The sequence below is a fragment of the Suncus etruscus genome, chromosome 9 (assembly GCF_024139225.1).
Source record: "Suncus etruscus isolate mSunEtr1 chromosome 9, mSunEtr1.pri.cur, whole genome shotgun sequence".
Lineage (NCBI taxonomy): Eukaryota > Metazoa > Chordata > Mammalia > Eulipotyphla > Soricidae > Suncus > Suncus etruscus.
The window spans coordinates 103,638,131-103,748,090 of record NC_064856.1 but is presented as its reverse complement, the minus strand read 5'-3'; the positions used below and the strand labels follow the sequence as shown (position 1 = coordinate 103,748,090).

General features: G+C 44.2%; 2 protein-coding genes and 5 non-coding genes across 7 annotated transcripts; 4 read left to right on the top strand and 3 right to left on the bottom strand.

Moving 5' to 3' along the window:
• Window positions 1-24,954: 24,954 nt before the first annotated feature.
• On the top strand, window positions 24,955-69,617 carry OSBP (oxysterol binding protein). Its single transcript, XM_049779604.1, has 14 exons — window positions 24,955-25,355; window positions 31,996-32,204; window positions 34,735-34,985; window positions 44,011-44,209; window positions 44,463-44,565; window positions 45,045-45,099; window positions 45,265-45,396; window positions 54,901-55,146; window positions 55,375-55,495; window positions 64,062-64,165; window positions 66,230-66,325; window positions 67,731-67,912; window positions 68,703-68,923; window positions 69,021-69,617. The coding sequence occupies exons 1-14, from the start codon at window positions 24,955-24,957 to the stop codon at window positions 69,161-69,163; spliced, it is 2,463 nt and encodes an 820-aa protein (XP_049635561.1). The 3' UTR covers window positions 69,164-69,617.
• Window positions 69,618-92,330: 22,713 nt separating this feature from the next.
• TRNAK-UUU (transfer RNA lysine (anticodon UUU)) lies at window positions 92,331-92,403 on the top strand. Its single transcript has one exon. It is a non-coding gene; the product is annotated as a tRNA-Lys (tRNA).
• Window positions 92,404-94,160: 1,757 nt separating this feature from the next.
• On the top strand, window positions 94,161-94,233 carry TRNAF-GAA (transfer RNA phenylalanine (anticodon GAA)). Its single transcript has one exon. It is a non-coding gene; the product is annotated as a tRNA-Phe (tRNA).
• A 611-nt stretch (window positions 94,234-94,844) lies between these two features.
• Window positions 94,845-94,917, bottom strand: TRNAK-UUU (transfer RNA lysine (anticodon UUU)). Its single transcript has one exon. It is a non-coding gene; the product is annotated as a tRNA-Lys (tRNA).
• Window positions 94,918-95,397: 480 nt separating this feature from the next.
• On the bottom strand, window positions 95,398-106,662 carry LOC126018752 (olfactory receptor 4D11-like). Its single transcript, XM_049780848.1, has 4 exons — window positions 105,755-106,662; window positions 102,401-102,458; window positions 99,911-100,109; window positions 95,398-95,558 (listed from the first exon to the last, which is right to left on the bottom strand). The coding sequence occupies exons 1-4, from the start codon at window positions 106,660-106,662 to the stop codon at window positions 95,398-95,400; spliced, it is 1,326 nt and encodes a 441-aa protein (XP_049636805.1).
• On the bottom strand, window positions 99,429-99,515 carry TRNAR-UCU (transfer RNA arginine (anticodon UCU)). The gene is given in 2 exon segments: window positions 99,429-99,464; window positions 99,479-99,515. It is a non-coding gene; the product is annotated as a tRNA-Arg (tRNA).
• On the top strand, window positions 99,781-99,853 carry TRNAV-UAC (transfer RNA valine (anticodon UAC)). The gene has a single exon. It is a non-coding gene; the product is annotated as a tRNA-Val (tRNA).
• Window positions 106,663-109,960: the final 3,298 nt, after the last annotated feature.

The following is a 109,960-nucleotide window of genomic DNA, read 5'->3' as shown; positions in this document are numbered from 1 at the left end:
TTTATCTGGACTTTCTTGTTTTATGTTTTGTTTTTGCTTTTTTGGGTCACACCTAGCAGCGCTCAGAGGTTATTCCTGGCTCTGCACTCAGAAATTGATCCTGGCAGGCTGGGGGACCATATGGGATGCCAGGATTTGAACCACCATCCATCCTGGCTTGGCTGCAAGGCAAACGCCCTATCGCTGTGCTATCTCTCCAGCCCCCTTATCTGGAGACTTTCTAAACCAGTGTGTTCCTATTCAGATACTTTTGAATGACAATGTAAGCTTCCAGTCATCAAGCCAAGGACTGAACTTCAATTGGGTCCTCTGTCAACTCCCTTCTTGGAAGAGCCCAAATCTACAAGGTCACCCCGGGAGATGATGCCAGAGGTAAGCAGAAGTTGTTCTTAAAGGTCCAGAATCCTACCAAACATTGTGTATTCTACATTAGGACCCAGCCTATGGAGAAACTAGATTCAAGCATACAGCACAAGCTTATCAAATTCTATGTGACCCACTTCCTCCGGGGTGACAGTGGAAGAGGTCTACTGTGGCAGGATGTTTCTAAATGCCATTAATCTCAACAAAAACACTCCCAAGAAAGTGAAGCCTCTGCACTAATCTCTTCCCTGTGAGGAAGCTCTCCGTGATAGAGCAAGTCTACGGCTGCCAGATCACTCACAGATCAACTGCTTACTTGAAAACATATTTTTGGAACAAGACAGCATAGATGAGGATTTTTTTCCCTCTCTGGCTTGGCGCTGATTGACCTGGTTCAGAATATTGATAGGAAACTTTTCCCTGCAGGAACTGTAGTTATAGCCAAGTGTGAAATCTCTGGTTTTCAGCAACAAACTGTGAGACTACCAGATTGGTTACTCCGCAATTTCTACATCTGTGGGCTTGCATGCTGCTATCATGAAAGTAAAAGGGAAGGGGATGCTTACCTGAAAGTGAAAGAAGGAAGAGTCTAGAAGCCTGAAGGTCTTTGGAGGCTCCCTCAGTTGGCTATGTGAGTTCTTTCACACCAGGGAGAATATGCCAGATTGTGGTCATCCACTTTGGGGTTTGTTAAGACAAAAGCTAAAGGAAACATTTCAGTAACACTACAGGGGCTGGAGTGATAGCACAGCAGGGATGACATTTGCCTTGCAGGCAGCCAATCCAACTTCAATCCTCGGCTGTATCCTCCCCTGAGCCTGCCAGGAGCGATTTCTGAGCACAGAACCAGGAGTAACCTCTGAGTGCTACCTGGTGACCCAACCACCACCACCAAAAATCAACACTACAAAAAGATTTAAACCCTACAGAACAGGCTAGTTTTACTTAGAATATAAGCATTCTCAGAAATAAAATGTGGGCATTCCCTTAAAAAATAAAACCCTAAGGGATCAGGACCAAAGAGCTATTGTATTAGATCAAGTTTGAATCCTCCGCACCCCAGATGATCTCCCAGGCCCACCAAGAGTGATCTCTATGTAGAGTACAGAGCTAGGAATAAGCCCTGAGTACTGTCAAGTATAGCCCCCCAAAATCATAAAATGGAAAGGTTAATAAAGGAAGTTAGCTCAAAGGGTTAGAACACAGTCTTTATGTGTTAGGCCCTGCGTTTGAAATCCAGTAACCACATGGGGGTTCCCCACCACCAACACTGTTTAGCATCACCAGGTGTGACCCTGGAGGCTTATGGGCCTAAGCAATGATTCCATAGGACCATACTGAATATGATTCCATAGGACCAAGCTGAATATCACAGTTACCTAAGCTACATTTTTGGGTTTTTTTTTTGGGGGGGGGGGTCACACCAGCAGCACTCGGGTTACTCCTGGCTCTACAGTGAGAAATCGCTCCTGGCAAGCTCGGGGGACCATATGGATGCCAGGATCCGAACCACGGTCCTTCTGCATGTAAGGCAAATGCCTTACCTCCATGCCATCTTTTCGGCCCCTAAGCTACATTTTTTTTTTAACCAATTGCTTTAAAAAATGGAAGGCCGGGCCCGGAGAGATAGCACAGCGGCGTTTGCCTTGCAAGCAGCCGATCCAGGACCAAAGGTGGTTGGTTCGAATCCTGGTGTCCCATATGGTCCCCCATGCCTGCCAGGAGCTATTTCTGAGCAGACAGCCAGAAGTAACCCCTGAGCACCGCCGGGTGTGGCCCAAAAACCAAAAAAAAAAAAAAAAATGGAAGGCCAGGGGGCCGGGTGGTGGCGCTAAAGGTAAGGTGCGCCTGCCTTGCCTGCGCTAGCCTTGGACGGACCGCGGTTCGATCCCCCGGTGCCCCATATGGTCCCCCAAGCCAGGAGCAATTTCTGAGCGCATAGCCAGGAGTAACCCCTGAGCGTTACCGAGTGTGGCCCAAAAACCAAAAAAAAAAAAAGTAAATTAGGGCCTGGAGAGATAGCACAGCGACGTTTGCCTTGCAAGCAGCCGATCCAGGACCAAAGGTGGTTGGTTTGAATCCTGGTGTCCCATATAGTCCCCTGTGCCTGCCAGGAGCTATTTCTGAGCAGACAGCCAGGAGTAACCCCTGAGCACCGCTGGGTGTGGCCCCAAAACCAAAAAAAAAAAAAAAAACAATGGAGGTCCAGACAGGGCAGGAGAAATAGTACAGCAAAGGTAGGGCATTTGCCTTATATGTGGCTGGTCTGCGTTTGATCCCTGGCTTCATATTGTCCCCCAAGCCCACCAGAAGTGGCCCCAAAACAAATATACCAAAATTTCAATAGATGTGAGAAAAAAATTGTCATAAAATCTGTGATAATAGGGCCAGAGCGATAGCACATTGGTAGGGTGTTTGCCTTGCACGCGGCCAACCAGGGACCGACCTGGGTTCAATTTTCTACATCCCATGAACATGCGAGCTTGTAGAAAGGGTGTCTTTTACATGAGGAGTTAAGCCTCTCAGTATTACCTCATAGCATTGGCTCTTTATTGTGATTTTGTGCAGGGAGGTAGGGATGTGGTTCCTGGACCAAGCTCAAGGTTTTGCAGAGTTAAGCATGAGTTTTGCCACATGCGCCATATCCCTGGTTCTGTACTATCATATTGCTTTGTTCTCTGGGCCTAGATATATATTCAGGGCCTATTCCTGGCTCTGTTGATGTTGCTCAGGGGACCTGATGTGGTTCTGGGGATCACACATAGATCAGCTTCCTACAAAGCAAGCACTGGCCCCAATCCTCTGTACTCTAGTTCCAACCCGGTTTTGACCTATTTCTGTCTTGAATACAGGCCTCACAATTGGGAATAGATTGTAGACATCATTACAGCCTCCAGTTTACTTTTTACTCTGCAAGTATTATACCCCCAAGGAGTAATCTCTACCAATGCAAAGTCCTTGAGCCCTACCAGGAGTGATCCCTGAGCACAGAGCCAGGCTAAGCCCTGAACACAGGCAGGTGGATGATTTGTGTTTTGGTGGGGTATTTTTTTGTCTTTGTTTATTTGTTTGTTTGTTTTGGCCACTCCTGGTAGTACTCAGGGGTTACTCTTGCATCTGCGCTCAAGATTCACTCCTGGTAGACTTGGAGAACCATATAGAATGCTAGAGATTGAACCCACTTAGTTCAATCCAAGGCAAACGCCCTACCCACTGTGCAATCACTCTAGCCTCCCAAAGAATTATTTTTGTTTGTTTTTTGGGCCACACCCATTTGATGCTCAGGGGTTACTCCTGGCTAAGCGCTCAGAAATTGCCCCTGGCTTGGGGGGACCATATGGGATGCCGGGGGATCGAACTGAGGTCCTTTCTTGGCTAGCGCTTGCAAGGCAGACACCTTACCTCTAGCACCACCTCACCGCCCCCCCAAAAACAATATTTTAAAAGTAAGATTTTATGGGGCCAGGGTGATAGTGCAGAAGGTGGGGACTTTACCTTGCACGCAGCTGACCCAGGACAGACCTGGGTTCAACCCCCGGTGTCCCCCAAATGGTCCCTGATCCAGGAGCGATTTCTAAGCACATAGCCTGGAGTAACCCCTGAGCGTCACTGGGTGTGTGGCCCAAAAACCAAAAACAAAACAAAGTAAAACTATGTGTGTTCACAAAACACACACAAGTATGTATTTCTTGCTCTCTAGGAGTAACTATTTCCTGTTATAATCCAAAGTCAGGAGTTGAATGACCTCCAGAGACTCTGCTAAGCCTCTTCTGGTAAAATGGCCTTTTCCGCCTCCTTTTTCTCTCTTCCTTGTTTCAGCAAGTTTCATCACCCGGGTGCACTTGCAAAAGGGGAAGGTCAAAAGACAAGGGATTGTCTTTGCTCTAGAAAAACTGAATGGCAAGCAAGGTGGACCAGTCTTTGTTAGCAGAAAGATTGAGTTTATTCCCAAAGTACATTTTCACTACTCAACACAATACCTGGAAGTAACTTTAAGAATTTGAGGGGCGGGGCCGGGCGGTGGCGCTAAAGGTAAGGTGCCTGCCTTACCTGCGCTAGCCTTGGATGGACCGCGGTTCGATCTCCCCGTGTTCCATATGGTCCCCCAAGCCAGGAGCAACTTCTGAGCACATAGCCAGGAGTAACCCCTGAGTGTTATCGGATGTGGCCCAAAACCCCCCCAAAAAAAAAAAAGAATTTGAGGGGCAGGGGCCGGAGAGATGGCGCTAGAGGTAAGGTGTCTGCCTTGCAAGCGCTAGCCAAGGAAGGACCTCGGTTAGATTCCCCAGCGTCCCATATGGTCCCCCCCAAGCCAGGGGCAATTTCTGGGCGCTTAGCCAGAAGTAACCCCTGAGCATCAAACGGTGTGCCCCCCCCCAAAAAAAAAACAAAAAACAAAACAAAGAATTTGAGGGGCTGAAGAGATAGCATGGAGATAAGATGTTTTGCCTTTCATGCAGAAGGACGGTGGTTTGATTCCCGGCATCCCATATGATCCCCTGTGCCTGCCAGGGGTGATTTTTGAGCCTAGAGCCAGGAGTAACTCCTGAGCACTGCCAGGTGTGACCCAAAAACCAAAATCAAAAATAAAATTGAAGGAAATAGAAAAAAATTAATTTGAGGGGGGCTAGAGCAATAGTACAGGCAGGGTGCTTGCCTTGCATGTGGCCAACCCAGGTTTGATCTCTGGCACTCAATTTATTCCCCTGTGTCCCATCAGGAGTAATTCTTTTTTTTTGGGGGGGGTCACACCCAGCAGCGTTCAGGGGTTACTCCTGGTTCTATGCTCAGAAATCGCCTCTGGCAGGCTCTGGGGACCATATGGGATGCCTGGATTTGAACCACTGTCCTTCTGCATGCAAGGCAAATGCCCTACCTCCATGCTATCTCTCCAGCCCCAGGAGTGATCCTTGAGCATAAAGCTAGGAGTATCCCTTGATCACTGGTAGGTGTGACCTAAAAAAATTAAACAAAAAAAATTGGGGAGAGTATGAATGAATAATACAAACTACAGTGCCTGGAGTAATGGGCTTGCCATCAAGTATACTATCTCCCATTTGTTCTGTTTGCTTTTTCATCCATGTGAGAAGAAACATATGTAAAAGAAGCACATAATATAAATCTTGACCTAAGTGGGGAGAAGTTTAATGTTGTAGGAGAAGTTTTAGAGTGTCGCTCTTAAAACCTCTTTAGAACCTGGGCCGGAGAGATGGCATGGAGGTAAGGCATTTGACTTCCATGCAGAAGGACAGGGGTTCGAATTCCGGCATCCCATATGGTCCCCCGAGCCTACCAGGACTGATTTCTGAGCATAGAACCAGGAGTAACCCCTGACCACTGCTGGGTGTGACCCAAAAGCCAAAAAAAAAAAAAACTCTTTACAACCTGACACTTGTTTCTTCCACTGCTGAAAATGTGGTTGGCTGAGAGCTCAGCTCGTCCATCTCCTTTCCACCTCTCCTGAGAAAAAGACTTTTGGAAATGACACAGTCTGTTGTAGAGTGGTCAGTGCTGTGGCTTAAGGCCCCAGTCATTCCGTCTCAAGATTGGACACCTGAGATGCCAACTGCATCACCATAGCTGAAGTCTCTTGGGTTTGCCAGTAAATTGCCCAGATAACCTGATCTATAACGTACGCGAATTCCCCCATTGTTTTTTGAAACAACAAGCTACCTTTGTTTAATAATTTTTTCAATGTCAGAGCAATAGCACAGCAAGCAGGATGCATTCCTTGTACACGGCAAACCAGGGCTCAATCCCCAGCCTCCCATATGATTCCCCGAGCCTTCCATGAGTGATTCCTGAGTGCGGAGCCAGGAGTAACCCCTGAGCACCACCATGTGTGGTCCAAAACCAAAAACAAATAGAGAAGGGTCTACTAGGAAAGGGGCATGCATGGCACCTCTTCATAACAGTAGTACAAACCAACGAGTCAAAAAAGAAGAGAGAGGGCCCGGAGAGATAGCACAGCGGCGTTTGCCTTGCAAGCAGCTGATCCAGGACCAAAGGTGGTTGGTTCGAATCCCGGTGTCCCATATGGTCCCCCCGTGCCTGCCAGGAGCTATTTCTGAGCAGACAGCCAGGAGTAACCCCTGAGCACTGCCCGATGTGGCCCCCCCCCCAAAAAAAAAAGAGAAAGAGAGAGAGAGAGTAGAAGGAAGGTGGAAGAGAAGAGGTCATCAGGGTGAATTAAGAGGGAAACTGGGGACACTGATGGCTGGAGATGCACACTGGTGGATGTTGTACACTGTATGATTGTAACTCAATCATGAACAACTTTATCTGTGAAAATAAAACTAGTATGAACAATCTTGTAACAATGATGTTTAGGGGCCGGAGAGATAGCATGGAGGTAAGGTGTTTGCCTTCCATGTAGGAGGTCATCAGTTCGAATCCCGGCGCCCCATATGGTCCCCCATGCCTGCTAGGAGCAATTTCTGAGCCTGGAGCCAGAAATAACCCCTGAGCACTGCTGGGTGTGACCCAAAAAACCACAAAAAAAACAATGATGTTTAAATAAAAATAATTTAAATAATTCGGGGCCGGAGAGATAGCATGGCGGTGTTTGCCTTGCAAACAGCCGATCCAGGACCTAAGGTGGTTGGTTCTAATCCCGGCGTCCCATATGGTCCCCCGTGCCTGCCAGGAGCTATTTCTGAGCAGATAGCACTGCCGGGTGTGGCCCAAAAACCAAATAATAATAATAATAACAACAACAATAATAATTTAAATAATTCAAATATTTAATAAAACAGAAAGTCAGTCATTTTCAGGCATACAGGGAAAAAAGAAAAGAAGACAAAGTACAGGCTGGAGTGTTAGTGCAGTGGTAGGGCATTTGCCTTGCATGTGACTGACCAAGGACGGACCTTGGTTCGATTTCCGGTGTCCCATATGGTCCCCAAGCCAGGAGTGATTTCTGAGCACATAGCCAGGAGTAATCCCTGAGTGTCACTGAGTGTGGACCAAATACAAAAGAAAAAAAGACATAGTACAAAGGTTATGCTAGTCAATAAAACTCTTCTGAAAGATACTGAAATGGTGGATACGTGATATTATATATTTCTCAAACCAACAGAATATACACCCCAAAAAGTGAACCCTAATTTATGTACTTTTGGGTGGTGATCAATTTAACAAAAATACCAATCTGGCTATTGATAGTGGAGGGTGGCTATGAAAGTAAGGAGGTAGGTATTATAATACAGAAATTCTGCTTTCATTCAAAACTTCTGCTTCATTTTATTAAGAACTTGAAACTGTTATTAAAAATCCAAGTGAGGGGGCCGGGCGGTGGCGCTAGAGGTAAGGTGCCTGCCTTGCCTGCGCTAGCCTCGGACGGACCACGGTTCGATCCCCCGGCATCCCATATGGTCCCCCAAGCCAGGAGCGACTTCTGAGCGCATAGCCAGGAGTAACCCCTGAGCATCACCGGGTGTGGCCCAAAAACCAAAAAAAAAAAAAAAAATCCAAGTGAGGGGCCTGAGAGATAGCACAGCGGCGTTTGCCTTGCAAGCAGCCGATCCAGGACCTAAGGTGGTTGGTTCGAATCCCTGCGTCCCATATGGTTCCCCGTGCCTGCCAGGAGCTATTTCTGAGCAGATAGCCAGGAGTAACCCCTGAACACGCCGGGTGTGGCCCAAAAACAAACAAACAAACAATCCAAGTGAGGGGTCTGGAGAGATAGTATTAGAGGTAAGGCACTTGCATTGTCCAGATGCAGTGAACACAACCCTGGTTCAAATTCCCTGGCACTGTTTAAGGTCTCTTGTGCCTAAGCACAGAGCAAAGACTAACCCGAGTGCTACTGGGTGTGAGTACTACTCAGCCCTAATACCTACTTCCCCAAAATATAACTAAAAGCATGAAAGCAAATGTATTTTAACTTGGGGCCAGAGTGGTGGTGCAAGCAGTAAGGTGTCTGTCTGCCTTGCGCATGCTAGCCAAAGACGGACTGCAGTGACAGATATCAAAGTCAAATCCAGAGAATGGCAACCCACTGCTCTAAGAACCAGGACTCAGAACTAGCTGAGATTCCATATTTAGCTTGGGATGCAGTAAAAACAAAACAAAACAAAAACAAAGGGGGCTGAAGCGGTGGCGTTAGAGGTAAGGCGTCTGCCTTGCAAGTGCTAACCTAGGATGGACTGCGGTTCCATCCCCCCCCCCCCGGGTGTCCCATATGGTCCCCCAAACCAAGAGCTATTTCTGAGCGCATAGCTAAGAGTAACCCCAGATAGCATGGAAGTAATGTGTTTGTCTTGCATGTAGAAAGTCGTTGGTTCGAATCTCGGCATCACATATGGTCCCCTGAGCCTGTCAGGAGCGATTTCTGAGTGTAGAGCCAGGAGTAACTCCTGAGCATTGCCGAGTGTGACCCAAAAACAACAACAAAAAAAAAAAAAACAAAAAAAAAAAAAAAAAAAAAAAGAGGGAGAGGGAAGGAGATAAAAATAGAGGGAGGGATAGAAAGAGAGAGAGAGAGAGAGAGAGAGAGAGAGAGAGAGAGAGAGAGAGAGAGAGAAGAAATGAGAGAAAATGAGAGAAAAATGTCAGAGGCAGGCAGTGGGGCAGTGGGGAGAGAATGAGGAAAACTAGGGACATTGGTGGCAGGAAATGTGCACTGGTGAAGGCTGCCGGAAATTGTATGATTGGAACTCAATTATGAATAACTTTATAACTGTGTATCTCACAGTGATTCCGTTAAAGAGTTGATTTTAAAAAATAGGATAGAGCTGGGGAAATAACTCAGAGGGCTGGAGCACATGCTCTGTATGTAGTAGAACCAGGATTAAATTTAGCACTGCACAGTCTACCACTTAGCTTTGGGTTTGCTACAGACACATCTGGAACAACAGGAAAGGCATGACGGCATAAGACTGAGTTTCTGGGTTTCTCTCCTATAGACCAAAGGGACTGCTGAGGATTGCTGTTGAGACGAGAAACCATTTAAGAAAAAATACTGTCTTGTGAAGTTTCCTCTGCTGCTTTATAATAAAAGCTTGGGCTATTTTTTCTTTTTGGTTCTATTTATTTTGGTTTAGTTAGCTTTGTTGTTTTTTTTGAACCACACCCAGTGATGCACAGGGTTTTTTCTTTGTAGTGTTCAGAGGAACATGCTACCGGTACCTAGGATTGAACCTGGGCCTCAACCCATTGAGCCCTCCAGTCCTTCCAATTTTTACTTCCATTTTCCTTAGGGCAAATGCTTCCGTTTTGGGACCACACCCAGCAGTTTTCAGGGGCTACTCCTAGATCAGTGCTCCAGGGAGCGTGCAGTACCAGGAATAAAACCCAGGCCTCCTGGATGCAAAGTTCCGAACATGGCTGAGTGTATCAGCCAAGCAAACAAAAACCTATAAAAGCACAAGTATCTAGATCAAGATTTTTTTAGAAAGTAGTACATATGGACTTCCTTTAATAAAAACTGAAAATAGAACTACCATATGTTCAAGCAATCCTATTTCTGGATATATATTATATATAACAGATTATATATGTATATATATATATATATTAACTCAGCATCTCAAAGATATATCTACAACTTTATGTTCCCTGAAGCATTATTCACATTGGTGGAGACAGGAATAAAGAAACTGTGATGAATAGCCAGAGAGATAGTACAGCAGGTAAAGTAATTGTGTTACACATGGCCAACCTGAGTTTGATACCTAGCACCCCATATGGTCCCCTGAGTCTGCTAGGATGAATCCTGAGTGCAGAACCATGAGTAAGCCCTTAAGCACCTACCAGGTGTGGCTAAAAAAAAGAGGAAGGAAGGAAGGAAGGAAGGAAGGAAGGAAGGAAGGAAGGAAGGAAGGAAGGAAGGAAGGAAGGAAGGAAGGAAGGAAGGAAGGAAGGAAGGAAGGAAGGAAGGAAGGAAGGAAAGAAGGAAGGAAGGAAGGAAGGAAGGAAGGAGGAAGGAAGGAAGGAAAGAAGGAAGGAAGGAAAGATGGAAAGAAAGAAAAATGCTCATTATTAAGCCATAAGAAAAAAGAAATCATACCATTTGAGACAATGTGGACAGGTTTTGTAAGCTTTAAGCTAAGGGAACTAACTTAGTGAAAAGGAGACAGGCAAATACTATATAATTTCAAGAAGATGTGAGGACGGGAGAGAGAGCACAGCGGTAGAGATTTTGCCTTGCATGCAGCTGATTCAAACAGATGGTAGTTCAAATCCTGGCATCTCATATGGTCTTCTGTGCCTGCCAGGAGCGATTTCTGAGCACAGAGCCAGAAGTAACCCATGAGTGCCTCCGGGTGTGACCCAAAAACCAAAATAAATAAATAAATAAATAAAATAAATAAGTCGATGGAATAATACAGTGTTAGGGTACTTGCCTTGCACACAGCAAGCCAGTTTGATCCCTAGCCCCCCACATGGTCCCCTGAGCACTGCCTGGAGTAATCTCTGAGTGCTAAATCAGGAGTAAGCAAGCCCTTAGCATCACCAAGTATGGCCCAAAGCCAAAATAAATATAAGAAAATAAAGATGGGGGCCGGTGAGGTGGCGTTAGAGGTAAGGTGTCTGCCTTGCAAGCGCTAGCCAAGGAAGGACCACGGTTCGATCCCCCGGCGTCCCATATGGTACCCCCAAGCCAGGGGGGATTTCTGAGCACTTAGCCAAGAGTATCACACCCTGAGCATCAAATGGGTGTGGCCCAAAAAGAAAACAAAACAAAACAAAAAAATAAAATAAAGATGTTGGGGCTGGACAGATAGCATGGAGGTAAGGCGTTTGCCTTTCATGCAGGAGGTCATCGGTTCAAATCCCGGTGCCCCAAATGGTCCCCCGTGCCCCATATGGTCCCCCGTGCCTGCCAGGAGCAATTTCTGAACCTGGAGCCAGGAATAACCCTTGAGCACTGCTGGGTGTGACCCAAAAACCACAAAAAAAAAAAAAAAAAAAGAAAGAAAGAAAAGAAAAGAAAAGAAAAAAAAAGAAAAAGAAAAAAAGAAAAGAAAGATTTTAAGGGCCAGAGATATAACTCAATGGGCTGAGCTCATGATTTGCATATGATTTGATCAGCACTACATGGTCCTCTAACTATGGCAAAGAATGATGTCCTAGCACAAAATCGGGAGTAGCAGGGCCGGCGAGGTGGTGCTAGAGGTAAGGTGTCTCCCTTGCAAGCGCTAGCTAAGGAAGGACCGCAGTTCAATCCCCGGGCATCCCATATGGTCCCCCCAAGCCAGAGGCAATTTCTGAGCGCTTAGCCAGGAGTAATCCCTGAGCATAAAATGGGTGTGGACCGAAAAACCAAAAAAAATCAGGAGTAGCACCTGAATACTGCCAGGTCCAACCCCAAAAAACAAAGAAAAGATGAAGAAAGGGAGGAAGAAAGGAAGAGAGGAAGGAGGGAAGGAAGGAATGAAAGAAGGAAGGAAGGAGGAAGGAAAAGGAGGGAAGAAGAGGAAGGAAGGAAGGAAGGAAGGAAGGAAGGAAGGAAGGAAGGAAGGAAGGAAGGAAGGAAGGAAGGAAGGAAGGAAGGAAGGGAGGAAGGAAGGGAGGAAGGAAGGGAGGAAGGAAGGGAAGGAGAGAAAAGAGTAGAAGCAAGAAAATGGTACATATTTTCTATTTCCGGGGCCGGAGAGATGGCATGGAGGTAAGGCGTTTACCTTTCATGCAGAAGGTCATCGGTTCGAATCCCGGCGTCCCATATGGTCCCCCGTGCCTGTCAGGAGCAGTTTCTGAGCACAGAGCCAGGAAAAACCCCTGAGCACAGCCGGGTGTGACCCAAAAACCACAAAAAAAACAAAACAAAACAAAACAAAACATATTTTCTATTTCCTTTTTTTGTTTGTTTCTTTGTTTTTTCTTTGGCCACGTCCAGTGATGCTCAGGGGTTACTCCTGGCTATACGCTCAGAAATCCATCCTGGCTTGGGAGACCATATGGGACACGGGGGATCAAACCTAGGTCCGTCCTGAGCCAGCCGCGTGTAAAGCAAAAGCCCTACTGCTGTACTATCGCTCCAGCCCTATATTTTCTATTTTCTATGTACTAAACTATTTTCTATTTCTTCTTTTTGCTTTTTGTTTATTTGTTTTGTTTTGTTTGGGGGGCACACCCAGTGATGCATAGGGGTTACTTCTGGCTCTGCGCACAGAAATCACTCCTGACTTGGGGGACCATATGGGAGGCCAGGGATCGAACTGAGGTCTGTTCTGGGACAGCCGGGGTGCAGGGCAAACGCCCCACCGCTGTGCTACCGCTCCAGACCCTATTTTCTACTTTCTATGTACTAAAATAGTACATACAAAAGTAATAGTGGATAAGTGCCTGGGACCCTTATAACAACAGGCAGAAAACTTAGCTAAAAGCAGGCCCTTGTGACAAGCAGAGAACTTTGTTAAAAGCAGGGGGCCCTGAGAAGTAAATGTAACCGTTTAAGGCTTGCATAATGACAATGAAAACATAGAATTTTAAGCCTGGGAAACTGAGTCTAACTTATCTGAAGTTCCCATTATCTGTACATTCCGTCCCACTCGCCGATGGGCCCTGTTATCTAGGTATTCCTGCCTGTTCAATGTATCTATCCCATATCGATATGTGTACTTGCAGAACTGTGCCCGCAAAAGGTATTTAAGCCGGGCCTTGTGCTTCAATAAATGGAATTGGATCTTGAATCCTTCTCCTATTCTTGTCTGTCTCTGTGTCTGTTATTTGGTCTGTGTCTATCTGTCGTTATTTGCGAGCTCTTTCGGAGAAAGAGTAACCCATCTTTTGACTGGTATCCCCTGTAGGTCGGGGCACTTACAGATAAGTGCTAACTTCAGCACCCACATATGGCCCCACAGTCCCGTCAAGAGTGAGGCCTGAGCACAGAAAAGGAGCAAGGCATGAGCACCGCCAGGTGTGGCCCAAAACAAAAGAACAAAAGAGAGGGAGAAGAGAAAAAAAATGAGGAAAGAGAAATAAAGAAAATTCAAACAGCAAAACGGAGGTTCCCTGGAGAAGATAGGGACTCAGATAGGGGAAACAGAGAATGGTCATCAAAGGTTTCAGTTAAAATATAAAAAAGTTTAAGCCCAGTGATAGCACAGTGGGTGGGAAGTTTGCCTTGCATGTGGACAACCCAAGACGGACGTGAATTTGATCCCTGGACTCCCATATGTTCCCTCGAGCCTGCCAGGAGTGATTATTTGGGGGGGGGTGTTATGCCACACCCAGTGACGCTCAGGGGTTACTCCTGGCTATGTGCTCAGAAATCGCTCCTGACTTGAGGGACCATATGGGACGCCGGGGGATCGAACTGCCGTCTGTCCTAGGCTAGGGAGCGTGCAAGACAGACGCTTTACACCCTGCACCACCGCTTTTGCCCCATCCAGGGGTGATTTCTGAGTAACTCCTGAGCACCCCTGGGTGTAGCCCAGAAACAAAAAAGAAAGAAAAATAAAGAAAAAAAAATTCTAGGGAGCATATACTTAACTGTAGTATGTTCTATGTTAAAGTTAAGAGAGTGAGGGGCTGGCGAGATAGCATGGAGGCATTTGCCTTGCATGCTGAAGGATGGTGATTCAAATCCCAGCATCCCATATGGTCCCCTGAGCCTGCCGGGGTGATTTCTGAACGTAGAGCCAGGAGTAGCCCCTGAGCACTGCCGGGTGTGACCCAGAAACAAAAAAAAAAAAAAAGAAAGAGAGTGAATCATAAATTTTCTCACCATTTAAAAAAAATGATAATTACATAAGGTGATCAAGGTGGTGACTTTATGAAAGTGATCATTTTGCAATATTACATGCCACTACATACAAAAAGGAATACATCAAAAATCACCTAGCTTTAGGCTCATGTCAGGATAGAATAAGAATGTGACTCCATGAGAAAACCACACCTCAATATTTTTGGTTTATTTCCTCCATCAAGGACTGATAGAATCACCACCATATGCCTGGTCCTATCATTTCTATTCCCCAGTGGTATTTGCCCTCTTTTCCTCATCTCTATCACTGGAGTCACTGTGTTTGCTAAAACACTGTAAAAGGGGGCTGGAGTGATAGCACAGTGCGGGGGGGGGGGGCATTTGCCTTGCACATGGCCAAACTGAAACAGACCTCAGCTCGATCCCCAGCATCCCATAGGGTCCCCCGAGTGATTTTGAAGCACAGAGCCAGGAGTAATCCCTGAGCACCACCGGGTGTGGCCCTAAAACAAAACAAAACAAAAAAAACTGTAAATGTTTATTAATTTCTCCTCTTCAATTTTCTGACTCTACACACAAGCCAATGATCATTTTTAATTATATTTTCCTCCATTGTTTCCCACTGCATTTAGAATAAAATCACAAATCCTTATGTGATCCTATAAGTCATTTGCACCTGTGCCCTTCATCTTTTATCCCTCCCTCCCAGTTGCTATCTCTCTCTCTTTTTTTCTTTTTTTCTGATGGGGGGGTTGGACCACAATCCGGTCACTCAACCCGGTACTCCTGGCTCTGTGCTCAGAAATCACTCCTGGCATACTCCAGAAATCATATGGGATGTCAGGGATCGAACCCAGGACAACTGCATGCAAGGCAAACTTGCTACCTGCTGTAATATTGTTCCAGCCCAAATTGCTTTCTCTCCTCAGTCTTCATAAAGATGACTCTCCTTTCCTTTCATAATGCCTCCCCAGTCTCCAGAGGTCCAATTTGAAATTTTCTTTTTCCCTTTATTTTGGGTTTGGGGTCACATCCGACGGTGCTCAGGGATTACTACTGGCTCTGTGCTCAGAAATTGCTCTGGGTAGGCACGGGAAGCCATATGGGAGCAGGGATTCGAACAACTGTCAGTCCTGAATCAGCTGTGTCCAAGGTAAATGTCCTACCACTATGCTCTCACTTCTGGTGAGTCCCTTTTATAGCTCTTGGACTGTTCTCTGTCTTCCAGCATAATTACTGTGCCTGTTCTCTCTATGCAAATAATAATTGTTCATAATAACTCATGTTTCTTAATACCTGATGTCCACAATGTTATTTTCACTCCATGAGAACAGAGCCTACCTGTACATTTACTACTCTTTTCCCCACCCTTCACTCAAGACTAAAAACTATGTAATAGCTTCTCAATAAATATTTGTTAAGTGAATGAATACGCTATCCTGTCAGAGAAGGAATGGAGGATCAAGCAGATTTTGATCCTACATTGAATGAGCTCACAAAGGAGTGGCAATATGGCTGGAATTTAAAGCAAAGGCAAAACAAAGACACAGGAAATTCTAGAAGTCTTACCAAAAAAAAGAGTATTACTTGTAGTCAGGGAAATCAGAGGAATCTGGGGGAAGCAGATAATTCCAGGCACAGAAAAGAGGAAAAGCAAATCCAGAGGTACCAGTCCAAGACAGTGCAGGGCAAATGGGACAACAATATGTGTGTCTCCATTTATTGGGAAGGGAGAGTATATGCAACATAGTGAAATAGGTGGGGTGTAGAGAGCAGGCACAACAGATTTTCAAGGCCAAGAAATCTGGGCTGTAGACTGCAGGGAGTAGCTGAGAAACAATTACTCAACTCGAGCTATTAAATGTTAATTTTTTTCAAGATATATAATAGGGACTGGAAAGGTCTTATAGGAGTTAAGGCTCTTGCCTTGCCTGTAGTCAACTCCAGTTCAATCACTGGCACTATTAAGGATGCTCCTTGAGCACAGAGCTAGAAATCCGCTCTGAGCACTGCTGGATATGGTCCACAAACCAAACATAAAAATAAAAATGACATCCTATATATGAATGTTTTTCCATAGCAATATTTTTTCCATATCCATGAGTGGATACAAAGGTAATATATAGATGTCTGCATGCACAACAAAATGTTTTATTTTTTTTTATTACTTTTTCCTTACTTTTCTATTGCTGTTGTGCAGCCACTTCTGAGGCTGTTGGAGGATGAGCATACAAGGTAGTGATCACTCCTTAATCATATCCTTGGTCTGTCTTTTTTTTTTTTTTTTTTGCGGGGGTCACACCCGGTGTCACTCAGGAATTACTTCTGGCTCTGTGCTCAGAAATCACTCCCGGAAGGCTTGGGAATCATATAGGATGCTGGGGATCGAACCTGGGTCAGCTGCATGCAAGGCAAATGCACTAGCTGCTGAGTTATTACTCTGGCCCCGTCTGTTGTTTTCTGAAAACTACCGTATTTTCCAGCGTATAAGACGACTTTTGAAACAAAAAAAAGTCAACCAAAAATCGGGGGTCGTCTTATACACCGAGTATATCCCGAATAACGTTTTGATATGCCGCTAAACGAAAATTGTCTGAATATTGCCACAAAACGAATTTTCCAACTCGATCCTGCACCAATAACTGCAAGGCTGCTCGGACCGCCTCTCTGACTCAGCCAATCCAAGTAGGCTTTTGATGCAAGCAAATTAGACAATGTTCTGGACCCGAATCTACACAGTCAAAAGCCTGCTCAGCTTGGCCAGAGTCAGAGAGGAAGTCTATGACAGTAGAACCTTTGAACCTTTGCTTGTTGTGATTGGCTCATTGTGGCACATACAGTTGCAGCACAGGAACGTTCTGTCTGATACAGCGAATATAGGCCTAAACCTATGTTTTAACTGCAAAATTAGGGGGTCGTCTTATACGCCTAGTCGTCATATACGCCTAGTCGTCTTATACGCCGGAAAGTACGGTATTTCAAAAGAAATTGTAAATTCATGACTCTGCACACTGAAATACTCGAACAAATTTCTCCAAATCTGGGGGCCGGTGAGGTGGCACTAGAGGTAAGGTGTCTGCCTTGCAAGCGCTAGCCAAGGAAGGACTGCAGTTGGATCCCCCGGCGTCCCATATGGTCCCCCCAAGCCAGGGGCAATTTCTGAGCACTTAGCCAGGAGTAACCCCTGAGCATCAAACAGGTGTGGCCCGAAAAACAAAAAAAATTTTTTTCTCCAAATCTGAATATATTTACCTTCATATACTATACATCATGCTTATATTATACAGAACAAGTAAACTACCTAATCATTTAATATTAAAATTTCAAATTCTCCCAATATGCATTTTTTTTTAAATACATGTTTTCAAAAATAGAATCCAACTATATAATTGGTTATCTTTTGGGCTAGAGAAATAACATTGGGATTAAAACTTTTTTTTTTTTTTTGGTATTTTGGCCATACCCGGCATTGCTCAGGGGTTACTCCTGGCTGTCTGCTCAGAAATAGCTCCTAGCAGGCACGGGGGACCATATGGAACACCAGGATTCGAACCAACCACCTTTGGTCCTGGATTGGCTGCTTGCAAGGCAAACGCCACTGTGCTATCTCTCCGGGCCCAGGGATTAAAACTCTTACATGGCAACTAACAGCATGATTATATATCAGGTACAACATATGGTCCTAAACACCACTGAGCATTGCTTGGGTGTAGCCCAAGCACCCCAAAAAACTAAAACTAAAAAATAAACGCACTCCTCAAAAATGTGGGGGTTGCACACCAAGGCAGTGCTCAGGGCTTATCTTAGTCCTGGACAGCCACACAAAAGGTAAATACCCTACCCAGAGTAATACTGAGCACTTGAAAATTTTTAATTAATTAATTTTTTTTTTGATTTTTGGGCCACACCCGGTAATGCTCAGGGGTTACTCCTGGCTATGTGCTCAGAAGTTGCTCCTGGCTTGGGGGACCATATGGGACACCGGGGGATCGAACCGCGGTCCATCCAAAGCTAGCGCAGGCAAGGCAGGCACCTTACCTTTAGCGCCACCGCCCGGCCCTAATTTATTTTTTATTAAAAATTTAAACACCTGGGCCAGAGATATAGCATAGAGGGAAGGCGTTTGCCTTGCATGCAGAAGGATGGTGGTTCGAATCCCGGCATGCCATATGGTCCCCCGTGCCTGCCAGGAGCCATTCTAAGTATAGAGCCAGGAGTAACCCCTGAGCACTGCTGGGTGTGACTCAAAAACCAAAAAAATTAAATTAAATGCCATGGTTATAAGGTTGCTCATAATACAGTTTTCTCACAATTGCAATTTTTATTCATGATTGAGTCTCAGTCATACAATGTACAACACACTTCACCTGTTCACATTTCCTATCAACAATGTCCTCAGTTTCCCACCCAGGCTCCCCCCCCACCTGACAGCCTCTGGGGACAGACTCTTTCCCCCTCTCCATCCCTTCCTCCCTCCCTCCTTCTCTCCCTCCCTTTCCTTCTCCTTTCCTTCCTTCCTTCTCCTTCCTTCCCTCCTTCTCCTTTCCTTCCTTCCTTCCTTCCTTCCTTCCTTCCTTCCTTCCTTCCTTCCTTCCTTCCTTCCTTCCTTCCTTCCTTCCTTCCTTCCTTTCTTTCTTTCTTTTTTCTTTCTTTCTTTTTCTTTCTTTCCCCGTCCTTCCTTCCTTCCTTCCTTCCTTCCTTCCTTCCTTCCTTCCTTCCTTCCTTCCTTCCTTCCTCCCTCCCTCCCTCCTTCCTTCTTCCTTCCTTCCTTCCTTCCTCGTCCCTCCCTCCTTTGATTTTTTCCTTTTAGACACTGTGGTTTACAATATTGTTGCTAAAGTGATATGTCTATCACTTTAACTCAGCACCCAGTTCTTGCCCAGCATGATCATTTCCAACTATCATTGTCTTAGTACTCCCTTCTCTGTCCTAACTGCATTCCCCTACTATTTGTGGGAAGTTTTCTACCATGAACTGTTCCTCCTGGCCCTTGTCTCTATTGTTGACCCTCAGAATTTTTTTTGTTTTGTTTTGTTTTGTTTTTGGACCACACCCGGCGGTGTTCAGGGGTTACTCCTGGCTGTCTGCTCAGAAATAGCTCCTGGCAGGCACGGGGGACCATATGGGACACCGGGATTCGAACCAACCACCTTTGGTCCTGGATCGGCTGCTTGCAAGGCAAACGCCGCTGTGCTATCTCTCCGGGCCCGGCCCTCGGAATTTTTAAATGAACCATTTATCTTTGGTTTGGGGAAGATTTTATTCATTTGTCACACTGGGGTTTTGTTTGTCTGTATTCCTTTCTTGGTTGGAATGTCACATTCAAGCAGTGCTCAAGGGCTCCTCTTAACTCAGTGCTTATGGGGCTAGGCAGTGCCAGGGATCAAACTCAGGCCTCCTAATGCAAAGCATTTGCTCGAGTTTTTTTAAGTCAATTAAGTTCTGGATCTAATAAAAAAAATTAGAGCCATTGCCCCTTTAAATAACATTAATTCTCTTATAGAATGCCCCAGGTTCTTGATTTATCTGATTGGTTCCTAAGTCCTGTCATTAAACTGGTTCCTCCAGCCCCTGTAAATCAGAGGTTAGATGCAAATACTTGATTAGATTCAGGTTCAACATTCTTGACAAGGAAACATCATGAACTGATGTTTCATGCTACAGCACACGGGGTACCTCATAAAAATATCCATTGTCCCAGGTTTAATAATGCTAACTAGGGGCCCGGAGAGATAGCACAGCGGAGTTTGCCTCCAGGACCAAAGGTGGTTGGTTCGAATCCCGGTGTCCCATATGGTCCCCCGTGCCTGCCAGGAGCTATTTCTGAGCAGACAGCCAGGAGTAACCCTTGAGCACCGCCGGGTGTGGCCCAAAAACAAAAACAAAAAATAATGCTAACTAGGTGACTGACAGTTTTGGAGAGAAAGATTAGGTTTCCTTCTTATCAAAGTCTTTGTTTCCCCATTGTGATTAATAAGTCACATTGGCAATGTGGCAAGATAATCACATTTTTTGTGATTTGCCATTTTCCACTTATCAGACCTCTTCATATGCATTTAATCACAACAGCGTTCTTGTAAGGTTCTCTTCTTATTTAACGGACATAAAAACACTCAAGAGTGCTTTAAAAAGATTTCCAAACTTGGTGCTGGAGAGACAGGACAGAAGAAACAGTATAAGGCGAGCAAACCACCAAGTTGTGTTTACTCACAAATACCTCTAGTATTAAACTCTGAGCTCAGAATATGCCCTAGGGCCTAGCAGTGGTTCTCAAACTATGGCCCGCGGGTCACATATTGTATTTGTATCTGTTTTGTTTCTTCATTGCAAAATAAGATATATGCAGTGTGCATAAGAATTTGTTCATAAGTTTTGTTGTTTTTATTATAGTCAGACCCTCCAATGGTTTGAGGGACAGTGAACTGGCCCCCTGTTTAAAAAGTTTGAGGAAACCTGGCCTAGAGTATGACTCAACAACAACAACAACAACAAAACAAACAATAAAATAAATTTATTTAATGTATTCCTTTATTTATTGGTTTTTTGGGTCACACCCAGAAGCACTTGGGTAATTCCTGGCTCTGCCTCAGAAATCGCTCCTGGCAGGCTCAGGGGATCATATAGGATGCTGGGAATTGAACTGGAGTTCCTCTGGGGTTGGCCGCATGCAATGCAAATGCCCTACCGATGTATTATTACTTGGGCCCCAATTTTTTTGGGGGGGCCACATCTGGCAGTGCTCAGGTCACTCCTGGTGGACTCGGGGAACCATATGGGATATGCCAGGGATGGCACTTCGGTTGGCCGCTTGCAAGGCAATCTCTCTCCCTGCTGTTCTATCACTCAGGTTTGTAGCTTAACACACAAAGCACACATGGTTTTCCCCACGACAGAGCTTCCTCTTCCCTTCACAAATCGATTTTTGAGATCTAATCAAAAAGCACCTAAGCTTGATTAGAGACCCACCAAGGCTTGATTAGCATTTGATAGGTACTTTTGTCTGTTAACTAGTCTGACTTCCCCAACCCCAGATAGATTGAGTCTGGTCAATAAAGATCATAAGAGGAAGACAGTTGGGGCTTGGTCCATGAGGCTGGAAACCCCCTGACACTAATATTTGTTCCCTTATGTTGTCTTGTTTTCGTATTCCTTGCAGTGTCCCTGCTTCAGACCTGTTCACCTGGGTTTGGATTAGGACAAGTGGAGCTTCAACACCGACCCAATATTTCTCTCCTCGGGGCTGGAGCGGTGGTGCTAGAAGTAAGGCATCTGCCTTGCAAACGCTAGCCTAGGACGGACCGTGGTTCGATCTCCTGGTGTCTCATATGGTCCCCCAAGCCAGGAGCAATTTCTGAGTGCATAGCCAGGAGTAACACCTGAGCGTCAACAGGTGTGCCCCCCCCCAAAAAAAACAAAACCAAAACAAAACCAAAACCATTATTTTCTTGTTTTTTTTTTGTTTGTTTGTTTGTTTTTTTGGTTTTTGGGCCACACCCGGCGGTGCTCAGGGGTTACTCCTGGCTGTCTGCTCAGAAATAGCTCCTGGCAGGCACGGGGACCGTATGGGACACCGGGATTCGAACCAACCACCTTTGGTCCTGGATCGGCTGCTTGCAAGGCAAACGCCACTGTGCTATATCTCCGGGCTAGTGGGAATACTGACTTGTCTTTTTGAAAAAGTCTTTCTGGAAAACAATTTGGATATTTCCCCCTCCCCCCCAAAATCTAGAAATTGAACTTTCTTTTGACCTAGCAACTCCACTTCTTGGAATATATACCCCCAAAGGCCCAAGAACAAAATGGAGAACAAACATTTCCATCACCTATGTTCCTTGCAGCACTACCCATAATAGCCAAAATCTGAAAACAACCAAAATGTCCAAGAAGAGATGAGTGGGTAAAGAAACTATGCTATGTCTACATATGGAATATTACTTTGCAATAAAGTCATGCAATTTGCTGCTGCTTGGAGGGACCTGACAGGAATCATGCTGAGTCGAAGTTAGAGGAATGGAGAGTGACACAGAATGATCTCGCGCATATGGGGGATATAAAGAAATGTAATGGTGGAATAACCAATCCCCAAAGACAATGGAAACAAAGAACATAAGAACTAGTGTTCAGTGGAAAATATGCCACCTGAGGGGACTGGGAGGTAGGACAGGGAGGAGGCTACATCTATAGTGGAGGGAAGAGTTCAACCATGAGGAGGAGACAGTGCTGAAAGTTGATCAAGAGTTAAGTTTAAAATCTTATCAGCAACATTACTGTAAACCACAGCACAAAACCTAAAAAGGGAAAGATAAAGCACCACTCGCAGAGGCAGACGAGTGGGTGGAAGGCAAAGTATGGGGGATGCACTGATGAAGGGAAGTGGAAACTTGAAGGAATTGCTGTTGAAACACTGTATGCCGGGAATCCAATCATGAGTAATTATAATTTCACAGTGACTAAAATAATATTTGTTGTCGCTGTGGCACTCTGGGGTTATTCCTGGCTCTGAGCTTAGAAATCGGTCCTGGCAGGCTTAGGGGTCCTTAAGGGATGCCGGGAATCAAACCCTGGTCCTTCCCGGGTTGGTGCCGTGCAAGGCAAATGCCCCTACCGCTGTGATATCGCTCCAGCCCCTTACTTCTTCCTTTTTTTCCTTTCTTTTATTTTTCTTTAAGTAACTTTGCTTCCATTTATCTGGAAACAAAATATTATGATCAATGGGACTCAGATGCGTTGGTGGTGTTAATGAAGGACAGAACTAACTAAGCCACAGAGTCAACAACAGTGAAATCACGAGATCCAAACTTTAACAACCAAACTTCAAAAATGGGGAGCCAGAGTGGTGGCACAAGCAGTAGGGCATTTGCTTTGCACATGCTGACCTAGGACTGAACGCAGTTCTATCTCAGATGTCCCATATGGTCCCCCAAGCCAGAAGTGATTTCTGAGTGCAAAGCCAGGAGTAACCCCTGAGCGTCACGGGGTGTGGCCAAAAGCAAAAAAAAAAAAAAAAAGTAAGTAAATAAAATGGGCCTATAATTATGGCAGGCTGGGGGGGGGTGGTTGGGTGATAGTGACATGGGATGGACTCTAGGGACATGCGTGGAGGTTGGCACTGGTGGTGGGACTGGTGCTGAAACATTGTATGTCTAAAATTCAACTAAGAACTGTAAATCACAATGCCTTAAAAAAAGGGGGGAGCAGAGTAATATACTAGGACAGTGGATAGGGTGTTTGCCTTGCATGTGGCCTATCTGGGCCTGCGTTCTATCCCCAGCATCCTCTATAATTCCTGGAGCCTGCCAGGAGTAACCCCTGAGAACTGCAAGATGTGGTCCAAAAACCAATAATAATAATAATAATAATTTAAAAAGAAAAAATAATAAAATAAAAAACTTTAATGCTAATGGATGCTTTTACTTTCTCCATCTCTGGAAGCCCAAAGCCAAGAACATGCGTTTCAAAGTATCTTACAACTATTTCTGTAGAGGTTTAAAGCTGGCAAAATGTAACGGATACATGGGTTTCCTCAAAGTGTGATATTTTTGGACTCCTTGTAACACAGTTTACAACATCGAAATGTTAAATGAGTGTCTCATCGCAGTCACAAATACACCAAAAAAAAAAAAAAAAGTCAATAAACCAACAATAACATAGTATATCCGTCTAAAAACCCAACTACGTTATGAACAATCTTGTAACCACAATGCTTAGACTACTTAATTTAAAAACAATTAACACAACCAAGAACTATTTCCTTTGTACAGTTAAACATATGCATGAATGCTTAGGCTAAAATCTTGATATCTATACAGATGGGTTGAAAGCACACTACTAGCAACTGAGGTCCTTGCCAGTCTATTTTCTCCTTCCAGCTAGGTCAGCAAATCCCGGGGCAGAATAAGGAGAAGCATCTGACTGTCTAGAACCAACAGATCAAAGTGGGGTGTAGAGGAAAGTTGAGCAAACCTGGGAAAGAAATGAGAAATAGCTACAGAAGAAAATTTGGGGAAGCTATTCCTGGGGGGTTTGCCTTGAAAAATCCAAGATCTCCTGCTCAGAGGTAGCTAGCTCTAAGACGGCTGTAAAAAAACAGGAAGAATCCCTAGACCCCTAAACTTTCTCTTACAAGGAACTTGACCCCGAAAACAAACAAAAGGAACCTCGAAGACAGCGTGAAACTACAATGAAAAAAAGAAGAAAACGATTTCATGGGGGGAAATTGACGCGAACCAGACTTCTCCAAACCTGGGGGGAAACAGACAAGCCCCAGCCCCGACGCGCTCTTCCCCCCGAATATTATTGGTTGCCTCGAGCCCTGCCCCTCCCTTTCATTGGCTAACCCTACTTTACAGACAATCCCCGCATCCAATCATCCGCGCCGTCGACACGTGACTGCCGTGCGAGCCAGCCAATAAGAAACGAGAACGAGAGTAGAGGGCGGGGTCAGCGCGAGTGTCTCCTTTTCCCCTCCCCTCCTCCCTTTTCCCCTTACAGGATCGGGAAAAGCCTGAGGCGGTTAAAACCAACCACCCACCCGTCAGAGCGGAAGAGGAATGGTGACGTGGCAGAACCGGAAGTAGAGTGACGGGCGCGCCAGCCAATGAGCGCTCGAGCTCGCCTTGACACTTGGGCCTGCCGGAAACCACCTTTAAGCTCCGCCCAGTTGGGAGAAAGAAAACCAATCAGCTCGCGCGGAATTCTAATTGGCGTTCCGGCGCGCCAATGAGCGGCACGCTTGGAGGACGCGGCCCACCTCTTTCTCCGGGCCCGCGGCCGAGCCCTCCACCCCGCGGCGCGGCGCGGGGCTGGCGGGGCGGGGACGCTGCACGGCGGCGGCGGCGGCGGCGGCGGATGCATTAGCCGTGCGGGGCGCTTCGGGAGGCGGCGGCGGCTCCGGCGGGCGCTTCCGATCGTGTCTGTCAGGGCGGCGGCGGCGGCGGCTCATGGCGGCGACGGAGCTGAGAGGGATGGTGGGGCCCGGCCCGGCGGCCATGGCAGCGCCGGGCGGCGGCGTTGGCGGCGCCGGGCCTGCCGCGGCGGTGGGAGCCGGCGGCCGCGGAGACTCGGGGTCCGGGGCCGGCCTCCCTGCGGGCGGCGGGGCGCTGGCGGCCTCGGCGGGCCCCGGGGCCGGGGGAGCGGCGGCGGCTTCGGCTTCGGCTTCGGCCTCGGCGTCCTCGGCGGCGGCGGGCCCGGCCCCCGCGGCTTCGGCGTCGGCGTCGGCTTCGGCGGCGGCCGGCGGCTCGGGCTCGGCCCGCGAGGGCTGGCTCTTCAAGTGGACCAACTACATCAAGGGCTACCAGCGCCGCTGGTTCGTGCTGAGCAACGGGCTGCTGAGCTACTACAGGTAAAGCTGGCCGGAGAGACGCTTCCGGGCCGCCCCGCCAGCCCCCGCTCCCGGCCCCGGGCCTTCCCGGCTGCTCCGCGCTGGCTGCCAAGGTCGCCGCCCCCAGGCGCCCCCCTCTCCTCGGAGCGGCCCCTGCTTGCTGGCACTGATGACATGACAGACAGCCCCACACCCCCCTCTTGCGCCCCCAAACTCACGCACACACTCACCCCGGTCTTTGGTGAACCCCGAAATGCGCCAGGGTTTCCCCACCTGACGTGATCGCTCGCTCAGTCTCTGATTCTCTCTCTCTCTCTCTCTCTCTCTCTCTCTCTCTCTCTGTTTCTCTCTGTCTCTGTCTGTCTCTGTCTCTGTGTCTCTCTCTCTGTCTCTCCTAGGAGTCCCCCCAGAAAGGCCCACCTGGAAGGGCTCAGCTTCCTACAATGTCAGAGCTGCACTTGGGGGCAAGTCTTTGTCTGCTGGGCCTCAGTTTCCCCCCTTCTGTCTCCTCTCCTCTCCTCTCTTCCCTCCGTCTCGTCTTTCTCTTTCCCTGTCTCCTGTCATTTCTTCTTTATCTCTCTCGCTCTGTCTCTGTCGCTCTCCTCTCTTCTCTTCTCTTCTCTTCTCTTCTCTTCTCTTCTCTTCTCTTCTCTTCTCTTCTCTTCTCTTCTCTTCTCTTCTCTCTTCTCCAGTCTCTGTCATCCTCTCTTCCTCCTCTCCTTTCTTCTCTCCCACCTATCTCTCTCATTTCTCTCTTCTCTCTCCTCTCCTCTCTCCCACCTCTCTCCTCTCTCCTTTTGCCCGCTCGCTCGATGTGCCCCACCTTCTCTCTCTCTCCTCTCTCTTCCACCTCTCTCTTCTTTCTCCCACCTGTCTCTCCTCTCTCCTTCCTCTCTCTCCCACCTATCTCTCCTCTCTCCTCTCTCCTCTCTTCTCTCTCCTCTCCTTTTGCCCACCCGACGTACCCTGCCTTCTCGTTCTCCTTTTGCCCACCCGATCGACGTGCTCTCCCTCTCTCTCTCTCTCTCTCTCTCTCTCTCTCTCTCTCTCTCTCTCTCTCTCTCTCTCTCTCCTCTCTCTCTCTCTCTCCCTCCCCCTTTCTCCCCCCCTCCTCTATCCTCTCTCCTCTCTCCCCTTTTGCAGTTTTTCCCAGAAGCAGCCGCTCTTGCATTGTGTCTTCTTCACCCACACTTTTTTTTTCTTCCATTCTGCACACCTGGCTCGGTTTTAGGTGCAAAGGGCCCCTCTCTATTCCCCCACCCCCCTTGCAAAGAAATTCTAGTGCAAGTCTCAAGGCTCCATCTCTCGGTTCCCAGACTCCAACATTCAAGGTTATTAGTGGCTCCTTCCACGTTCAGGCACAAGGACACGATGCGTGGGGCCGGCCTCGGTTTTAGGTCCGAGATTCCTGTGTGTGCTCCTGCCTTTCTGGACAGCCCCCCACCCCCAGGCTGGAGATGTATGTACGCTGCTCCAGGGCTGCCTCGGATCTCTGCTTGCCCCACCTTCTCCAAGGGGAATGATGAAGCGCTTTAGCCAGTATTTCTGGCAACTCTGGTGAATGAGATGAAGTTTTGAGTCCCAAGAGCCTGTGGCTTTTGTCGGCCTTCTCTTTGCTTGTTTTGGAATGTTTCTTATGTATGTTGATGGTGACTCACAGCCTCACCATAACATAGCATGCTTTTTTGGCTATTCATGTTGCTATAGATAGAGGGTGAAGAAGATACCCGAGATGGGACAGAAAACCTTGCCTGAGAAGCGGGGCACTGTGGAGTCGGTGTTTTAACATATGGCAGTAACCCCGGGAGTTGGGAGAAGATTTGCTCATCCTGTCTGATGAAGAAACTGGGTCTTAGCTTGGGCACCTCCAGAATCTTGAGGAACCAGGATTTGAAACATACTCTGCGGGCCCGGAGAGATAGCACAGCGGCGTTTGCCTTGCAAGCAGCTGATCCAGGACCAAAGGTGGTTGGTTCGAATCCCGGTGTCCCATATGGTCCCCCATGCCTGCCAGGAGCTATTTCTGAGCAGACAGCCAGGAGTAACCCCTGAGCACCGCTGGGTGTGGCCCAAAAACCAAAAAGAAAAAAAAAGAAAAAAAAGAAAAAAAAGAAACATACTCTGCACACCAGCATACCTAAAACCCGGGTTACTGTTGTTAACCGGGATCAGATACAGGGGGTAATTGCTTGCAGATTGAAAAGTAAGGTTTCAGCTTGTTAATTACTATGTATATTTTTGACAAAATATATTAAGGCGGCTCCTTACAGGAGACTGGAGAGTCCGCAAACCAACCTCTTCAGTAAATGCACTGACTTGGCTTTTAGAGAATCTTGAAGGGAAATGGAAGGCCTGAGTCGGAGGTTATTGAAGTAAAGTAAAACTACATTCTTATCTGGACTCTGACCATGGGAAAATGCCTTCGCTCATCCTCACTGATGAAGTGACATTCGTTGTTAACAGATGTCTGTATGTCATTTGCATTTTTATATTTAGAACTGATTTTGCCTAGGAAATGACACACAACTGTTAGTTTACAGTTAGATCACAAACATTTTAGTTTGTGCCAAAGGTTTCCTTCTCCTCGGGTTCATGTTTTGTTGTTGTTCATGGTTTGATTGTGGTCCTGGAAATCAGACTTGGGGCTTCCTACATGCAAGGCAAGTGTTCTACCACTGAGCTATCTCTATCCCTGACCTTCAAGTTCATGCTTTTCTGATATAATTGATCATCATTCTAATACTTAACTGGCTCAGATCCTAATTTAACTCATAAATTACTATTTCCCAGTTTCAAGTGCTTTCAGAAGTGGTGCATCAAGGGCCAGGATGTGACATTCTGATAGAGCATATATCTGTTACTGTGTGAGCTCTGGATGCCTTCCTCAACACCATTTAAAAAATGTGTATTGCTTGAAGTAATGATGGTCATTTTTACTTGTCTGGGTTTTTTGTTTTGTTTTGTTTTGTTTTTCTTCATTTAAAGAACCAAGGTTTATAAAGTTTTTGAGTTGAGTAGTTGAGTTTTAGGCAAATAATATCTGAATGCCAATCTCACCACCATTGTCAGCTCCATTTTCCAGTGTTCCCATACCCCGACATCTTCCCCCACCTGCCTGCCACCTTGACAAAGCACATTACAAAGCTTGGTAGTTGTAACTTAGTCATCTGAGTTCTTACCAGAGCCACTTTCCAGCTCGCTAATTCTTTGATACCTTTTTTGGTTTGCTTATTTGTTTATTTGGTCTTACCTGGTCATTCAGGCTAGGCTTGGTTCTATGGTTGGGTGTCATTCCCAGGTGCCCACGGAACCCTGGATGCTTGGACTTGAACTCTGGGGCTCCTATATAAAACCAAAGCTTGCTTTCCATCTCCTAGCAGGAGTCAGTACCAATTTCCACCGTGCTTGGACATTAATAACTTGTAACCTCTTTAAAACTCTTCCCTGACAAGAGCTAGTAGTACCTGTCTGACTACGATACAACTTCTAAAACATATCCAACCGCATATTGGGAAATATGCCATAGGACTGTCCTTGCTAACTATAGTCCCACCTGTAAACCAGCAGGATTCAAAGTTATCAGCTCTGTGCACTACTCTCAAAAATTACTCAAGTGCTTCAATAGCTGTTGGTCATTTATCCTTACCAGCAAGGTACTTTATTTAGGTCCTTACTTCCCGGAGTTATTTGGGCACACTTTTTGCTCTTCGTGCCCTCTGCCACATCCACAACAATCATCTACAATATCTACCTTTATGTTTACATAAAGGTAAATGTTTACAAAACATTTTTCTTTTTAACTAAGACCACCTATATTCCCCAGACCCATCCGCTTATGAACTCTCTCAGTGGCTTTAGCAAGCTGCTTATCTTTCCTTTTTTGGTTCCTTTCATGCCCAGTTACCTAGATGCCCCACCTCTTTAAAGCTTTCTGTAGAATTGCAGCTCTCAGGCTACCAGAACTCTTCTGGAGATTGATTTACTCTTTCAGCTGGTCTTTCCAGGGAACGACTTTCTTTCTAGTTAGCAGAGGCCATCTACTAATTCCTGAAGAATCTCTCTTTTATTCTGAAAACTCACATCTTCCACCCTCATACACCAGATGATGGATGTCTCTCTTTTCAGAGGTCAAGCCTGTTGGATCACACCTCGGGTTCCTTGATATTTTTAAAACTACTTCTTTAGGTGATTTGAGACACTTTGGAGATGACTAAGACAATAACTCAAGTAGAGAGATCCCCAGGAAGTAGTCTGCGGGAAAATTATCCACACTTTGGGGAGGAAGGAATGTGGTCGAAAGTTCAAGTAGCAGCTACCTTCAAAGCAGAAAGCAAGGGGAAGGCAAGGGAGGGCCTGCCTGTCAACTGCAGGCCTGTAATTGAGCCCACATTCTGCATAATGTAGCTGAAGCTGGGAGGTGTGGGGGATGGGAGGAAAGGTTAGAAAAAAACAGGGACTCCTGTTACACTGTGACAGGTGCAGGGGGACAAAACCATTGACACCATTGAGACCCTCCCCTCCTCCCTGCTGCTGATTTGTACATTTGAGAAGGAAAAACCAATTTCAGGCGACAAACTGGGCACTAGCAAATCTGTCTGCCAAAAGCACCGCAGACAGACTTTCGCCAACACACCGGATCCTCTACTGAGATGGGGGGTGTGTCCTTTCTGGCACGCAGGAATTCTGGACATGCCAGGTGTGTTTGGTTGCTGGGCTCCAGTGAAAGGGAAATGGCTCGGCTTTATCCTGTGGCAGTTGGCAAAGGACTTTGACCTCTTTATGTTCCAAGTTGGTCATAGAAAACCCATGGTCACAATATGCAGGTCCTTGGACTGAATCAGTGGAGTGGAGGTGGGGGGAGCCTCAGACGCTTCCTGCCCTGCACTGCATTCGCATTGTGCTAGACACTTGATATTTTTTTATGTGAATCTCTTGTTGCTCATTGTCACCAAGTAATGCTATAAAGTTCAAAAGTGAGCTTATTAATAGAACTGTCTGTTAGGAGAGGTGGGAAATTTTTACACCCAGTTCTCCAAGAACAGATTTGCTGAATCTTTTTTGCTATTAATAGAGTGGCTTAGGAGTTCCCACCAATAGAGGTCAGTGGACCTTACAGAAAAACATGTTCCCGGGGCTAGTTTGTACAGTGGGTAAGGCGCTTGCTTGCACACCACCAACCTGGGTTTGAATCACCCTGGCATCCCATATAGTTCCCCTGAGCCCGCCAGGAGTAATTCCTGAGTGCACAGCCATGCGTAAACCCTGGTCATTTACTCCCAGTGTGGCCATGATGATGATAAAAAGGATATCTAATTTTTCTATTATTCTTTCTTTCTTTCTTTCTTTCTTTCTTTCTTCTTTCTTCTTTCTTTCTTTTTCTTTCTTTCTTTCTTCTTTCTTTTCTTTCTTCTTTCTTTCTTTTCTTTCTTTCTTTCTTCTTTCTTCTTTCTTTCTTTCTTTCTTTCTTTTTTTTCTTTCTTTCTTTCTTTCTTTCTTTCCTTCCTTCCTTCCTTCCTTCCTCCTTCCTTCCTTCCTTCCTTCCTTCCTTCCTTCCTTCCTCCTTCCTTTCTTTCTTTCTTTCTTTCTTTCTTTCTTTCTTTCTTTCTTTCTTCTTATTTTATCACCTGAGCTATAGTCAATATTTAATACTCTGAACATCTAAGGGCCTTTTTCATCGCCTTAGAATTTTGTGACATAATGCTAAGCATAATGTGAAATTCCCATTTGATTTGCTTAACACGCAGAATTGTGAATTGTTTGAAGCGTTTTATTTTTTCTCTTGGGGATTATAGGTGACATTTTGTTGCATGAGTTAATAAAACACTTCATACTTTCCTAAATAAAAGATCATTCCTGCCTGCAAAGAGGCATGAGGGAATTTTGAGGGGAAAGGGTAATGTTGAATGTTTTACATGTTGATTGAGGTGGCTATGCAATTGTATATGGTTGTCAAAATTTATTTATTTATTTATTTATTTATTTATTTTGGTTTTATGGGTCACACCCAGCGGTGCTCAGGAGTTACTCCTGGCTCTGCGCTCAGGAATCGTCCTGGCAGGCTCAGGGGAATAAATGGGATGCCGGATTCAAACCGGGATCTGTCCTGTGTTGGCTGCATGCAAGGCCTTACTGCTGTTCTATCGCTTCGGCCCCCATATAGTTGTCAAAATTCTTATTGAAAACTTAAAGTTGCGGAATTTAGGGGCTAAAATGGTAGTACAGTTGATAAGGTGCTTGCCTTGGAGTCAACCTGGGTTTGATCCCCGAGCCTTATTTCCTGAGTCCTGCCACAAGTGATCCCTCAGCACAGAGCCAAGAGTAAGCTCTGGACACTGTTGGGTATGACCCAGAAACAAGAACAACAAGAAGCTGAACTTCTATTGTACATATAGTTATACTTCAGCAAAGTTTATATCTTAGAAGTTAAAGGTGAGAGAAATAGCAGGTACCTGAGTTCTGAATAACATGTAAGGGTTCTGAAAAGAAAGACTTGCATTTCTTCCATTTTAGGGAGTCATTTGAGGAACCTATCAGGATTTGATGATTTCTGAGTCACCCACATTTTCAAAAGCTTATGCGTCTTGCAAATACGCACTGTGTGTTGAAGGATAAGCCGCCCATTTGGCTTTCTTTCTAACTTGTCTTCGCTTTGTGATTTCAGGTCAAAGGCAGAAATGAGACATACTTGCCGGGGTACCATCAACCTGGCCACAGCCAACATCACTGTGGAGGACTCCTGCAACTTCATCATTTCCAATGGCGGTGCTCAGACCTACCATCTGAAGGCTAGCTCAGAAGTGGAGCGGCAGCGCTGGGTGACAGCCCTCGAGTTAGCCAAGGCCAAGGCCGTGAAGATGCTGGCAGAATCAGGTAAGCAAAGAACATCAAGCCTAGGGAACATTCTGTTTTCCCTTTGTAAGCATAAATCTTATCCTTATTGCCAGCAATAATCAACTATCTCATAGATGTATCAGGCTTTTTCTTATCATGCAGTATTTTTCTTGGAGCCATGGTATTCAACTTGGGCAAACAAATGTTTCTCTGTTTGTTCTGGGGCCACACCTGGCGGTGTGTAGGGTTACTCCTAATTCAGGAATTACTCCTGGTGGGTTTGGGGTACCAGTGGGTTCTAGGGATGGAACTTGGATCCACCGAGTACCAGCAAACGCCCTTCCCGCTGTATTGTCACTCCAACCCCACAGTTAATGTTTTAATCACAATGGGTTTTTCTCCCTTACTGCTAAACCAAGGTAGTCAGTCACCTGATCACTTTTGTTCTATAGTTGTTTTTCTCGTCCTGTCATTTTTCACACCACATTTTGTTTTGGTTTATTTGTTGGGGTGTTTTTGTTTGTTTAGTCGGGGTAGAGATTAGGCCATACCTGGCTATGATCAGGGTTTACTCCTCATTCTGTGTCCACTCTCAGGAAATGCTCAGGAGACGGTATGATGTGATAACTGAGATCAAGAGTTGGTACTACTGTATATAAAGCCTGTGCCTTACCCTCTCCTAACTCTTTTCCCTCTGCATTATCTCTCATATCTAGTAAGCAATTAAAGGAAGATATAAAGTTTATAAGGTGTGTTGTTTTGAGTTTTTTTTTTTATGATAACAGGTTATATTTTTACTTAGGCCCTGTCTGTCTGTCTAGCAGATAGGAGGCAGATTTTTATTTTTTGTTTTGTTTTGATGTTAGTGCTGATGTTAGCTCTCCCAAAGGAAATGACACTGCTGGAAAAGCACTTTACAGTTACAGAGTGTCAAGGACAAAAATGGTAGTGAGAGGTACAACACAGTTCCTTACTTAACTTACACAAGACCCTCACCCTGAATAGCTTTCAACGCAGTGGTGACTTTTGTATTAGATGAGTTCATCTCAAAGTGGCTGAATTCTCCTTCAGAAAAGATAAATGAAATCTGGACTTTGCTTACAAAAACAAGACTGATGCTCAACCCAGTTTACACAAGTTCTACTGATCACCTGCCAGTTGATAGTGGGTTTGCAGTAATAACTCAGATTATAGTGGAAGTCTTAAGCTAATGTTCTAAAGTTTATTAATCATTTCCAGTCTCAAGACGATTCTGTATCTTGTCCTTCAAGTCATTGGTTCTTACTGAATTCTCAAATTTGTTTGCTTGTCTTGTACATGGCAGACCTAGGGTTAATACCTGGCACCCCATATGGTCCTCTTGAGTCCACCTGAAGCAAGCCCTGAGCACTGCTGGGTGTGACTCAAATAAAAGAATTATTTGAACAGCTTCTTCTAAATGCCTATTTCTGGGCCTTGTCAGCTAAATTAGTCTTTAGGGATGGGTCCAGAAGTTCCGTATCTTTAAGAAACACTCTGGAATGCCAGGTAGATATCTCAAAGGGATAGAGCAAATGTTTTGCATGTAGGAGCACTGAGTTTGATCCTTAGTACTCAACAGACCACTAAATACTGCCAGCTGGGGCCAGAGCGATAGCACAGTGGGTAGGAGGCATTTGCCTTGCATGCTGCCAATCCAGGTTTAACCCCCGACATCCCATGTGTTCCCCCAACCCTGCCAGGAGAATTTCTGAGTGCAGATCAAGGAGTAACCACTGAGTACAAAAACAAAACAAAACAAAAAAACCATTGCCAGGAAGAAGTAGCCTTGAACACTGCCAAGTATGTCCTAAAAACAAAACAAAATTGTGGGAGGATTGTATTAAGGTGATTCAAAGTATTTAAACTTCTAATAGATAAATACATGCTAGAGATATAATGGACAACGTGTTGCTTATAGTTAATAGTGCTGTGTGAAATTTTTGAAAATTTCTAAGAATAGATCCTAACATTCTCAGCATAAGAAAAACAACTGGGGTGCCGAAGCCATAGTGTAGTGGTAGGACGTTTGCCTAGCACGCTACTGACCCAGGACGGACCTGGGTCCGATCCTTGGCGTCCCATATGGTCCCTCAAGCCAGGAGCGATTTCTGAGCACGTGGCCAGGAGTATCCCCTCAGCATCACAGGGTGTGGCCCAAAAACCAAAAAAGAAAAAGAAAAAGAAGTGTGTTTTGGGCTTGGGGTATGTATATGAAATGATGGATATTAACTAGATTTCTTGTGGTGGGTATTTCACTATATATGTAAGTCAAATCATTATGTTGTATGCTTTAAGCTCTTGTGTCATTTATATCCCAATAACTGTGTAGGGGAGAGAGAATGATCAGAATCAAAACTTACTGTTATGTGCCCTGGCAGCAAAGTAGGGAATGTTTGTGATACAGGTAGGCTGTGGACCACGCTGCAGACAGACCTTGAATGCATCCCCTTCATCAGAAGGCATGGTTTGACAAATGTCCAGAATTGGTAGGATTTGGATGCTTATTCCTCTGCCCAGACTCACCTAACCTGCCTTTATTTCCCTGCAGATGAGTCAGGTGATGAAGAGTCTGTCTCACAAACTGATAAGACAGAGCTGCAGAATACCCTGCGGACCCTCTCGAGCAAGGTGGAGGACCTGAGCACTTGCAACGACCTCATAGCCAAACATGGCACGGCACTGCAGCGCTCGCTCAGCGAGCTGGAGTCCCTGAGGTTGCCTGCTGAGAGCAATGAGAAGATCAAACAGGTCAACGAGCGGGCCACCCTCTTCAGGATAACCTCTAATGCCATGATCAATGTAAGTGCAGATGCTCTCTCTGGGGCTTTTTAATTCTTCCCTTCCTTGAAGTGTAATTCTCTCTCAAGTGGGGCTTAGTTGCAATTGCTAAAATCTCCGAGCATCCCCTGTTGTTTGCTTCAATTTGTTTCACCGAAGCAGCTTGTTTCCCTGCTCAAGGGATTTCAGTTACATTCTTTGTTGCATGATGTAGAACAGGATGCAAAGATGGTGTGATTTCCTGCTCTGCTCAGACGGTCAGGCCGACTCCACTTCAGCTCGGCAATTGGTTGAGAGTCAAGAGCTCTAAACCCTCTTCTGCACCCAAAAGGGTATCATGGCAATGGTAGTGTGTCTTAGCATCTCTAGGTTGTGATTTTATTTCATCATAGCTAACTTGATCTGTGAGAACTAAAAGCTCCCTGGGTCCTTTCCATTGTGTGCCTTTGAGCTTTAAATTAGCACTTTATCCCTGCTTTGCTAATACGTTCTGGTCTACAGTGTGGCAGTGGGCGTGTACTCTTGAGACGCTTACCTTCTAATACTTCTAATACCTTCTAATACTGGCTAGTCACATCTTTAGGGTTTTGGAGGTGAGAGGTAAGACAAAATACTCAACTTTGGGCACTTTGCCTTTAAACGGAAGAGGCCAGCATTTCTACCTAATTTCTAGCTAATTACTCCTGCCTGAGGTGACTGTTGATGGTTTGTGGCAAACTTCAGCTGTTGGGGTGAGGTTGCAGGGAAAGTCAAAGCACTATTGACATTAATGATGTATTTCAGATCTCTGATGACAGGGATGAACTGGGTATGTGGTTGCAATAGTTGTGTTTTCCCTTGTTGACGACTGATTCTTACCTGGCAGGTGGCTTTTGTAAGCCTCTACATCGGCACACCAGTGGGAAGAGTCCTCTGTGAGAACAGGCTTGTGGAGGGCTTTATGTTTCCCCTGTCTAATTGAATGGGATAAAATTACTCCACTCAGGCAAGATTGTTTCCTTGTTGAGGGAGTGAAAATAAGAAGTCTAGTTTAGTTCACGTGGCTCCTAAAGATCAAAGGACTTGCCAGTGCAGGGCGGAAAAGTAGTTTTTTAAAAAATTGAAAGCTCATTAACTACTTAATAGTTGTGATCAACCTTATTTTGATAATTTTTTTTTCTCTGATACTTGTGTTTGATGCATACTCCTGTGCCCTTTTCCCAGACTGTTGTTCTTTAGTGCTGTGTACCTGTTTTTCTGGTTCTTTGTGACTAGAAAAGTCTCATAGAATATATAGGTCACTTAATCAACAGTAAACAGATAGACCTTTAATTTATTTGTAGAGCTCTTCTTTGTCTATTTTCTTTGGTTTGTTTTGAGGTTTTATCTGATGGGGCTCAGAGGCAATCCTTGGCTCAGGGGTTAATTCTGGTGGTACTCAGAAGATCATGTGGTACCACGGATGAAACCTGGGCCTCAGACTTACAAAAGTCCTTGATCTGTTGCCCTTGATCTGTTGGTTCTTTGGTACTAGATAACATTTTGGTTTGGTTTGGGGGCTAAATCTAGTAATGCTATGGGGCTACTCCTATTGGAGCCCCGGAAACCCTTTTGGTCAAGCCCAGACCTCCTACACACAAAGCATGCACTCCAGCCTCTTGATAAATCAAAAGTCTATTGATAGTAAGAGTTACTTTTATCCATAGAAGGCAAATAATTGTATCCATGATAAATTGTTGACTTTTTTTTGGGCGGGGGGCACACCTGGCAGCGCCCAGGGACACTCTTGGCTCTGGGCTCAGAAATCGCTCCTGGCAGGCACAGGGGACCATATGGTAGATGCCGGGATTCCAACCATCGTCCATTATGGGTTGGCCTTGTGCAAGGCAAACACCCTACTGCTGTGCTATCACAATATTTAAGTGGAAATTTTGTTAAATGAAGCTTTCATTAAAAAATTTCTCAGGGACCAGAGTGGTGGTGTAAGCAATAAGGCCTTGCCCATGCTAGTCTAGGACAGACCGCTGTTCGATCGCCTAGTGTCCCATATGGTTCCCACAAGCCAGGAGTGATTTTTGAGCACATAGCCAGGAGTAACCCCTGACTGTCACCAGGCGTGACAAAAATTTTTCATAGAGGGGACAGAGAGATAGCCTTGCACATGGCTGATCCAGGACAGACGGTGGTTCAAATCCTGGCATCTCATATAGTCCCCCACGCTTGCCAGGAATGATTTCTGAGTGTAGCCAGGAGTAACACCTGAGTGCTGCTAGGTGTGAACAAAATCCAAAAAAAATTTTTTTTTCTCAAAATTCTTATAAATCAGAAACTTTAGTTGAATTTATGCTTAACTTTATTTCTTGGGGGTAATAATCCTTCTAAGTGTACAAAATGTTTATTTTGTTCTTCCCTGGTGCACTTGCATATGCACTGTTCATAGTCCGTTATTGCTTGAAATGTATTTTTTTTATTTCTATGTTGTTTCCTTTGTACTACTTAGATGATGATGGCAAAGCTGTCAAAGTCATACCCGTGTTAAAAACTAAAGAGCTAGTGTGTCAACATCTCTAAAAATGCTGTTAAATTAAAGAATACTTTGCCACATTTTACCAAATGGGTTTCACATCTGGCATCACTCAAGGTTTAGTGTTGACTCTGTGCTCAAGAATCACTTTTGGCAAGGAACACTCTGGGTGGGGCCTGGGAAACTAAATGGGATGCTGGGGATTGAGTCCGGGTTTGACAGGTGCAAGGCAAGAACCCTACTTGCTGTACTCTCCGTCTGCCCCCATTTTACCAAATTTTATTTTGTTTTGTTTTGGGGCCACACCTAGTGGTGCTCAGGGGCTGTTCCTGGCTCTGCACTCAGGAAAACTTCTGGCAGGCTCCAGGATAATAAATAGGCAGTTTGGGATGAAACTTGGGTTGACGGCTTACAAGGCAAGTGCCCGACTACTTGTAGTAGTGCCGACTGCTGCACAGTCTTTTGGGCTCCCAATTTATCCAGGATATTCCAAGGGTCACACGAGGGAAAATCACACAAGACCATGTCATAAGACTAGGGGACAACGGGAGGTGACATTGGAAGAAAACAAGATTAAATGTGCTTTTCAACTTGGGGAATCTTAACAAGCACTATTCTAGGGAATATAAAACAAATGCAAGGAAAACCCACTTTTTTTCTTTTTAATTTTAGGTGAGGTCCCTGTGGTCCCTGCCTTAGGAAGTTTACTCTGTAGTGAAAGGAGATCATTAATGGAGTATGTTATATGCTCTGTAGAAATGAGCTTAGGCTGCTCTGTTATATTGGAGGTGCTTAGCTCAGACTTGGAAGATTAGAGTAAGCAATAACTCAGAATCTTCCTCCTTTGAAAGAAGCAGTATAGGGTCTGCGGTCTTGAAGTCCGTCTGCCTCTGTTAACTAACTCCTGTAACCTAGGGTGATTTACTTCCTCTTGTGACCTTAATTCCTTTTCTGTAGATGATGATGACGATGACAATGATACCCATAGCTCGTTGCTCACAGAGTTGTTGAAAGGCTTTTATTATATAAATGGTGTGAGGTGCTAAGCAAAGAGCTTGACATATAATTGTCTCTCATTACATTTTAGTTATGACCAATATTATGGAAGTGAGGGAGAAGAGATCATACAGGTGGAGTTGTGGCCTATGGGATTCTTCCCTGTCTCGCACAGGTTGAAACCTGCTTGCAATTAACTATTAGTAGAGCAAGGGAGTAGTTGGAGCTAAGGCTGGAGAAGAATTAAGTATAAGGGTGGGGATGTCAGTTACAGATGGCACTCAATTACTTATTTTCCAAATAGGCAATAATGAAAGGAAAGGAAAATCAGACCAATGTTGATACAGGCTTAACTATAAGGTCTCAAACTCGCGGCCCTCCGTACAACATTTTGTGGCCCTGCCCTAGAGGAATCTTTTTTTTTGTTTTGTTTTGTTTTGTTTTGTTTTAGTTGTTTGGGTCACACCCCCCAATGTTCAAGGCTTACTACTGACTTTGCACTCAAGGATCACCCCGACTTTGCCTCCTGCGGCCCCCAGGTAAATTGAGTTTGAGACCCCTGCTAACACTAACACCTTATTGATTGTACACTGTGAGCCCAGTATGGTTTTAAGTGTTGTGCGTGGAAAGCAATAATTCTGTGAAGTAATTACTATTGTTTTTCTTTATTTAAAGATGAGGATGAGGTTGATATCACTTATATATGGTATTTAAAATGCATGCAGAAATGCAATGGTTTAAATGGAAGTTGTCTCGAGCACCGTTGACTCTAGAGTATAGCAAGAAGGAAAGAAACTGAGTAGAGGAGGAGAAACTCCAATATAAAAGGATAGACGCCAGGGGCCAAGTGGTCTCAGGTGCATTGGTGGAGTTAAAGTGGACAGAAGGGGAGGGAGCGGAGGGATAGCACATAGGTAGGCTGTTTGCTCATGGCCTTCCTGGAACTGACCCTGTTTGGATCTCTGGCATCCCATGAATGATTTCTTGAGCCTTTCTGGAGAGATTTGAGTGCAGAACCGGAAGTAACTAACCCCTGGGTGCCGCTGGGTGTGGCTCCCAAACAACAACAAAAAGGACAGAACTAAATGGCCAAGCCAAAATCCATAACCATGGAATCGAGATTCAAACTTTAACCAGCTAAAGTTAAAATACTGGCAGGTGTGGGGGGGGGGCAGGGGTGCACTCTGGGAATATTGGTGGGGAGAGGTGGCACTGGTGGTGGGATTGGCCCTGATTGATTGTTATGTTTGAAACCCAACTATGAAGAACTTAATAAATCACACTGGTTTCAATAAAATAAAATAAAATGAAGATGAGGATGAATAAGCCCAGAAATGAAGTAGCTTTTTACTAGTACACAGCTACATAGTGAATGGGATGGAAATGAAAGTTGAGCTCCAGCAATCCAGTCATAATATGTACTCTGTACTGGGGCCGAGGGATAACGTGGAGGTAAGGCGTTTGTTTGCCTTGCATGCAGAATGATGGTGATTCGAATCCCGGCATCCCATATGGTCCCCGTGCCTGCTGGGGTGATTTCTGAGCATAGAGCCAGGAGTAACCCCAGAGTGCTGCCGGGTGTGACGCCCCCCCCCCCCAAATATGTACTCTGTACTGCCTGATGACAGAAATGTTCAAATTCAAGAAATAGTAAAGAAAGAAGGCTAGGACCTAATAATTGAATATAGGAAGAGAAGAAAAACCAAGAATCAAGGATGCCTCTTGAATTCTGGTCTGGGAAGGTAGAAGGCCCTGGAACTGTTCCTAAGTTGAGAACATCAAAGGGTGAAAGGGAAAATGGTGGGCTCATTTTGGATTCACTGGTTTTGAGATTACTTTGTACCTTTGAGTAGGAGTTGAATATTTAGGTCTAAATTTCCATGAATTACAAACCTAGAAACTGATTTAGTAGTCACACTCTTACAGGTTGAAACCATGGGAATGCTGGGGATGTGGCTAAGTATGAGAGCACTTGCTTTACCTATATAAGGCCCTACTGAGCACTGGAAGAAAGAAACTGTTGAGTTTGTATTTTACTTTTTTTTTTTAATAATAATTTTTATTTATTTTACTTTTAGTTTGTCTATAACGGGGCATAGATGTTTAAGTCTGTTGAACAAACTTTATCAGGCTTCTATTATGTATAAAACACCCGAATTATGACCTAGATTATATTATATGAATAAACTGTACACTGTCTTCATATTGGTTTTGGTTTTTGGGTCACACCCGGCAGCGCTCAGGGGTTACTGCTGGCAGGCTCGGGAAACCATATGGGATGCCGGGATTCGAACCACTGACCTTCTGCATGCAAGGCAAACGCCTTACCTCCATGCTATCTCTCCGGCCCCATTTTCATATTGTTTATAATCCATCTGGAGACAGGAACTCAGTCACACTCTGTAATGCAGTTGATATGAATCAGAAGTATGATTAAGGTGATAGGGGAATGGAAAAGTGTCACAGAACAAACATCTGCCATAGATCTTAAATATGTGTGTATGTATTTTTTATTTGTTTTTGAGCCACACCTGCTGTGCTGAGGAATCATTCTGGCAGACTGAGGAGGCCATATTTGGTGTCAGGGATTGAACCCAGGCTGACTACATGCAAGGCATGTGCCTTACTCACTGTGCTATCACGCCGGCACACAGATTCTAAATATTAAAGAGGACTTAGCCAGAGAAAGGAAGGAAGTCTAGGCAGAACAACTCTATTATGTGGCAGTGGATAGGTCTGAAGGAAATCTGTGTGTCCAAGAAAGGGGCCAATTCAGAGTGATCTTAGGGTACAGGATAGGTACAGCTACCTGGAGAGGAGACCAGGCCTATGAGAGTTTGTTTGTAACCCTTCCAGTGAGGGTCTATCTTAAAGCCCTTCTGTGTAGGATCTATATTCATAATCCTTCCTATTTTGGGGTCTATATTTATAACCCTTCCTTTGAGGGTCATATTTGTAAACCTGCTTGGGGTCCAACTCTCCTTGTGAGACTCTTCCTTGGAACCCTTCCTGTGAAAGTCTATGTTCCAAACTCTTTCTGTGAGGTGGGTTTGTAATTGGAATCTTTCCTGTGAGGAGTATGTATTCTGTCCCCTTCTATGTAAGGTCTGTATTCATAACCCTTTCTGTGTGTGGTCTGTATTATTCATATCCGTTTCTATAAAAGTCTATATTAATACAGAGCACCATATGTGGTGCCTGGATTGAACCTGAGTCATCCCTCTGCAAGGTAAGTGCCTTACACGCCATTCTAGCCCGAGCTCAAATTTATTTAGCTGTGTTGTTTGTCAGGGATTACACATCAGGTTGCAGTGTTCACATCACACTCTTGGTGTCAGTGCTCTCCACTCCATTTAGTTGCGGTGCTTATGTGTGCTTGCCAGGATTCATCCTAATTTCTTGAGGCACACAAGACATCATGGTGGTGCACGGACACTGCAGTGCTCCCAAAATTGCTTACTAGAGGTCACACTTCCTATCTTGATGTCATCCTCAAGCACCTTCCTTTTAGTGTGGTGCTCATTGGGGCTCACTCCCCTTTTGGTGGTGTTTCTACAGACCTGTGGTGGGGCCCAAAAAGGAGTGGGGATCACAGACAATAGGACTGCCAGGTTCAAACAGTAGCGCTGCCCAAATCACGTTTGCTCTGGGGCATTGGGAATCTGAACCTGTGACCGTACTTTGAAGGCAGGTGCTCTAATCCCCTGTGCTGTTGCTTCAGCCCGCTTCCTCTATTATCAATCTATGGGGGAATCACACCTGGTGGTTCTTGAGGGACCTAGACCAAGGGCCTTGCACACGTAAGTCATGAGCTCTGTTCTTAAAGCCACATCCCTGACCACTACCTCCCCCTTCCCCAACCCCATTTTTGTTTTATGTGGCAGTGCAGGAATTGAGCCCCAGCGTAATGCTTGCAGGTTTTATGAGCTATGTCTCTACCTCCTTAAGATCCCTTCTTTGATTCCTCAGATTGGCTGCTAATTTTTTCCATTTCAGTCCCTTGGCAGATTAAAAAAAATTTTTTTTAGTTTTGAGTCACATGTTCATAATAGCAGTAATGCTTTAAGGTTTTGATATTACCTAACTTTCACCACCGCCAGAAGTACCCAAGATCCTTCACAGACCTTTGTGGGGTGGGTCAGTGTAAGCCCTGGCAGTGCTCAAGGTTTATTCCGGGCTTTCTGCTCAGGAATTACACTCCTGGTGGGGCTGGAAGGACCATATGGGATGCTGGGAATTGACCCCAGGTTGGCTGAATGCTAGGCAAGCGCCCTGCCTGCTGCATTATCTCTCTGGCCCTTTCACAGGCTCGCTTATATTTATTTATTTATTTTTTGGATTATTGATTGATTCATTGATTGGTTTCTGGGCCACACCAGCGGAGCTCAGGGGTCCTCCTGGCTCTGCACTCAGAAATCGCAGGCTGGGATGCCTGGAATCAAACCGGGTCTTTCCCAGGTCTGCCGTATGCAAGACAAATGCCCTACCACTGTGCTCTCTCTCTGGCTCCCCTCTTCTATTTAATCCACCTCATTGTTCTCCCTCTACCTCTCTCCTTGATGTTATTCTTAGTTCTGTTATCTAGGTCCAAGGGTTTGCTCTCTTTTAATAACTTTTGTCTTGTTCTTCTGGGTCCTCTCTCTGACTTATTTAAGATGCCCACCCTCCAGTTCCATCCAGATTGCAGTAAACTGCGTGATTTCACAATATCCCATTCTGTATCCTGACTATCGTACCGAATGTTGTAGTGGACATAGTATGCATATACTTTTTCAAATTAATTTTTGAAAAGATAGGAGTCAGTGCCAAGAAGTAGAATTGCGGGGCCGGAGAGATAGCATGGAGGTAAGGCGTTTGCCTTTCATGCAGGAGGTCATCAGTTTGAATCCCGGCGCCCCATATGGTCCCCTGTGCCTGCCAGGAGCAATTTCTGAGCCTGGAGCCAGAAATAACCCCTGAGCACTGCCGGGTGTGACCCAAAAACCACAAAAAAAAAAGTAGAATTGCTAGGCTTCTAATTTTAAGGTAGTTGTTTCTCTTAGCGATCAAAAATAAAAAAACATATATTAGGTTCTTCAAAATATATTTGGGATGATTTAGTGCAGGTTCTTTGTATCTGAATTCCTTAACTTCAGGTGACTTGAGTGTAGTTAGTTAAGAATTTGTTGAAAGGAGTTATCCTATGTTTTCTTTGCTCCTGTCAATAGATTCTTCTTTCGGTCTGTGATATGCCCATGCTTTTGTAAGTGTGTTCTCCCTGACATTTTTTTGTTCCTCATGCCCACGAAAATATGAAAAAAAGAAAAAAAAAAACAAAACAACTTAACAGCTGTAATATTTTATTTTTGCATGTGTATATGTTTGACCTTGATTGCATCACAGAGCTGGATGTCCCTGATACCGTGGAATAATAGGGAAAGTCTTTCATTGTAACTTGCCTGCTAAAGTTCCCAGAATAAGGCTACTTTTTAGGCATCACAGGGGCCTGAGGGGAATCTGTCCAGTTGAGCTGTTGTGACACATTCTAACCCTGTCTCCTCCACACAGGCCTGCCGAGATTTCCTCATGCTAGCACAGACCCATAGTAAAAAATGGCAGAAGTCACTGCAGTATGAAAGAGACCAGCGGATCCGCCTGGAAGAAACCCTGGAGCAGCTGGCGAAGCAGCATAACCACCTGGAGCGTGCCTTCCGGGGCGCCACGGTGTTGCCCGCAAACACTCCCGGCAGCACTGGTTCTGGTAAAGGTAAAGCGCTCAGTTCTTGGACAGCCTATTCTGACTTGAGATACGTGGTTTCCTGCAATTAATAGAGGAACTATAGATTCTCCCGAATCAATGATTAGTGTGCAGTGAAACCGGAGCCCTTTTATTTCTTCTGGCTTTTCTCCTGCTTTCGACCATTTGTTGCTCTGTTTGTGGTTTGTATTTAAAAGATCCTGCTGTGCCAGGCTTGGGTAAATACAGCCAAAGGAAATGAATGAGGCTTTTCTCCCTGTAGATCAGTGCTGCTCTGGCAAAGGCGACATGAGTGATGAGGACGATGAGAACGAATTTTTTGATGCTCCTGAGATCATCACCATGCCTGAAAATTTGGGCCACAAGTAAGTTTTTTAATCCTTAACTCTGGAGAAAAATGTATATTAAAAAGGAGAGAAGTGTTTTAGTGGGAACATCATGTTTTCCAAGGTCTGAGGATTTTTTTTTGGGGGGGGGGGGTTTGGGGCCACACCTGGCGTTGCTCAGGGGACCATATGGGACACCGAGATTCGAACCAACCACCTTTGGTCCTGGATCGGCTGCTTGCAAGGCAAACGCCGCTGTGCTGTCTCTCCAGGCCCGGTCTGAGTTATTTAACTTCAGTGGAAAACTACTGTTTTACTTGAACCAGTTCCTCTGGGAACTGTTTACATTCAGACATATTCTACTCTAGGGGTGTCATTCACTTTTCCTTTAGTAAGAATGCACACTGTGCTTTATATTTTGCTTTATAAAAACATAGCAGAGTCTGGTCTTTGCTCTAATGACCAAACTCTAGTCTGGTCTTCGTTCTAATACTCGCGTTCGTTTCTCATCCATGTAGACGCACTGGCAGCAATATCAGTGGAGCCAGCAGTGACATCAGTCTCGACGAGCAGGTAATTTTTACTTGCTTGCTCTCAGGAACGAGGCACCTGGGGGATGATCTCCAAAGGTTTTCCTGTAAAGCGCTGTTCTCTCATTAGCATGGGGGAAGGGCAGGTTAGGAATACAGGGTGGTTCTGTCTTTGTGGGTGATTGGCCGTCTTTGTTTGCTTTCCCAGTACAAGCATCAGCTGGAAGAGACCAAGAAGGAAAAAAGAACTCGAATACCATACAAGCCAAACTATAGCCTCAATTTATGGAGCATCATGAAGAATTGTATTGGAAAAGAACTCTCCAAGATCCCCATGCCGGTGAGGTTCTCGCGCTCACTGGGGCTGCTGTACAGAGGAGCTCTCTCCTAAGGGGGAAGAGGACTTACTGCTGTGATAGCTCCACTCACTTTGGTGGCAGTGGTGGTGTTTGCTACCTTTAATGTCTTAACCAGGGGTCTCAAACTCAATTTACCTGGGGGCCGCAGGAGGCAAAGTCGGGGTGATCCTTGAGTGCAAAGTCAGTAGTAAGCCTTGAACATTGGGGGGCGTGACCCAAACAACTAAAACAAAACAAAACAAAACAAAACAAAAAAGATTCCTCTAGGTCAGGGCCACAAAATGTTGTACGGAGGGCCGCGAGTTTGAGACCCCTGTTAACTGTCCCTTAGAAAATAAGTTGTAGGGGCCAGAGAAATAGCACAATGGCGTTTGCCTTGCAAGCAGCCAGTCCAGGACCTAAAGTGGTTGGTTCAAATCCCGGCATCCCATATGGCCCGTGCCTGCCAGGAGCTTTTTCTGAGCAGATAGCCAGGAGTAACCCCTGAGCACTGCTGGGTATGGCCCAAAAACCAAAAAAAAAAAAAAAGAAAGAAAGAAAGAAAGAAAATAAGTTGTAGAGGGGGCCGGAGCAATAGCGCAGTGGTAAGGCATTTGTCTTGCATGCGGCCAATATAGGACAGATCCTGTTTCGAGTCCGGGCATCCCATATGGTCCCCTGAGCACTGCCAGGTGTGACCACAAAAAAACAACAACAAATAAAAAAAGAAAGAAAATAAGCTGTGTAAACTTTGGCTATGCTTCCATATCACCTAAAATCAGATGAATTAATTCAGTTGTTATGATTTTTTTTTTTTGAGCCCCACCTGACTGTTCATTGCTTATTGCTGGTTCTGTGCTCAGTAATCATTCTTGGCTGTGCTTGGGGAATCATAGAAAGTCCAGAGAGTGAACCCAGGCTAACCGCAAACAAGGCATGTACCCTGTCCACTTAATTACTGTTCTGACCCCCAAAAGTATTTACTCTTCTTTTGTTGTTGTAGTTTGTTTTTCTTTGGACCACACCTGGTGATGCTTAGGGTTTGCTTCTGACTCAGAAATTACTCTTTGAGGTGCTTGAGGGACAATATAAGGTACTAGTGATTGAACCTGGCTTGGCCACATGCAAGATAACCCCTCTCTCTACCCATCGCCCTATCTCTCAAATCCCTATACTAGCAAATTCTTAAAGTTAGATGTGCAAGGAACATTAAAAGAGAGTTTCTGTTTCAAGGTGCAAGTTTATTTCATCTTTTGGCTTTTTTGGACCACACCTGGTGGGGTAGCTACTTCCCTTTCTTAGGGGTTCTTTCCAGTGGTGCTCAGGAAACTAGGGATCTAACTGGGGTCTGCCACATACAAAACAAGCACTGTAAATTCCATACAGTATGTCTGGCCCAAGAAGCATGTTATTATAAAGAGAGGGATGTAAAAACTGATCATTCCAGCAGCTAGTAAGGCCCACCTTCCTGGGATGATAGCGTCTGGACTGGACTGCTCCGGTCATGGTCTCTTCTCATCTCTGCACTATCACCAGAGTGATCTTCTTATTTATTTAGTTTTGGGGCCACACCCAATGGTGCTCAGGGCTTGCTCCTGGCTCTGTGCTCAGAAATTACTCCTATTAGTGCTTGGGTACGTGGTGTTCTGGATCAGACCTTGATTGGATACATGAAAGGCAAGTGTTCTGTTCGCTATACTATCTTCAGGCCCACTTGATGATTAGTATATTGTTTGACCCTCTGTTGTTTTATTGTATCTTCAATAAAATAAAGGCTTTATTTGAGAATGTTGGTGATAAGAAATCATATCTGAGGGGGCCATATTGCTAGCATAGCACGTAGGGCATTTACTTTGCAGGTGGCTGACCTGAGTTCGAGCTCTGATATTTCATGTTCCCCTGAAGCCACCAGGAGTCATTTTTGAAAGTAGAGCCAGGAGTTACCCTTATGTACCACTGAGTATGGGCTCAATACCCCCCCCCCCCCAAATCATGTTAGGTTACACCTGTCATTAAAATAGTTAAGCCTTAGGAGAGATAGTACAGCAGGTAGGGTATTTGCCTTGGAGCCAACCAGGTTTGGTTCCCAGCTTCTTTTTTTTTTTTAATGGTTTTTGGGCCACACCCGGTGACGCTCAGGGAATTCTCCTGCCTATGTGCTCAGAAGTTGCTCCTGGCTTGGGGACCATATGGGACGCCAGGGATCGAACCTTGGTCTGTCCTAGGCTAGCGAGGGCAGGCAGACACCTTACCTCTAGCGCCACCACGCCGGCCCCTGTTCCCAGCTTCTTGAGTGTAAAACCACTGATAGTGGCCCTAAAACCAAAATAAATAAAAATTGGACCATATATATACAATAGATAGGGCACTTTCCTTGTGTGCAGCCAACCGGGATTTGATCCCCAGCATACCATGTGATCCACTGAGCTCTACTAGGCGTGATCTCACAGTGCAGAGCCAGGAGTAATCTGTAAACACCAATGGTGGTGGCCAAAAAAAATAAAATATAAATAAATAGGAGAATATATAGTGGGTAAGGCATTTGTCAGTGTATGCACTGACCCAGGTTCTCTCTCCAGCATTCCATATGGTACACCAAGCACAGCTAGGAGTCATTCCTGAGTGCAGAGCCAGGAGTAATCCTAAAGCCTCATCAGGTATACAAAGACAAGAGCAAAAAAAAAAAAAAAAAAAAAAGCAAAAAAAAAAAATGAAGTTGTAGGAATGGGAGGGATAATACAGCAGATAAGGAGCTATCCTAACGAGCACCGTACTGGGGTTTAATTCCCCAGCACCACATATAGTCCCCCTGAACATCATCAGGTATGATCCCAAAGCACAGAGCCAAGAATAAGCCCTTGGCACCATTGAGTATAGACTAAAAAATAAAAAGCCAAAAGGAAAATTAGTTAAAATAATAAAGTCAGAATTGTAGTGAGCTGATATTATGTCTCAAAGGGCTGAAGTATAGCTCCCATGTTTTATTCCTGAGACCTCATGATCCCCTAAAAGCCCTATTGGGTGTCACCACCCCCCAATAAGTATAGAAAATTGAGAGGCTGGAGAGATAGCATGGAGGTAGGGTGTTTGCCTTGCATGCAGAAAGACGGTGATTCAAATCCCGCCATCCCATATGGTCCCCCGAGCCTGCCAGGAGCAATTTCTGAGCATAGAGCCAGGAGTAACCCCTGAGCGCTGCCAGGTGTGACCCAAAAACTAAGAATATAAAATTGAAACTGTAGTGTCTCTTCTCAGTCATTCTTCAGCTGTTGCTGGGTCCTTATTGCTCTCAAAGTAGTCCTTCCTCAGTGATCTAGATGCTTCTTTCTTATATTTGGCGCAGCCCACACATATCCTGTGTTCTTGGTCTTTGGGGTTCCCCTTTGAGTATTCACAGTTGTCTTATTGTCTCCTCTCTGAGGACATTTATATCAACTGTTCTTTTGCCTGTACTTTTTATCTTCTCACCCACTCTACCACCTTTTTTTTTTTGCCATGCAACTTCACCTTCTTATTAGGATTTTTTTGTTTTGTTTTGTTTTGTTTTGGGTCACATCCGGCGGTGCTCAGGGATTACTCTTGGCTGTCTGCTCAGAAATAGCTCCTGGCTTGCACAGGGGACCATTTGGTACAACGGGATTTGAACCAACCACCTTTGGTCCTGGATCGGCTGCTTGCAAGGCAAACGCCGCTGTGCTATCTCCGGGCCCTCTTATTAGGATTTAGAGTGTCATCTCTTAGCAAACCTTTGACTGGGATGAAAATCCTCATTCCAGTGTTCCAATAGGTTCCATTGTTTATGCTTGAGTATTGCCAGCCACTTGCTCTATTCATTCCACAAGTATTTTCCAAGAAATTAGTATTAGTATCTGCCCATTGGACCATATATTCAGCTAACTATAGGTTTTTTTTTTTTTTTTTTGGTTTTTGGGTCACACCCGTGTGATGCTCAGGGGTTACTCCTGGCTATGTGCTCAGAAATCGCCCCTGGCTTGGGGGGGACCATATGGGACGCCGGGGGATCGAACCTCGGTCCTGATCCTTGGCTAGCGCTTACAAGGCAGACACCTTACCTCTAGCGCCACCTTCCCGGCCCCAGGTTTTATTTATTTAAAAAATATTTTGGCAGGGTATGTCCAGTGATGGTCAGGGACTATTTTAGGCTCAGTGTTCAGAGTCACTTCCACCTGTACTCAGGGGACCTTGTACAGGGCATGAGCTTCTGCCCTTTGAAGTTTTGGTTTGCTTTTATTTTGGGGTCCTACCCAGTAGTGCTCTGGATTTATTCCTATTGTTCGTTTTTTTTTTAAATCGAACTCCTAAGTTCCTTGTTCTAGGGCTGGAGAGAGCGTATAGGAGTTAAGATGCTTGCCTCTATATAGCCACCCTGGTTTGAAACCCCCAAGTACACCTAAGTACATAGCAAGAATAGACCCTTAGCACCACTGAGTATGACCCCAAATCTCTATATTTCTGTAGGTTTAAACTAGGAGGTGAGTGAACTGTGGACTATAGACATATCTGGCTGCCAATCTGCATAACCAGGAAACAGATTAATTTTCATATTTTGTTTCATTCACTTTTTTGTTTTGTTTTGGGGGCATACTGTGGTGCTTATGGTTTGTTCCTGATGCTGTTCCTGGTACCATGTAGTATAGGGGATCGCTGTGCCACATTCAAGGCAGGCACGGTGCTCCTGTATTATCTCTACAATCCCACTTTTCACAGTTTAAAAGATTCTTTAAGATCAAAAGGTAATGCTATTTCATGATGTGGAAACTATGACATTTATATCCTAGTATCTATAAAGTTTTATGAGAATTTAGTGACTCACCTTTCTTCACTTGTCTGACTGCTTTCATTCTACAACAGCAGTGTTGAGTAGTTGTGTCAGAGCCATATGGCCCACAAGATCTAAGTATTTACTATCTAACCTTTCACAGAAAAAGCAGGCCATTCACTCCCTTAAATAGATATCTGCTCAGCTTGCTCTCAGGTTAAAGCCCAGGTTAAGTGTTCGGGGGCTGGTCCAGACTCTCCCATCAGACCATGCACCTTTTGACCTATGGCTTCATTGTCTTCAGCCTTAATTACTAACTAGACCCAAAGTGGCTGTTTCAGGTGGACCATCGAATCTCTTCCCAGTCAGCAGGAGGAAGGAAAGAAAAGAAAGGCATGCTGTGCCTTTTATAGCTCTTCCCAGGTTGGGATGTGACTCGGGTCCAGCCAGGACCTGCTTTTTATATGTGAGGCATTGGGTTCAATTTCCTGAACATGACCATGACTAGTTAGAGAGGTGACTGGAAGTAAAACCTTATATTCTAGTAGATCTAGCTGAGTAAAAGACTAGGATTTTACTACTTATAAAAGTGGGGTCAGGGCAGGGCTTGCAGGTTCTATCCATAGCCAGGTATTTGGCCTGCAGTACATCATTTACTCTTTTCTCCTTGTGGGCTTCTGGATCTGAATATAGTTTTTGTTTTGCTTTTAATTTTCTTGAGGGGCCTGCCTAGCAGCACTGAGGGTACTCCTGGCAGCTTTGGGGTACCATATGGGATGTCAAGGATTGAACCTGGTGGATCCTATGTAAGGCAAATACTCTTTTTTTTTTTTTTTTGGTTTTTGGGCCACACCCGGTGACGCTCAGGGGTTACTCCTGGCTATGCGCTCAGAAGTCGCTCCTGGCTTGGGGGACCATATGGGACGCCGGGGGATCGAACCGCGGTCCGTCTCCTAGGCTAGCGCAGGTAAGGCAGGCACCTTACCTCGAGCGCCACCGCCCGGCCCCTGGCAAATACTCTTAACGATGGCCCATTATTTATTTTGGTTTCTGGTTTTTGAGTCACACCCAGCAGCACTCAGGGGCCACTCCTGGCTCTGTGTTCAAAAATCACTCCTGGCAGGCTCAGGGTACCATATGGAATGCCAGGAATCGAACTGGGGTCTATCCTGTGTTGACCACATGCAAGGCAAACACCCTACCTTTGTGCTATCTCTCCAGCACCCATTTTATATTTTTTATTTTTATTTTTGAACCACATTTGATGTTGCTCAGGACTGAGTCCTGGCTCTGCCCTCACAGATTGCTCCTGGCATGCTTAAAGGACTAACCACACTGACCACATAGAGTTCTGGGGATCACACCAGCATCAGCTAACATGCAAGGCAAGCACCCTACCTGCTGTACTGTCACACTGGCCTCCTGAATATAGTTTCTGCCTCCACATAACTTTCTTCCTCATGAACAGAGTTGTCTTACTGGTTGTTATATTCTTGGTACTTGGCTAGTATCTGCCACTTATGTACTGTTAGCAAACATGAAGTGGTTTATTAACTGGGTCTTGGAATACAAATAGCTTTTTCCACATTAAGTGTATAGAATTTTGCTAGAAAATGTTGACTTTGAGATAAGAAAAAGCTATCTGTAAGCAGAACTGAAGGAACATAAAATAATGGGTGGGAACTGGAATGATAGTATAGTGGGGAGGGTTTTGTCTTGCAGGTGGTTTACCCTGGTTCAATCCATGGCATCCCAGATGGTCTCCTAGTACTGTCAGGAGTCTTTCCCTGAGTAAAGAACCAGGAGTAACCCTGAACACCACTAGGTGTGGCCCAAAGACCCAAAAAGAAAGAAGTATTCTTCTGTAAAGAAATCCCCCTTTACCTTATACCTTGATGAAAGTAGTAGGGATGGTTAGAAATGTAAGTGATATAGGCTTCAGCAATGCAGTTCCTGTTTAGAAATAGCTTCAGACTCCAGGTGACCCTTCTGTCCTCCTTTACCATTAGTTCCTTGTTGACATTGCTGTGAGGAATGTGCAACCCTCTACCTGTTTGCCGTTCCCTGCTCTGTGCTGTGTCAGGAAAGCTGATCTCTGTAGGCACTGTTTCCTCCAGCCTCTGTGTCTGTTGGCACCTGGCTGGGCTCCATCAGTGCAAGGTCTCAGTGGGAGTTTGAAACCTCGGTGGCAAGTGGGGAGAAGGAAGAAAACCAAAGGTTCTCTCCTTCCCAAATTTTTGTTTTTGGGCTGCACTAATATTCTCAGTTATCTTGGCCATGCCTGCCTTCTGATAGTTTTTGTTTTCTACTATGGCTAGACTCAAGGATGTCTTTTCTGGCTATTTCTTTTTCTTTTTTGGTTTTTGGGTCATACCCGGCGGTGCTCAGGGGTTACTCCTGGCTGTCTGCTCAGAAATAGCTCCTGGCAGGCACGGGGGACCATATGGGACACGGGGATTCGAACCAACCACCTTTGGTCCTGGATCGGCTGCTTGCAAGGCAAACACCGCTGTGCTATCTCTCCAGAATTATTTTTGATAGAGATTTTTGAGAAGGGCGGTGAGGGCGGGGGAGAGGGACAAGGTGAGGGATAAGGATGCCTTGATTTTAGTCCCCCCGATGTTTGGAAATATTAACTTCATGTTGCCTTAAAATAAAAACTTTTTCAAAAGATTCACTAAGAAAATAGAACTTTTCAAGTTTCTCATTCTATTTCCTCACAGTTTACATTTTTCTTCCACTGCCTGTCTCTTGGTATCTGGAAGATGTTTTGGAGTGGAACCCTGTTTTTGCTGGGGCAGGATTGGTCCTACTTCAGAAGAGAGCTCTCATGTTGTTGCTGTGGCTCTGTGTTTGTTGGAAAACAGCATATTTTCAGAGAAAAATCAGACTCTAGTGTGTGTGTATATATATATAATTTTTAAATGTATAAATGCATCAAAATATCAAATAATAATGTTTGTCTTTGGATGATGGCATTTCAAGCAATATATTCCTTTTAAAATGTGTTACAGTGAAAATTATATAATTTGGAGGACAATATATATTCGGGTGGCTATGGGATCAGAGACTGGCAGCCAAGATATTAGATTCCCCCCCCTCAAAAGGGAAAAGAAGTAGCACCTTACAAATATAATGGTTTTTCCTTGTTTGTGTGTGTGTGTTTTTTGTTTGTTTGGGCCACACCCGTTTGATGCTCAGGGGTTATTCCTGGCTAAGGGCTCAGAAATTGCCCCTGGCTTGGGTGGACCATATAGGATGCCGGGGATCGAACCATGGTCCTTCCTTGCTAGCGCTTGCAAGGCAGACACCTTACCTCACCGGCCCCTTTCCTTGTTATTTTTTACTTGGTTGATCTTTAGGCCAGTTCTGTTCAATGAAAAGATAGTTTTCTTCCTCTTTCGTTCTCTGGATTTAGAACTTAGACTGAAATTCAGGCTTGTTCAGTATATTGCTGATTAAATCGGCTTTATGGGCGACTTGGGAAACTAATGCCTTTGTATAGTTATTTTTTTAAGTAGTAAAGCTCTCTTTAATTCCAAGTAGTCTAAACAGTTCATTTAAAAGCTAAATCTTTAGGATTATAGGGATAGTCCAGTAGTGGGGAGGGCTTTTGCCTTGCTCAGGATCTACCCAGGTTCTATCCCCTGCATCCCATATGGTCCCCTTAGCACCGCTGGAAGTAATTCTTGAGTAATTCTTGAGCAGTCTCTGAGCATGCTGAGTGTGGCCCAAAAAAAACAAAAACGAAACAAAGCCAGAAGTCTTCAGGAGAAACAGTGTTTCTTGTTCATTTCTCTAGTATTCTGTCAATAGCATGAAGTCTGACAAGCATGAGGGCTTACTGGGTCTTTTGGATTGAATAAATGAATGAGAAACATGTCTCAGAAAGAAGCATATTTGCTTCATGCTGTGGTTAAATGCTCTAAGCAGTCAGTTAGTGCAATCGGCAGGGTAGAAATAGAACCTCCTGCCTCATTGAAGAAATAGATCCTACCCTTATGTAGAAATGAACTGAGATTTAGCAATCTTCTAGTTCAGAGTAGAAGGTAACTCTTATAATAACCTTTCCTGAAACGTGATCTGATCAGTAATCTAGTTATAATGTTATCTACTTATAATTTACTACTACTTTTCCTTTCCTACCTTAAAAATTGTGTTTTGTTTGAGGCCACACTGGCAGTGCTCAGAACTTACTCGTCTCTGTCTCTGCACTCATGGATCACTCCTGGTGGGACTTAGGGGTCCATATGCAGTGCTGAGATTGAATGCAGGTCAGCCATGTGCAAGGCAAAAGGCCTATCCATTGTACTATCTCTCAGCCTTCCCTCAAGAATTTGAAATATTCAACTTTCTCTCTGGATTTACTTGTGTGCTTAAGTATATTTCATCTTTTATTCATTCACTTTGATAAGGATTTCCTCTGGGTGAAGCATCAGCAAGTCTTAGGTATGCGGTTGAGAACAGAGGAGGTATAATTTCATCTCAGAGAGCTTACTTTTAGTGAAATAAGTGAATTTACTCATATAAACAGTTGACCATAGAGAATATGATGTTTTCAGGTTAGCTCTTAGGATGGCTTTAATGAGCAAAGACTTTGTTTTTTTCATCTATCATCCTGTGCTTTTTTGCATTTGAATCTGTTTCTTCAAATGCAAAAAAAAAAAATGTCAATTTTCTTGTACAGATGTGTGGGAATTGTTCTCTCTTCTTTTTTCCCTGACAGGTAAACTTTAATGAGCCCCTATCCATGCTTCAGCGCCTTACTGAAGATTTGGAATATCACGAGCTGTTAGATCGAGCTGCAAAATGTGAGAACTCTTTAGAACAGCTCTGTTATGTTGCAGCTTTCACCGTGTCTTCTTACTCCACTACTGTCTTCCGTACCAGCAAACCATTCAACCCACTCCTTGGGGAGACTTTTGAGCTGGACCGACTAGAGGAGAACGGGTACCGATCCCTCTGTGAGCAGGTAAAGTTGCTTGGGAACTTGGATACATCTGGTTTGGGGTTGATCTTCCCAAATGTTCCTGACCTGTCATCCTCGACTGCCTTTCAGGACTTCCAACACTGGGTACCTCGGTCTATTTATCTGTAGTTGTGGGTGTAAAAATGTGAAGGGGGAATGTGGGCTGTTTGTCTCAATGTATAAGCAGTGTCTTTATACTTTCTTCTCATTTGAACCAATGATTTCTTTCAGGTTAGTCATCATCCCCCTGCAGCGGCGCACCATGCTGAGTCCAAAAATGGTTGGACATTGCGTCAGGAGATCAAAATCACCAGCAAATTCCGAGGCAAATACCTGTCCATTATGCCCCTCGGTAAGGCTCCCTCATTATAAGACGTGGTGCATCAAGATTGAAAGGTTTTGTGGTGTGACAGCGGTTACTGGTTTGGGAGTAAGGAGGGTGGAGGTCTGATTTGGGCACTGAAATTTGACTTGGGCAGGCTCTTTTACTTCTCTTCTATTAAATGAGTGATAGTCACAAAACATGAAGGGACCTATCATCTAGTCATGCATTTTTGTCATAGTTTAATGTATTGCATCTTTAAGTTCTGTTTTAGAATGTCAATGCTAATGCTTATTTTTTCTTGGTTTGTTTACCTAATTATTGTTTCCCTTGTGGTCATATGCTAGATAAATCAGAAGTCGTTTACTAGGTTTCTTAGCTCATCCTCTGCTCTTCTCCTTTGTTTTCTCTCCTCTATGTCTTTGTGTCTGTCTCTCTCTTGAGGTGGATGAGGTAATATCATGTCTGAATTCCAGGTCAGTTGAAACAGTTTTAAAGCCCTCAGTGGATTACAAGTTAATTACGATCAGAATCAGAACCATCTTGCCTAGGAATAGAAATCCTAATATGTGTGCAATATGTATGTATAATATGTATGTTAGAAAGTCTTTACTTTAGGGAAACATCTTAAAAGTCTAATATTTGGACTGGAACAATAGTACAGGGAGTAGGGCATTTACCTTGCATGCTTCTGACTTGAGCTCAGTTCTTGGCTCAGTCGCCCAAGCATCTCCAGGAGTAATTTCTGAGTGCAGAACCAGGAGTAACCCCTGAGCAGTGCTAGGTGTAGACAACATAAAGTCTAGTACATGGTTCGTACTTTTAAACTGGGACGAGCCACATTTGGCAGAATGTGGAGAATGAATCCTAGTCTCAGAAGCACAAAGCATAGTGAGAGCAACCAGGGCTTCTAAGAGCTAGATTTGCTGTTAGCTGTCTGAGCTCCTATAGGCTCTCTGCTCTGTTTCTTTGTTCTAATCATTCGTGAAGTAAAGCCTTGTTATAATAGTATATTCTTTTTATTAAGTTCCCCTTCCCTTTAAAACAAAGGGACTTAAAGTGCAAACTAAAAGTAAGCCAAATAAAACCTTTCTAGGGATGTTTGCAAAATAGTAAAAAGAGAAAAGAAACTTACTAACTTTGTCACTTAATAGTTAATATGTATCAAGACCCTTAGCTGGAAAGGAGGCTAAATGATTTTGTTCTTATATTGAGGGAGAATCTTTATAAAAGGATAAATAAAAACTCTGTAAGAGGATAAATAAGAAATTTTTTGTTAGGTTTCAGGGTATCGGAACAAGGCAGTAATCTTGAAGTGTCAAGTAATACCTATTTTTTAGGGGGAGGGGATGCCCCTAAGTGGTGCTCAGGAAGTCAAGGGACCCCTCCCAGTGAATCTGCTGAGCAAAATGACTGTGTGGGGGTCCTCTAGGACTCACTCAGTAAGGCTTGGGGACCACAGAGTGCCAAGGAGTAAATGGGTCAGCTTCACACAAGCTTCCACCCCTTGTCATCCATCCCTATAGCCCCAAAAGATAAATATTTTAGAATTTTCTACTCTAAAATAATTATAGCTTGAGAATATGAAATAGCCATTCAACCTGCCATTATTAATGTCAATGACATTATTGGATTCTCTGGGCCTCTGGCACTGCAGTTAAAAGCTCAAAGCTCTGACCCCCTCATCTATTTTTTTGCTTAATCTCTCCCATTTTTTTTTCTAATTTCTATGTTTTGAAGTGGATATTTTTCTAAGTTACCATTTTAATTCCCTGATTAATTTTTTCAAATACTTTTGAAAGGTACTTTTATAATAGTTATCTTGTTACTTTCTAACCATCTAGTTTGGATTAATACCAACTTTATTTTATTTTATTTTATTTTATTTATTTTTAATTTATTTAAAGAAAACGTAACACATAGTTGTTAATATTTGCTTCCAGATAAGTGAAAGCAAAATTATTAAAAAAATAGAAAAGGGCCCGGAGAGGTAGCACAGCGCCGTTTGCCTTGCAAGCAGCCGATCCAGGACCAAAGGTGGTTGGTTCAAATCCCATATGGTCCCCCGTGCCTGCGAGGAGTTATTTTTGAGCAGACAGCCAGGAGTAAACCCTGAGCACTACCGGGTGTGGCCCAAAAACAAAACAAAACAAAACAAAATAGAAAAAAGGAAGAGAGAAAGTTAAAAAAGGGGCCCGGAGAGATAGCACGGCGGCGTTTGCCTTGCAAGCAGCCGATCCAGGACCAAAGGTGGTTGGTTCGAATCCCGGTGTCCCATATGGTCCCCCGTGCCTGCCAGGAGCTATTTCTGAGCAGACAGCCAGGAGTAACCCCTGAGCACCACCAGGTGTGGCCCAAAAATCAAAAAAAAAAAAAAAAAAAGAAAAAGAAAAAAAAGAAGAAGTACGGGGCGGGGCGGTGGCGCTAAAGGTAAGGTGCCTGCCTTGCCTGCGCTAGCCTTGGACGGACCTCAGTTCGATCCCCCGGTGTCCCATATGGTCCCCCAAGCCAGGAGCAACTTCTGAGCACCTAGCCAGGAGTAACCCCTGAGCGTTACCGGGTGTGGCCCAAAAACCAAAAAAAGAAAAAAGAAAAAAAAAGAAAAAGTACATTAGCAAGCATATTTGTCAAAATTATTGTATCTTAAATGAAATCATTAATACAATGGCAGAAGGCTTAGTAAGCTCTTGTTGTTAGCTGTCCAGTCTGTTAAATTGCTGTGTTCCTATGGGGATGGATGACAGCATTAAACAAATGAAGTTGTCCAGAGACTCAAAGTACTATTACTGAAACTACAACTTTTAGGGACATGTACTCAGCTGCCAGTCCTCCTGGAAGAAGGAAGATACAGGAAGAGGATGCCCACATTCGCTCTATAAAGCTCTGGTGATATCAGCCCAAAGAGACAGTGTACCTGAAGTTAGGTCAGATTACTGTCCCTGAAGGGATAGAGGACAGAGGACCATTGGGGAGGCAGCAGTTGTGGCTTTGGCTGATCAGGAGTTAGACCCACGCTCTCTTCCCAAGATGGCCAGCTTTCTGCTGTTTGGGCCACTGTACCCATCCATGATCTTTCACAGCTCAGTTTACATCTCATTTGAGAAAAGAATAAGTCCAGGGAGTTGATTTATAGTCTTTTTCTTTTTCCTTTTTTTTCCTTCTTTTTGGTTTTTGGGCCACACCCAATTGACGCTCAGGGGTTACTCCTGGCTATGCGCTCAGAAATCGGCCCTGGCTTGGGGAACCATATGGGACGCCGGGGGATTGGCGGTCCTACGCTAGCGCTTGCAAGGCAGACACCTTACCTCTAGCGCCACCTTCCTGGCCCCTATGTCTTTTTCTTAATGTAGATTTGTTACTGTTTATTCTTTTATTTATTGTTCTTCTTTTTTTTTTTTTTTTTTTTTTTGGTTTTTGGGCCACACCCGGCAGTGCTCAGGGGTTACTCCTGGCTGTCTGCTCAGAAATAGCTCTTGGCAGGCACGGGGGACCATATGGGACACCGGGATTCGAACCAACCACCTTTGGTCCTGCATCGGCTGCTTGCAAGGCAAACACCGCTGTGCTATCTCTCCGGGCCCCTACTTATTGTTCTTCTTTTTTTTTTTTTTGGTTTTTGGGGTCACACTCGGCAGTGCTCAGGGGTGTGCTATCTCTCCAGGCCCTATTTATTGTTCTTTTAGCCTGAAGGGCTTTCTTTAGTTTTTTGTTGTTGTTGTTGTTTTGTGTTTTTTGTTTTTGGGTCACACCCGGCAGTGCTCAAGGGTTACTCCTGGCTCTACACTCAGAAATCACTCCTGGTAGGCTCCGGGGACCATATGGGATGCTGGCATTCGAACCACCGTCCTTCTGCATGCAAGGCAAACACCTTATCTCCATGCTATCTCTCCGACCCCCCCTTTAGTTTAATTATTATTAACCTTTAATCTTTTCTGATGTTCCTTTCCTTAAATGAATTATTTTAGTTGTTATTTATCTAAAAGTATCTTAAGTTCATCTGTGTTTTTCCTTTTTTTGTTTTGTTTTGTTTTGTTTTGTTTATCCTTCTGCTGTCCTTTCTTATTGCTCCGATAATCAGGAGTTTCCTATACCTTGTTGTGGTGTTCACTGGGGCTGGTCCACTGAAGATAACTCACCAGGGATCTCACACACCTTGTTATAGTTCTCACAGAGGCCTGGCCCTCTTTACTTATTGTGCTTGCCAGAAATCACTCACTTTTATTGTGGAACCGAGAATTATAAATTGTAGTTCTGCTAGGCAGGCAGTGGCACTTGGCATGCAGGTCAGTCAGTGCCAGGGATTAAACTCATGGTCTTATGCGGGCAAGACAGTCACTCTACTGAGCTGCCCTGAGTGCCCCTTCATAATTCAATATGACATTCCATTGTCTTATGGTCCTTGTGGTTTCTGGTCATCTTATTAAGGATTTTTTTTTGGCGGGAGAGGTGAGGACACACACTTGTCAGTGCCCAGGTATTACTTCCTGGCTCTGCATTCAGGAGTCACTCCTTGTGGGTTTAGGGACCATATGGGATGCTAGAGATGGAACCTGGGTCAGCTGCATGCAAGACAAATAAATGTTGTCCAGAAGACAAATTCTGCCCCAGGATTCCTTGTTTTTGATACATAACCTTTCTCTTACTATTTTCTTTTTTTTGTGGTTTTTGGGTCACACCCGGCAGTGCTCAGGGGTTATTCCTGGCTCCAGGCTCAGAAATTGCTCCTGGCAGGCATGGGGGACCATATGGGACACTGGGATTCGAACCAATAACCTCCTGCATGAAAGGCAAACGCCTTACCTTCATGCTATCTCTCAGGCCCCTTCTCTTACTATTTTCAAGATTTTCTGCCTTTGTCTTTCCATGATTTGATTAGATCATAATCTGTTTTGGTATGTTTTGAGTTTGTCCAGTTGGAGTTCTTTGACATTCCCTTTTTCCTTCCTCCCACCTTTTCTCCCTCCCATTTCTTGGGCCATATCCAGCAGCATTCATGGTTTACTCTTGGTTCTTTCCTCAGGAATTATTCCTGATGGGATTCAGGGGGTCATATGTGGTGCCAAATATCAAACCTGAGTTGATTGAACCCAAGTTGTGCACAAGGCAAGCACCTAACCTGCCATACTGTTTCTCTGGCTCCTATACCAGATTTTCAAAACAGAAATATATGTAAAATAAGGCAAGCATAGGAATTCTTGGTTTTTTATCTGTCCTGTGTGCTGAAAAGGATACTCTGTTAAACAGCAGGTTCGTCGTCAGGATGGGATTTAGGGCTATGGTCCTGTAGTTCATTCAGATCTTATTTTGAATTTCAGCTGTTACACACATTGACTATACAAACTACTTAATGTTTCTAAAGCTTATAGTCTTCATCAGTAAAGTGAGGAGATGGGAAGCTTAATAATGCCCTCCTCCCAAATATGGCTTCATTAATTCCTGGACCTCTGTATATGTCACTATGTAATGAAAGAAAATCTACACGGATGGTTAGGGATATTAGAATAGGAAACTAACACTAAATTGTTTGTTTTATTTTGGGGCCACACCAGCAGTGTTCAGAGTTACTTCTGGTTCTGCGTTCAGAATCACTTCTGTCAGGCTTGAGAAACCATAGGGGATGCTGGGTCAGCTGCTTGCAAGGCTTCGCCCTACCTGAATTATTTTTTGAATGCAGTATGATCACAGGGTTTTCTATAAGAGAGAATAGTTGTAAATGACACTGGTGAAGTCAGATCCCAAGATGTAGAAGTCACTTGTGAGGTTGGGTCCCAGGCAAGTCAGTACTCACAGAGAAGCATCCACCAGCCACTTTGGTTTATTGCAGGTGGAGATTCATATTAGGGGAGAGTAGAGGAGTAGAGTATGGACTCCGTGTCAGCCAATCAGGTAGGATGTGAGAAGGGATTAAAACAGGGTGTGTGCTTCTGTGTTTAGGCAAAACAGGGTAAGGGGATTAGGGAAAGCAGGTTATGTGCTCTGGGTATTAAAATAGTGTGTGTGCTTAAGGTGATTAACTACACATTGATACCAAAAGCAAAAAGGTTTGATTTAATCATTTAGAATGCAGGTGTTGAACTGGAGCAATAATATGCCCTTGCACTTGGTCAATCCAGATTCAATCTCTGGCATCCCAGACGATCCCCTAAGCACCACCAGGAGTAACCTCTGAGCACCAGTTGTGATCCCAGAGCAAATCCAAATTAGTGCAGGTGGTCTAGTAACTTGATAGGAAAGAGTTGTGGAAGGTGTACCGGAGCAATAGTACAGTGGGTAAGGTATTTATTTGCCTTGCATGCCACTGACCCAAGTTCGACCCCCTGCATACCACATGGTTCTCCAAGCCTGCCAGGAAGGATTCCTGAGCACAGCTGTGTGTGCCTCCCCTCCCAAAAAAAAAAGTTCTGTAAGGGACCAATGCCTTGATTTTAAGTTCCTGACCTAAACCATAGGAATAAGTTGCAGAGTTTTGTTACTGTTGTTTTGCTGTGCTGAGATTCAAAACCAGGCCTCAAGCACTGCAATACGTTTTCTTTACCACTGAGCCACATCACTGCTCCCTTTTGGGGTAGGGGAGTTGGAAGACCTCCTAAATATTGTTAAGGATACCTGAGAGCCACCTGTGATACTTGGCCCAGCTATGTGGGCCTGATGCCAGAGCCTGGTAATGCAATGCAATGCAGAGGACATTGGGCTGCTGGGGATCAGACTCAGGGTCTTGTACATGCCAGCTATCCTTTCAAGTACTCTCAAGTTTTTCAGCTATTCTGGACCTAAATTATAGTTTAAGTCACTAATTTGTACTAGGGGGTTCTAGCAGCAATGGGAAACAAACATGGGCAGCTAAAGCTGAGGTACCCACAGGAGCCCACTATATTCCAGAAACTATTTAGTTTTGTGGGTGTGAGAGTGAACAAGTCACTTTGCCATTATTCGACTTTACACCTCTCTTTTTTTGGTGTGTGTGGGGGGGACCACACCCGGTGACGCTCTGGGGTTACCCCTGGCCATGTGCTCAGAAATCACTTCTGGCTGGGAGGACCATATGGGATACCAGGGGATTGAACTGAGGTCTGTCCTAGGCTAGAGCAGGCAAGGCAGATAGATGCCTTACCACTTCTGCCACCACGCAGGCTCCTTGTTTACATTTCTTTTTGTTTTGTTTTGTTTTGTTTTGGGTCACACCCAGCAGTGCTCAGGGTTTACTCCTGGCTCTCTGCTCAGAAATTGCTCCTGGCAGGCTCGGGGGACCATATGGGATGCGGGATTTGAACCACCGTCCTTCTGCATACAAGGCAAATGCCTTACCTCCATGCTACCTCACCGGCCCCTTGTTTACATTTCTTAAGTAGATAAAAATGAAAGCACACACATAGTTTTCCAAGAGAGTTAATTTTATGAAGAAATAGTATAAAGGTGGGGCTGGGAAGGTGGCGCTAGAGGTAAGGTGTCTGCCTTGCAAGCGCTAGCCAAGGAACGGACCATGGTTCGATCCCCCAGCGTCCCATATGGTCCCCCCAAGCCAGGGGCGATTTCTGAGCACATAGCCAGGAGTAACCCCTGAGCGTCAAATGGGTGTGGCCCAAAAACCAAAAAAAAACGAAATAGTATAAAGGACTTTGGGGGATAATAGCAGGACTGAGATGGACCAACAGGTATGACCCCAAACTAAAAAAAAAAATTAAACAATTCAGGATTAGCCGAATAAAGAGACACACTGGGTGAGGTGTGGGTGGGTCCGCAAACATAGAGCCTCCATGCCAGGAGCCCACGGATTCTGGGCATATCACTCTCCTAACACTTTGAAGTGTTTGCTAATCTGAGGGGGGTCTCCACCACAGGCTTTGTTGGTCAGATTTTGTTGGCTTCATTGGGGTTTTCTTTATGTGGGTCATGATTGATTGGCTCGTTGGTTGTTTAATTGAAATATCCAAACCTCTTGTCCTCCCTAGAGAAAGAGTGTTTATTTCCAAGTGGTTGGGAGCTGCTATATCAGGTAACTCAAAAACTCCAGCTCCAATTACACACTTGGTCCTTTGGCCAGGTCTGCCCTCATCCTGAGCCTGCCTTTGGCAAAAGCTGTCCAGGAACCACTGTGACAACTAGCTGGTTCCCCCTAAATGATAAAGTGAGGAGTGTCAGATGGGCGCTCATTTTAAAGGTTTGAGATTTTCCTTTTTGGAACATTGAATAAAAAATTAGGCAAATTATTTTCCTTTCTGCATTGCCAGGAATTAAATCCAGGGGTTCCTGTACTTGGGACTCCCAAACAAAAGGCATATGTTCCCTGGCTCCTGCCAATTCTTTGTTATACAACACAACATCTATTGAATGGTAGAGGCAGGGTTGAATCTAGTTCTGTCTGATTTCCAAACCGCAGTTCTATTCACTATTTTTTTTTAACTACTTAAGATCATTAAATAAGAGGTTTATTTAAGGTCCCTAGGTTACTTAAGGTCAGCTTATTACTAACAATAGGACTCGGACTCCAGAACTGACAGCCAGTATGTGCTTCTTGCAACAATGCATTTCCTTCCTTTTTACAAAGAAATTTTTCCCTAATATTTTGCTTAATTTGAATACTTCTCTCTACTTTCAGGTAGCATCCACTGTATTTTTCATGCAACTGGGCACCACTACACATGGAAAAAAGTTACCACTACAGTGCACAACATTATCGTGGGCAAGTTATGGATAGATCAGGTGAGCGAAGATCCTCAAAACGCTTCTGAAGTATCTTTGTCGTCATTAGGACATGAACTAGCCCAGACTGTTGTTGCTGGTTTATCAGTTTTCTCCAAGGAACTTTTCAGCAGTAACATCACCTCCAGTCTCACAAAGTGACTGTACCTTTAATTATTATTTATTAATGACTATGTAATATTATTCATTAACTTCTCTAGTGGTACTTTGGCAGCTACCTGAAGATAATCACCCATTATTCATCAAATATTATCAGGCAGACTGCTAAGTATTAAGGCATACAAAATAAGATGAGCTGTTACTGTATTATTGGCAATAAAAAACATAATACTTGTAGGTTAAAGAGTATAGAACTGGGGCCAGAGAGATAGCATGGAGGTAAGGCATTTGCCTTTCATGCTGAAGGACAGTGGTGAGCCTGCCAGGAGCGATTTCTGAGCATAGAGACAGGAGTCACCCCTGAGCCAGGAGTAACCCCTGATTGCAGCCAGGTGTGACCCAAAAACCAAAAAAAAAGTATAGAACTATACACAAGTGTAAGTGAAGTGCTAAAACAGCATCTAATTATCAAATTATTCTTAAGACATTGGTTATAGGGCCAGAGATATAGAACAAGGGTTAAGGTACTTGCTGTGCATTCAGTTAATCGTTGTTCTAGATCCACAGTAACACATGTGGTCCCTCAAGCACTACCATGCATGATCCCTAGTCACAGCTAGAATAAATCCTGGCACTGCTTGGTGTGGCACAAAAACAAGAAGAAAAGCACCCGAACAAACAAACAAAAAGTAATACTGTTCACAGCAAATTCAGAAAAAGATTCATCTTTGAGAAATCAGGAAAATCCTCAGAGAGTAGGTATGGGAATTAAGATAAATATGGATAATTAAGATAGCTTGTTTTGAGGCCAGAGAGGTGGTGCTAGAGGTAAGGTATCTGCCTTGCAAGCGCTAGCCAAGGAAGGACCGCAGTTTGATTCCCCCAGCTTCCCATATGGTCCCTCCAAGCCAGGGGCAATTTCTGAGCGCTTAGCCAGGAGTAACCCCTGAGCATTAAACGGGTGTGGCCCAAAAAACAAAACAAACAAAAACAAACAGGGCCCGGAGAGATAGCACAGAGGCGTTTGCCTTGCAAGCAGCCGATCCAGGACCATAAGTGGTTGGTTCGAATCCCGGTGTCCCATATGGTCCCCCGTGCCTGCCAGGAGCTATTTCTGAGCAGACAGCCAGGAGTAACCCCTGAGCACCGCCGGGTGTGACCCAAAAACCAAAAAAATAAATAAATAAAAGATAGCTTATTTTGGGATTAAGAAGCAAGGAAGGAGTAGACAGTAGATGGCAAAGTTTGGACATTTGTTAAAAGTTCCCTATATTGGATTGGAGTGAGTATATAGTGGGTAGGGCTCTTGCCTTGCATGCAGCCAATCCAAGTTCAATCCTCGGTATCTCACATGGTCCCCTAAGCACCGCCAGTAGTGATACCTAAGTGGAGAGCCAGGAGTAAACCCTGCTGATAATGGCTGAGTGTGGCCCAAAAAATAAACAGAAAAACAAGGTGTTTTCTCTATTGTGAGTATTTTGATTAAGTGCAAAGTGAGAATACTGGTAGCAGATTGATATAGAAAAATATTTATATGTAATTATCAATATGCTGGAGATCAAATTTTGCCACTAGACGTTTAGAATTGATCCCCACCTGGAATATCAAAATTGCAGAGAGACTCTATAGCAGGGGTCTCAAACTCAATTTACCTGGGGGCCGCAGGAGGCAAAGTCGGGGTGATCCTTGAGTGCAAAGTCAGTAGTAAGCCTGGAACATTGGGGTGTGTGACCCAACAAAACAAAAAAAGATTCCTCTAGGTCAGGGCCACAAAATGTTGTACGGAGGGCCACAAATGGCCTTCGGGCCGCGAGTTTGAGACCCCTGCTCCATAGCAACTCAAAAGAATCTGAAGTGAGAGGAGTGCTAGAATGTATGATTTAAAAGAATTGAGATGTGTGACTCAGTACATACTAACACCATCCAGTCTTGGTAAATTAATCTGTGATTCTTTGTATTTTGTAGTCTGGCGAAATTGATATTGTGAACCATAAAACAGGCGACAAGTGCAATCTTAAATTTGTTCCTTATAGTTACTTCTCACGAGATGTAGCAAGAAAGGTAAGTTTAAAGAAATTCTTTTCTTGTATATGTACGTACATATATATCCTCTTTAGCATATGGACTGATCAGATAGATTGTGTATAGTGTGTGTTGTCCTAAAATGGTGTTTTAGGGGGAAAAACATGAAGTAAAAGAGAAAGTCAGCAAGAAAGGAAACTATTACATTACTAAACGAAGATAGTGGGTCCGGAGAGATAGCATGGAGGTAAAGCGTTTGCCTTTCATGCTGAAGGACGGTGGTTCGAATCCTGGCATCCCACATGGTCCTCCATGCCTGCCAGGGGCGATTTCTGAGTGTAGAGCCAGGAGTAACCCCTGAGCACTGTTGGGTGTGACCCAAAAACAAAAAACTAAACCAAGATAGTGAGTTTCAAGAGTAATAAGAGATTGAAAATAAGAAGCAGAAGGAGAAAGATTTACAGGAAGGAAAGCATGGATAGTTGCTCCCTATGAAGTTAAAGGATGTGTCTTACTACCAAAGTGGAGTTATATATGAGTTTTGGCAAGAGAATAAAAAATAACTGGGCTTTTAATTGTTTTCTGATTTCGGGAAAGAAGATAATATAATAGTTCTGAGTACCAGTCAGATCTGTTGTCTGCTCGTTATTTTTATAATAGAAATCCTCATACAGGAAATAGAGCATTAGCACAGCAGGTATGGCATTTGCCTTGCATGCAGCTGACTCAGGTTCAATCCTCAGCATCCCATATGGTCACCCAAGCCCTGCCAAGAGTGATCCTTGAGCACAGAACCAGAGGTCACCAGAGCACCATCAGGTGTAGCCCCAAACTAAAAACTCCTCATACAGTAAGATGATAACAAAATTCCCAGCTTAAAAGAGCTACATTAAATCTCTCAACAGTATAAAGAAACTGGGGGCTGGAGCAATAGCATAGCGGTAAGGTGTTTTGCCTTGCACGTGACCAACACAGGATGGATCCTGGTTCGAATCCCGCATCCCATATGATCGATCCCCTGAGCCTGCCAGGCTCAGAGCCAGGAGTAACCCCTGACCGCTGCCGGTTGTGACCCAAAAACCAAAAAAAGAAAATACAAGAAACTATGCAGATTCCAGGGACCTGAGAGGTGGAACTGAGACTATTATGATTGCCTTGCATGCGGCCAATCCAAGTGTGGTTCTCATGTTCAGGGTGCCATATATGGCATACTTCTGCTGATCACAGAGCCAGGAATTGCCATCCCCTGAGCATTACTCAGTGTGACCCTAAACCTTAATCTCTCCTCTTCATTACACACACACAAAGCAAAGTATACAGACTCTGTTGCTTGCCATTGCAAATATTTAACTAGTATTTTCCCTAAGGTTTTTCGATACCAGAACCTTCAGGTAAGTAGCACAGTGAATGCTATACTCCATAGTTTTGCTCTTCGTCCTTGTAGGTGACAGGGGAAGTGATGGATCCATCAGGAAGAGTTCACTTTGCTCTTCTGGGGACGTGGGATGAGAAAATGGATTGTTTCAAAGTACAACCCGTCATTGGGGATAATGGGGGTGATGCTCGCCAGAGAGGCCATGAAGCAGAAGAAAGCAGGGTCCTGCTGTGGAAGAGGAACCCTTTACCGTGAGTTCTCGGGTGCATGCATCCCCAGATGGCCCCTACATGTGTCTTGCCAGGAGTAAGTCCTGATCACATCTGAGTACAGTCCAGAAAAAGAAGAAAAAAAATGGAGACCATCTTCTCATCACTTCCTATATACTGTCTCCAGTGTTAAGCAAGGTTATTGAGAGTATGAGGCTTAAAGAAGGCTGAGGCTGGAGAGATAGCACAGCGTTTGCCTTGTAAGCAGTCGACCCAGGACCTAAGGTGGTTGGTTCGAATCCCGGAGTCCCATATGGTCCCCCATGCTTGTCAGGAGCTATTTCTGAGCAGATAACCAGGAGTAACCCTTGAGCGCTGCCGGGTATGGCCCAAAAACCAAAACCAAAACCAAAAAAAAAGGGGGGGGGGGCCAAGGAGGGGGCCAGAGAGATATCATGGACATAGGGTATTTGCCTTGTGTGCAAAAGGACGCTGGTTCGAAATCTGGCATCCCATATGGTCCCCTGAGCCTGCCAGGAGTGACCCAAAAATGAAAAAAAAAAAAGAAGGCCAAGGAAATAGGAATAAGGCCTTTTTATCTTGGCTTTTGTATTCTTACTCGTTGCAGCTGGACGCAAGTCCAAAGGCTGTTGGACGAATGGTGTCGGGTGGAGACAGGGAGTTGTCTGGGATTCTCCATCTGCAGAGTGGCTGCAGCTCTGCATGTTAGTGATGCTGTCTTTTGGCAGCTGGTTCTTCATTGTTGCCCTTGAGCCGCACTAGGACTGGGACCCTGGCATTCCTCTTTCACTTTCTCATCCTTTGCTTTTAGGAAGAATGCAGAGAACATGTACTACTTCTCAGAACTCGCTCTGACTCTTAATGCCTGGGAAGGTGGCACTGCCCCCACCGACAGCCGATTACGGCCCGATCAGAGACTGATGGAGAATGGGCGCTGGGATGAAGCCAATGCTGAGAAGCAGCGCCTGGAGGAGAAACAAAGGCTCTCCAGAAAGAAGAGAGAAGCAGAAGCGATGAAAGCCACCGAGGATGGTAACCACTCTCCCTTCTCATGCTCTGGCTATGAAGTGACTCCACTTGGCATGTCTCCCCTTCTAACTCTGCCTTTCTCGACCCTCTTTCTCTCTAGGCACACCCTATGATCCCTATAAGGCACTGTGGTTTGAGCGGAAGAAGGACCCCATTACCAAGGAGCTAACTCATATTTATAGGGGAGGATACTGGGAAAGTAAAGAGAAACAGGACTGGAACTCTTGCCCGGACATTTTCTGAAATATCAGTGACAAAAGAGAAGGAGGATCCAAAGGAGAAGAGGACAGAGATGTGCAGGGACGCTGGCGAGTGTGACTCACCGAGTGTTCTCCTCGAGTTTGTCTGTCTTAACCAATCATTTTTTCCTAAATCAATCACCAGAAGCAGACACCCGTGGTGGTGATTGGCTGGTTGCCTTAGCTGATTGAAACTGAAATCAAAAACACTAGATATCTCTGTTTGGAAGGGAGAAGTTTAGTGGCTGAAAAGTAGCGTTGATCCACTTCTGCAAAGTCAAGTATTCTTGGCTCTTCTCTGCCCCCATTTAAGATGATGTCATTCATCCTCCCCTTGTATTTTGCTCGGCCAAGACCTACGTCAGATTATGATTCAGGGGCATTTTGGTGCTGTTCCGAGCAAGAGCTGATTTTAGAAGTTCCTTTAAAAAGAAACACAAGAGACTCCGCCAACAGATGCGTCGTGAATGATTGTGGTGGAGCTTAGCTTAGACGTAGCATTATGAAGTGAGTACACAGCTGGGGTCAGTTTAATGGGGCCTCCGTGCTTAGATGACCCCCATGATGGAATGAGCCAGAGGGATGGTTCTGTTAAGGTTGGAATGTTCAGAGTTATTTTCTTGGAAGTTTCTTCTCTTCCATCAAGCTTCTGCCATTCTCATCTCTTTTGACAGCAACTGGATGCTACCCTGATGATTGGTAGGAGGGTGGGATTACCCTCACGAAGGGGGTTTTGTGGTGAACACTAGACAGAATTGAGAAAGACTGCTTGCCACTTTTGCTTTCCCAATTTGTCCTCACCTGGTGCTCATGCACCATCATATTTCTCACTTCTCTCTCACACACACCCATACACACATTCTCTCTCTCTCTCTCCTCTCTCTTTTTTCTCTCTCTCACTCTTCCCCAATCTCCTCCTGTCCCCTCACACAAATATCAATTTGAGTCTATGCCCGGTATAGAGCAGAACATTACCTGTCTCATTTTGAAACACTTCCGAATTTGAGAAGAGATTGTCTGGAATACAAGTTTTCACCATCTCTCAAGCCCCATGGACTGGAGCCTTCTCTGGAATAATGTGTTAAATATCTGTATATTATATATATGTAGAAAAAAATCTAATTTTTTGTTGAATATTCTCCTTCCCATTAAGAATATTGCTTTTTGATATCACTTATCTCCCTAGGACTCTTCTCTTAGACACTTGCTCTGGATTGGAGCCTTCTCTGCTTCTCACATTTTTGGAGCAGAGAGATTCAAATCCCTAAATAGGATCAGATCGCCTCTGGCAGTTACTGAGCAGGGACTTATTCCTATTTGTTGTATCAGGGATGCCCATTGCTATCTAAGCTTTGTTCTAATGATCTGACTCTTGGAAATGAAAGTCTGCGCCCCCCCCCCCCTTTCTGCCTTTTCTCTTCCTTTGTTAGGAAGAGTAAAGGTGGAAAGTCAGGAGGATAATAGCCAGTTTATTATTCTGCCTCATTACAGACCACAGCACACACAGCTGACTCCCAAAGGAACCTTCTTCCTAGGCTGTGGAGTGGGGAAGAAAACTGTTCCTGATGGGTCCTGGCTTCTGTCATTTGGGGGGCGGGAGGGGGGGGTTCTGTATTTGTTTGAATTGTTTTGTTCAAAAACACTCCTATACAACCCACCCTTGGTTGAGGATCACAACTTGAGGTGCCTTCCTTGTACGCTTTTTGTTAGTATTTTCTGTTTCTGTTCCTTAACTGCTGAGCCTCAGCCATTGTGGGTGCTAGGGGGAAAATACCATTCCAGAGGAAGCCAGCCATCTCGAGAAATTAGATTCAGACTGGGCAGTTTAGTACCCTCACTCCTTGCCCACCTCCCTTCCCTTCCTGGCTGTGCTTTGATGAACATGAAAGGGTCAACTGATAGGCTGTTTGCTCCTCAGAAGCAGATTCCAGTAGAAGCAAGGGATTATGCCAGGGCTGCTTTCAGCAGGGCCCATGACAATAATCAGGGGGGTTAGACAGACTAGAAATTGTCCAACAAAGATCAAACATCCCTGCTTTATTCCCCCCCCCCTTTCTTTCTCCACTTGGACTCCATTTCCAACTGATCTTAGCCAGATTCCTGCTACGGAAGAAGCATTGAGTCCTTCAGGTGAAATAAAACCACACGAAAACGAAACTATATTTTTGGTTTTTTTGCCTTATTGTTTTTTTTCCAAAAAAACTACTAAATTAAATAATTTTTAAAAAGTCATTCTTGGTCGTTTGATTCACTTCTGCCAGTTAGGAGGTAGAAGGGGGAGAGGGTGGTGAACTGACCCTGTGGCAATTTTTCTCAGGAATTTGGGTTCTAATCTTGAGACACTGGAAGAAAAAGTGGGTGGGTGTTTCCCTAGTGCATTGGCCAATCGACAGCCTTCTTGAGGACTTGCAGGCAGAAGGCTGGATTTAGTCACTCTTAAAGCTTCAGTGTAGTCTAAATGTCCAAGCCCCACCTCCAAAGAGGAGAGTTGTTTGTAAAGCTGATGCTGCTTCAGCTCCAGCAAGAAAATAATTTTTTGAATTTAATATCTCTTAACCCATTTAGCTTCTGATATTTTTAGTTGTTTCATGTAAGGAGTCAACTTCTGTCGTTTTAAATAAAAGCTAGTGAGCAGAGAAGCTCTGTGGGGAAATAGTAAGGAAATGCTGTTGAAGTTTTTCCTCTGTAAATCCAGGGCGGAGGAAATGGCAAAGTCATGCCCAAGATTCGGGGAGGCTATCGACCTGGGAAAGCATTGTCCCTGCCTTCCGGGCAGGCAGGCTGGTTCATGTATTGAGCATTTGGAACTCTGAGCATTGTGGGGCATATTCTTCATCGTAAAAGACCGATGTTAACGTCCTTGTCTCAAAGACAAAGGAGGGCATTCAGTATGGAACACAAGTCAGGTCACACCCAGTCATGTAGCTGAATGGTTAGTCACAGTGTTGGAATTCAAGGCCAGGTTTGCTTAACCCCCGAGTTTGTGACCTCTCCACCCTCGTGTTCTGTGAGAAACTAGGTTGAAAAGCAGTTGAGTTCATTCGTTTCCTCCTGCAGCCTATCTAGCCCCGCTGGGCTGCCCACTTCTATTCCAAAGGCTTCTTGGTATCAGGAGCCCTTCCAGAGGAATCCCCTAAAGGAAATTGTATCCTTGAAGTTCAGCTGCTAGGTTCTTGAGTCTGCACAGTTCCCATGTGGTAATAAGTTTGCTTTCCTGTCTCTTCTCATTTGTCTGAGTCTCATATCGAGCTTCATGTTTTCGAGCAAGCTACAAAGTACTATGCTGGGAAGGTGGCTCAAAAGGCTGGATCCTACTGGAGCCAAGGGTTTGATTCTGGCACCATAAAGTATGACCCTGTTTTAAGAAAGTTCATTGTAGTAGACTTAGCACTTGGAGAGCTCATTTTTTCATTTCCAGTGTCTGCTCTTTTAGGGTCAGACAAAGGGACGGAAACATTTTAGTAATCTTAACTTCGTCATCTTTTTTTTTTCTGGTTTGATTTATGGGGTCATGCTCAGGGGTCAGGGGTCAATCCTGGCTCTTTGTACTCAGAAGTCTCTCCTGGCTCGGGAGACCATATGGGATGCTGGGGATCAAACTCAGATCAGCCATGTGCAAGGCAAATGCCTACCCATTGTGCTTTATTTTTTTGATATTTAGGTCACACCTGGCAGTGATCAGGAGTTGCTACTCCTGGCTCTGCACTCAGAAGTCGCTCCTGGCAGGCTCGGGGGACCATATGGGATGCGGGGGTTCGAACCATCATCAGTCCGGTGTTGGCCGCATGCAAGATAAACGCCTTACCACTGTGCTATCGCACGCACGCACACACACACACACACACACACACACACACACACACACACACCCGTGCTTTTGATCAATTTTTGATTTGTTTTTGGGGCCACACCTGGTGATGCTCAGGGCTTACTCCTGGCTCTGTGATCAGGGATAACTCCTGAGTTTGGGATCATATTGGGTATTGGGTTGAACTTGGGTTGGATCAAATTTGGGTCAGTTGTATGCAAGGCAAACACCCCTGCTGTACTATCTATAATAATGCACTTCTATAACATGATGGGTTGGAGTATGTGTCTTCTGGGATCTGCCACACTGATACCCAAAATTAAGATTCAATAAAAATACCTTTTACTATACTTCAAAGTCCCCCCCCCAAATGTTAGTTATAAATAGCAAGAGTCCACTCTACTTTCAGTGAAGTCTTAAATTATTCAGATTTGGGGGACTAGAGAAATAGTACAACATTCCATATGGTCCCTCAAGCCTGCCAGGAGTAACATTTGAGAGCAGAGCCAGGAGTAACCCCTGAGCACCACCAGGTGGGACCCAACACTCCTCCCCCCAAAAAATATTTTTCAAAATTTTAGAGCATTAGAGATTGCTCCTAAAAATTATATGAAGTCTTTCCCTAGTGTTCCAGTCTACTTGATGGGGAACATCCCAACTCTTTCATGACTTTCGTTGTCCAACCCCATAAAATGTGTACTCATAAGCCAAGAAGATGGTACAAAAGGCTGAAGCACATATTTTGCATGTGGGGACCCCAGTTTCAGTGCCCAACACTGTTGGGAGTAACTGGTTTTCATTCTATTTAGGATCATTATTCTTTGATTGTGCTCGTCGCTCATGGACTAGAAGTACCTCTGGATTGGTCCCTTACCCTTAAAAGTTCTCTACCCAAGGGGGGTGGTCCTTCTCTTTCCAATAAAGACCTCAGGTCTCAGGGAGAAGCTGCTTGCAGTTTTGGTTTCCACAGCTTGCTGGTAGATAGCTTGTAGTGGAAGTTTTCCTGAACTTGTTCTATCTCTACAAATTTATGTGGATTATTTCCTGTGCTGGTGTTGCTTCAAGACCCTCATTTTCCAGGGGCCGGAGAGATAGCATGGAGATAAGGTGTTTGCCTTGTGTGCAGAAGGTCAGTTCAAATTGCGGCATCCAATATGGTCCCCTGAGGATGCCAGAAGTGATTTATTTTTTTTGGTTTTTGGTTTTTGGGTCACACTTGGCAATGCTCAGGGGTTATTCCTGGCTCTACGCTCAGAAATCGGCACTGGCAGGCTCGGGACCATATGGGATGTCAGGATTCGAACCAACATCCTTCCGCATGCAAGGCAAACGCCTTACCACTGTGCTATCTCTTCGGCCTCAGGAGTGATTTCTGAGCCTAGAGCCAGAGTGACCCTTGAGAACTGCCGGGTGTGACCCCAAAACCAAAAATAAAGACCCTCGTTTTTCCAATCCCAAGGCTTCTGCTTCATCACACCATACAATCTCCTGAACATCAAGCTGAAAATCATTCCCAGCACTACTCTGTGTGGCCACCAAATTAAAACTAATGTGTCGGGGCCTGCGAGAGAGCACTGAGGTAGGATGTTTGCCTTGCATGCAGCCAACTTGGGAAGGACCCGTTTCTAATCCCAGAATCCGATATGGTCCCTTCAGCCTGACGATTTCTGAGTGCAGAGCCCCAGGGTAAGCCCTGGGTGAGGCTGGGTATAGCCCAAAAATCAATCAATAAATAAAGTTTAAAAATAAATAACTAATGTGTCTGCCCAGGCTTTCTGTCCCAAAGACGAGAGAGAGTTCTGTCCCAAAGACACGAGAGAGAGAGAGAGGAAGAGGAAGAGGGAGAGAGAGAGAGTTACTCCTGGCTCTGCACTCAGAAATCGCTCCTGGCAGGCTTGGGAACCATATGGGATGCCAGGAATCGAACCCAGGTCTGGCAGTGTGCAAGGCAAATACCCAACCGCTGTGCTATTGCCATGGCCCCATGGTCAAGTACTTTTTAAAGAGGTGCCTCTGAAGCAGTGCTCAGAGGGAACTCAGGGTCCACTGGATAAATAGCAATACTTGGCCAACCAGGCTGGACAGTTATAGTCTAGAAAGGTAGTGTGGCTCAGTTGTGGAACTGGGTGGGGGGCAAAGGGGGATCAGGAGATTGAACTTGGGTCTTTGGCCACTAAACTATCTCCTGAGCTCCATCAGACAGACACCTTCAAACTCAAGAACTAAAGAACTCACATTTGCTTACTACAGCTCTGCAGAGTTTGTATATTTTTTAAATGATTTATTTAAGCACCATGGTTACAAAAATGTTCGCAAATCGGTTTCAGTCGTCCAATGAACACCACCCTTCACCAGTGTAACTTTCCTGGCACTGGAGTACACTGAGGTCACGTATTCTCTATTGGACCACCTGTAAAGAATCATTAACATTAGCTCTGAGATACAGACTGGGAATGTCACCACTCATTTCATTTTATTCAAACCTGTTTTGTCATGTAGACCAGGGATAAAGTGACATAAACTCAAGCAATTAACAGTCTGGATTGCTAAATAAGACAACTTGACACAGGAAGTGAGGAAAGCCATTCACCTTCATCCTCTGTTTCCCTGCACAGCCAAAATCTGTGTCAGATTATGATTCAGGGATGTTTTGGTACTGTTCAGTACAGAGCTGCTTTTAGAAGTTCCTAAAAGAGGAGATAGAAATGTGTCAGAAAACAACTTTTAGAACAGGGCAACGAATCTGAGCTGAGAGTGGCAGCTTGTAATAAGGACTAGGGAAATGAAAAGTTTAAAAAGAAAAAGGTGCTGCATGGAGAAAGATGAATGAAGTGGAGGGAAGCAAACTGGAATTGGACAGCTGGTAAAATACCTAGAGTTTACGGACAAGGAGGAAATCAAGTTATAGAGCCTTTATCAGAAGCCTTTTGGGGGCTGAAGTGATAGCATAGCAGGGAGGGTATTTGCCTCGAATTCACTGACCTGGGTTCAATCTTGGGCATTCTTTATGATCCCCTGAATGACCCCTGAGCTAGCAAGCCAGTAATTTTGTGTGTATATGTGTGTGTGTCTACCACTGACATTCCTCCGTTTTTTTTTGTGTGTGTTTTTTTTTTTTTTGGTTTTTGGGCCACACCCGGTAACGCTCAGGGGTTACTCCTGGCTATGTACTCAGAAGTTGCTCCTGGCTTGGGGGACCATATGGGACGCCGGGGGATCGAACCGAGGTCCGTCCAAGGCTAGTGCAGGCAAGGCAGGCACCTTACCTTTAGCGCCACCGCCCGGCCTCCCCCCTTTCTTTTTTTTTTTTTTTTTTGGTTTTTGGGCCACACCCGGCGGTGCTCAGGGGTTACTCCTGGCTATCTGCTCAGAAATAGCTCCTGGCAGGCATGGGGGATCCTATGGGACACCGGGATTCGAACCAACCACCTTTGGTCCTGGATCGGCTGCTTGCAAGGCAAACACCGCTGTGCTATCTCTCTGGGCCCCCTTCCTCCGTTTTAAAGTAGGCTCGTGTGTGTGTGTGTGTGTGTGTGTGTGTGTGTGTGTGTGTGTGTGTGTGTGTGTGTGTGTGTGTCTACCACTGACCTTCCTCCATTTTAAAGTAGGCTCATGGGTCCCAATGTTGAAAGGGCTTCATAGGCAGGAATGTGAACTAAGCCTGGAGAAGGATGAGAATGAAGAGAATTGGGACAGAGCGGGTATGGCACTTGACTTACATGTGATCCCAAACCAAATTTAATCATCATCCCATGTGGCTCCCTGAGCACTGCCAGGAGTATTTCCTGAGTGCAGAACCAAGAGTAATCCCTGAGCATCATCAGGTGTGACCCATAAACAGCACACACGATTTGGGGAACTACTGAGATGCTGAGCTGAGAGGTGGAGTAAGCAGTGACACCAGAACTCTGTGTTTACAGGAACAGGAAATGAGCCATGAGCTGCTAAGACTGTCTGCTGGGATCTCTGCAGGGAAGGGAGAGAGCTGAGGACTGGGGAATATCTTTGTCCCAATTTCATTTGTTTTGTTTTGTTTTTCGGGCTACACCCATTTGATGCTCAGGGGTTACTTCTGGCTAAGTGCTCAGAAATTGCCCCTGGCTTGGGGGGACCATATGGGATGCCGGGGGATCTAACTGCAGTCGCAGAGATTTGATTCCATCAGGAGTACATGCAGTCACTTATAGACCCATGAATAAAAGAGATGCAAAATTATGAAATGGGAGGTGGAGGTGGAATAAAATCATCATATTAGGGATATTATTAAACTACAGCGTGTTTTTGCGAAATTGAGTGAAATCTGAGCCAATTTAATTATTTTTACGTCTATATTTTTAAAAATGAAATATTAGATGGGCATTTAAGACTTGCAGCATATATATTTTAAATACATAGATTAAGCGATCAGTACTTTTCATTCCAAATACAATATCTCTGTATACCTCATCAGGAGGGAAGTATTAAATTCACATTTGAACCCTTTCCAAATGGCCTTTCGGCCCTCTTCCATACATCTTATTTGTCCAATTTGACTATATCTTAACAATTCAAAATGTTCCTATCTTTTGTCTCTGCAAAATCTATCTTCTCAGAAGAAAAGGATAGTCATTGCAGCATAGTTTTTTTGTTTGTTTGTTTGGTTTTTTTTTTTTTTGGTTTTTGGGCCACACCCGGTAACGCTCAGGGGTTACTCCTGGCTATGCGCTCAGAAGTTGCTCCTGGCTTGGGGGACCATATGGGACACCGGGGGATCAAACCGCGGTCCGTCCAAGGCTAGCGCAGGCAAGGCAGGCACCTTACCTTTAGCGCCACCGCCCGGCCCCTGCAGCATAGTTTTTAATAAAACTGGGGGGGGGGGAAGAACCCAAAGTATTCATCATTAAAATGTTACTAAGTGCATGTGTTACATCCATACAAACCAAATATTCAATGCGTGTGTGGGTTTTTCTTATTTGGGGGAGGACAAGAATGGAGGGTTGAGGTCACATCTGCAGAGTTCAGTATCTACTCCCAGCTGTGTACGGTGAGGGTGGAGGGGAAGGGTCAGCCAGGTAATGCTCAGGACACTATGTGCTTCCTGAGTCAAAGGTCAACTTCCTGGCCCATTGCCTATCTCTCCTGGCAGGCACACAGGTTTAAAAGAATGAAAACATCTACATGATTAACATGAAAGGAATCAATGGCTTATTATTTTTTTGAGGTTGGCCAGATGGTTCTTAAATCACCTCTAGGTTCTTTCCTGAAAGTGTTCAGGAATCTTGTGTGACACTTCGGGTTGGGGGGGGGGGGGTGGACACTGTGCAGTACTGGGGACCCAACTAGCGTCCCTGTCTGCAAGGAAAGTGCCTTAGCCCCTGCACTATTGCTCTGGGCTCTTTTTTTTTTTTTTTTTCTCCAAGCAGTGCTCAGTCCCCTGGCCATTTGAGAGAAAACAAGTGCCGAAAGGAACTAAGGAACTTGGGAACCACCCCATGGTGCTTCAGTTGGAGTTGAGGACCAGGGCAAATCCCAGTGTCAAGCATGTGCCCAAGTTATTGGCACCATTTCACTGGCCCACGTGATTGGGGATTGGGGGAGTATTTTTTTGGCCACATCTGGCGGTGCTCAGGAGTTACTCCTGGCTTAGGACTCAGAAGCCACTCCTGGTAAGCTCAGGGGACCATATGGGGTGTCGGAGATGGAACTCCGGTTGGCTGTGTGCAAAACAAGCACCTTAGCCACTGTGCTATCTCTCCTGCCCCCTGTGATTCTTTTATTATTATTATTATTATTAATAATAATTTTTATTTTGACCAAAGTGGATTACAAATCATTCACAGTAATATTTTAGGTACATAGTGACATTGAATCAGGGGCATTCCCACCACCAATGTTGTCCTTCCTCCACCCCTGTGATTCATTTTTAAATGAGAAGACCAAAGAGCTAGACAGTTGAAGGAAAAAAAGGGGGGTCTGGGGATTTATGGAGTGAAATTATGTGTCATTTCTTTCTCTTTTTTTTTTTTTTGGTTTTTGAGCCACACCTGGTAACGCTCAGGGGTTACTGCTGGCTATGCGCTCAGAAGTCGCTCCTGGTTTGGGGGACCATATGGGACACGAGGGATCGAACCATGGTCAGTCCTAGGCTAGCGCTGGCAAGGCAGACACCTTACCTCTAGAGCCACCATGCCAGTTCCATGTCATTTCTTTCTAATTTCTGAACAGACACTGTGCTTTTTTATTTTTGTAACATTAATGCCTATCTCAAGCTAAAACTGTTACTTTGGGGGGAGGAAGGGAAAGTTAGGCACAAAACATACATATATTGTTTATCACAGATATTCAGGGCTGTTCCCTTGTTAAAATAAGTCTATTGGGAGAGCATTAGACTGAGGATCAAAAGGTCCCTGATTCAAAGGACTGGAGATATAGTATAACAGATAAGGTGCTTGCATCTGACAGAGTCCTGTGTACTTCTGGGTGTGACCAGCAAAACAAAATTAAAAAGTTTCCTGATTTGGGGCCCGAGCAGTGGCACAAGCGATAGGGTGCTTGCCTTGCAGGCGCTGACCTAGGACAGACCGCGGTTCCATCGCCCGGCGTCCCATATGGACCCCCAAACCAGGAGTGATTTCTGAGTGCATAGCTAGGAGTAACCCCTGAGTGTCACCAGGTGTGGCACAAAAAAAAACCCAAGAAGTTTCTTGATTTTATTCAGGTTTGAACAAAAGTTTTAGGGGTGACCCTCATCAGCTCTATGTCCAGGGTGGTCTTTCACTCTCTATGTTGAACTTCTTTTTTAAGAAGAATCCTAGGTTGTCCTTTTGTGGGTGGAAAAAGGAAAAATATCTTTTTCTCAGGGTGGGATGGAGACAAAGGTAAATGGGCAAAGGACTTGATCCGAAATTGGTGTGCTGGCCCAGTTTTGGAAGCTTCATCCTGGCAGGGCAAAGAGATGGGTCTTGCCTGCTGTACTACGTTTGCACACCACGATTGTTGGCTTGTCTGCAGGACCCTGATGTCCATTCACTCATTCCTCATCACCCCTGACTTCCCAGTGATACTCAGGAAACAATCAGGAGATCAGTCGATTTCTCCACTAAATCCTTGCCCTCTGGTACCCAATTTTTCAGAGTTGTTTATGCTAATGAGGATGGAGGTGGAATAATGAATTCAGAAGCTGAAGATTCTAAATCAAATGACCCACGGTTGAGTAATGTGACATTGTTAGGGTCCAGAGTCAAAGGACAAGATCACACAATTGGAATAAAGTTGAACAAAACTTTAATTTGTCTACCACCAGCCCCAAACTGATCAGTCAGGGTCATCTCTAGAAGTAGATGAACTCCATCCAAGGTCATGAATAGGATTATATAGAGAAGGTCTAGCTTTTTGATAATCTTTAAAATGATTGGCTATTGTCTAGGGATACCTTCCTACTGCTCTCTTGTGTCCTTCTCTGATAGGCTACCTGGTATGGCCAGGTAGTTTGGGGCAGTGTTAATGGAAATAGGCTTAAGGAAACCTAGCATGTGACTTACACCATGTGATCCTTACAAAATGGCAGTCCTTCTTATTCAGAACCCAGGACCCAACAACATGACTTAGGAAATGCTGTGTTTGAGACCAGACACTAGCTGGGTCATGAGGGATGAGAAAGATCTTGTCCTTTGTTGTGTTTTGTTTGGGGGCTATACTCAGCATGCTCAGAATTTACTCCAGGCTCTGCACTCAGAAATTACTCCTGGAAGTGCTCAGGAGATCCTATGGGATGCCAGGAATTGAACCCTGGTAGATTGCATTCGGGCTAGCGTATTAATCACTGTACTTATTCACTGTACTCAGTCCCCTAGTCCCTACATTCTAAAAACTCTCACTGGTGAAAAACTAAAATAATACTATTCTAAGGGCCTGAGCAGTGGTGCAGTGGTAGGGCATGCCTTGCCTCGCACGCAGTGACTTAGGACGGACCAAGATTCGATCCCAAGGTTCAATCCCTTGGTGTCCCATATGGTTCCCCAAGCCAGGAGCCATTTCTGAGTGCATAGCCAGGAGTGACCCCTGAGGGTCATAGGGTGTGGCTCAAAATTCAGAATACAAAAGAAAGAAAGAAAGAGAAAGATAGAAAGAAAGAAGAAAGAGAAATAAAAAAGACAAAAAGAAGAAACAAAGGACAGAGAGAAAGAAAGAAGAAAAAGAAAGAAAGAGAAAGATAGAAAGAAAGAAGACAAAAAGAATAAGAAAGAGAAAGAAAAAAGAAAAGAAAGAGAAAGAAAGAAAGAAAGAAAGAGAGAAAGAAAGAGAGAAGAAAAAGAAAGAAAGAAAGAAAGAAAGAAAGAAAGAAAGAAAGAAAGAAAGAAAGAAAGAAAAAGAAAAGAAAGAAAGAAAAAAGAAAAAGAAGAAAGAGAGAAAAAAGAAAGAAAGAAAAAAGAAAAGAAAAGAAAAAGAAAAGAAAAAGAAGAAAGAAAGAAAGAAGAGTGAGAGAAAGAAGAGTGAGAGAAAGAAGGAAGGAAGGAAGGAAGGAAGGAAAAGAAAGAAAAGAAAAGAAAAATACTGTTTCAGGACCCTTTTGTGTAGTGCAGTCTGCTTCCCTCCCCAACCACATTTCTAGCCTGTGCCTAGATGCTAGCTGTGAATGGGGTTTTCTATTTATTGGTTTTGGATCAAAAGGAAGGAAAAACATGGCTGAAGCAATAGGACAGTAAGTCACCTTGCTTTGCATGCAGTTGACCTGGATTTGATCCTGGGTTTCCGGTATCGTCCCTCCCAGCCCTCAGGTGTGAGCACAGAGCACAGAGCCAGGAGTGAGCCCGGGGCACAGCTGGACATGGCTCCAAACAACAGTAACAACAAAAATACAAAACACAACAGAAACAGAAACCAACATGGTAGACTAATTGATTGGTCTGTTGGATTACTCAAATATTATAGTAGAGGTCATTACAAATATTGTGTGGTGACTTACATTGATTTGGAAATCAGTTGAGTGAAAGCCAACCCAGTTCTGATGTAACTGTCAAAGTACTATTACTAGTGATGATCATTGAAAGGAGTAACCTTTGTTTTTTTTGGGGGGGGCACACCCAGCAATGTTTAGGGGTTGCTCTTATTTCTGCACTTAGAAATCACTCCTGATAGTGCTGGAGGACCATACGGGTTGCCAGAGATCGAACCTGGGTCGGCTAGGTGCAAGGCATGCACTTTACGCACTGTATGTATTACCTCTCCAGTCCCAAAGACTTGGAATAAAGCACATTGCCCTCTATAATGACAATGTGCCAAGTCAATCACAATTTTAAGGCTTAAGAACAAAGATTTCTTGATGAAAAGGGAAGAAAACTTCCCTGAACACCCAATTTGCTGCCCTGCTGAATTTGCACCCAAGACTGCAAGCATCAATTCTTACCTGAATTCTCAGTCTGGAGGCCTGCCTGGTGCATTCAGATTTTCCAGCTCCCACAGTCCTGTGAGTCAATTTCTTTTTTTAAAGTAAAATATATGAAGATGTATTCCAAAGAGGATAACTACCCTTATAAATAGCGTCACAGGAGTTCTGCTTGGGGTTGCCTGTCAGATTTGACTTGAGTTAAGGGCAGATTTACCCACTTAAATTTTTTTTTGGTTTTTGGGTCACACCTAGTGATGCTCAGGGGTTACTCCTGACTATGTGCTCAGAATTCACTCCTGGCTCGGGGTACCATAGAGGACACTAGAAATGGAACTGAGGTTCATTGGGTCAGCCATGTGCAAGGCAAACACCCTACCGCTGTGCCATCACTATGGCCCCTACCCACTTAGAATTTAAATTTTTTGGTTTTTTTTTTTTTTTTTTTTGGGTCACACCTGGCAGTGCTCAGGGGTTACTCCTGGCTCTATGCTCAGAAATCGCTCCAGGGGCCGGGCGGTGGCGCTGGAGGTAAGGTGCCTGCCTTGCCTGCTCTAGCCTAGGACGGACCGCGGTTCGATCCCCCGGCGTCCCATATGGTCCCCCAAGAAGCCAGGAGCAACTTCTGAGCGCATAGCCAGGAGTAACCCCTGAGCGTCACAGGGTGTGGCCCAAAAAACCAAAAAAAAAAAAAAAAAAAAAAAAAAAAAAAAAGAAATCGCTCCTGGCAGGCACAGGGGACCATATGGGACGCCGGGATTTGAACCACGGACCTTCTGTATGAAAGGCAAACGCCTTACCTCCATGCTATCTCTCCGGCCCCAGAATTTAAATTTTTTTTCACTCTTTTTAGTTTTTTCACTTAAAATTTTTTGTTGATAAAAATAAAGAAATCAGAACAAAAATGTGGGGTAGATTTGGACATTTTGTGGTGAATATATGTATGCATATATATGTATATATGTATATTTCCAATTGTGTATTCTGAAGACACATATAATGTTATACAGCTAAACTAATTTAATAAAATTATTTAACACATCCCCATAAAAGCAAACTTTAAAATGTTAGAGATATTATGTATTGTAAAGGTCTTCACGAATAATTGAATGGGGAAGAAGTGATGAGGGAGGGAGGAAGGTAGGTGAAACTGAGTTGAGAATGTATTTTGGGCTTTTGAAAATCACCTGTTCTTCCTTTTGTACCAGAACTGACTAAGATTGCCTACTTATTTTAGGATTTAAGAGAAAATATAGTATGGCAATTAATAATAAAAAAAAACATTTAGTAAGAAGCAGCATATAACCTTACTGGACCTTTGTAAAATAATTTTTATTTTGGGACCCGGAGAGATAGCACAGCGGCATTTGCCTTGCAAGCAGCCGATCCAGGACCAAAGGTGGTTGGTTCAAATCCTGGTGTCCCATATGGTCCCCCGTGCCTGCCAGGAACTATTTCTGAGCAGACAGCCAGGAGTAACCCCTGAGCACCGCCGGGTGTGGCCCAAAAACCAAAAAAAAAAAAAAAATTTTATTTTGGTTCTTGGGTCACACGTGGCAGCGCTCAGGGCTTATTTCTGGCTCTGTGCTCAGACATCGCTCCTGGCAGGCTCAGGGGACCATATGGGATGCCGGGATTTGAACTACAATCCTTCTACATGAAAGGCAAACGCCTTACCTCCATGCTATCTCTGTGGCCCCAAAATTTGTATATTACAAAGATTATGTAATTTAAGAAGTGACATAAAAGTTACAATCACGAATAGCTCACAGAATAATGTGGGGGCAATATTTTTTTCTAGCTGTCTCCAACAAGTGCTTTCTCTCCTAGAAGACTAATTGTTAGTTTTTTTGAGAAATTTTTATTTTTACTACAGTGGATTAAAAATCTTTCACAGTAATATTTTAGGTACATAGTGACATTGAATCAGGGGTATTCCCACCACCATTGTTGTCCTCCCTCCACCCCTGTTCCCAGCATGCATCCCATATCCCTCTCCTTTGCCCCTTGGGCTGCTAGTATAAGTGGTCCCCTCTCTGTCTAGCAAGACATTTGTTTTATTTTCCTTTTTCGTAAAACATTTCACATCATCTTCAAAGTAAATCAGGCCCTTCTAACTTATTGCTAATTAATTATCTAAGTTGCAAAAATTCCTGCTATGTTTCTTTCTGTATTAGTTTTTCATAATAAAAACTGATCAAATTAAAATACACATATCTTGGAGCTGGAGAGGTAAAGTGGGGAAAGAGAGAGAGAAGAGAGAGAGGGAGAGGGAGAGAGGGAGGGACGGAGAGAGAGAGGAGGGACGGAGAGAGAGAGGGGTGGAGAGAGAGAGAGAGGGGAGAGAGAGTGAGAGAGAGAGTGAGAGAGAGAGAGAGAGAGAGAGAGAGAGAGAGAGAGAGAGAGAGAGAGAGAGAGAGAGAGAGAGAGTAGGTTAAAATGACCTGGACCTGGGCTCAATCCCAGGCATCCCATATGATCCCCAGAGCCTGCCAAGAGTGATTTTTTTTTTGTTTGTTTTTTTTGGGTCACACCTAGTGACACTCAGGGGTTACTCCTGGCTATGCATTGAGAAATCACTCCTGGCTTGGGTGACCATATGGGACACCAGGGGATCAAACCGTGGTCCGTCCTAGGTTAGCACGTGCAAGGCAAAAACACCCTACCACTTGCACCACCGATCCACCCAAGAGCAATTTCTGAGCACAGAGCCAGGAGTAACCCCTGAGTGCCTCCTGGTGTAGCCCAGAACAAACAAACAAACAAACAAACAAAACAAAAAGTTGTTTTCCTTGCATGTGGCTGATCCTGACTTGAATCTCCAGTAGTATCACATATTATTCCCAGGGTCCCAGGATAAGCAGGGTGTTGGGTGTCCCCAACATACATATTTATACACTCAGTATGTACGGATTACATAGGTTTCCTTTTTTGGGGTGTGTATGTTCCATTTAGCAGTCTCAGGGCTCCACTCTGTCAAGTTTGGGGGACCCCATATGGGATGCCGGGAATCAAATCCGGGCCTCAGCTGTGTACAAGGCAAAGGCCCTACCATTGTGCTATTGCTCCACTCTGCCCCTGTCTCCAGCTTCTTTTTTTTTTTTTTTTTGGTTTTTGGGTCATACCCGGCATTGCTCAGGGGTTACTCCTGGCTGTCTGCTCAGAAATAGCTCCTGGCAGGCACGGGGGACCATATGGGACACCGGGATTCGAACCAACCACCTTAGGTACTGGATCGGCTGATTGCAAGGCAAGCACCGCTGTGCTATCTCTCCGGGCCCCGTCTCCAGCTTCTTTAGTATAACTTTTGGTCTAGTTGGAAAACACTCTAATCTTATAAAGAGTATTTGAAGAGGAAAAGTTGGGAGGAAAGATGGAAAAATTAAATTCATTGACATGAAGTGTTGAAAAGGTTTGGATCTGAAATAACTTATTTCAGAAAAATACCTAAATTTAGACACAAGGGACAATTATGGAAGACTAAGAAAGAACAAAATTATGCAATTTGCTGCAAAGTGGATGAAACTAGGGGACTTCATGCTGAGGGAAGTCAGTCAGAAGCAAAAGGGAGAGAGACAAAGTGATTTCTCCCCTATGTGGGACTGAATGATACACAATAAGGTCCCTAAGGTCCAGAGGTGGGAGTAGGAGAATTGATCCACATAAGTGAGTTGGGAGTATTTGAGAGGAAAAGGTCATGGGGGTCCTTAGGAGAGGGCAGGGGTACATTGCTGATGGATGTGGTGTTGGAATTATGTGCATGAGAAATCACTATGAATAGCATTGTAAACCAAAGAATCTCAATGAAAAATTTGAAACAGAAAAGAAACAATACCTAGCATAAAATTTAGAGTTGATAAATGGAAAAGAAGAAAATGTCAAAAAAATGTATAGGAGACAGTTCTAACGGAATTGGTTAGTAAAAGTGCTCTCAAGGGACCATAATGAAATTACAGTGAGTGGCGTGCTTACCTTGCATAAGCAAGAACTTGGTTTGATCCCAGGCATCTCATATGGTTCCCTGAGTTGGTTGCAGGTGATTTCTGAGCACAGAGCCAGGAGTTACCCCCTGTGTGTCACAGGGTATGGCTCCTTAAACCAAAAGCAAACCAAATCGAACCAAAGAGCACAAAAACAAACTCTGCCTTAAAAAAAAAAAGGGGAGTTTCTAGGATCAATGGGGGGAAGTAACACCCTTTAAAAAATGTTGGTCCAAAAACCAAAATAAATAAATAAATAAATAAATAAATAAATAAATAAAAATGTTGGTGCTGGGGACCTAGCCCAGCACTTCACACATGTAAAGTGCTTTGTAGCTAGCTACACCCAGAGCTACTCCTGGCTTTGTACTGTGAAAGCACTTTTGGTGGTGATCAGTGGACTATATGGGATGACTATATGGGACTATATGAGATTGAATCTTTGGGTTCAGGGACTTGCAAGGCAAATTAGTGTCTTACCAGCTGTACTATTTCTCTACCCCCAGTCTTCCTTTTTTAAGATTAAAAAGAAGGTGGGGGGGGGCAGAGCAAATAGCACAGTGGATAGGGCCTTTGCCTTGCACTTGGCCAACCTGGGACTCACCTGGGTTTGACCCTCCTGTGCCCTATATGGTCCCCTGAGCCTACCAGGAACAATTTCTGAGCACAGAGCAAAGAGTATGTGACCCCCCCCCAAGAAGGTGGGGCTAGAGAGACAGTATAGCAGAGTAACTTCTGAAGAAAGATAGTAGATTGACCTTTCAAATCTTTTTTTTTTTTTTTTTTTTTTTGGTTTTTGGGTCACATCCGGCAGAGCTCAGGGGATACTCCTGGCTTCATGCTCAGAAATCACTCCTGGCAGGCTTGGGGGACCATATGGGATGCTGGGATTCGAACTGATGACCTTCTGCATGAAAGGCAAACGCTTTACCCTCCATGCTATCTCTCTGGCCCCTCAAATCTTCTTAAATTAATCCAATTCAGAAAATTATGAGTAGGGGCCGGAGAGATAGCATGGAGGTAAAGCGTTTGCCTTTTATGCAGGAGGTCATCGGTTCAAATCCCGGCGTCCCATATGGTCTCCCGTGCCTGCCAGGAGCAATTTCTGAGCCTGGAGCCAGGAATAACCCCTGAGCACTGCCGGGTGTGACCCAAAAACAAAAAAAAAAAAAAAAAAAGAAAATTATGAGTAAACCAGTTTCAATAATGACAGCAGGTGGCACATTCTCAGCACTGTTTTTCCCAGAAAAATTTGAGAACCAGTATGTATAGGAAAATAACAAATGCTTCGTTTTTTTAAAAAAAAAAAAAACTTCTTTATATACTGCTTTCAGGGAAAATAGCTTAATAAATAAAAGTAGAATAATTTTTGCTTTGCTATTTATTTTGGGTTTGGGGCCACACCTGGTGATACTCAGGGGTTACTCCTGGCTATGCACTCAGAAGTCCCTCCTGGCTTGGAGAACATATGGGACACTGGGGATCGAACAGAGGTCCGTCCTGGGTCAGCTACAATGCAAGGCAAGCGCCCTGCCACTGTGCTATTATTGTTCCAGCCCCATGCTTTGTTATTTATTTTTTTCCATAGTAAGGGCATATGTTTTTTTGTTTGTTTGTTTGTTTTTGTTTTTTGGGTCCCACTAGGCAGCGCTCAGGGGTTACTTCTGTCTCTACTCTCAGAAATTGCTCAGGGGACCATATGGGATGCCAGGATTCAAACCACCGTCTTTCTGCATGCAAGGCAAATGCCTCACTTCTATGCTATCTCTCCAGCCCTGGTATATGTTTTATATTAAGTTGCTAAACAATCCCTTTCTCACATTTCCTGTAGTGAAATTATTTTCACATTACGGATATCTCCATGTGTGATCAAGAGCCTTTGAAACTCCAGAGAACCAGTGAAGTAGAAAACCAGTTTGCCATGAGTCATCATCGGGGACTAATGTGTTGGATGTCATATTGAAGACAGTGTTTCTGAAAATCTTCAAGACATTACCAGCAGTTTCAATTTAGCCTTCAACAGTGTTTATGGCCAAGAGGGTCTGTCTAGACCAGTGATTCTCAAAGTTGACTGCACGATGGAACCACCTCAACAAATCTAGGAATACAGAACTGTGGATCCTACTCTGAGCCATAATTCTGAAGTAACTTGTCATGGCTGTGGTCTGATTATTAGGCACATTAGAAAGGCATTGCAAATTGTAAAAGTTTTCCAGTGATTCAAATAAGATCAGTTTGAGATCTTCTGGTCCAGACCCAATGGTGTTCAGGACGGAACCCCTACTGACAAGCACAGCTGCCACTTTATTGATTTGGAATTTTCCAGAAGGAAACAAATCAACCTCCTGCTTCAAAGGCCACACCTTAAAACAACCTGAATTCTCTAAGAGAAAGTGAAATTTTCTAATTTTTTGTCCCTGGGTGAAATTGGCTTTAAATGGGTTTGATAAATGGTTCCACATACTTTGTTGTTTTTAACTCACTTCAGTTTGGAAGGGGACCAGGTCTTTCAATTTCTTAAGAGGATCCTAAACATGTTCATGTCTATTACATATTCATTGAACAACAACAACAACAACAAAAAATACCACCATCCACTTTATTGTGAGTAATTTAATAGACACAGTTATTTTATGAATTTCATGTTATGTTTGCCCCCATGGTTTTTTTTCTCAAGAAATTAACCTTTTTAATTGTGATGTGTGGAATTTTTTTGACCCTGCAATACATCAGAGTGTAGACTGGAAGGTATTTTAGCTTCATAAAATGACTCAAAATGGTAATTTCCATTAGATGATTTCCAGTTCATGCTATCTGCTATTAATTCCCTTCAGGATATTTTTCAATTCAGTTTGCATATTCTTCAGTTCTGTGGCTTTTGTTTGGAAGATTTTTATTTGAGAGATTGGGCAGGGGGGCACAGCAAGCAATGCTCCAGGGTTAGGAACTTTCTTATAATGTCTATTTTTTTTTTCTGACGTTCTAGTTTTGGCTAGAATCTACAACTATGACTTTGCACAAATTCCTTCTCTTGCTTTTATTATTTTCAATTAAAATTTCTTCTTGTTGTTTTTGGGCCACATCTTATGCTGCCTTCAGGAATCACTCTTGGCAGGCTCAGAGAACCATATGGGATATTGGGCATAGAACCAGAGTTGGCCATGTGCAAGGAAAAATGCCTTCCCACTGTATTATCTCTCTGGCTCCTTGCCTTTTATTTTTTTAACTTTTTTTTTGGGGGGGGGCACACTCGTTTGATGCTCAGGGGTTACTCCTGGCTAAGTGCTCAGAAATTGCCCCTGGCTTGGGGGGGACCATATGGGACGCCGGGGATTGAACCTCGGTCCTTCCTTGGCTAGCGCTTGCAAGGCAGACACCTTACCTCTAGCGTCACCTCACCGGCCCCTATTTTTTTTAACTTTTAAGAATTTTTTTATCATAACACCATGATTTACCAAGTTGTTCACAATACAGTTGCTTCAGGCATTAAATGTTCCAGCGCTAATTCTATTACCAGTGTGACCTTCCCTCCAATATCCTGAGTTTCCCACCCTCTAAAACCAGCCTTGCAGCTGGTAAAGCTGCAAATATACTTCATATTGTTTATTACAACAGAAAGGCAAATGGAATGATCAGAACTGAGATCAATAAAAGCCAATTTGTGATAATTGCTAGGTCTCTACATGATGTTTCTAAAGTCAATGTCTGTTTGATGATTTACTGGCTGGTGAGTTGATCCTTCTGTGATGATCACAAAGCTCGTAGGTCTACCGTGGAACTTTCCCATCAATTTTGCTGTAAGCCTACAGAGGCTTACTGTAAGATGACCTTGGGAGGTGTCCAGGTCTGAAAATGCAAAGGTCCAGGACCTATAAAGCTGATACCATATGGTGATTTTGTAATTTGAGGTGCAGTTGTGGAGCTGGGCCATTGATATGTCAGAGTGTGTCAGGGGTGATGTTTCTGCATATCCCTCTCCCAGTCTTAAGGTTCCCTTTGGCTTAATAGACTTCTAATGTGTCTCTGAAGCCTTGACGACTTGAATGATCAGATTTATTCTTTTTTTTTTTTTTTTTTGGTTTTTGGGCCACACCCTGTGACGCTCAGGGGTTACTCCTGGCTATGCGCTCAGAAGTTGCTCCTGGCAACATATGGGGACCATATGGGACGCCGGGGGATAGAACCGCGGTCCGTCCTAGGCTAGCGCAGGCAAGGCAGGCACCTACCTCCAGCGCCACCGCCCGGCCCCTAGATTTATTCTTGACAAGTTCTATTGCCCCGGGGTGCACCAACATATGCTGGTATTACTAGAGGTCATTAAACTCAATTTTAGTCCATAGGAAGCCACCTCTCAAGCTTTTCCAGTCGGATAGATGTTTAGCTTCTTCAGGGTCTAAACCTGACTGAGATCTCCAGTGCAGATGTTCCCTGGTGGGGATGATCACCTGCAAATAATAATAACAACAATAATTCCCAATATTTAATAACAGTAGGTTTATTATCATAAAATAAACCAACAATAATAAAATAATAATAATAAACAACAAATCTATTTATTATCTTATTTAATGAATAATAATCACACAATAATAATAGAAATCCAGGTATCTAACATCAGTCAAGGGGAGGCACAAGGGCAGGGTATGAAGTCTCTTGGGCATCTAGATGACTGTGGGGCTGGCTTGCGTCCTTGTCCTTCGGGGCTTAAGTACTAGGACAAGTAAATAGGTTTTTTTCCACGGGAAGCCTGGGTGTGTGCAGGCCACCGTGCAGTGCCCTGGAGGGTAGTCACCGGCCTTGATCTCCTGCCAACCGTTCCAGAGCTCTGGGAACCCAGGCAGGCAAGACTTCCCAGCCAGGAAAGGGCTTCTTCCAGCTGACCCGTCCATGCCAGCAGGGGGTGGTGGGTGGGCAGGCCTGGCCGCGTCCTTAAGGCAGTGGGAGACATCTGCTCCGATGAAGCAGCAGGGGAGAATTTGTTTTCTCCAAGGCACCGCTGCCTTGCAGGTCAACGCCTTGTTTATGAGTGTCCCCGGGCTTATGTGGCCTACTCATGCAATTCACCTGGATGGAGAAAGAGCCACGTACGTCCCTGCAGGACTCGCAGCGAGACCTCCCAGCCGCTGGGTGGCGCCCGTGGGCACGTGCGCTGAACTGCGCCTGCGCCTGCGGTTGCGTCTGCGTTTGCGCATGCGCCCGGGGAACGAGGGGAGCCAATATGGCGCCCGCCTGTGCCTCCATATCTAGGCTGGCTTCCTGCGGCTCCTGCCCCGTCCTGCACCCCAGTAACCAAAGAACCCCATTCCCGTATCGTCTTTTCCAAAACTGCTGCCATTTCGCTAGGTCCCAGGGTAGTTGAGGCTGTGGAAAAACACCCCCTCTCTATTCCCTTCCTTTCCCTATAGAGCCTCAGTTCATTTCAGCTTTTGGGTCCCTTGGAAGTGAGCCCCACTGGGGTTCCAAATCAGAACATTTGGGGGTCTTTTTTTTTTTTTATCCTATTGGCATGCCTGATGTAGGGTGCAAATTCCTCCTGGTCTTAATAGGGAGTTTCCCCCTCTGGGGCTTGTTGAGCCTGGGCTGACTCGTAGGTGGGCTCTTCTGGGAGAAGCAGAGAGGTTGCTAATTTTTTTTTGCATTTGTGGGAGGGGAATTTGGGGTGCAGATATCACCCCATTTAGCGGAGGGTTCGGACCCCGAGTGGCAGCTTAAGGGCACCTGATCGGAGATGCAGCGCTGGGGTGTGCAGGGGTGCGCATTCCCCTCCGCAGGGTTTTTGCAAGTCTCAGGATTCACAGTGACCCAGAAAGAGGCCTGCACATCTTGAAAAAAAAAAAAAAAAAACATCGTGCAAAAATTTTTGGGGGGGAATTGTGCAGTTAAATTCTCAGGGGTGCACGGATTACCCGCACAGGATCTGTGGGCGGAGATAAAGTTAAATTACACCCAGATCAGTTCAGGCTTGTTGGTTCGTGGTGATACAGTGTTTATACAGCCTGAGTCGCCCAGTTACTCGTAAGCCCGGATAGCTCAGTCGGTAGAGCATCAGACTTTTAATCTGAGGGTCCAGGGTTCAAGTCCCTGTTCGGGCGAGATCCCTTTTCTTGATCTACTTACAGAAACAATCACTTTTGATCACTTACAAAATAAGATCTAGCTGTGAAACTCTCCTTATAACCCGTCCCAGGCCACAGAAACACGACCAAAAGGATCTTCTTGTAAAAAGATCGGCTGGAGAGTTGGAGGGAATCGCTGTAGGCATTCAGGAGGTGCAATTGGTTTGCAACCAGAAGTTTGGCTACTGGGCACCCCTGATATTTCTGGGATTTATTAGGAGGGGGAAAATCTCTGCGAATCGCTCTCACGCCTCATTTGCGATTTTTGCAAGTCCGCCCAGCTGGGACCTGTCTCTGGGACCGGGTCCTAGCTCTTTCCCACTCCACACTTGCAAAGGAAGAGCATGACAGGACATTAAATTAAAAGCTGCTAGGGCAGCCGCAGGGTTTGCAAAGACCAAACAGATTAATTGTGAAGAGAATTTTGCCTGGGAGGTGAAGGGACCAGGTGCATCCCTTGCTGACTTAGATTTTGCTCAGTTAGATTTTTTTTTTTTCCTGGGGGGAGAAAAAAAAATCAATTTAGAGATCTTCACCTGCGCAGCACAAGTACTTTCCATTTACCTCCTCGTCTCCAAAGCAAGGGGCCAAAACTTTCTAAGAATTTCCCCTAAACTTGTGACTGAATGATAGAACAATATATGCATATTCTTACTAGTTTTTACTTTCAAAGCCAGATTTTAATATATTGTAGGCATTCTGTTCTAACAATGCATTATATAATAATATATAATTATATATTAATAAGACATTCAGTTTTTTTTAAAAAGGAAAGAAAGAAAAAAAGTATTTTTAATAATAATGATAACGATTACTTTTAGAAATCTTTCAATTTAGGGAAGAGATGAGAGATAACATTTTGAAACAGGCAAAGAATTATTTCAAAGAAACATTTTCCCAGTATGCCCTGGTATTTGGTTGGTAGAGGCTGGCAGGATGGACAGCTGTGTTCTCTAACACAGGGGAAAAAAGGCATTCGTTGGCCTGGATTAGATCCTTGATTGCAGGATCCTCTGAGCACTGCCAAGTGAGCAACAGAGTAGAGAATGGACTAGGAGCACTCCCCGAAGCAAAGCAAAGCCGCACAGACATGCCCCAAATGGTGGCAAACACAAGAGTTTTTCTTTCTTTTCCAGAGAAAGCTGGAAGGCAGAGTGTAATTTCTTTGTTCTGGTTTTCTGATTGAAGAACAAAGCTCATATGGAGCAGAAGAGAAGCAGTATGGGGCCAAGAGTTCTTTCCTCCCACCTTCCCTTAAATCACACTTATCTTTTACCCAAGAGGTAAAGGTGAAAAAAATCAAATCAACTAAAAATTACTAAAGTCTGTCGACTTGATGCTTTGAAGCTGAATGCCTCTAGGACAATTCTAAATAACTTGGACAAATTAGGCATGTCATTTAAAATGATCAAATCATCATATCGAGCTCAGGCAGAAGTGGATAGGTGGGGATTAAATGCCTTCACACGGATCATGTGAGGGTACAGATTATAATTAATTCTTATTAGGCTGACTATTATTCCTAATTATTAGGAAGAGAGAAAATGCAAGATAACCGGGAACAAGACAGCTGGCAGCCAGCAGGATGGTCTTGCTTTGGTAGAGACGTATCTTTTATTTATTATTTTCAAAATGATACAGTTTGGAAGAGAAAATAATGAAAATAAAAGCAATAAAGGTTCTTAGTTTTGGTTTTTATTTTTACTGAATAGAAGACACAAGTTTGTATCTTTGCCGAAATAGCTCAGTTGGGAGAGCGTTAGACTGAAGATCTAAAGGTCCCTGGTTCGATCCCGGGTTTCGGTAGGGCTTTTGCTGCTCATTTCAAAGAAAGGACAGCACCATAAAGGACTCAAAGTTTAAATAACAAACTCCTTAAAGGAATGACAAGTGTTGGAAAATTTGGGGTTCCATTACCTCTTTATTCTGCTGCATATTACATAGGAAGTCTCCCTAGCAAGGTGACTTCCGTCTGATCTTCAGGCAAAAGGTCTTGGGTTGGATCCCTCTTGTGGACAGTCCCCATGGGCTGCAAATTCCCTGCACCAACCACAGACAGAAGGGAAACAGTCTTTTGAACGCATGCTGCCGTTCTCAAGCCAGACTCACACACACATCAGGGTCCCATCCAAGTGAGAGGAAAATTTTGCATAAGATTAAAAAGAAAAGCGCTTGGGAGATGGGATTTCTCTTTAGGGAGAAACAGTTTGAAATAGTTTGCTCAGGGAGTTTAAGTGGCGACTATTAAAGAAATGGTTGCTAGTTACCAGGAGGGAAATATATCCCAAATACTTGAGTCCTGCAAGAAGCTTGCAAGGGATCTTTTTTCCTTTATCCTGCAAAGCTCCTGGGCTCAAAGGCCACAGGTGGGTGCATTTGGCCAAAGTCAGTTTGATCTGGAGAATCTAAAACAGTTCCGCCCGAACAGGGACTTGAACCCTGGACCCTCAGATTAAAAGTCTGATGCTCTACCGACTGAGCTATCCGGGCTCACAATGACACTTCTCTCCCAAGCCTATGCAGTGTCAATGCCCCATGCGGCCACACTCCTTTCCCCAAGGATTAAAACTCCCAATTTCTTTTGACCCATTCATTCATTTCCTTAGAAGTGAAAACTGCAAAGATCATTTTCAAACAGGCGCTGGGACGACACCGGGTCTTGATTTTCCATGCCCGAACCCCCTTCACAGACGAGTATAAACTCAAAAACGAAAAACAGAAACAGACTTGTTTGCTTTACCCCTGCCCCAAACCCCAGCACCCCAAAGAAAGGAATCCAGGACGAATTCCCGGGATTTCAAATCTCTGGGCGGCTGAACAGCAGGATTTCAAATTGCTCTCTGGGTCTTGTAAGGGCCCCAGATGTGGGTGGACACTGATGTGGGTGGGTGGAAAATGAAGACTTAGATGAGGGTCCCCTTGATGCTTGGCAGCAGCCCCCCACTCTACCCCCACCACCCGTTTTGCAGGCTACAGGGGCTGCCAAGATCCAAACTTGGTGCTCCGTGGGCCAGGACTTGCTGCATAACTAAAGCATCGCTTGCACACTGGAAAGGTCAGAATCGAGGGCCTGTCCATCTTGCTGGGTGCACGGTCCTCTCCGAACTGAGTTGGGAACCCAGACTGCGCCCCTGAAGGTTGGGAAAGCTTAGAGGGAACAGCCAGTGTCCTACTAGAAAATCAGAATGTTTTTCCTGAAGCTTTCCAAAGTTTTTTTTTTTTTGATTTTTTTGCTCCTGCAGGCTGAGAAGCTGGATTATATATACTTATATATAATACATAAAATTAACTATACATTATATTATTATATTCTATAACACCACTATATTATAGTTTATTATATATTAATATATGATAAATTATATGAATACATTTATATACATTTATAACTTATAAAAATGTGGACTTATACATTTTTATAAATAAGTCCATGTAAATATAATTATATAATATATTAATTAATATATATTATATGTTAATTATATATTAATATGTAATTATATATATTTAGGGAGATCCTCTAGTCTAGCCACTGTGGATAAGACCCCTGGCAAGGAAGAAAGAGAAGGCTATGGAATGGAACTGACAACCAGGAGTTCCCTCCATAAAGTTCTGAATTGAGGGTGGATGGAGTGGGGTGAAACCCCCAGGTTTTGCATTTTCACTTTCTGTAGAATTTAGACAAAGACTGAGAAATCACTCTTTATGCAAAACTATCTAGTTTATGTTACAGAAACAACACAAAGTGCTAACTTAAGCAATAAGAATGGGGCGTGGGTCAAAAGAGTTCAAGGAGATTTAACAATAGTTTCCCTTCATCACTCTGTATTTTGGACAATGTACTTACTCAAGCTGTGTGAAAGAACAGATGATAAGGTGCAAAAAAAAAAAAAAAAGGCTCTTGACTGGGAGCTGGTGATGCAGAGAATATATGAGAGGAGGAATCTTTGGTAATGTGGATTTTTCATTTATTTACTTCTTTTCATATTATCTGGTCATTGAAATAACATGGCTACAATATCGTTCATTTTAATACTTTTGACATTCAAAAATATGGTCAGCTTTAGCACCATTAAAGTAACCTAGTCCTGCCTCAAGTCCCCCTTTTCCTTATCTTCCCCAGTCCCCTTGTCCTGCCCTGTATTATGATATAAAAAATTGCATACAAACATAGATTCTTTTTCAGAACAGAATGAATGAATATACCAAAAAGCACTTCCTGTTTAATAGTTCCAGCCATCTGTCATTACAGTGGCAGAAAAAGTTTCTGTTCCTGAGTCTTTTTCTTACAACTTCTGACAGAGAAAAAGGTTAATAGCAAAAAAAAAAAAAAAAGTTTTTCTGGGAAGGAGGATACCTCCATGTTCTCATGGTTTGGGAGGGCAGTTGCTGATACTGAAATGGACTAAGTACAATTTTCACCAATGGAAACGTGTCTGCATCAGAGAATAGATTATCAGTGACCCAAGAAAGGGGCAGTCCACAAGGAGGCCGGTCTGAAGGGAACTTGGTGAGTCTTTGGCCTAAATTTAACTTTTAAAACAGTGGAGTGCTTGTGTCTTGAAAGTACAGCTTTAACATGCATGAGGAATTGAAGATTTATTTGCTGGCCTCCTGCAACAAACTAGACCCACAAATCTCAAAAGGCCTAAACTTTGCAGAACCAAGTCTCTGCGTGGCCCAGGCCATCTATGCACAGAGTTAGCTGGAGCGGTTTGCATGTCTTTTTAATTAATTAATTAATTAATTAATTAATTAATTAATTAATGTTTGGCTTTTGAGCCACACTCAGAGGTGCTCAGGACTTACCACTGGCTCTACACTGAGGCGGCTTTGAAGACCATAGGGGGTGTCTGGGATTGAACTGGAGTCAACTGGGTACAAGACAAACATCCTACTCCCAGTGGTCCGCAAACTATGGCCTGCGGGCCACATATTGTATTTGTATCTGTTTTGTTTCTTCATTGCAAAATAAGATATATGCAGTGTGCATAAGAATTCGTTCATAAGTTTTGTTTTTACTATAGTCAGACCCTCCAATGGTCTGAGGGACAGTGAACTGGCCCCTGTTTAAAAAGTTTGAGGACCCCTGCTCAGACTAGACTATCTCTCTAGGCCCCCGTTTTTCCTTAATATATCCTTAATACATCCTTATTATACCTTAATACCCTTAATATATCCTCGTGCTGTTTCCCCACTTCCTTCTGCACCTTTTTACTGTATCTCTACCCCCATCTTAAAATGCCACCCCATCTTCTCCTTTCAAGAAAGTTCCTTTGCTTTGTTAAATTCTTGTTGCCAGACTGCCCCAGAGATTTCTGCTAGAGTCTCTCCAAATGGGGTTAGTTACCTGGCACTCTGAGCCCATTTTATTCAGGGGTTCCCACAATTCACCTGAAACAGTCTTTCCATGTGTTTGTCTTTTATTTAGAGTGTTTCTCTCGTGAGGACAGAAAGGCTCTGACTATACCCCAGGCCCGGGTCAGTGACTGGTACAAAGAGAGCTTGCAGAAACCATTGTTGACTAGATGAATGGGCCATTGAGCGAGGGCCAGGCCCAACAGAAGGCTTTAGTGCAGGAGAGGGCTCAGAGTCCATCCATGGGAGGTTTTGTTTGGCAGACAGAAGGGGAGAACATTTGTGTCAGGATGATCGAAGCCCACACTCATTTGGAAGGTTGATAGGGCCACTCTTTTCCTGCTGAGAACGATCTGGAACGATTCCATTTATTTGCTTGTTTATGATGAATCTCTTCCCTCGGTTACTTGTTACTTTCATGTAAGTGTCTCTTGGGCAGTGATTTTTGCTGTTCCTTTCAATTTATTTTTTCTCTTTTTTTTTGGGTGGGGTTTATTATCTAAAATATTTCTCAAATTTGGACTATAAGAGGCTATTAATGTTGGTTTATTTTCAAAGAGTGGATATTTCTGCTGCACTCCAAGCCACCCCTGGATGTAACTAAGCACCACACCCATGCTTTCTTCTTTTTCTTCGTTTCCAAAGCATTGCTTCTGAGGCTGTTCTTTGTGTGGTATAAAGGCACTTATTCATTTTCAGATTAAGATGCCATTAAAGGGGCCAGAGAGATAGTACAGTGGGCACGGTACTTGCCTTCCACGTGGCCCACTAGGGTTCTAACTGGCGCCCCATATGGTATGTGCAGAGTCTGGAGCGATCAATTCCTGAGCATCGCTGGGTGTGGCTCCAGGAACCTCCGTCCCCCCCCCAAAGAAAACCCTAAAATAAAATTTAATAGCAAAATTCTCCCCTTTGCTTTATTTGGAGGTAGATCCCACTCCCAAACTGCCAACCTTCACCCCACCAGCCCAGCTCAGAAACGGGGTTCGAACTCAAGAAGTTATAAACTAATTAGACTTTAGTATCCAGCTCCTTAACCAATTCAGCCATCCTGGAATATGAGACACAAAGTTGCATTTTATTATTTTTTTTTTTCAGTAACAATGAGGCACTGGAAAATTGAAAACTTTTAAAGGCTTTCCCCCCCCTCTGATATGAATTACAATGTAGTAAAAAAAAAAAAAAAAAAAAAAGCAAACTTTTGGTACCTCCTGCCCATTTGATCACCTCCTTACTAGAAACTCTGGAGTCACAGTTCTGGAGTCAAGTCCATGATGGAGAAATAGAATGAAATAGAATAGAAACAGAATAGAATAGAATAGAATAGAATAGAATAGAATAGAATAGAATAGAATAGAATAGAATAGAATAGAATAGAATAGAATGAAAAATAAATCTCAGTACCTCTTTATACATGATTTAAAAAATAATATTAATAAGAAAAAGATAAACTAGGATGAAGCCTAGCCCATTCCTAAGGGGAAGGACAGGACAGAAGAAGTAATATGCCTGTTTCTTTTCTGTTTGCAGAATGGGGCTCATCGAGTCTATTTGATTTGCAACTTGCATCATCCAATGGCAAATATTGACTTTTTATTTTCCTCCTGGCTGACGAGCCCCAGGGAAAGCAAAACAAACAAAAACGACTCTGGTGGGACTCGAACCCACAACCTTTGAATGCCTCCATCTAGTCTAGAAGTCCAATGCGCTATCCATTGCGCCACAGAGCCAGGCGAATAAAAACGCTCCAAGCTGCTTATATCAAGGGAGACACCAGGGAACGGGGGGTGGGGGCGGTTCGGGGACCACTTGGGGGGGGTCGGGTTTCCTTGGAGAAAGGGGCGAGGGGGCTTGAGGGGTGCCAGCTGCGCCCGAGCCCGGTTGCCCTACAAGGAGTTTCTTCCAGCCGATCGAACCCTAAACGTCAAACCTTCCTTCCCCTTCTGCAAACACAAGAAAGAGTTATTGGAGTCTGGCGCTCTTTGTCGCCAGGGAGGTTCCATAGTGTAGCGGTTATCACGTCTGCTTTACACGCAGAAGGTCCTGGGTTCGAGCCCCAGTGGAACCACGAGGGTGATAATATTTTCTGAGTCTTTGAAATCTTAGGGGAACTTTCTATTTTTGCCTCCAGGCTCTTGAGTTTGGTTCTGACAACCCAGCGACGTCCCGGTTCCTCCGGAGGCGCCGTGGGCCCCCCACATTTCTCCACTGTTCTGGCTTCGCTCACGACTGCGCAGGCGCAGATCAGCGCCGGCACTGCCCCCTCGTGGTGCCTCGCGGGAAGTGCAGGCGCGTTCCGCGCGCCACTGCGCCTGCGCCCGCTTCTAATCTTTGTTATTGGGAGGATAGGATGCTCTTTTGTTTGTGGTCCTGGCTTTGCGCTTTCTTGTGCCCCAGCAAGGGCTCTTTTTTTCAAAGTTTTTATTTATTTCTTTTTTTTCATCACTCAGGACAGCGATATGCCACAGTCTATTCATCTCCTTTGTGGTTTAATTCCCAAGCCCACAGATCATACTTTATAACATTAAAAAATTTTTTTTTTGAAAAAGTGAATTCTGTGCAAAGTAGCATTCAGTTCCATCTCTTTTAATGCTTCATCTCTTTTGTCTTTTATTTTTTAATTGCTTTTTATTTTAATTTAATTAAAAATTTTTTTTGCTTCTTGGGCCACACTTGGCTGTGCTCAGGGTTTGCTGGGATCACTCCTGGCTCTGCTCAGGGGACCGTATGGGATACCAGGGATTGAGCCCAGGTTTAAGGAGTGCAAGGCAAACGCTACCTGCTGGATTTATTTATTTATTTATTTATTTATTTATTTATTTATTTATTTATTTATTTAATCTTTTTAAAAATTTAAACAAAAAATTTTTGAGCCACCCACAGCAATACTCATGGTTGCTACTAGCGCTGTTCTCAGGAATTACTATTTGAAATGCCATGTGTAATGTTGGGGAATGTTTTTTATTTTATTTTATTATTTTTTTAAATTTATTAAATAACCTAGATTTACAAAGTTATCATTAGTTGAATTTTAGACATTAAGTGTTCCAGGTTCCTGCTTGCTCCTTCAATCTGCACCTTGCCGGGCACATTTTATTTTTTTATTTTGTTTTTTTGTTGTTACAATAGGCGGTGCTCAAGGGTTATTCTTGATTTTGCACCCAGAGGTCATTCCTGGCAGAGCTGGGAGACCATATGGGATGCTGGGCCCACGTTAGCTGCATGCAAGGCAAACACCCTACCTGCTGTGCACTCTAGCCCTGACAAGCACACTTGAGAACTTAGTGGCAGCACTGATTTTTTTTTTGTTTTGTTTTGTTTTTGGGTCACACCCGGCGGTGCTCAGGGGTTACTCCTGGCTGTCTGCTCAGAAATAGCTCCTGGCAGGCACGGGGGACCATATGGGACACCGGGATTCGAACTAACCATCTTTGGTCCTGGATCAGCTGCTTGCAAGGCAAACACCGCTGTGCTATCTCTCCAGGCCCCGGCAGCACTGATTTTGAGCTTTTGTCTCAGCTAGGCCTGTCAACCTTGAAAACCACTTAAGACCAACAATATTCCTCAAGGCTCAAGGCCATGTTCTTAGAATGAGCTGAAGTCTATTTAACTGCACCACCTTGGGCTGGAGGGATGGCACAATGGTAGGGTATTTGCCTTGCATGCGACCGACCTGGGAGGGACCCGGTTCAATTCCTGACACCCATAAGGTCCCCAAGCCTGCCAGGGGTGATTTCTGAGTGCAGAGTCAGGAGTGAATCCTGAGCACCGCTGAATGTGGCCCAACAGTCAGTCAATCAATCAATCAATCAATCAATCAAGTTTTGGGGCTAGTGCGGTGGCACAAGGGATAGGGCATTTGCCTTGCCCGTGCTAGCCTAGGACGGACTGGGTTTGATCCCCCGACGTCCCATATGGTCCCCCAAGCGAAGAGCGACTTCTGAGCGCATAGCCAGGAGTAACCCCTGACAACCCCACCCTCCCCCAATTAAAAAAAATTGAATAAACAACACTGCACCACCTTGAAGAAACGGAAGGTTTCTCTGGGTGGGATGAGTCGTTTGGGGACTGTATGTAACCTGTGCTGTGTGTCTTGAAGCTTAAGACAGAACTTAACTGTTCTGTGCCACTTTCAGACTGTAAAATGGGACAATTGCTTGGTTAATACTTTTGAGATGACTTAGTCAATTATGGTAATTAAAGCATTGAAGTAATTTGTCAGAGCCAACATTAATAAGTCACTCATTATTTTCAGTTGGCAAATAAGTATGATGCAATTGGGGTAAAATCATGTTTTTCCCTTTGAGGCATCTCTAGAAAGTGATAAGGGCTAAGTGATGGAGTAGGTCAGTGGATCTTCGAGCCTGCCAGGAGAAATTTCTGAGCGCAGAGCCAGGAGGAACCCGAGTGCTGCTGTGTGTAACCCAAACAACAACAACAACAAGAACAACAAATAAAGAAAGCAAACCCCAAAAAGAACTGAGCTATTCAGACTTCAGTCAGGTGGGATTTGAGGTCTAGGCCTCATGGAGAAAGAGGTTTTAGATGAAATGACTAAAATTTGGTCAAGGAGAGAATTTTTAGCAGTATACCACTCAGTTTTTTGCTTTCAGACTGCAATAGGCACCTGATCATGTGTGTCAAATTTATTTGTTTGTTTTGGGCCAGACCTCTTAGTGCTTAGGGGTTACTCCTGACTCTCTGCTCAGAAATCACTTCTGACAACTTTGGGGGACCATATGAGATGCCGGGGATTAAACTTGTGTTGGTCTTGTGCAAGGCAGATGCCCTACTCACTGTGCTATCAGTCTGGCCCTGGTTTTAAAAAAATTGTTTTTGTTTTTGGGTCACACCTAGCAGCGCTCAGGGGTTACTGCTGGCTCTGTGCTCAGAAATCACTCTTGGCAGGCTCAGGGGACCATATGGAATGCCAGATTCGAACCACTGTCCTTCTGAATGCAAGGTAAATGCTTTACCTCTATGCTATCTCTCCAACCCCCACCCCAAAGTTGTTTTTTGTTTTTTTTTTTTTTTTTTGTCGTCACAACCGGCAGTGCACAGGGGTTACTCCTGGCTCTGCACTCAGAAATCTCTCCTGGCACGCTCGGGGGACCATATGGGATGCTGGGATTTGAACCACCATCTGTCCTGGGTTGGCTGTGTGCAAGGCAAACTCCCTACCACTGTGCTTTCTCTCTGGCCCTAATTAAATTTTTTTTTCAATGCCAGAGAACAGGTCCTGCCAAGGAACCTTTTTTTTTTGGTTTTTGGGTCACACCCGGCAGCACTCAGGGGTTACTCCTTGCTCCATGCTCAGAAATAGCTCCTGGCAGGCACGGGGGACCATATGGGACACCGGGATTCGAACCAACCACCTTTGGTCCTGGATCGGCTGCTTGCAAGGCAAATGCCGCTGTGCTATCTCTCCGGGCCCGCCAAGGAACCTTTGAGTTTGAGAGACACAACATAACTATAGAGCGTGTTTGGGATGTCCTTGAGAGGGGCTTAGTCATACTTTGTGAGTCTGGTAACCTGGTAACACATGTACCTCACATGCCAGAGCTTCAAGGACATGAGCAAAACAAAATGCTTAGGAGTTTCTGCTTTCCCACTCTCCTGGCAGCTGCCTGCAAATACCCAAGCTCCATCAGATATTGCCAGTACTCTGGGCCTAGTTCTGGGGCACTGTTATGGGGGGGGGCACCCAATGGTGCTTAGGGATTACTCCTGGCTTTGCACTCAGAAATTGCTCCTGGTTCTGGGGACTGAACCCGTGTCTGTCCTGGGTCAGCTGTGTGCAAGGCAAATGCCCTACCTCTGTGCTACCACTCTGGTTCTACTGTTGAGGCCGGGGGAATCGAACGTCGTCGTCCTAGGCTAGCGCTGGCAAGGCAGACACCTTACTTCTAGCGCCACCGCGCCGGCCCCTACTATTGTACTCATACAGTATTTCCCACTTCTCAAGGTACACTGCTTGGCTTTTCACTGGCCTTTGGTGGAACTTTCTGCAACACAGGCAGAGTACTTCTTAGCCCAGGCTTGAAGCACATGCTAATAAATAGGTCTAATTTTAAAATCCAAACTATTGCATTTATTTATGTATGTCTCCAAAACCAAGGTGTTATGAAGCAAACCCCCCACCCCCCCAGTTTTATTTATTTTTTTTCAGTTGGTTTTTGGGCCTTAACCAGTAGTACTCAGGCTCAAGGGACCATATGGAATGGAAAGAATTGAACCAGCATGCACCTGCATGCAAGGCAAATGCCTTACCCACTGTGCTGTAGCTTGGTCCCCACGTAGTTTCACTTTTAAAATTTAAATAACTGAACCAAAAACTTTGGCAGAGCACAGGAAAGCTGGGCTGGGATGTGTGAGAAGGTGACTGCAGTATAGCTTGACTGGAAATGAAACAGTTCTTTAAATATCTTGGATGATGCTGTGATTTTGCTTATCTATTCTAAACTATTCTCTTTCATTTTAAAGGGCATTGGTGGTGGGAAGGTTGCACTGGTGAAGGGTGTGTGTGTTATTTTTTATAACTAAAACCCAGCTACAAACTAGAGAGATAGTATAGCAGGCAGGGCATCTATCTGCCTTGCATGAAGACATCCAGGGTTCAGTGCCCAGCATCCCTTATAGTCCTCTGATACTGCCAAGAGTAATTCCTGAGAGCAGAGCCAGGCATTAACCCCTGAGCACTACTGGGTTGACCCCAAAACTAAAACTAAAAAGATACATGATCAGGCTGATAAATAACATCATACTCCTTAGAGATTAAGCCATAATCGCCACTTCACCACTTCTTTATGATTTTCTGAGAACACGTGAATCTGACCAAACTCAAGGTATGTCAGTTTTGGGGCTGATATCACCAGTATTTTTTGGAGCAAGTGTAGGCACTCTCCCACATTCCCCTACTTCCAGGAGACCTGGCAGCTGAGAACATGCCCCACAAAAGCCTCAGAATCAGTAATATTTGCATGTTATGCAACAACTTCATTTATTTGATGCTGTCATTCCCACAGGAACACACCAATTTAGGTGCCAATGTGTAGCTGAAGTCATGTAATTTGCAAAAATAAATAAAATAACAGAATGGTCATTTAGCAACAAGAGATTACTAGACCTTCTGCCAATGTCTTAATGACTTCATTGAAGATGCAATCATTTTCACAAATTTGCTTGTGACTGTACTTACACTTGTATTTTTAATTTTCTCTCTTCTCTACCTTTTTATTTCTATCCTTTTTTTAAAAAATAATTTTGCTTTCATTTATCTGAAAAAATGTATTACAGTCAACTATATCAATTATGTGAAACATGTCCTTTAAAATAAATAAATAATTATATGCAGATTGTAGAAAAGTTATAAAAGTTCTAAAGCTTACCATTATCTTTTTTTTTTTTGTTTTTGGGCCACACCCGTTTGACGCTCAGGGGTTACTCCTGGCTATGTGCTCAGAAATCGCCCCTGGCTTGGGGGGACCATATGGGATGCCGGGGGATCGAACCGCGGTCCGTTCCTTGGCTAGCGCTTGTAAGGCAGACACCTTACCTCTAGCGCCACCTTCCCGGCCCCAGCTTACCATTATCTTATCTCTATATTTAAAAGAATATCCAGTATAAATTAGTATTCTATTTATTTTGTGCTTGAAAAGGGGCTTGGATTCAGTAGGTGTTTTTATACTTAATGTTTGTTCTGTTGGACACAGCATTTTGATCTTTGAGGGGGAGTAGATTCATTAGCTTAGCTCTGTAGAATAATTGATTTCATACTTATCAGAAACCTGGGCTGTTGGTGATCTCTTAACTTAAATAAGAAAATAACTTATGTCTAGTAATTGTAGTTGCTTATTGACAATATATTTTTTGAATGACAGTATGAACTCCTGAGGAAAATAATGAAAGGAGCCCTTAGTGATGGAGAGGTTGGGAGAATTGTCACTCTGTTTCATCTTATAAGGCATTGCTTTTTAGTTTTCTCATGGCTGTCTTCATCTCCTGGTTCCTCAGGGTATAGATCACAGGGTTCAGTAGAGGAGAGATCACAGTGAAGGTGACAGAGATGACTTTATCAGAGGGGAGGGCAGTGAAGGGTCGGGCATACACATAGATGCAGGGCACAAAGTGCAAGGTCACCACGATGATGTGGGAGGTGCAGGTGGAGAGGGCTTTCTTTCTGCCCTCCCCAGAGTGTGACCTCAGCATCATCAATATCACCGTGTAGGATGCCAGAAGAAGGACAAAAAACAAGGTCACAACCAAGCCATTGTTGGAAATCATTAGGAGCTCAAGAACAAAGGTGTCAGTGCAGGCAAGTGTAAGGACCTGGGGGACATCGCAGTAGAACCCGTCTATAACATTGGGTCCACAGAAGGGGAGTGGGAGTAACAGAGAAATCTGCACAATGGAATGGGCAAAGCCCCCCAGCCAGGAGGCTGCTATGAGGGCAAAGCATCGTTCCCTGCTCATGATGGTCACATAGTGCAAAGGCTTGGAGATGGCCAAGTAGCGGTCAAAGGCCATGACAGAGAGAGAGAAAATGTCTGCTCCACCCAGGAGGTGGAAGAAGAATATCTGCATCATGCAGTTTCCATAGGAGATGGTCTTTCTCTTTGACAGCAGGTCCACCAGGACCTTTGGAGCAGTGATGGAGGAGAAGCAGATGTCAAGGACGGCGAGATTGCGGAGCAAGAAGTACATGGGGGTGTGAAGGCGAGAATCATAGGTCACAGCAACTATGGTCAAGAGGTTTCCCAGCAGGGTTGTCACGTACACCAAACCCAGAAAAAGAAACAAACTCAAACTCATGTCTCGGGACTGGGTAAGTCCCAGAAATAAAAATTCTTTTACTTGTGTGCCATTTTCCCACTCCATTGAATCATACTTCTTCGTTCCCTGTGTAGTTTGGAAAGAAAGGGAGTGCTGTTTGAGAATGTGGTCATTCTTTAATAATTTCAGGTTTATTGAGTCAGGTATTTGGCAAGCAGGTATTAAACTAGATATTCTGAGATCCTTGCTCTTGCCCCCACCCCATGACATCTCTCTACATAACCACACATTATTCTTTCTTTGTGAATAATATCTATAGTGGTGAATATATAAAAGTAATCTTCCTCTATCTCAGGCGTGATCACTAAGATAGCCAAGTCTATGTTAAGTGTTTAGAAGTGAACATTGGTCAGTCCCAGGTGTGGCTAAGGCATCCCTGTTTGCTGATTGGGGTCTTTTGAGCTGCATGGTAGTATTTCTCCTCTCTCAGAATGGTACCTTTTTTTTTTGTTTTGTTTTGTTTTGTTTTTGGACCACACCCGGTGACACTCAGGGGTTACTCCTGGCTATGAGCTCAGAAATAGCTCCTGACTTGGGAGACCATCTGGGATGCTGGGGGATCGAACCATGGTCCATTCCAGGTTAGTGAATGCAAGACAAATGCCCTACCACTGTGCCACAGCTCCGGCCTCCAAATGCTACCATTTAAATGAATGAGGAACACTTATCTGTAGAATAGTTTTGATCTGAACTCAATTCATACTACTTCATATTTTGAATCCCAAGTAACATAATGTACATTTTATAAGTCATAATAATCACAAATATTTTTATAACAAAATAGAAAATTAGAGCTAATATTTGTTTGCTTTGATGTCTTTGGGCCACAACTGACAACACTTAGGAATTCTCTCTGCTTGTGGGACTATATAATTCTGGGCATTTACACATCTTGACACATGAAGACAAATATCTTTTTGATTTTTGTTTTTGGGCCACACTTGATCATATTCAGGGGTGACTCTTCACTCTACTCTTTGGAATCACTCCTGATGGTACTCTGGGGGCCATATGGGGTTTCAGGGATTAAAACTGGGTCAGCCATGTGCAAGGCAAGTGCCTTACCTGCAGTATATAGTATATACACACACTATAAACTATATATATCTTATATATAACCTATAAGTTTACTTATATATTATATATATTTAAACTATACTATATTGTTCTGGTCCCAAGACAAGTTTCTTAACTTGTGTTATCTTTCTGGGTCCCATGTTAAATATTAAAACCATAAAAAGGGGGCTGGAGAGTTAGCACAGTGGTTGGGTGTTTGCCTTGCACGCGGATGACCCAGGACTGACCTGGGTTTCGAACCCTGATTGTCTCTGGGTGTGGCCCCCAAACCAAAAAAACCAAGCTAAACCAAAACAAAACAAACAGTCCCCAAACCATAAAAGAACTTTTTTTTTATTGTTTTATTCTTTCTTGTTTTATTTTTTGGCCACACCCGTTTGATGCTCAGGGGTTACTCCTGGCTAAGGGCTCAGAAATTGTCCCTGGCTTGGGGGGACCATATGGGATGCTAGGGGATCGAACCTCGGTCCTTCCTTGACTAGCGCTTGCAAGGCAGACACCTTACCTCTAGCGCCACCTCACTGGTCCCTGTTTTATTTTTACTTCTATGTTTAGGTGTCCAAACTCTGAGAGAGAAAGGGCTGTTTATGGAAATGAAAGAGTTAACTCAGCTTTCTTTCGGTTCATCACTCTATCCTTAAAAAATGTTCTTTTATTAAAAAAAACAAAAAAAGTTCTTTTATTAAGTTATAAGTGACAGACTCACATATTTGTAGTGTATTGATAACTTTTGACTTTCTTGAAGTTTATACCCATAATACCATCACTGTATTTAATGTAAAGGATATTAAATATAACCCTTCCATTAAATTATACACATAAATATAAAGTAACATATTTATATGTTAAGGTATAAATATATATCTTATATGAAATTTTATTCTATCAATCTTACAGAAGCATAATGAATATAGGACATTTTCAACATTATTAAATACAGTTATTTATCATCCTGAAAAGTGTTCTTGTGGTACATTATCATATCTAGCTCCATTGCCCCCAGTTTTTATTTATTTATTTTTTTGGTTTTTGGATTTGGTCATATCCTGAGGTGGGGTTTAATCCTCGCTCGGCACTCAGAGATCCCTCCTGGTGGTACTGGGGGACCACATGGGATGCTGGTTTCCTTTCAGGTCTCCTATCCCTTCTTTTCTTTAGGCTACAGTGAATCTTTTTCTTTTTCTTTTTTTTCTTTTTTTTTTTTTACTCTCTTCTACTTTGCTTTCCCTAAAATTTCCTAAGATATGGTTAGTGCCTTACAATTTATACATTTTTGGTCTGAAAATTTTGGTCAGAAAATTTCGTCACAGTTTTTTAATGTGCTGGTATTTTGTTTTAGTTTAGTGTAGGCTTAGCTATGTACTACATACCAGTTTTTTTTTCTTCCTTTCTTTCCTTTTTGTTTTTTTGGGGCCACACCCAGCATTGCTCAGGGGTTATATCTGGCTTTGTGCTCAGAAATCACTCCTGGTAGGCTTGGGGGACTATGTGGGATCCCAGGAATCGAACCCCAGGTCCATCCTGGGTCAGCTGCATACAAGGCAAACAGCCTACCGCTGTACTATCACTCCAGCCCCTTTTTCTTTTGACCTTTTTTCTGTTTATTTTTGTACACAGAGTTTTTCTTTTTTCCCCTTTTTTTGGTTTTTGGTTCGCACTCAGCAGCGCTCAGGGGTTACTCCTGGCTCTAAGCTCAGAAAACGCTCTTGGCAGGCTTGGGGGACCATATGGGATGCTGGAATTCGAACCACCATCCTTTTGCATGCAAGGCAAATGCCCTACTGCTGTGCTATCACTCCAGCCCCACACAGTTTTTCTTAATTTGTTGTCAGTCAGCTATTGAGTTGTGTCAAGTTTTTGGAGATGGTACATTAAGTTTTTCTGAATGTTTGTGGACAGGTCTTTACGAACATACATGCTTTCTTCCCCCCCCCCCCCGGAAGTAGAATTGCTTAAACTATTTTTGTTTTTTTTAATGCAAGATAAAGCTCTACCACTGAGCCACATTTGTGACCTTCTAGCTATAACTTTTAATATTTAACAATAAGAAAAATGAACAACCCAATTTTGTTTCAAAATGGACAAGTGATTGGGGCAGACACTGTAAACCGGAAGATAATTGGAATAATAAAATGACACGGCCGGTGAGGTGGCGCTAGAGGTAAGGTGTCTGCCTTGCAAGCGCTAGCCAAGGAAGGACCGCGGTTCGATCCCCCGGCGTCCCATATGGTTCCCCCAACCCAGGGGCAATTTCTGAGAGCTTAGC

Bases quoted from the DNA above. Each gene is read 5' to 3' on its own strand.
- OSBP (XM_049779604.1), top strand. From the start codon at position 24,955: ATGGCGGCGACGGAGCTGAGAGGGATGGTGGGGCCCGGCCCGGCGGCC. The intron at 32,205-34,734 runs GTAAGCAAAGAA...ATTTCCCTGCAG, and splicing joins GAAGATGCTGGCAGAATCAG to ATGAGTCAGGTGATGAAGAG. The intron at 66,326-67,730 runs GTAAGTTTAAAG...TCGTCCTTGTAG, and splicing joins CACGAGATGTAGCAAGAAAG to GTGACAGGGGAAGTGATGGA.
- LOC126018752 (XM_049780848.1), bottom strand. From the start codon at position 106,662: ATGGAGTGGGAAAATGGCACACAAGTAAAAGAATTTTTATTTCTGGGA. The intron at 102,459-105,754 runs CAATGCCTTATA...CCTAAGCACTAA, and splicing joins GCCATGAGAAAACTAAAAAG to GAGGTCTGGCCCAAAACAAA. The intron at 100,110-102,400 runs GTCTGAAAGCAA...AACAAAGATTAG, and splicing joins ATGATCAGGTGCCTATTGCA to AAGCGGGCGCAGGCGCAGTG.